Here is a 144,179-nt window from a genome sequence, read left to right on the forward strand (position 1 = left end):
AAGGCATGGGGTGAGCACCAAATACCTTGTACGAACTGTCTTGTACTAACTACTTATACTAACTACTGCCTTGTACTAACTACTCCAGGGGAGTAGTGTGATAATTCTAACCACTTCTTGCCATCTCACCGATGAGAATTGATCAAGTTGCACATAACTTTGGGGTAAAAAATGGCAACTTAATTGATACATACTAAACTTGGGGAAAATCATTTTCAATGGGAATCTTGAGATTGAGATGGTCCCATGAGTATATTTATTGAATCACCTAGAGGAAACTGGAGTTTCTGTGATGGAAATGCTGTAGAACAAAGGCAATTATGTAAACCTACTGTGCTATTGACATGCGTATTTCCATATATTTATGTATTCCGGGTGCAAAGCAGTTAAGATGTTATTGGGGAAATCGTGCATAATTACTTAGAAAAAAAGTGTTTCTGAATTTTAAAAGGCATATTAATTTTTCTACCAGTATGTCATTTTAAGACAAAAATGAGTGTGCAAGAGTCTCAAAGTGAGTAAAAGACACCCTGTGTCAGGTTGCTTTTTTAATGACATGTATCGATACCCACAAATATTCTCCTTAATAATGCTCTGTGTAGCTTTCAGGTCACGCAGCTTTTTGCTTTAAAAAATTGCCATTATGAGAACTTCTGATCGTTTGTGAATGTCAGACTTGACCCTGGTCTTGCAGGTCTTTTTGTTTTTTCTTTCCTTTAAACACCATCTCTTAGGCTAGTGACTGAAAACTGCAGGTCGCCAATATCAACCTAAACCAACTCCTCTCCATATATTAGGTGCCCTTTGGTGCTTCACATTTGCTGAAGCCAGCCTTCAGAGGGAGTTTCTTTCATTGTTCTTTTCCTCCATATGTATGTGCTGTTGATGATCCACAGAAGGTGCTTACTTAGCACAGCGCCTGTGACATCATGAGTGCTGAACAAATGCTACCTGTTAAGTCTGCCTCAGGTTGACTTTGGCATCCCTTTAACGGTGAATAACAACATGTGTCAAAGAAAGTATTATGGTATCTGGCAGGAAAATGAGCCTTGGCGGTGTAACAGAGCTCTAGATGAAATTAAGACGGGACAGAATGAACTCAGGTCGCAGCCATCTGAGAGCATGAGGAAGAGAAGATGAACATTCCCTTACGCTTTCCTCATCATCCTGTTGGGTTTCATTTGGCCTGGCTTTTTTTGGAATCTTGTAGAGAACCAGAGTCCATCTGCCTCAACATCTATACTCTGGGGTCTCCAAGAACAATAGTCATCGAATGGGTGGATGTGGGAAGCAAATAGCATGTGAAATAAAGGGGCAAATATTTGTAAATTTGGTGACAAAACAAGGGCCGCAGTTGTTTCAAAGTTACTTTTAAAGCTGTCGGGAGAGAAACTTTGATGAGAACTTGGCCCAGTGAAGAACATTCACTGATGACCTTTTTAGTGCCGGTGTGATCTTCAGTTGCTCTTCTCTGCGTCAGGAGTAAGTGCCCAGTGTGCAGACTGCTGGTTGGGAGCACAGTGTCGTCAAAAGGGCTCTGAGCAGGCCGCCTCTGGGTTCATGCTAGACTCAATCCCTTAGAAACCATGTTTGGTATGTAGGGTAAAGTAAAAGGTTATCAGGCTTTTCTGCCCTCCCGCCATCAGGATAGATGATGGATCCTTGTGGTCCTGAATGCATGCCTGATGGCGGGCACCTGGAGTAGGGTGTGGGTAGAGGTAGATGGGATTCACCTGGGCTGAGACGGTGTTTTTTAAGGGCAGCATCACGGGGACGCCAGGAGAAGCTGAAAGAGAAGCAAGAGAGAAGCAAGAGAACCCAGATAGAGTGAAGACTTGCTGGGGGCTGGGAGGCCTGCCAGCCTCCCGGTCCCCCAGCACCCCTGCCTGCTGTGTACCGGGGTAAATCCCAATACAAAGACCTGCAAAAAGCCACTAAAGATTCTGACTCCTCCTTTACCCGGACTGCTGGATCAGAAAACCTGCTCTGTGGCCCATTCCTGCCCCTACAGGTGAGTTATTTAATCTCTTAGACTTAATTTCAGAATCCGAAAAACAAAACTAAATGCACCTCCTTTGCCTAGTTTTTATGAGAATTACTTGAGATAAAGTTTCTAAACCTCTGCTTAGATTCAGTGTCTTTTTCTACACAGATTCATGATCTAGGGAAAGCAGCCTTCTGCCTTTTAAATAGATCTATGATAATTTAAAACACTTCATTATATTTATAGAACCAGCTTAATTTCCATGAAATGATAGAAACATTTTTTTAGCACATAATTGAATAGTGAAAAATTCAGGATTGTTTTTGCCAAACCAAGAAAAACCAAATACAGAGTAGGGTTTTTTATTTTTTTTTTTTAATTATAAAATAAGGAAATAGAGAACTTTTGGTAATGATGTTTGGTAATTCAGGAAAAATAAGACTTTCATCTGGCATTTCATTGTAGTTTAATAGTTTTTGTGGCAGTGGATTTTTGGTTGGTTTCAGACTTTTGTCTAAGAGAAGCAGTTCATTTTGCAGAGATCTCTTCGAGTCAGGTGATATTAAACAGAAAGCTGAGAATGAAGATGGGAGTTTACTATGGGATAAAGCAGTGATGGGATGCATTGCCCCTGACACTCAGAGGGTAGTAATTGTAGGAATAATTGTGGTGTTAATAGTGGTGATGATAATAATAGCAGCATTATTGGAGACGTTACTGTATGGCAAGGATTATGTTAGGCACATTTCTTATGTTTTCTCTTTTACTCTAACTAATCTGTGTACTATTTTTGATCCCATATCACAGATGGGGAAAGCAAAGCCTAGCTAAAAATGCTGTTAACGAGGGAGAGGTGGATGAAGGAGCCTATGTTTGTAGTTTGTAGTGAGAATTAGTCTCTTAGCCTCCTTGAGATGTGCCCTTATGTAAGCACCCTATGAAGAAATGTCTTAGAGTTAAAATGGGTTCTTGCTAAAGCAATTATAAATCATTTTCCCATCTTCGATTCCTAGAATATTCCTATAAGTAAGGGTTTCTCAACCTCAGTGCTATTGACATTTTGCAGTGGAGAATTCTTTGTTTTGGAGGCTGCCTTTGTATTGTAGGATGGTTAACAGTATCCTTGGCCTCTATGCTGTAGATACAAATAACACCCTCTTGATTTTGACAACAAAAAATGTCCTCAGACATTGCCAAATGACAATATAGTCCCTCAGTGGCTGAGAACCACTGTTTGGAACCACTGTTGTTATGGAAGCTTCTAAGATGTCACAAAAATGTCCCACTCCTGGTAGTTAGAGGAACGTTTGTATTGCCTGAGTGATCAACAGCATACAATTCACAAATAGCAGTGAATAATAGAAACTCTGCCCTTTCCATTTTAAAAGGATGATTTATCCCTCTTGAAATCACTTGTAGGGTAAGGTAAAAGGTATCAGGCTTTTCTGCCCTCCCACCATCAGGATAGATGATGGATCCTTGTGGTCCTGAGTGCATGCCTGATGGCGGGCACCTGGAGCAGGGTGTGGGCATAGGTAGATGGGATTCACCTGGGCTGAGACTGGGCTTTTAAGGGGAGCATCACAGGGACGCCAGCAGATGCAGAGGAGCAGAAGCAGAATGAATGGTCAAAGGAGACCTGCGAGAGAAGCAGAGAGAAAGTGAGAGAACGTCAGAGAGCCCAGACAGAGGGAAGACTTGCTGGGGGCTGGGAGGCCTGCCAGCCTCCTGGCCCCCCAGCACCCCTGCCTGCTGTGTACCTGGTAAATCCCAATAAAAGCCTGCAAAAGCCACCGAGGGCTCCAGGACTCTCTCCTTTATCCTGTCTGCTTGGGATCATAGAAAACCAGCTCAGTGTCCTTCCGCCCGTTACATCACTGCTTTGGGAAGTTCTTTTTCATTTGTCTTATTTGTGTGAAGCGTAGTAACACCTTCAAGTTGATGCTGATCCAGGCTCCTTTGTGCATTATATACAAGGACACTTAGTTTTCTAGGGCTACTGTTGTTAAGTTGCCACAAATTTGGGTGACTTAAAACAATAGAAATTTAATGTCTCTTAGTTCTGGGACCTAGAAGTCCAAGGGACAGGCAGGACCATACTCTCTTTGAAGCTTCTAGGCAAGGATCCTTATTTGCTTCTTCCTAGTTCTGGTGGTTGCTGACAACCCTTTTTATATCTTGGTCAGTAGATGCGTCACAACTTAAAGCTTGAACATCCTATTTTGGATGACACAATTCAACCTATAACACTTGGCATATTCCTACAGAATATAGACCATCTAGGGAATCTTTGTGCTAATTATTTTTTGTTTATTCTTCCAGATAGACTTTGTTCTGGACTGTACCCCGGGCTCCTTTGTCCTCAGACTTGTGATGAGGTGACACCAGAGGAAAGCTCAGCAAGACACTGGAGGTTAGGAGGAGGGTTTATTTCCTGGGCTATCTCCTTGGCTGGCATGGGGTTGGCTGTGTTCCACCAAATCTTACAGCTCCGTCCCGGCGACCCTTGCCTTAACAACTGCCTTTTCTCTTTCCCTAGCCCCAGATCATAGCTGGTGGCTCTGCTGGTGCTGGCCCTCATGCAGCACCATCACTGTTGCTTTCCCTCAAGCTGTTAACCCTTTATGACACTCTCCCCCTGAGCCAGCCGAGCGTGCCCTTAGTTCTCTGCCAGACCCTGACTGATTGCAACACCAAATACAGCGAGTTTGTTTAGAGATAATGTCTGTTCCCGTCTCTTTAAATTACAGACCAAACTCTCTTCCAAATTTGTATTTTCCCTACCTCTTACATGAGCAGATGAAGTTTCTGACAGGTTGGCGCTGGGCCACATCAGATGAAGACATGTAGCCTGTTCCTGTTTATTCTTTTGGACTGATTGTAGTCAAGTGGCATTGGCCTTTGCAGGAGAACTGTCTTTTCTTTTAGGAATGATTCACATTTGCATTTATCCCCTTCTTTTTGCTTATGAAATTGCATTTGCCCTTGGCCGAGGTAGGGCACAGGTGAGACATATTGGTCTTCTTGTAATTTGGAACCAAACCATTCATTGCTTACATACCGTTCATCAAAATGGACAGGAATGGCGTGTCTGGCTTGGCCCTTAGCGACCTGGACCAAGTTAGGAGCCATTTCACAGCTTTCCATGGAGGTAACGTCATGTCAGAGCTGGGCTCTGCGCCTTCCTCCTCTGTGAGTGGACGGAGCTCTCTGGACACCAGGTGTAGGTTGTATCTGACTCCACTCACCATAGTCTTTGCATCGTGGCCATGAAAGGATGAACATGCAGTTAATGGTTAAGGCAGCAGATGCTAAATATTCACTTTCTTCTCTTCTCATTTTCCTAATTTTAAAGGCAAGTAGGGGAGCTCAGGCGGATGCTGCGGGAGGGGGACTTTAGCAGGAGGAGACAAACAGTCAAGGTCTGGAGAATGGAAGGAAGAGTGTGAGGTTTGGAGTTTTTGCAGCTTTTGTTGGTTCGTGGAGTGTTTGATCGTAGACTTCTTGTTTGATTGAAGTTTCTGGGGGACCTTGAGAACAACCCCCTAACCTCTCTCCCTTCCCATGTCTACTTGAGGCTGGAGGAATGAAGTGCCAGACAGGGCCTGGTGGAAACAAAGCAAGAGCTGGCTGCAGGGCTTGAGGGAAATCCCTCCTTCCTGGGTGTCCAGACCTTGGCTCACCAGTACAGGAAGGGAAGCAGAGCTTGACCACGTTGGCCAGGGCTGGAGCTGGGCCATTTCTCTAGGACTCCAAGGAGGGAGGATGAGTGTCCACACAGCGCCAGGAGTTGAAAACAGAGGAGTCATTGAGTTACTGAAAGTACAAAAGACTTTAAGGGGGATGGGATCTCATCCTGCTCTGTCAAGTATTGTGTATTCTAAAAACTCTTTGATGCTTTTACCTTCCAGTTGGGTTTTTATGACTGAAGAAGTGCTAGTGAGAAAGTATAGGTGTAAAATAAATGATACCTAAAAGAGAAATGGAGAACACATTAAATTACTGTGTGGACATAGAGGAGAAAATTCACTGATCCACTTATAGACTGTTCTGGGAACTAAAGGACATTCAACTTGACCTATCAACTACTTTCTTCAGCTCTTTACAAAGGTCCAATCTCCTGGGGGGTAGAAATTCAATCATCTGCAAAGCTTTTTCATATATTCTTTCTCGCATATACCCACATATACACATACATATTTATAAAATTCATTTTATTTTACAATCCTGTGAAATGAAACAGGCAGGTATGATAGTTCTAATTTTAGATGAGGAAATTGAGGCTTAGAGAAGGTGAATGGCTCACTTAGAGAAAGTAAATAAGTCAAGCTAACGCCTGGTAAGTAAACTATCAAAGTAAACTATCAAATGTCACCAGAAGCAGAGCTAGAAATGGAACTCAGATGCTTTTAACACATGTAACTATATACAAAATATAAAATGCCTTTAGTTACCTTATAGTGTATCCTGCCAGGAATATCCCAACTAGGGCAGAAATTGCCAAAGCATTTTGCAGTAAAAACAAGGACAAGCAGAGCATCTAGGGAGTAGGGAGGAAATACAGAGAAGTCAGCCCACCAGGGGGCTGAAATAGCAGGACTCAGAGAGTGATTGGGCAATCTTAGGAGCTGGATCAGTAGATTTGTGGCAGGAGATGGGGTGTTGACTCATAAATCTTATCTGTTCCATATCTTTAGGCAGCCCTTACCTGTACTGAGGTAGGGCTTTCATCCATCAAAAGACGAGATGGCTAAGCCCTCTCTAGCATTTTAGTGTTCGTGGGTCCAGATAGGACAGTCAAAGACTCCAGCTTTGGGGTTTAAGTCCCATTTTCAAAGGCTTCTTGTCTATATTTTATTAACCCAGTGAGTGGGGTGAGTGATAAGATTAAAATATCACACTTACCTTTCCTCTACATTGTTGCTGTTGCATTGTTGCTCCTGAAATTTCAAAATGTTAGAACAGCTGCAATAAAAACTTCAGTTTGCAGTTGGTGTTTGATGTATTATAGTCCAGTGAAGCAATCACCCTCAACAAGTTTCATATTGCACAGTGCCCAGGAGCGCTGAGAGGATTTGTGCTCAGTCACGCCATCCTTTCTCTTCAAAGGGAACAACAGATGCAATCGTAATCCTCCAGAAAATCTGCAATCATATTCTGCTTTACTTGAAGACTTTTTCAGATAGCCTAAAGTTTAACCATTTTGAGTAACTTGAAGAGACAGTTTTGCCAGCAGCTTGGCCTTGTTGAAAGCAAACATTTGAACTGCATGGCCAGATAAAAGGTATATCAGCTGTCAGGGTAGCAGAGCATGTTGTCATGGGGGTCAGGAGATGGAGGAAAATGGATCACTGGCTGCTCATGACATGCCAGTCGCTTTTCCTACTTTTACCTCATAACAGCTTGCTGTGGTATGTATTAATATTCCTACTTTACACTTGACAAACTGAGACTAAGGGAGATTAAGTAACTAGCTAAAGGGTATACAAATGATAGCACTAGGACTGCTACCAAGTCTTGATCTTATCATTATTCCACACTGCCTGTTAGAAATATAATTTAGAAATATATCACACCATTGCATCATCTCAGGGGACTCTTCATTTAGGAATTTAAGTAAGACATTTTGAGTTAGGATCTAAATTTTTTGATTTGTGGTATACATCTTTTTTCCCAGACCTTGACCAAATGTGTAGAATTCAAGTAAGTTCAGCATATACTTACTAAATCTAATTTGCCCAACTGTTCCTCCATTTTATGGAAAGATTGATTTCAAATTACAAACAGCAACAAAGTATCATTAGTTTAATTATATTTCCTTTGTTATATAGTGTAAACCCCAAATTGTTTTGCACTGTCTTGAGTATATGTGTATTCTAATACACTTGGTGTTTTACTTGGAAATGGTTTATGCCTTGTGGTGTTTGTTGTGTATTGATAGTTGGAAGCCTCGAGTGGCATGCTAGATTTGGCCAGTTCTATCTAGACTTTAAGTTAGATTTTACCCTTCTGTATTCATTTCTGGATCTCATTAGCCCTTCCTCTCACCTTACGTACCTGAAGTATCTCATGCTAGTCTTTGGCTACAGAGGGATGTCCTTCCTTTGAGCGACCAAGACTTTGGTCTCACACTCTTTTATTGTGTGTCCCAGAAACTGTTCCAGGTGCTGGAGGCACCTTTTCCCATCAAATGTTTTATTACTGAATATCTTAGCTGGGTGTGAAGCAATTTGATTATCAAATTATAGTATACCAAGGTAGGATGTGAGTGATTTATAGGGAGTCTTTGTCTTAAAAAAAAAAAAAATTAAATATTCCTCTGAGGAATGGATGGCTTGTAAGAGAGATGTATCTCTAGTTCCCCTCCCCTTTTAACTTATAAGTAAAATATTATAGAAAAGATCGTTTTTTACAGGAGTATTTATTTATTTTTTAAAGATTTATTTATTATCGCTTCTCGGCCTTTTGGCTAAGATCAAGTGTAAAGATTTATTTATTTTTATACAAGAATTGGGGTACAGGCCAGAGATGTGGGGGGTGAGAGGATCCACCAGAGACAGAGTGGGGGACAGAACAGGCAGACAGACCAAAGTACACTGCTGAGGGGAGCAGCGGGCAAGACAGGAGAGGGCTGTCCTGCCATATGGGTTTCTCCCTGGCCGGCCGGGAATCGAACTCGTGCTGCAGTGACTGCAGATTTCTTCATAGGTTGCGTCTTAACCCCTGTGCCACCAGGGAGGCCCCAGGAGTATTTATTTTTTATTTATATATATGTTACATCATTGTTCATTTTTAAACAATGTTTGCTTCCCCCCCAGGTGTATTTAAAATTAAATGACCACATTGTAATGTTAATGTTTTCCATTTTTGTATGTATACTATATGTTTCATGTAAATATAGTTGTTTAAGTTCACACAGGCAGCAAAGTGAGAGGGCAGAAACTCAGACTTAACCTAATTTGGTTGACTTTTCAATTCTCTGATCTTTGGCTGTCTTTCTACACAACTATTGATGGAAAATCTGAAATTTAGTGCTGTCCTGTTTTGAAACTTGGGAATACAAGAAAAGTGTCTACAAGATAGATTTCACTGTTGCTTTCAGTCTAAAATGTAGACAGTGTGAAGGTTTATATACATTCAAAATGTATCTCTTGTGGTTCACATTAGGACTTTTTATCCTTGCTGCTAGGCAGATATCAGCAGTTCACAAGTGAAATAGTAAGTCAGATAGGCGGGACACGGCTGCTTAGACTAGAGAGTCCCCTTTGGAGATATTTTTTTTCTGGTTATGTTAGTATTTGGCATAAATAAATCTCTGCTACTTTGACTGTTCAGATATCCAGAGGTAGTTGGCATGTAGATCTTATGAAGCCAAATGCAAATCTTTGTATAGCTGTAAGATTTCAAAAGGAAGAGCTAAGGGCTTTGGGATAACTTACTAAATTACTGTCAATTTGTTTTTATATGTATCTTGTCTAATCTTAAAAATAAAACAATTTCTTTAAAATTGCTGTAGGTAAATTAACCAACAGTACACACTGACTGTAGGTATTTTTTCCTCTTATGAAGTGGTATTAGAATCTCTCGCTGTCTTTTTATTGAGTTTGGATGTGTTAGCAGATCATTATCAACTCAATCATAGGATTTATTTCTAAACAGTTTAACTGAGGAAACACTGTCTTGACTTGCCTAAAAAAATTACACTTGAAAAACAAATTGTGGCAACATATCCCATTATTCTCAGGTGGAAATTACTCATGTCAGCGTTCAGGTAAAGGATATTTGGCATGGTTATCAACTGGCCATGGATGAAACAAACCAGAATTCCAATTGGAATCCAGAACATGCAGCCTACATTACTGCTTTTCCATTGATGAAAAATGCTCTTTTCCTTTTTAGTACCATTATGGACCTAATTGGGCAAACCCAGATTTTGAGATGTGAACAAAATTTTATATATATATATATATATATAGTTTATATATATATATAAAATTATATAGTTTTTATAGTTTATATAGTTTTTAAAATTATATAGTTTTATAATTTGCATGTACTTACTGAGACAAATTCCATTTCCACTTTTTCTGTGCATTGTTTTTAGATTTACCATATTAATAATTAGTGTCCTTTCTATATTAGTAGATATAATATTTTAGCATCATCTTAACCATAATGTTCATCCTCATCATATACCAACACTTATGAAAAAAGGGATGCTAGAGCTTATGTATGGAAAGGCGGGGGAATTGGTTGGTGTTATACAGTGGAGATAACCACTCTCTGGAACTCAGCATTTTTCTGGAGTGGTGCTTAGTATTTCCATAGCCATTTGTAAATATTAATGGAAAACTGTAGCAACTGAAGCAGGCTACTGAGGATTCAGACCCTTCAGGCATATGATTGAGAACTCTAATGTCCATGAAATCCCAGTACATAGAGAGTACACACACAGCATCTCGATGGTGGAACTGCAAATTATTTTTATAAATCAAGTCCAAATTCATACTTTAATCTGTGAAAACTGTGAAAACCAATAAAAGCCATAAATACCAAGAATAAGAGAACTTTTGCCCTATATAATGTGAAACTGAAATAACAATGTATCGGCATCCATCACCACAGAAAGTACCAACTTAGATGATATTTTGTTTAAATTGTTAAAATACAATTTTAAAAATAGTTCTGTACTTACTTCCATTTGAAAACAAAGAATAATTAAATATTTGTATGATTTTAAAAAAAAGAACTCTACTGAGGACATCCTGGAATTAGAGGACATTCATGGAATTAGAAATGGAAGAAAGAAGTTGTAATTATCAACCATTCAGTCATCCTCCAGTTTTCTCAGTTTTAATGATTTTAGCCTCTTCTGTTTGTTCCCTTGGCCCTAGGGGTGGTTACTGCACCCTGCAGCTTGCCTCCATTCTATCTCTTCTTACCCTTCTAGCTATTTGGTTAACAATTTGAGTAGAGGGTTTCCATCTTCCCAGGTATTGCAGCACTGTTCCAAGATTGGCCTGTCTTTGTTTCTGTCTTAAATGTCAGCCTGTCACACAGAGCTACTGAAGTTCCTTGCACAGAGGGTGGCAAGAGGAGAGCAGCACTCCTGAAAGACTGATGACGGGAGTAGGAAGGGAGAGATCACAAACAGGCAGACTTGCTGGGAATTTGTTGCGTGTTATGTACAACATGATTGCCATTCGTCCTGGGGTGAAGGCAGTGGGAATGAAAATGAAGACACCAAAGAGTGAGGAGTGAAAGAACACACTGTGACAGGACCTAGGAAAAGGGCCTTTACCTGCTGAGCTGCTACAGTAGGGTAAGAAAGAGTCCACAGCATCTAGTCTAGGCACAAACACCTGCCCATCACTGTGTTTATACACAATTTGTGTATATTTCCTGATCAAAGTACAAAATACACCCCTCAGTAAATACAGAGCTCAAGAGTCAGATGTCTAGTCTGCCATCAGAAATTCTGCTATTTCATCACTTAGGTTGTGATAGCGGCAGCACAGTGGAAGAACACTTAAGCTAGGATGGGAGGCTGCAGTTACAGTTTGAGAAGGCAGGAGGGGTGAGAACAGTACCAGCCAGAGATCATATCAAACAGATACAAAAATGTCGCACACATTTAGTGTCAAGAACTTGATCCATTCATTAATGCTTTTACTACTTCCGTGCCAAAGTAGGTCGTAAGTTAGGGAAGCCCTTCATTTTAAGTTTTATATGACAGCTTGCTTTCCTCCCATCACATTGTGAATTTATGGCAATAAATCCCCTCCATAGATGTGTGCCTGCCTCCATTAACTGTCTTAGTGTCGTTGCTCTAAAGGCTTTATTCTCATGTTATAAACACACAAGAAAGGGAGATAAAAAGAATCTTTAATTTGTGGCAAACATTTGATATAGAGTCCTTTAGTTATGTAGGTTCTGTTCACCAGCTGTGTTCTGGGTAAAGGACAGGAAGCATGCAGAGTTTCCTTACTGCTATTCAATGTTTTATTGGAAGTCCTAGCTGGAACAGTTAAATAAGAGACAGGCGTAAGAGAATCCAAATTTGAAAAGAAGTAAAACTAGCACTGTTTACAGATGATATGATACTATACATAGTAAGCCAAAAAAGACTACCAAAAAATTACTGTAGTCAATAAATGAAGTCAGAGCTTCTGTTTGAAAAAGGAAAAATATCTCTCAAATACTGAAAAAGGACATGGATTATAATGACATAGTGATAATATCTGTAATGACATTTGTGGATAATTTTAAAATTTTTGTTATTAAGATAAGGCAAAATAAAATCAATTAATTTTTATTTGCTACTGTAATATTGCTTTAGTAGAGAAGACTCAGTCTTTAGTTTTGTAGTTTCTAGAAATATCTTGCTTACGCAAATATACTGTGCACATGCGCTATAGATTGGATGCTTATGCCCCATGCCCCTCATTCATAAATTAAATCCTAACACTGTGTGGTGGTGTGGGGAGTGTGTTTGGGAGATGATTAGATCATTATGATCTGTTATGATGGAGTCCTCATGAATGGGATCATTGCTCCTATACAAGAGGTCCCTGAAGAGCTCTCTCATCCCTTCTCATGTGAGAACACAGCAAGAAGATGGCCTTCTATGAACCAGGAGGAGGGTTCTCTTTAGTCACCAAGTCTGCTTATGTCTTGATGTTGGACCTCTCAGCCACGTGGGAAGTAAAATGTCTGTTGTGTATAAACCACTCGGTTTATGGCTATTGCATTCTGAATGGCCTCACATAGCATGCAGTGCTGATAAACTCTCTTTCTCATTGAATAAAAATAAGAATGTCCTCATATAAGCACTCAGATTGAGTCTCAGGATGTGCGAGTCTGTCTAGGTGGCGTGGTCAAGGTGCTGACATTTCCAGCAGGGTGTTTTCTCAAGAAGCAACAGATGTTTGCTTGTGATGCCACTATCACTCTTGGGGGGGCACAGAGAATTTTTATTAGAGATGTAACACGACCAGTTTTCCAACTTGGAAAATTAATGTTTAAATCACAAGGAGGGGTAAGGGGAAGAGACAACAAATGGTGGTTAGAATTTTTTTTTTTAGGTTTTTATTTATACAAAATAGCTGGTGTACAGGCCAGAGGTGTGGGAGGGTGAGAGGATTCACCAGAGACAGAACGGGGAACAGAACAGGCAGACGGACTGAAATACACTGCTGAGGGGAGCAGCGGGGTGCAACAGGAGAGGTCTGCCGCGCCATGTGGGAATCTCCCTGGCCGGCTGGGAATCGAACCTGCGCTGTGGAGGCTGCGGACAGCTTCATAGCACTGTGCTCAACCGGCTGCGCCACTGGGGTGGCCTGGTGGTTAGAATTTAATTGCACTTATTCTTAATTTTTAGTTTAGTGGAGTTTTTGTTGCAAAATGGAAGAAATCTGTCTACTTTTTAAAAAATAGAAACAATTGCAGGTTATAAGGCCTGTAGCACCATTCTCTGTTTAATTTTGTAAATGTGCTTTTATTCTTCCAGAGAGGTTTTCCCTGGAAGTTTAAAATTGGAGGCCTTTTCTAGCTGTATACATGCCAGATATTAGCCAGACAAGGTGATCTTTCAAGGGTGCACCAACCTCTTTTTGTTTATGTGAAAAGCACATTTGTGAATATAGTCTGATTTCTGTATTATATACTCTTCTATGTTCTCTTTAGAAATGAGTGTGGAAGTTGTTAAGAAGATGAAAATAATCAAATAGATAAGTCACAAAGAAAGTGTGGTGAGAAAGGAAAGGCAGATAAACTAGAAGTTTGGTCTTACTTAGCAGAAAAATAATTTTCTATAGATTTGTGGTCTTATGGGTATGCCTCTGTATATTGTAATCTTGACTTTTTTTAATGAATAAAAGCTAAATAGTCATTTACAGGGGTAAAGAATCAGTTGAGTACAATAATGTAAATACATTAGAAGATAAATTACTTTTCATAACTTGGGTGTTTTGTAACTGTAGTCAATGCCAGAAAATATGAAGAACTACTGAAGAAATATTTGTGTTCACATACATTTAAATGGAAAGAAGTTTCCTTATGCCTTTCATCAATAATGGCTTCACAACTTTTCTACACTGAAGTGATAGGAAAGTTTTTGAGGTTCACCTGACGTGGAACAGCCCTTGATTGCTATGAAATCTGAGGTAGAAGAGGCATTAATGAATTACATCCCCATATGGGGTATTTCCTATGTGAATCCGCCTGAAATGATTTATTAAGCACCTATTTGGGACAGGGAATATAATACATATAAAGGTCTGTTTTTCAGGCTGGGACATGTCAGGAGCAAAGATTGGTTTAGAGAGGACTCTAATTCAGTGGTTTTCTGGGAAGGGGTGGCTAATGGATCTTGACAAGCTCCACCGACGATTTTGTGGGGGAAGCAGCCACTTGCCTTTCATTTGTGCAGGTGAGTCATACATTTTGCGGTCACTAGATGGCAGTATAACACCAATAGGAAACCCACTTTTTCCATTTTTGTTAAAGCAAACTTAATGCTATGATTTAAAGAAAACTCTAGGAAAAGGGGTAATATTGTGTGAGGGGTAATAAAATATATCTGCAAGTATTTTAAAATAAAAATGCAAAACCAGATCATTCTCGGGCCTGAAAAATGGTCTTAATTCTCTTCTTGCTCTCAGACAGTTCAGGTCTATAACTTGGTTTTTCTGTCTGGAATAAGCTAAAATAATCTTAGAATGTTCTTTTTTCTTATTCCTGGAAGAAGTTTTGATACTCCTTTATCTAAGCAAACCTTTTAAGAAAGGCGATACTGTTTTAGTCATGGGAAAGGAAAAAAAAAAAGAAAAAATATATTCCAAACTCGATCCCCTACATACAGAGAGCCCTGCCCACCTGTACTTAGGTGTAACCACCCAGACACTTACCTTAGGCACCTTGTCACCTGGTTGGTTCTCACCTAGGTTTTCAGTCTCCTCCTAATGTATTAAACCCTTTAGTGTCTCATCAGGGCACTTACAGGAACAGGCGATCTGCTTGTAGCATTGTCAGAAATAGAGAGCTTACACTAACTCCTTCTTTGTCCAGCAAATGTTAGTAAGTTTCTGCTAAGTAATGGGCACTCTGCCAGGTGTTGGGGATGAAGACCCTGTCCCAGGGCTCATGTTACTTATTATTTAGGTGTTCATTAAGTAAACAATCATAATTAGCAAGAACAAAAAATTATAATTATTTGAAAGGTAATAGAAAGATACAATGCTAAGTGATCAATAATGGGTGACTGACTTGATTCATTCAACAAGTGCTTGTCGACAGACCACTCTGCGTCAGGTACTGTTCTAGGTCCTAGAGAGTTCACCATGAACTAAATGGCAAAGATTTCTGCCCAGTTGGACAATTCTTTTGAGGAACACAACAAAGCAATACATTAATTTTATAGTGTATTGGAAATTAAGTGCTGTGGAGAAATATAAAGCAGAAGAGGGAGAGAAGCAGAATTGAGAGGAATGTGAGATTTTTAATACTGCAGTCACAGAGTCTCTCACTGAGAAGGCAGCATATGCCTGAAAACTTGAAAGAAACAAGGGAGAGAGCTGTAGGTGGGGAGTAGCATGTGCAAAGTCTGTGAAACAAGAACGTATCTGGTGAGTTTAAGTAACAAGTGGAGGCTGATGTGACTGAATAGGGAAATAAGACATCATCTTCTTATGAGAGTATCACTTTTACTGTTGTGTTTGAATAATCTTCTACGCAGTAAAAGAGGGAAGGTAGGACGCCAGCAATCCAGGGTTGTATAGTAGAGGTATGAGAAGTGGTAGAACTCCAGCTGGGTTGTGTAGAACCAACAGGATTTCCTGATGATTGGATGAGACTGATGAGGTAAAGAGAAGTCAGCAGTGATTGTCAGGGATTTGATCTGGTTAACTGAAGAGTGCAGGGACCATCAATTGAGATGGAAAGTTTGAGGGTGGAGTAGAATTTTGGGATACAGATGAGAGGTTCAGTTTAGGACATATTAAACTTGAAGAGCTTGTAAGTCATCCAAAGATAAATACTTTAACTGAGTTTGGGTGGGAGATATAAAGTTGGGAATTGACATCATTTAGATGGTATTGAAAGCTACAAAATTGGATTAGTGATTTAGTCAGGGGTGTGTACAGGGGACCAGAAGTCTTCTGAAGAAGTGCCATCCCAACAGGAGTCTGAAGGATGAGTATGTTTGCTGGGTGGAGAGTAGTACTCTTTCCCATCAACACCACCACTAATCCACTAATTCATTGATGCACAGGGAAAAAAGGACCTTTTTAATCATAGAGATCCTTTATTGTATGCTGGACAAGATTCTTGGGGTGAGAAGATAGCTTCCCTTTAATAGTTCCATGAACTTTAAAATGAAATATTAAAGTAGGCAGAGCCTAGAACATTTCCTGATAGTTTAGAAAAAAATCACATGTAAAAATGAGGTGTGGGGCCTCCCTGGTGGCGCAAGTGTTAAAGACAGCACTATCAAGCTATCGCCAGTCACTGCAGCACAAGTTCGATTGCCCGGACCACCAGAGAAATGACTCACACGACGCAGCAGACCTCTCCTGTCTCACCCGCTGCTCCCCTCCGCAGTGTAGTTTCAGTCACTCTGCCTGTTCTGCTCCCCACTCTGTCTCTGGTGAATTGTCTCTCCCTCCCCCCTGCCTCTGGCCTATACCCCAGCTCTGGTATGCATAAATAAATAAATCTTTAAAAAAAATGAGGTGTGATCTTTATCATTGAAAATGACTTTGTGATTTCCAAGTGTTGAAGCAGTTTAGAGGTTAGGTTAGCTGTCACCAATGGTGAGAACACAGATTGTCTCTCTCACTGAGACAGAGCATTGTGGGAACTTGATGTGTACTGGTCGAAGTAGGTCATCAGGGAGGCAAGTAGTCTCTGCGGACATCGATCTTGAGTCAGACTGCTTGGCGTTGAGTTCCAGGGCTGCCACTTACCAGCTGTGTAACTATAAGCATGTTCCTTAAATTATTTGTTTCTGCCTAAATAAAATAAACAGAAAGCTAGTTGGGCAATGAGGTTCTAGTGAGAACATGGTAAGGTGCTCAAAGTGTTTAGAATGTAGTAAGGCTTCAATAATAGTATGTAATTGCACTTTTTTATTGCTGTGAATCAGCATGGAATTAGTTGGGGTTTTTTTTGTTTTGTTTTGTTTTGCTTTTTGTTTTAGTGAGGTACATCGTGTAGCTTCCAGGAGCACATTTTTTCATCAAGCAGTCACCAGATGTCCAGTCACCATCTACTACCAACCAGTCGGCCATTTTCTTCTTCCCTTCTGTCCCTTTGGTAGCCACCCATTCTGCTATCAGAGTCTAAGGGATTGTATTTGTTTTCTTTATATTCCACAAATGAATGAAATTATATGGTATTTGATTTCCTTCTGACTTATTTCACTTAACAACATCCCCTCAAGGTCCACCATAGAGTTAATTTTTAAGATGGAGACAACAGAAGCAGTCAGGTATATTTCTGAAGAAGAAAAACAAAATGAAATTGGATAATAAAATACCCACGAGCCATTTATTACAGTTTTACATAGACTGTCAAATATCAAGACTGTAAAATAATGCCACACATTTATCGAGCATGCTACAAGTACAGCACTACAGGTATTGCCTTTCTTTATCTTTCCTATCCCATGTGGTTGACAGAATTTACCATATTTTATCTGTTGGGATATCAGACTTGGAATTGCAGCTAAGGGTATAAAACTTGTGAGTGGTAGATCAGGAATTGAAAGACGTTATCTTTCAAGCTCTTCAAATCACTCTCCCAGTTTTCTCCTGCTGCAGAACCTCTTAATTATAGCAGATCATCTCTGAAGTACACTGCTCATAATTAAAGGTTTTAACACAGAAATTCTCCTGTGAGGAGTAGAAGAAGAAAACCTGACTTTCACATGCTAGCAACACTTGCTTCCATAAGGATTTTGAAATCTGGGCAACCCTTTTGTATTCACTTAGATTTCTAAACACAGTGAAGATATGGCCAAGCATACCTCTAAGATATGTGAAGTTGATGGCAGCACGCTATTTGCCTGGAACCATTGATTAGGCTATAATGGCTGGAGAAATGAGTCAGATCCTTCCTCCTCTGCTTTGCTTAGAGTTAGTGCAATCATGTGCATACCACGGCAGCATTGAATGGTAGCAGGACAGTCTTTTTAAATGTCTTTAAATTCCAGAAAGATTGATTTGGGTTTCCATCTCTATCTCCATTGAATTTTTAAGTTCTACTTTTCACAAATGCCATAAACTCCCTTCTGAAACTAGCCAAAGCCGCATTTCTGAGCCTGCTTGGTATTGCTGGAAACCGGCATTAAAGTAGGCTCTTTCTTGACCTACTAAACATAGAGCTTCCATATGATGCAGCAATTCCACTCCTAGGTATTTACCCAAAGGACACAGAAACATCCATTCCAAAGAGCACCTGCACCCCTATGTTTAGAGCAGCACTGTTTACAATAGCTAAGCTATGGAAACAGCCCAAATGCCCAAAAATAGATGACTGGATCAAGAAGATGTGGTACATATACACCATGGAATATTACTCAGCATTCAAAAAAGATAAACACATGCAATTTGCAGCAACATGGATGGCGCTGGAAGGGATCATGCTCAGCGAAATAAGCCAGAAAGAAAAAGAAAAATACCGGATGGTCTCACTCATAGCAGGAATCTAGAAAACTTAAATAAGGGACCAGGAAAATGAATAACTATAAGAAAGTGAAAATCAAAATCAACAAACAACTATGAACCAGAAACACTCTATGGGGGGTGGGGTGCGGGGAGGGGAGGGATTGGGGTCAAAATAAGGGGGTTGCAATTGTATGGGGAATATAAAAATAAAATTAAAAAAAATCATGGCTTTAAAAAAAAATAAAGTAGGCTCTGCTGCTATCACTACCGTGTGGGAGTGAAATGTCTGCCTACTATTTAGCTGTTTCTCTTTGTTTCAGGTGCACTGTCTATGCTCAGAGCTGATCCAAATTACAGAAACACTGTTTTTTTGGTAGGACATCTTGGCTCTAATGTAAAGGCAAAATAACAAATTGTTTATTGCCTGTGAAATCAGACATTCTGGGTAGATACTTACTGGTTAACTTTGTGTGTTCTCCAGACAGGTTTCCAAGAAACAGCTCTAGGGCAAAGGAGATCATTACTCTGCTCACATTTTTCTTCTAGAATTACATGTTTTTGGGTCCAAAAAAGGCCACATTTTGGAGTATATCCAAATCACCATGCGCATGTTCCTTTCTTGACCACAGTTCCTCCAACACAAATCAAATTTAGAAGCTTCCTATAGTTCCAGATGGTCAGAATCTGAACATACCTAATTACCATTTCCCACTGGAATTCATGCCAACTAGGGGCTGATTTTCTGCCCAAATGACATCTACGTTCTCCCTAGTAAGTTATGATTCCTGCATCTTGCCTTTTGCCAATTACTAAAATGAAATAAAAATGTTATGTGTTTACAGAATTACTTTCTTCATTCAGTGTATAGTAGCCAAAAAGAGAGAAGTAGAAAGGTTCTCTTAATTTCGGTTGTTCAAAATGAAGGAATTGTTAAATAGACCTTAGTTAGGTCTTTAAAATATCTATTATTTCTGAAATTACTCTTCTTAGCCCCGATTCCAACTAGTGGCGTTATGAGCACAGCTGTTGTTCAGCTCGTAACCCCTCACATCACTCTGCATCACATCCTTTGTTTAGCCATCAACTATTGTGAGAAATAAATATGGACAAGATTAAATTCTACCCTGTATAGTTTTGTAGAAAGCAGATATATTCAAAACATAAAATAGTACTGTCAGTCTGTGTCACAAAGAATTAGTATTTTTAGGGGAGAGTGTAAGATCAGTGATTAGCCACAGGCTCCTCTGTAACTTGAGTCTGCTTTTCTTCTGACATGGTTACAAATAACCCAGATTATTTCAGAAAATTAAAAACCTGTAACATAAGACAGAATGTTACGTGTTTTCATGGAATTTAAACAAACTACTGAGGGGGAGCAGGGATGGAAAAATTCATTCTACCTGGGAGCATCTGGTGGTCTTTGTAGAGGCAGTGCTGCCTGAGCTGGCTTTGGTGGGTAGAGTTGGGACCAAACATCTGTAGGCAGAGTGAAATGCTATAGGGAGAGGTACAGTGGAAGGTGCAAGAGTTCTTGTTAATATAAAGCATCAACAATGTGAATCAGACGAGCAGAGTGAGTGAAATCAAGAGACTGAGAGGTTGACAGGGAGGTGGAAACTTGTGGAAGCCCTTCAAAATCCAGCAAAGAAGTTTAGATTTTATCTTCTAGGTCAGCAGTCCCCTGAATCAGCTCTGCAGTGTACCGGTCCCACCACATGCACCAAGAGTGAAATCTAAATATTTGAAAGTTCATTACAGACATTAGAATAGTTAATATCCAGATGAGAATTTGTGCAGTAAGGACTGTTGCTTTATTTCAAGACCTTTGTCTACGAAATATTTTAAATGTTACTGTGGAAAGGAGTGCCTTGGGACTATGCAGAGTTAACATTTACATAGCATAACTGTGCTAGGTGTTGTTTTATGTTGCATGTATTTGCTCTTGTAATCCTCTGACACTTTGTGAGGTAGGTGTTGTCATTATTATCCTCATTTCATATATGTGAAACTTCAAGCACAAGGACTTAGGAACATATCCAGGATCGCAAGCTTGTAAGTAGTAAACATGGGACTTGAACCCATGTGGTCTGATTAATTGCAGGGTCTGTTTTTACTCAGTGTCATACCAAGCACATTTAATGCTGAGAAGTGAGTGGGGAGCTCGTGAAGGTTTTGGAGCAGGAGAGTGACATGCACATAATTAAGTTTAAAGACGATGAGGCTGGTTGCTTTGCAAAGACTTAGAGGATTAATAGGTTGAATTCATTAGGGAAGCATTTTTTTGATTTTACCATAAAAAATTTCAAACACAGAGAAGTTGAAAGAGCAGAAGAATGAAAATCTGTATGCTTAGCCCCCAGATTCAGTTGTTAACATTTTGTTATTTTTGTTTTATGCATTTTTTCCTCTGGAGCCATTGGAAGGTAAGTTCCAGGAATCATTACTCTTCACTGTCAAATGCTTCAACATGTTCTGCTAAGGTCCAAGTGAGCGGTAATGAACACTACAGTAGCAAGACAGAGGGAGTGAAGTAAGAGAGGAATGGATTATTCATTTGAAATTGCCTTCGGAAGACATTTAACGTAAGGTGGTTTTTTCCTTAGATCTTGATAAGGTTCCGGGCCACTTTGCCTCATATTGGTCAGTGTGCTCTTTAAGAAGGGAGTTAGTTTTATAATGGGCATAAGCAAAATACAAATTGGTCATGCCAAAATATAATCCATGTAATCTGAAAACTCTGTGATACAACTTCACTGATTCATATTGTTGATGCTTTTTATTAATAAGAATAGTACAGTTTTCAATTTGGGGCCACATACCATGTCCTAAGCATTTTTTTGGTGGATATTTTACATATCCACAAATAAAAAGGAATTATTGGAAATAAAAGGAATTGTTGTTAATCTTTTCTCTTTGGGAATTTGGGCCCACATCATCATCCTTTAAATTTGAACATTGACATCCTACTGGGATTCTGCTGTTTGTGGTTTCAGTTCAAATTAGCCATCTCCTCAGTGTGAATATATCTAAAGCTCGTTACCTACCAAAATGATTAAGCTTTCTTGGAGAAATGCCTGGTTATAGGGCAGGAAAATCCAGATTTTACCTGCAATATCTTATTGGCCAGAAAACCAGAAAAGGCTTAAAGAATGACTCAGACTTGTCAAGAAACTCTTGAAAGCTATCCTGTTAATCAAATTCTCGACAATTTGAACTTCAGAAATAATGATAATGATAAGGAAGTGTAACAAATATAAAAATTCCTTGATTCCATAGTGATAATAGAAAGACATAGAGAAAGAGGAAAAAAGAAAATCTCTTCTTTAAATCAGAATGCTAGCTAATAAATGCAGTGACAGAATTAAAAAAATCGTTTATAAACTCCCCAGTGTAATCATTGATTTTAATGAAGAACATCTCTGAATACCCAAATCATTGGGTGCCAGGTTGTTGAGTGACAGAGTACTCAAGCAGTTTGAAAGCATCATACTCATTGCTTATTAATTACAGAGGAACAAAAATATCACTTTGCAAGGGAGGCCTCTGGCAGTGACGGCTCCACCAAATGATTGTGTTCATCATTGCAACAGTGGTCTGCCCTGACTTTTGATGCTTCCAAATTTGATCCAGTGAGAACTATCTATTATCACCTAAATGTAATTTTGCTGGAAATTTTTTTTGTGAAGGAACCTTCAAACAAAATCAGACAGTGGAACATTCTGTAGAACAACTGGTCTGAACTCATTGTAAAGATTCAGCATCATGAAGATCAAAGGGAGATGATGGGAAACTGAAGATATGACATCTAAATGTAATGTGAGTTTGATTAGAGTCAGAATTTATTTTTTTAAAGATTTATTCATACAAGCATTGGGTACAGTCAGAAGCGTGGGAGGGTGAGAGAATTCACCAGAGCGGGGAGCAGAGCAGGCAGACTGATGAAGTACACTGCTGAGGGGAGCAGCGGGCTGCAGGAGAGGTCTGCGCGCCATGTGGGACCCTCGCTGGTAGCCGAGGATCGAACTGGCGCTGCAGAGGCTGCTGTCAGCTTCGCAGCCCAGTGCTCAGCTGCTGCGCCACCGTGGAGGCCCTAGAGTCGAAATTTAAAGAAAAGCTATGAAAAATGTTTTAGGGACAAGTGGAGCAATTTCAATATGGTTGGGTTGTTGAGTGATATATTCAGTTTCTCAAGGTCTGATAATATGTCAGGTTAGGTGGTAGAGTGGCCTTGTTCATGGGCTAAAGTGCTTTGGGGTAAAGTATATTGTATACAGCCTTCCTTTGGATGGCTTGGCAGAAGTAAGTTCTTGTAAGTACCTATATAGGATGAAGTAGGTGCAGCAAGATAATTTATCATTGCTGTGTGTAGGTAAGGGGTATGCCAGTGCTCATTGCACTGTTCTTTAATTTTGTGTGGATTTGAATTTTTTGAAAATAAAAAAGTTACTATGTACGGAACTCATTGCGAGAAAATATTTTTCCATCCTATTCTCTTGTCTTCCGATAATCAGTTAACCTCCTAGGAAGTAAAACTTCTTTTTTTTTTTCTTTAAAGATTTATTTATTTATGCATACAAGAGCTGGGATGCAGGCCAGAGATGCAGCGGTGAGTGGACTCACCAGAGACAGAGTGGGGAGCAGAACAGGCAGATCTACTGAAATACACTGCTGAGGGGAGCAGTGGGCAAGACAGGAGAGGTCTGCTGCACCATGTGGGTCACCTTCCTGGCCGGGGATCTACCCCATGCTGCGGCAGCTGTGGATAGCTTCATAGTGCTGCGTCTTAACCCCTTGCACCACCAGGGAGGCCCCGGAAGTAAAACTTCTGCTTTAACTTATTAGTTTTGTTCCCTTTTTGGGGTTACTCTGAGATTTGGTCTCATCCCATTTTCTTGGAGGTGATGATGTTGCAGATACATACCTTCTTTTGGGGCACTCCTTTGATTGAGATCCAAAGTGACAGCAAGGGACCTTGAGAAGGTCTTGGTTCTTGTTATTCCCTGCAGCTGCAAGAATGGGTTCCAGAAGGCCAGTGAAGAAATGTGATAAAATACATGGCACATTCCTTATGGTTCATGAGAAGGCTTGAAAGATCCCTGGAATGGGTAGGAGAGAAATACCTTGAGACTCTTTACATGCAAGTCTGCTAAAGCCATCATGTCAATGCATTTTATAGCATTTTGTCTGCCTCCTTTGGTTGACAGATTTTGGCAGCCTTGAAAAGGTAGTCATGCATTTTGAACTACTTGCAAGGGACATTCTTGGGTGCCTTCCATACAAGAAAAGATGATAGAGAGAAAAGAAAGGGGAGATTTATTTTCTGACAAATTATTCAAAGGTTACATAGAATCAAGTCACAACTTTGTAGTTGCCATGGATCTTTCGAAACCCTGACTGGTAAGTTACAGAATTTCATTGAACAGTTATAGGATGGAAGAGAAGGTGATGGGATTCTTTGCTAAATGAAGTTTATATATTAGGTGACTTATAATGAGTGACCTTAATTGAATACCTTCCATGTGCTTCCTTGTAATACAAGGTTTTGGTGTTATTTTACTACCTGTACTTTAGAAACTCAAGAATACCTCAACGATTCTATCTTAACCTTCTAGTGTTTTTGTAAAGGGAGAATATCTGACTTTCATGTTTTTACTGAGTTTAAGAACTATTTGGGGGATTAGGATTTGGATAAGGGTCTATGGCTTTCTTTTTTTTTTTCCTCCCTGAGAATAATGGCAGCCAGCTGAAGGTTTAAGATGGTTTGAAGGGAGCTAGGATATGCAGATTGTATTTATGTCATTGAGAAACTAATCATTGAGTACCCAGTAGGTACCAGGCACAGTGCCACTGAAGGTAAAAACACGAGAAGATGGCATTGCATTGCACGGGGTCTGTTTGGTGACTGTGACACAAGGACATGTGTTTGGGGGAGCTTGACTGTTTCCTGCTCTGATGGTCTTCATGGGCTGACATCACTACCCTCTTTTTATAATACATTAAATCCAAGGCCAAAAGACCTCTAACCAATCCCTTCTTGGACTAGTCCAGTTTTGTCTCACACAATTTATTGGGGGAAATGAGTTCCATATGTTTAGTAAAGTTGTTCCAGAACTACCTCCTTGCTGGCTCATTTTTTAGTATTTTGGGATTTGGTGGTTTGTGTTTATGGTCAACAAATGCATGATCTTCATGACTTCAGTGTCTTCTTTAACACACACCTCTTCAACCATTCTGCCTTTCAGATGTGAAAATCTATGCATCCTTAGTCTATCATTTTTCTTTATGCATGTGTGAGAGGGTTGATAATCTTTAAAACCACTAGCTTTCCATTCCAACTCTGTTTTCTATAAAAAATGAATGTAAACATCCTTTACAAATTAGGGGAGAGAAACTTTTCATTCTGTTGCATAAGATATATATATATAGATATATATATATAAATATTTATAATTACCCTTGCACAGTTCTAGATAAATCACCGAGGATTAATGCATCACTTATGGAGACTGACTTGTGTTCTCTCTCCAGAACTGTCTATCCAGAACTCTGACCATCCAGGGATTTTATTATCCTTATGATTTTATTCTCCATTGCTCATTTGAGTTGCTTACCTGCTCAGAAAGTCCCAATGCAAACTGCATTCTTACTAAATTTTATTTTTCATTTTCCATAATCCAAGGCCATTCAAAATCATTTATTCCTCAAATAATATTCACTTTAAAGTGTCACGGTTTATCATTGATAACATTTTTTAGGAAAAAACTTTTTTTTAGGCTTTATTTTGAGCCATACAACCAGGATTGGATTTAGGGTTTTGGTGACGCTTTTACCTTATTTTCCCAAAATCCATTTTCCTTCTTTCTTCAAACTCTTATTTCAAGTTAAGTGTCTGACAATAGAGTCATATTTATGGGTGTTTAAACTTATTTATTTTTATACTTAGTATATTTTAATTTTTAGGTTATTGTCTATCATTTAAAATAGAATTACTTCATTGAAGAAATGTGCCACCCATTTAATCTTATTTGTTCACTGCTATGATCACATTGAAGTAAATAGCTCTTTATTTAAAACTTTCAACACATTCATAGTACTTTCCTTTGGTCAAGTTCTTATATGTGGACTTATATTAAAAGTGGGCACATCATTAAGGCTTTTTATATCTGTTGCCAGGCATTATTATGCGAGAATTCACATTTTCCTTCTGTCTTAAAAAAACTGGGTATTATAAAGAAAAAAAAAAACTCTGCTTAAATAAGATGTATTAAAATGAAATCTAATTGTCTATATTTATATTTCTTTGTTATAACCTTGAAAATTTTCAGAGATTTTGATTCCTGTTGTCTTGCTAAATAGCCAATACAGTGACATATCAGGGCCCAAAGTATAATTTGTATACTTGATGTTGGTGTCCAAGGAATATCTCTTGTCAGTGGAATGGAATTTTAAGAAATAAGATGTTAAAATACATGTTTTCTAGGAGCATAATAATTTCTCTCCCTTCCAAAGTAAGATTGATTTGCTGAAGCTCACATCAATATTAACTTATTTTAAACCCAATTTATTTGTGAGCCTAGCTAGAGATTTATCTGTTTTTTTTTTTCCCCCCAAGACCCAAGTTTGGTCTCATATCTTTTTGACTGTCTTCTTGATTTTTGTTTCATTTATTCATACTCTACTAGTTATTATTTCTTTCCTCCTATGGTTTTGTTTTTGTTTTTCTTTTTCTAGTTCCTTAAGGCGAGAATAGGATTATTTAGTTGAGCTCTTTCTTGTTTTTTGATGTGGCCCTAGATTGCTATATGCCCCTCTTAGTATTGCTTTTGTTGTATCCCTTAATTTCTGGTAGGTTTTATCTTTGTTTTCATTTGTATTTTTAAATTCATTCTTTGATTTTTTAATTAACACAGCAGATGTGGAATTGGACTGCAGTTTTTTTTCCTCTCTCTTTAGTTCATATTTGCTAACCATCAGCTCTGAGAAGGAGCTCAAATTAGAGCTTTTATTTTATTTTTAAATCAGCGTAACATAAGGGGGAGCTTAAAGCTTTTATCAGGATCTGATGCAGGCAAGTCATGCACAGATAAGCATCTGTGCAGGGTCACCTGATCATTATCAGTTTAAAGGGATGATTCAGCAAGAGACGCCATCTTGTTAATCATAGTCCTCAGCATGCCAGGAAGGTCCGCATGGACAGGTTACAACTAGAGTGGTAAATTGTTTTTATCCAGAGCATCTCCTTTATATCTCATCCTCTTCTTTACTCTTCTCTAATCTTGGAGTCGTCCTATTTCCTGTATTCCTTGTTTTCCCCTTTCATGGCTTACTCCCTTATTTTTATAAAACACATCCTTTCTTCGATGCTGAGATGGAGTATATAGGCAATTACTACTTTAAGACTTTGGAGTCTGAAGATGTCTTTGTTTTACATTTTCTTGAAATTTTGAGTCCAACATTTCCAAATTGGAATTTTTTTTGTCACAATTTTGGGACATTTGTTCATTGTTAACTAGTTTCTAAACTTACATCTGAAAGTTTAAAGCCCTTCTGGTTCCTTAAGTCTGTTTTTTAATTTTTGGAAGATTGTAGATTCTGTTTGTCCTCACTGTTCATGATGATTATTTCTTAGTGTAGCTCTCTTTGCATTTATTGTGCCTTTAGTACTTGATGGGCTCTTTTACATTACAAGCTCATATTTTTTCACTTTTAGAAAAATCTCATCATTTATTAATTTTCCTAATGATTTCTCTCTTTATGTTCTTGCTTCTTTTAATAATTTTATTATTTAGATATTGAAACTCTTAGACTGATGCTCTATTTTTAAAAAATCTTTTCTCTCATTACCATGTTACCATCTTAGTTTCTGACATTGTTTGAGTGTTAATTTTCAAATCTCTTACTGACTTTTCATTTCTCCTGTCTGTGTTATAATATCTAAGAATTTTTTAATTTTAATTTTTCCCTAATTTTATTGGGGTATTATTGAAAATTAAAAATTGTATATATTTAAGGTATACAAATAGACAATTTAATCTATGTATGCATTGTGAAATAATCCCCACAGTCAAGCTAATTAACAGGTTTATCATCTTACACAGTACCTTTTGGTTGTGTAGTGGAACACTTAAGTTCTACCCTTATGGCAAATTTCAAATATACAGTACAGGATTATAAATAATGGTCTCATTGTTGTACATTGAATCTGCATATCTTGTTCAGAGACAACTTATTCTTTGCACTATTGAAACTGTGTACACCTTGGCCAATTTCTCATCATTTCTTCCTCCTCTCAGCCTTTGGCAACTGTCACTCTGTGCTTCTCTGAGTTTCACTAGTTTAGATTAAAAATCTAAGTAAGATCATGTATTGTTCTGCATCTGACTTTATTTCACTTAGCATAATATCCTCTGGGTTTATCCATGTTTTCACAAATGGTAGGATTTCCTTCCTTTTTAAGAATGAATAATATTCCATTGTATCTGTATATGCCACATTTTCTTCATTTTATTGACAGACATTTGGATTATTTCCCAATTGTGGCTACTGTGATGATGCCTCTAGAGCTTAGAAGAGGTGTTCCATGGAATGGGGTTTCAGATGTCTGAGGAGAGCATGAGGAGGTAGCTTCTGTTGAACAAACTGAGGACTGAATCCCATCTGTTGCTACCAGAGTGGAGGGCTGTTGTTGGTGCCATGCTGACAGAAATGGCAAGCAAACAGAGAGGAATAAGCCCTTCTCTAGCCCTTCTCTTTCCCTTCCTGCCCATCGTTGGCAGAATGGAATGGAACCAGGTGGCAGAGCAGAAACATAGTTTGCAGAGTGTCAGCTCCAGCATCACAGAGCACTACAGGATATTGTGAATGCCTGTATTTAATTCTTGCTGTGAGTGTGTGCAGAACCTGGGACATGGTGGGACAGTGGCTTTCTTGCATTGGTTATGTTATGCAGCAAATCATGGTTGGATGGTCAATGTAAATATGTTACAACTACAGCAGATTCAGTCATAGTCAGCTGCAGAGAGATTGGAAGTGAGAGGCCCTTTCCTGCTAGTGCAGAAGAAGCAAGCATCCATGTTGTGAACTGCCTAAAGGGGCCACATAGCGAGGAATGCAGGCAGCCTGCAGGAACTGAGAGTGGCCTCTGGTCAATGGTTAATGAGAAAAGGGAACCTCAGAGCCTACAACCACAACCTGCCAACCCCTGAATGAGTTTCGAAGAGGACCCTGAACTCCCAGTGAGATCACAGTGCCACTGATGACTTGAGTGCAGCCTGTGAGACCTGAGCAGAGGCTCCACCTCTGCCCACACTCATGACACATGGAAATTATGAAACAATAGATGAGTGACATTTTAAAGCACTAAGTTTGTGGTCATTTGTTACACACATTAGGAAATTAACACGGGTGGGCTTGGAGCTGAAAGACAGTAGCACAATATCCTGCACACTTTATTCCTTGTGTAACCATAGAACTAACCAAAACCAAAACCAAAGCTGGTATCTCAGATGATAAACTGAACAGGGGCTCATGTAGCTTGAGGCTGTTGCAGGGGTTTTCAGAATGTGAAAACCAGTGGAGTGCATCTTGTGGTGCCAAGATATTAGAGATGGAAGTGGCGTTCCACGGGAGTAGAACTGCTGTTACAGAGCATCCAGAAGGAAGGGTGACTCTGCCAAAAGTATGGGGCCAAAGATGGGGCCAGCCTCTCTGAAAGGGCAGATCTGTGTTATTAACTCACTTTTTTTTTAAAAGATTTATTTATACAAGAACCGGGGTACAGGCCAGATGCATGGGAGGGTGAGAGGATTCACCAGAGGCAGAACGGGGAACAGAACAGGTAGATGGACTGAGGTCACTGCTGAGGGGAGCAGCGGGCGAGACAGGAGAGGTCTGCTTGCCATGTGGGACCCTCGCCGGCAGCCCAGGATTGAACCCGCGCTGCAGAGACTGAGGACAACTTCACAGTGCGGTGCTCAACCACCTGCACCACCAGGGAGGCCCTATTAACTTACTTTTAGTTGTCAAAGTAACTGGAAAGGATTTTGGGCAGTCACAGAGCTGAGGACTCTTTCTTTTTTAATTGAAGTTTACCCAGTCTACGGGGAAGAATTGCATATGAATCATTGCTAAAGTCACAGTAACATCATTGCCCAGTCATCAGATGCTTAGGAGCTAGTCAGTATTCCATGATAAAGGGGAGAGGAAGCAGAAGGAATCAGAGGGGAAGCCTTCAGACTATGATGCCTCTTTGGTTCTTGTAGCAAGACAGAAGGCAGGAACGGGGTGTAGGTAGGTGGAGTTTCAGATTGCAGTGTGGTCCTGAAAAAGTCTTGGCTGGGCTGATGGGGAGCCCCAGAGCAAAAATGGTCCGTGGAGTCCCACACTGAGCAGTAAAAACCCAACTTTCTTGCCCCTGTTGTGCTCAATCTTTGGTGGGTAACAGCCTGCAGAGAGGATGGCCTCAGGTGGAAGTTCCAGAAAACTGAGAGAGGTGTCAGCCAGAGGCTGTCTGCTACCTCCATCCTTCTCAGCAAGTTCTCTCAAAGGGGGTCAGGCAGAGTACCCCCATGGCTAATGTAAATGTCATTTGTATCTTTTTTGAAAATGATCTGATACCCAGCTCCCCAAAGTAGGAGTAAGATAGTTGTGCAATGTGCTCATTGTTTAGGACAAAGTATTATCTAGAAAAGAAACAGCACTGATCTTGACTGGGGCATTTTCTGGATAGAAGGGCACACAAGGCTCCGTAATGATGATTCATACCATATGGTGGGGAGTTTTACAAGAATCTTAATCTCCTTGATAAAAACTGAATTAAAATCAGAGCCAAGAGCAAGTGCCTATTTTTAGGTAGGTCAAATAAATAGGATTGCTTTTGATATTGCTTGGGTCTCCAACCGTCCAAAGCAGAAAAGCCTGCTGATGCAGTAAATTTTCATCACTAAGCTAAAATGCAGCTGCCCTGACACTGAATGATCACAGTCCTTTCTGACCTTAAGAAAAGAATTAAGACATGGTATTGTTCTCAGATTGGTGAACTAAATCCAGAGGAAAATAAAGCAGTTATTGATAATAGTTGTGGCTTAGAGTGAGAACTAACAAATTTCTGAAAATTAAAACAATTCCTTTCTCCAGTTTTACTTTTATCAAAAATAATTTTTGTGTTCTTCATGCAATGATTAAAAAATTCTTTGATTCTTTCAGGAAGATTTTTCTCCCATTGCATTGTCCTATTTTGCATTGATTACTACCGAACATACTTTAATTTGCATGTGTGTGTGTGTGTATACAGTTTATCAAATTAATTACAATAGTACTACATGTTTTCTTTAATATTTTAATATTACACAATATAGTATTGAGCCTAAAATGTGAAAACCAACTTCCTGCTCTCAACTGGTAGTACGTTTCAAGATACATGAGGTTCAAAACTTAAATAAAAACCGAACTGTTAATGAAGAAAATCTATATACATTTTTGCATGTTGAAATATGATTCTATGTCACTTATTTAAGTGAACCAAGGTAAAAACTTTAAAAATCATTCATAGCATTAAAAATAAACCATTATATTTTCAAACATTGTGGTATCTATATATATGTTTTATTTCACACGTTACTATTATTTTCTCCTAATTGTGCATCTGTTTTGCAATCAGCTATAAACAAAGGCACTATTACTTATATGACTTTAACTTTTACTCTGACTCAGGTGAGAGGCCATGATGATTTTGAACTAAGGAGTGACATGATCTGATTTAATTTTACCAAGATCTTTACAGAATTTCTTTTAAGAATGTGCTTCATGTGGTCAAGGGCAGAAGCAGAAGCAGACCACTTAATGATTTCTTCTCACCTAAGTCGGGGTTTAGATCAGGGTAGTAGCAGTGAAAATAGTGAGAAGTGCTTGTATCCTGTCTTCTCTGACTTTTTTTTTAAACCTCTTCATAAGGCACTAACTTTGTTCTCAATATGAGTGTGTACCAGGCTGGGTACTGTTAAGCTGCTAAAATCCCCATCCCTGTCTTCATTGTTCTCTCTGAACAGGTCTGAACAAAGGAGAAACACAATACATAATTCATTTTTTTTTTGATACAGCACTGATGTAATTTTTTAAATTGATAATCTTCATTTTGTTTATTATTTAATTTCTTTTTTTTAATTTTATATATATATTTAAAAGATTTTATTTATTTATACATACAAGAACTGTGGTACAGGCAAGAGTTGTGGGGGGTGAGAGGGTTCACCAGAGACAGAGTGGGGAACAGAACAGGCAGATCTACTGAAACACACTGCTGAGGGGAGCAGCAGGCGAGTCAGGAGAGGTCTGCTGTGTCATGTGGGTAGCTCCCTGGTGGGGGATAGAACTCGTTCTGCAGTGGCTGTGGTGAGCTTCATAGGTTGCGTCTTAACCCCTTGCGCCACCAGGGAGGCCCTAATTTTATATATTTTTTACATCATTTTTCATTTTTGCACAACGTATGCATTTTCATCTTGGTTATAGTCCCCATACAGTTCCCACCTCCCTTATTTTGACCATAATCCCTCTTACCTGTCCCCCTCCCCCCATAGTGTGTCTCTGGTTTATAGTTGCTTGTTGATTTTGATTTTTTTTAAAGATATATTTATTTTTATACAAGAGCTGGGGTACAGGCCAGAGGCATGGGAGGGTGAGAGGATTCACCAGAGAGATCAGGGAGCAGAGCAGGCAGATGACTGAAATACGCTCCTGAGGGGAGCAGAGGGCGTGACAGGAGAGGTCTGCCACACCATGTGGGAATCTCCCTGGCCAGCCAGGAATTGAACCCATGCTGCAGGGGTTGTGGACAGCTTCATAACACTGCGCTCAACCTGCCGCACCACCGGGAGGCCCTGCTTTTGATTTTTATTTTATTAAAATTAGTCTTTTTCCTGGTCCCTTATTTAGGTTTTCTAAATTCCTTCTATTAGTGAGACCATCCAGTATTTTTCTTTTTCTTTCTGGCCTATTTCACTGAGGATGATCCTTCCAGCTTCATCCATGTTGCTGCAAATTGCATGAGTTTATCTTTTTGGATTGCTGTGGAATATTCCATGGTGTATATGTACCACATCTTCTTGATCCAGTCATCTATTTTTGGGCATTTGGGTTGTTTCCATAGCTTACCTATTGTAAATAGTGCTGCTATAAACATAGGGGTGCAGGTGCCTTTTTGAATTGATGTTTCTGTGTCCTTTGGATAAATACCTGGGAGTGGCATTGCTGGGTCATATGGAAGCTCCATCTTTAGCAGGTTGAGGAATCTCCACACAGCTTTCCATAGTGGTTGGACCAGTTTGCACTCCCACCAGCAGTGCAGGAGAGTTCCTTTTTCTCCACATCCTCGCCAACATTTGTTGTTGCTAGTTTTTTTTTTAATATGTGCCATTCTCGCTGGTGTACAAAAACAAAGTAAATAATCCAGTGAAAAAATGGGCAGAAGAGGTAAAAAGGAACTTCTCCAAAGAGGAAATTCAAATGGCCAACAGGCATATGAAAAAATGTTCAGCATCACATTTAATCAGGGAAATGCAAATGGAAATACATAATTCTAATTTGAATCTCTCCAACAGTAGCTTTGTAGCCTTAAAATCAATACTTGCAATTTTGACATCTTTTACATCAAGATTCTTCTTCTGCCTTGTTTTTTCCTATCCATTGTTTTAGTTGGTCAAAGAAGGAAAGTGATCATTGTTTTACTTTCCTAGGAATGTTAGTTTAGTTATTATTTAATCTCAGACACTTAATTGCTCAGTGTTTTTTGCATAATCTCTTTTTCAAAACTTTGGTAAAGTATTCACAATATAAAATTTACCATCTTTACAGTTTTTAAGTGTACAGTTCAGTAAGGTTAAGTATATTCACATTGTTTTCCACCTATCTCCAGAACTTTTTCTTCCTACAAAATTGAAACTCTACCTATTAAAAAAACTCCCCAGCTACCTCCCCTAGGCCCATGGCAACTATCACTTTAACTTTTTATTTATAGAGTTTGGCTACTCTAGATACTTCATATAAGTGGAGTACTAAAGTATTTGTCTTTTTATGACTGGTTTATTTCACTTAGTAATATGTCGTCAGGTTTCATCTATATTATTGCATGTGTCAGAATTTCCTTTTTAAGGTTGAATAATAAATAATCTTTTAAGTAATGAAACTCTTTTTGGAGCAAACTCTTAATCTGGAAATGAAAACTAACTTAAATATGGAAAGACTCCCAGAATTGAGGCAACTATTTATCAACGACTTTCCTACTGACATACATCTTGAAAGTGTGTGAAATAAGTTGATGAGTGCTATTTGGAAGGGTGGGCATGAAGGATATGAGAAGAGAAACTATACATAAAGAAAGGGGTATTGTAGTTCACCTTTTTCTTTTGAATTTAGAAAAATTCATATTTAGTGGGTACATACACATTTTAAAATGTTTCTATGAAATTGGCCTCTGATACGCAATGAAAAAGCGATCAAATTGCATGCTAAATTAGCTATGTGAGTTCATTGCCCCTACTTTCAAAGATTCCACTGGTATCAGATTTATGGAAGAAAATATTAAGAAAACATCCTGGGGAGGCCTATCATTTTAAATTACTAAGTATCCAAATGAAAAGAATATATTTAAGCTTAGACTTTGACATTTGTCGCTTCTTGACTATTCAGCATTCCTTTTCCAAATAGTATTTTGAATTTTCTTTGGGAGGGCACTTTCCCTGTTTTCAGTGTGCAGTTTGTGTGACACTAACTCACCATTCGAAGCTCAACTGCGTTCTTACCAGCTTCAGCCAATCATTTCCTTTGGTCCTCCACTATGGTATTTTATCAGAGTTAAAAAATGTAAAGAGATGTTTGCTGAAAATATTAATATGCTCTGGATGGTCTGATTTCAGATTGTGAGTTCTGGGATGGGAAGCCATAGTGTAGCAATGTGAAGTAGAAGTTCACCAAGTGGAAAATGCAATACATGAGGAAATCAGCCAAATTTAGGAAGTTGCAAAGCAGATGGAACACCAATTGGGGAGGATAGGGATATTTGGCAAATGACATTTATAGTTTGGAGTACAAGATATAATTTAAATTGACACAACCACTTTGGAGGGCTGTTTAGAATTACCCGATAAAGCGGAAGATGCACATACAACCCAGTAATTCTACTTCTGTGTCTAATTCCTGGGGGGAAATTTTGTACATGTGCACCAGAAAGCCTGCTGAGAATGTCCATAGCATCACAAACAGAGTCAAATCAATTGTCCACCAAAGGTAGAAAGAATAAATACAATTGTGGGATATTTATGCAAGGAAATTATATAGCAGTAAAAAAAATGAATGCCTAGGTCTAAAAGTATTAATATAATTTGCAAAAAATTACTAATGAATGAAAAAAAAACTGGATAATACACGTATGTATAGTTCTAAAATCAAGGACAATGAATATTATTTAGGAATCTACACACATATATGGAAAAGGAAGGTAGTAACACAAAATAATCAAGAATATGGTGACCTTCAAGGTGGGGGAGGGACTTTCCAATGGGTTCAGAAAGCCTTAATAATGTTCTCTTTATTGTGTTGAATGGTGTCTATATAGATGTTCACTAGAATTATTTTATAGGTATATTTTTTCTGTGCAAACTAAATTTTTCCACCTTCCCACCCTCCCCCACCACACACTCACACCCACACCCAAAACACACACACACAGACACACAGTCCACATGCTCAGAGAAAGAAATGTATAAGATATGGTAAGTGGTATGGGGAAGTCCTAAGAATCAAGATATTTTTTTAAAGATTTATTTATTTATACAAGAACTGGGGTACAGGCCAGATGTGCGGGAGGGTGAGAGGATTCACCAGAGACAGAGTGGGGAACAGAACAGGCAGAGTGAAATACACCGCTGAGGGGAGCAGCGGGTGCGGCAGAAGAGGTCTGCTTCGCCATGTGGGGTTCTTGCTGGCCGGCCGGGATTGAACCCACGCTGCAGAGGCTGCGGACAGCTTCACAGTGCGGCGCTCAACTGCCTGTGCCACCAGGGAGGCCCAGAATCAAGATTATTGATGAATTAGGGCCCTAGAAATAGCTTTGGAAGTTGAAATACCAGGTTCCTCTGACACATGAGTTTGATGGGTGGAAATAAAAATAAAAAAATTGATTGAAACTTTATAAGAAGGTTAATAAGAAAGCACAGAGATGTTGCTAGCAAACTTTACATTTGGAAATGGTTGGTGTCCTCTGCTGATTTCCAAGAAGAGCTGCAAATCCTAAAAGCTAAAGGAAGCGAAGAACACTATAAAAGAGAGTCCAGTTCGCAGAGACTTGGGGAACTAAGGAGGACTGGCCAGCATTAAAGGTTACTCTGTGCCATTGATACACAGCCCTCTGTGTTCCAATATCCATTTTCTTTCAAGCAGCCAAGAAAGGGGAAGGGCAAGGTGGTGAACTAGAAGGATCCTGGAGTCACCCCTTTCTTTACAAGTACTGCAAACAGCACCTTAAATTGGAATGACTGCTTTTGAAAAAGAACAGAGGATTTGCAGATCGGCCTCTACACAATGAAAAAAGTAACAGAAAGGTTAGGAAAGGCTGAGACACTGACCTGGCAGGAACTACACTGGGACACCAGGCCCCAAGGTTGGGAGGGATATCAGGGACACCAAGCCTCATCTGGGGGACTGAAGGACTCGCTCCTGTGTGGGGTGCACCAGTGATTACGAACTGCATCAGAGAGGGAAGCCGCTCACCTTGGGTGGAAAATGGAAGAACTTTCTTCCAGTAGAACACCAGCTTATCATCATGTTTGTACACAGGAGGCACTCAATAACTGACTGTTAACTAAATTAATGGATAAAGTACCTACTTTATACTCTCCATTATGACAATTACAAAAGATAGGAGGAGTTGTGGAATGCAACAAAATGAAAGGTACTGTACTGCCTTTAAGAAGGTTACAGTATGAGCCTCCCTGGTGGCGCAGGCGGTTGAGCACAGCACTATGAAGCTGTCCGCAGCCTCTGCAGTGCCAGTTCATTTCCTGGCTGGCCAGGGAGATACCCACGTGATGTGGCAGACCTCTCCTGTCTCGCCGGCTGCTTCCCTTCAGCAGTGCTTTTGGTCCGTCTGCCTGTTCTGCTTCCCGCTCTGTCTCTGGTGAATCCTCTCACCCTCCTGCATCTCTGGCCTGTACCCCAGCTCTTGTATAAATAAATTCTTAAAAAAAAAGAAGGTTACAGTATATTTTTGGGAGCAAAAATAAGTGGTGCAGACCAGTTCTTTTTATAGTTTTTCATTATTCTTCAAATAACAAATATCAGTATTTTTCAGAAATCTTTCGATGTAAAAAAATTTGAGAATTCTCACATTTAGTGACAGTAGGGAAAAGTCAGTAGTTGTGTTTTTGGAAGTTTATTTCAGAATTGTTTATTGCTTTTAGTGACTCCTAATGAGAAGAAGCTGATCATTTCTTTCAACAACCATAGTTTTCTTTATTATGTGTGTGCAGTACACACTTGCCAAGCTACTTTTACTTGCAGTGGATTTACAATTATATTAGCTTGCACAATGACTGTTGATAATTTTTTCTGTGCTCTTAAATTTTCTTCTATTGCAAATACCCGTAAATAGTGTCACCCTGTCTTGGAACATGGCTTTGTGAAACACGTCATCTTGAAGCTAATTATAGATCATGCTGCTGTTACTGACGCCAGACTTCAATTCTTAACAGCTTGATGAAGCTATGGCCATGAGTTGACCACTGGGTTAGTACATTCCTAGGGCAATGTCACTGATTTTATCCACAAAAAATGTCAGCTTTGAGTCATTTAAGTTTTTGAACAGAACATCATGAACATTTCTATCAAAACTTAATCATATTTTTAATCAGGGCCTTGTTACAACATGCACACCGGCACACTAGGGGAAACAGTACGTCAGTCAGCTAGCTAATAAAGCTCAACTGCAGAGTTTACCTCATGCTGCACAGATATTATAGTCAGCCCTTTCTGGGACTTTAGGCACCGCTAGAGGCTACAAATGTCCTGCAGGCACATTCATACACAACTTACCAAGGCCCATTGAGAGTCTCTTGGGGCAATCAGTTACAAGGCCATTTTACCTGAGGGCCGCGTAATGGCATGTAATGGCTGTGGGTTAGGTGAGAAGGTGACTGGCACGGTCTGCCAGAGATTTGTGTGTGCACTCTTCACCAACCCATTAGGGTACTTCAGCTTGTTCAGCTTAACTGTTTAGGTTTGGTTATTTTGTCTTTGATGTAGGGGTGTAGGAATATGCTCTTCAGGGATATGTTACCAAACCACATTCCTCACGTGTCACCCACAGTCCTCCAACATAGTCCATTGTGCTCTCTAGCTGCTGTTCTCTCCCCAGTTCCTTCCTGATAGCCTTGATTCCGCAGTCATGGGTTAGTTACTAATTTGATTTTATCTGACCCTTTCTTTTGCTTCTCTGTGTTCCATTTCCACATATCAGAGAAATCATTCAGTATTTGTCTTTCTCCTTCTGACTTATTTCACTTAGCATCAGCCCCTCTGGTTCCATCATGGTGTTGCAAATGGCAAGAGTTTAACCTTATTTTACATCTCAGTAATACTCCATTGTGTGTATATACCACATCTTCCTGTCCATTCATCTGTCTTTGGGTACTTAGGTTATTTCTATAATTCGGTTGTTGTAAATAATGCTGCAAATAACATAGATGAGCACATATTCCTTTGAATTAGTGTTTTTATATATATAGTTTTTTAAAGATTTATTTATTTATTTATACAAGCACTGGGTACAGTCAGAAGCGCGGGAATGTGAGAGAATTCACCAAGTCAGAGCAGAGAGCAGAGCAGGTAGACTGATGAAATACACTGCTGAGGGGAGCAGCTGGCGGCAGGAGAGGTCCGCGCACCAGGGAACCTGGCTGGTGGCCGGGGATCGAACCGGCGCTGCAGAGGCTGCGGGCAGCTTCGCAACGCAGCACTCAACTGCTGCGCCACCAGGGAGGACCCTTTATATTTTTTTATGTTTTATTTTTTTATATATTTTTTATATCATTTTTCATTTTTGCACAACGTATGCATTTTCATCTAGGTTACAGTCCCCATACAATTCCCACCCCCCTTATTTTGACCCTAATCCCTCCTTCCTATCCCCTTTACCCCCTTAGTGTGTCTCTGGTTTATAGTTGCTTGTTGATTTTTATTTTTACTTTATTATAATTAGTCTTTTTCCTGGTTCCTTATTTAGGTTTTCTAAATTCCTGCTATGAGTGAGACCATCAGTATTTTTCTTTTTCTTTCTGGCTTATTTCGCTGACCATGATCCCTTCCAGTTCCATCCATGTTGCTGCAAATTGCATGAGTTTATATTTTTGATTGCTGAGTAATATTCCATTGTGTATATGTACCACATCTTCTTGATCCAGTCATCTATTTTTGGGCACTTGGATTGTTTCCAAAGCTTAGCTATTGTAAATAGTGCTGCTATAAACATAGGGGTGCAGGTGCCCTTTTGAATTAATGATTCTGTGTCCTTTGTGTAAATACCTAGGGGTGGCATTGCTGGGTCATATGGAAGCTCCATCTTTAGCAGGTTGAGGAGTCTCCACACTGTTTTTATATTATTTAAGTAGAAAACTAAGAGTGTAATTGCTACATCATATGGTTGATCTGTTTTTAATATTTTGAGACATCTCTGTACTGTGTACCACAGGGCTGGACCAATCCACATTCCCACCAGCAGTGTACAAATGTATCTTGTCCACATCCTCATGAACAATTGTTGATTCTGGTCTGTTCTCACAGGGGTGAAATGATATCTCTTTGCTGTTTTGATTTCCATCTCCCTGACAGTAAGTCATGATGAACATTTTTTCATGGAGTGATTCTATAAAAGTCTTGTACTTTTCCCTCCTATTATCTAACTTTTTTCTTTGTAGTCTATATTATAGGAAATTTCCTTCATTTTTGCTTCCAAACTTCCTGTTTTTTGCTCTGTTCTCATTCATGAATGCAATATTCTTTGTTCTTTCTGAAAATAGCTATGTTGTTTTGTCTTGCTTTTTTGGTATAGTTCCATTTTACAACTTGCATTATCTTGCTTTTCTTTAAGGCCTGCTTTTCTGTTTGCTTTGATTCCTTTCTTGCTATAAGACCCTTTACTTAGATTCTTCCTAACACAGACTGTTTAAGCACAATTTATATTTAACAGTGAGACATTAAAGGGAGATTTATCAATGTAGATTTCACTAATGAGTTACAGGTGAAAATCTCATTCTTAGTAGGAGATGCCAAGTATCAGTAGCACCTATCACCATTCTTTCCCCTTAAATGAGTATAATTCTGCAGGGGACATTACCCTAGGTCCAGGGTTCTCCTGAGGGTGGCAGGGGAGGTAAAGTTGGTGAGTGTCTGTGCAGTTTCTATAATTGATTGCTTATTTGTTGCAGACTCTTTCTATACCCTTTACTCTGTTGATCTATCGTCTAATTTTGGAATGTGCCTTAGTCAATATTCTAGACAATAAATCTGTCTCCTGCCAGGAAAAAATATATGTATGTGGAGAGGTCATGGGGGCAAAAGAGTTTTATTGGCAGTTGTGATCTCTGGCACAAAGAGGATTGAGAAAAAAATCTAAGGGTTGAAGTTTAGATATTGTGAAAAAACTCACAAGGATATAAAATAATGGTACATCATTAATAATAATAATAAAAAGCTGATATTCCAACTTTTTCAAGCACTAGGAAGAATTTACCAGAATGAGAAAAAGGGAGAGGAATTTGGGCATGAACAGCATATGCAAAGAAAAAGAAATCCTCAATTTGACCTGAATGGTGTTAAATAGTTATTTAAAAAATCAAATTTGGTTACCTACAAAGATCAAATTGATTGTATAACCCTGATATTTCAGTTGTACTTTGTGCAATGTGAGAATGAGTTGAGACATAGATATCAAAATGATGGGGTTGGGATTTTGCCTTTGCCTGAAAGATTAAAATACTATTTCTAATTGGTTCCTCTATAGTGTAGCTAATATAGACATTCTACATGGTACTCTGTAGTGGGATTAGGAGGATGCTATGAATCATGAACCTTTAAATTACGAGTGAAGGCTCTCTGAGACTCATTGTTACTGTCCTTGTTAGTTGAGGACACCAGTAAAAACACCAACTCATGACTAGGCATCTTGAATCTTTCTCCTTGAGAAATTGGGAAATCAGTCCCTATTACTTTTGTGAAGTACCTGTTTGTGAAGAACCCTGCAGCTTAAATTATAGTACTTCAGTATAAGGTATATACATCATCACATTGAACTGTGTGTGTGTGTGTGTGTGTGTTGAGACAGACATGGTGAAATCTCTGACTTACTGAAAACATGGCTCCAGATTATACTCCATGAGCTAATAGTTTCCTTGGTCTCAATGCAACGCGTGCTGTTCTGTAGGGTGCTGCACCTGGCCATCAGTCTGCAGTTTCTCCTCATCTTCCTTGGAAATTTCAAGATGATATATATCTCCTTAACTGTTTCTTGACAGACAAGTTAAGAATACATGGCAGACTTTGGTCTCCCAGAATGAGTAAAAACAGTCTTGTATTTGTGATTTATAACATCTTGTGTCTCTGAGGACCCTTGGTACAAATACCTATAAATTTGGAGATTTCTGTAAGTTTCCTTACCTGCCAGATTTTAATTCACAGAGTGTAGATACTCTGTATAGAAAATTAGCAACACTATATAATGTGGGTTTTTAAGAATGAGCTTGAAAAAGTGCTTTTGTGATAATAAAAGCAGAGTGAAGAACTGTGTACTCACCCATTTTATGTGGTCTCTCCAATTCTGTACTCCCAAATAAATATAAAAGAACACTCAAGTTTTGTTAGATATCATTTGTTTTGTCATTAAACACAGTAGTGTTGAGCATTCATTCCCTAGTAAGTGTAATCCCAGTGCAGAAGCCCTCAAGCACAGGCCTTAGTGCTTTGCCACATGTGTGTTTACAAAACAGCTTGTTTCTGAACATGGGGCCCCTTAAGAAAGAACAATGTCAAGTTTTAAGTGACTCAATGTAGAAAAATACTAATTATCACCACGATAATGATGCAGCTGATTCTGGTTCCCATGTCCCAGAGGACATTTATATGCACACAAATATTCCTCACCTCCTACTCCCACACAGTCTATCAGGTCATCTGAGTTGGCTCAGAGGCGGATTTTCTTGAGAGAAAGACAAGAGGTCATTGAGCTTTGTCCCTCTCACAAGCTCAGCAATAAAGTTAAGCCAGGCTTCTTCTCAGGGGGAAGATGGACGGCTGCCGAGAAACCAGCAGTATCACTGTAGGTGAAGTTTATTGACATAAGGCCTGGGGACGTGTTCGCCCCACTGGCCTGCATTTAAAAGCAGGGCAAGAAATCTCCACACAGCACTCCATAGAGGTTGGACCAGTTTGCACTCCCACCAGCAGTGCAGGAGAGTTCCTTTTTCTCTGCATCCTCAACATTTGTTGTTGCTAGTTTTTTTAATATGTGCCATTCTCACTGGTGTGAGATGGTATCTCATGGTAGTTTTGATTTGCATTTCCCTGATGACAAGTGATGTTGAACATTTTTTCATGATAAGGGGGGGTACAATTGTATGGGGAATAAAACCAAAATGAAAATGCATACATTGTGCAGAAATGAAAAATGATGTAAGAATTATATAAAATAAAATATTAATTAAAAAAATCAATACTCTATAAAAAAATTTAAAAAAAGCAGGGCAGAGGGAGAAATAGCAGGACAGCAATATGGCGATGATGTGCTGGTGGGTAATTTGTCCAAATAGAGGGGTTTTTTCCTGGTTCCTCTATCCTTTCCTTTCTAAGCCTACATTCTGCCCTGGTAGAGTTGGGCAGGACAGTCTCACAAATTTTTTGACATGAGGATCACTAGCCTATTTTGATATTTCTGTTGTTTTTTTAAACTTCAATCCCAAATTGGAGGAAGGGAGCAGGCCCTGTGCTGATGTCTCAACCCTCTGTAAGCTCCTCACCAGCATCTTGCCCTAATCCAAGAAGGATCTTTTCTTCTAATGGGGTGGTTAAAAGCTAATTTGTATCATCTAGCATTCTTCCCGGTGCTCTAGTTATTTTTTATAATCTCTATGTTCCAGGGCTTTACCTTGGCTCTCTGGGTTACATAAATTCTTTCCTTTTGGAACAAAACTTGCTTTCCCAAGTTGAAACCTTATCTGCAAATTGGACTTTTAGAGCTTGTGTTATAATTTTAAAGCTGAACATTTCTCCTTTATTTCTGGGCCCTGCCTTCCAGTAAACGATGGGCCGCTCAGTCCTATAGAGAGGAGGCCTATGTGTTAGCAAAATTTCCGGAGATAATCAGATGCTGTTTCACAGAGTATGTTTGATAGAACTATGTGATAAAAAGTTTTCCCGACCTTTCACTCTTCATTTATTGTGGAAAGGTTTAGCTGTGTTACTTCCTAGATCACATCATGGATCATTTCTTCCTCCCAGCTCTAACTCTGCTGTAGCCTCTCTCAAGGATTACCTGTTGAAATTACATATATATGTAATATAATAACACGATATCTATCTATCTATCTATCTATCTATCTATCTATCTATCTATCTATCTATCTATCTATCATCTATCATCTATATCTCAGAACTAAGTAGTTCCATGGAGAAAAGACTTCCTTATCTTGCACACTCACCTAAAGAAAGCTCAGGAACTTCTCGTCTAGTGGTAATTTCTGTTCTGCTTCCTCTGTCTCAGCCATACCTTCTATCTAAGGCTGTTTGCACAACTTCACAAGGATAAAAGACATTCTTTTTTTATTTAGGCCCATCTCTTCCAGTGCCTACAGGGTAAATAGAATAGGTCCAAAACCAGGCCAGTTAGCAAAACCCAAATGCTCACTAGTAAAACTATTGAAGATGAAATTCTCTAGTGTTTCAGCGAGGGCTCTAGAGAATGTGTTAGATTTTCAGAAGTTCTGAGATCACATCCTGACTATGTGACCAGCACTTGCTGTATAATTATTTCTCCTGGCAAGGAGTTCATGAAAGCAATGCTTTTACATCTGAAATCTGCATTAGGGAGAGTTTTAGGAGTGAAGCATGTAAAATCTCACGCAGAACAGACTTTCCTTTTGCCTTTCTGGACACACACCTGTCAGCTGTAAGCTTGGGCTCTGTGCCAGTTTAAAATGCTGGATCCTAGATCTGCTGGGTTCAGACAGGAACATTCCAAACCCAAAGGCCACTCCCCTTACTCCTGCTCACCCTTCTCTGAAGAGTTGTGTATGTGTGTATGGGGGGGAGGGGAGGGAACAAAAATAATTTCTGTTTATTTGTAGGCAAAGCTTTGAACTTTATTCATGATATTTCTACTTTTAATGTAGCTCTTTGCCCTTCAGTTACTCATCCTTTTCTTATCACCCTCCAGAACCCCCAAGGTTGGTGCCCAAGGTCTATGTTCTGATATCATCATGATATGTCATTGTAACTTGTGTTTATTTCTGAGTACCTGTCTCATTTTTGTCCTATTCCTTAACTCATGAATTTCATAAAGTGCTGCAATAGTATCCCCAGTCCTTAGCCCAGAGCCTGGCACCATGTTCAGATGGGGCTGTGAAGATAATGGACTTTTCCTCCACTTGCTCTTCATGAAATCTTGTCACAACTCTCAATAACTGAATATTAAGATTGCATCTCTCCACCTAACGAGATGTGACTGGCCTTGTCGCTTGGCCTTGTTTCCTAACCCATAAGAACCTTTACGATACCTTCTGGCCTTAACAACCTAGTAGTCTAAACATCTAACATGTCCTTCCTCATTTTCCAGTATTAGTTAATTAGAACTTGTTTTGTGGTGAGTATAATAGGCCCCAAACACACTTCTCTTCATATACGTTTAAGAAGAAATAAATGAACATCTTTAGTAGTAATTATACCCTTAGGAAGCAAAAGAAGTGACAATTTGACTATATGGGTTCAGCAGTTTATAAAATCATCAATAATGGTAATGACCGCAGCAAGAACACTCTCAAACGTCCTTTAGTAAAGGATTGTTTCTAGAAATCTCTCAGTTAGCATCTCAGAAAGTTTTCCTCTTAACCATAGGGTGTGGCTCTTATTTTGCTGAATTCCTGAATAGTTAGTATCTCTCCTCGTCTTTATATGATTCCCTTCTTTCCTTTCCCCTCTCTTTACCTTATTCTTTTTTCCGCTTGTTAATCTGAGGGCCCTCGTTCTGTTCATTCCTTGCAATGTCACACTTTAGTTACTTTTTCGGCACACCTGTGCACCACACTCATGGGTTGCTTACAGCTTTGCTAATGTTTCCACTTTTTCCCTTTGTAAGCGTAATTATTCCTCGTCCTTTGCAGAGGGCTTCATTGACGGCAGAAACCTCATCCCCGTAATTCTAGGAGCCTTTTACGTCCCTGGGTATTTCTGACCTGAATTTTGGCCAACTCTGTCTTACAAAGTCAGCAGGTTTTCTCCAAATATTATCATTAAGTGTTTCCTGTGTGAAATCCTGTCCTTTCCAATGTACTTGGAAGAAGGAAATAGAAAAAACAACATGGGTATTTATATAGGATCTCCTGTCCTTACAACCTACTGCTCCTGACTCCTTAGACAATTTCAGTGACAGAGAACCGCCTGGGGCTGGGCAAATAGAGGTTAAGGTGGTTGAAGTCTTTTCTAATGTTCCATAGGGAGTGATCAGGCCTTTGTGACCTCCATAAAGCCATTTGAGTTCATTCCTTTGATGACATTGAATATGTTTCTAGAATTCAAGGCCTTTTGCACAGTGGAGAAATGCAAAGCCCACAGACTACCTGCTAGGTCTTTAGGCAAGGAGCCAAGCGTTCCATAGAGTAGCTCAGTCCTGGGGGCTGGGGTAGGGACGGCACTGTTCTTCAAGTCCTAGGCGTATGGAATGGGAGTGTGGGGCAGTTATCAGAGAGGGAATGATAATTTTTAGTGGATGTGATGGGTAAGGAAAAGACCAGGAAAAATTTGAGAAAGAACTTTGGATTCCAGCTAGTATTAGGGGGAAAAAAGGTATTGAATATGGAATGTAAAAGTAATGTTGTGTCTTGATGAAACTTAAATAACTCCCAGAAGACACGGGGAAAAAAAAAAAATCTCTGGTGTCCTTGTATTTCCATGAATGTATTATATAATTTTCTCCCCCAGAACCTTTACTATCCTCCTCCTTCACCAAGTCAAGTGGCTATATTTGTGAAGTTATTGTATATTTATCAGGTAATTTTTTGGTCTCCTTTCTGAAATTCTGTTTATATTTGTGATCATTTTGAAAATTATTAATGTACTTGATTTTTTTCCCCCTGTAATGAGTATATGATTCTTTGCCTAATTTTCTTAAATCGATTTGCCTCAGGGAAGATTTGGATTTATTATGGTAGGAATGTAAAGCAGAATGGAGGCGAAATCCTTCAACATTTGACATCTGCAATAGCAATATACACTAAGATCGTTTCCTGTCTAATCAGATCTTTTGTTCCTTTTTTTTTAAAAATATTTATTTATTTATTTATACATGCACTGGGTACAGTCAGAAGCGCAGGAGGGTGAGAGAATTCACCAGAGCCAGCCAGAGTGGGGAGCAGAGCAGGCAGAAGGACCAAAGTACACTGCTGAGGGGAGCAGCGGGCGGCAGGAGAGGTCTGCGCGCCATGCGGGACCCTCCTCTGGTGGCCGGGGAGCAGCTGGGGATCAAACCCGCACTTTAGAGCTGCGGGCAGCTTCGCAACCCAGCGCTCAACCGCTGTGCCACCGGGGAGGCCCACAGATCTTTTGTTCCTTTTTGAGCAATGTTGTCTTAAAAATTCTGTATTGGTCTGCAACACCGTACATGTTTTAGGAGTACAGTTTCACATGTCTTTGAGTGTGTTACACACCATCGCTACCACCTAAAGACCAACAACCTCTACCACAGGCATTGGATCCCCTTCACCTTTTGCCGTCCCTACCCCCCGCCCCCATGCCCTGTAGCCTCAATTCTGTAGCCTATTCCAAGGGTTTGTTTTTGTCAGTTTCTTTATATTTCGCATATACATGAAATCATGAGATATTTGTCTTTTTCCTTCTGACTTATTTCACTTAGCATCATTCCTTCCAGCTCCATCATGCTGTTGCACATTGCAAGATTTCATCTTTCTTTATTGCTGAGTAGAGTTTAAGTGTGTGTGTATGTGTGTGAAGATCTATGTATATCTTTATATATTTAATCCTTCGTTGGACATTTAAGTTGTTTCATATCTTGGCTCTTGTAAATAGTGTTGCAGTGAACATAGGAATGGGTAGATGTTTTTGTCTTCTTTGGATAGATACCTAGGAATGGAATTCTGGGATCAGGATGTAATCAGACCATTTCCTTGAGGTTTTCTGAACATTTTTCTTTTCCCCTTTTAGAATATTGTCATGTGTCACTTAACAACTGGGGTACCTGCTGAGAAATGCATTGTTAGGTAATTCCATCATTGTGTGAATATCATAGAGTGTAATTTCACAACCTCGATCATATAGTCAACTGCACACCCAGGCTACAGGGAACAGCCTCCTGGGACCACTGTTGTATATGCAGGCTGCAGTATGTGACATGTCATTGAACGATGTGTGACTGTGTCAACATCCAATGCTTGAAGGATTATCTTAGCATTCTCCAGCTGCTAGAGAAAACACCTCTATGGGCTAGAAGATTGGGTTCAGTAAGAGAAGAATATAATAGAGCAAATAGTCATCCCTTTTAGGCCTGGGAATGGTAAAAATAGGGGGTGGGAAGTATTTTAAATTTTTCATGTTTATGTGTCTCGATTTTCCAGTGCATGTTGAGCATGTTTGAGAAACTCCAAGGAAAAAGTCCTAATGTCCATCTTACACTAGGACTTTGGAGGAGAGACTGCTTCTTGTGGGATAGCCACGTACAGTTTGGCTCTTGAGTGACATAGTGGGATTGGTAGGTGAGGGTGTCGTTGGAAACTTTCCAGGGGCATTGCTCTTTCTGGGTGAGTCAGCTCTAAGTTACAACTGCGGAGCAGACTGCTATGGTCTGATCCGAATGTGAGCTTCAGCCTTTCTCCAGAGAGGCTTAGTGCATCCATGGCAGCTAAGATGTATCCTGGTATCCTTTCTCTGCTAAGATGTGTCGCTTCCCAGCTCTGCCCTGCCTCCGCCCTCACCAACTATAAAGAAATTCAAGAAATTCTAGAGCACTGAATTCAGAAATGACTAAATTTATAAATGCGTTAGAAGGAGGTAAAGGATTGAGCTTTATGTATTGAGTAGTTAAGGAAACGTGATGTAAGAAGAGGAATCACAAGTACAAAGGTCCTGTGGTGAGAGAATGCCTGTGTGTTCCACAAATCATAAGGAGGGCCATAAATTGGAATGAGTGGGCCAGGTGGACTTTGGACATAGTAGAAATGAAATTACAGTGGTAGATGGACCAGATCATTTAAGGCCTTGTAAGCCATTATAAGGATTTTGCTTGTTCCTGTCACTGCATGTAAGTGGTTTTCATGGGTTCACTTATGCTTATAGGGTCACTTTGGCTGCTATATTGAGAAAAGACTATAAATGAGCAAAGATGGGGCAGGGAGACCTGCTAGGTGACTGTGATAATAGTTTGTAGAGAAACAGGAAGCCGAGTGGCTGGTACTCAGCTGGTAGCGGCCCAGGTGATAACAGCTTGAGTGTGTGGTATATGACAATGATTTTAGCCATCCAGGAATGGAGTTGATATATTTTGAAATGGGGAAGACTTTAGGAGGAAAGTGTCTGAAAGGTAAGATCAAGAGATCAGGTTTAGACCTGTTAAAATTTAAAATACCTATCAGAAATCTAAGTGAATTTTGGGTGTATGAATCTGGAGTTCTGTGGATATACAAAGCCATCAACTCCTATGAGATCATCAAAGGGGCACGTGTAAAAAGAGAAATGGTTTGAAGACAGTCCCAGAGTGCATCAATATTAATAGACTGGGAAAAGAGAAGGAGCCATTAATGGAGACTGAGAAAGAATGGCCAGGGAGGTAAGAGGAAAGGCAGATGAGTGTGGTTTGCCAGACGTAGAGTGAATGAGATGCTAGTGAGGAAGATGGAGTAAAGAGCTATCTCAAAACACTGCTGAAAATCAAAGAACAGATAGCAAGGGGTGGGGCAATGGTTTTAACAATTTGAAGGTAATCTGTCAACTAGGTAAAAGCAGCTTTGTAGGAATGGTAGTTGAGAAATACTAGAAAAAAGGTATGTTGGTCTTTGCCTCTGATTCCTGGCACAGAGCTCTTAAAACCTTTGTAATTTCCTAAGTGATAAGCGCACTGGGAGCATCCTTTGTTCTAATATTTGGTCTTTGACCCCAGTTCCTGACATAGAGCCTCTAAATCCCTTGGACTTTCCTGTGTGATAGGACAGTGTCTTTTGCTCTAATAAGGCAACTCCTGGTGGGCTAGTGAATATTTCCTGAATGGGGGTTGGTCACCAGGAAGATCATGATCAAAAGCTTGCAACTTTCAGCCCCATCCTCTAGGAAAGGGAGAGACTGAACTGGGGTTGATGATTGCTCATGTGTGATGGAGCCACCATAAAGGTCCCAAAAGTACAGGAGCCAGAGAGGTTCTGGGTTGGTGAAAATATCCTCATGCTGGGAGGGTAGTGCACTCCAACTCCAAGTAGTTGGGATCCTTCCAGAACATGCCTTGTAACTCTTCATTGGCTGTTCATTTTTACCAGTTTCTTAAAATAGTAAACTGGTAAACCTAAGTGTTTCTGAGTTTCTGTGAGGTGTTCTGGCAATTGATAGAACCAAGGGGACAGTCATGGGAACCCTGATTCATAGATGGTCATCAGAAGTACAGGTGGCAACCTGGGCCTTTGGTGTGGGGTGTAGTCTTGAGCAACTGAGCCCCTAACCTGTGGGATCTGAAGCTGTGTTCAGGTACATAGTTGTTGGCTGGCAGGGCAGCAACATTAGAATAGGTGTAGGATGAAGGAAAGATGACTCAGAGTCCATGGAGCAATGAGAAGCCTAGAGGGGCTACACCAGAAGTGATGTGCAGCCCCCATCTAAAGATTGTTTCATATTTATTTGAGTCAGGTATAAAGGTGACGTGTGCATGTGTGGGGGAAGCAGTTATCGGGGATGTGAGCTAGGGTGGAGTGCCAGTGGCTCTTGCCTGAGGGCTCCATTGCTCCTGCTGGTCCAAGCATATTATGTTTATTATCTGCCTCCTGTTTTCAGCAGATGCTGGTTTCCCAGTATGTTCCTCATACCAGGATTTGTGCCTTTGGTGAGAGACCCCTGCATGACCCTACACCTCGCTGACAAGCGGGAACTCTGGGCACCAGGACAATATCCTTGAGAAGAAGGGGGCCTGGGGATCCCACAGATAGCGTCAGAACTGAGGGAATTGTAAGATGCCAGATGGTGTCAGAAAATTGCTTGGTGTGGAAAGGAACCTCACACACCTTTGGTGACTGGAATTGTCAGAATGAAGTGAGGTGTAGTAGTAGCGTGCAAGTAAAGGAGAAATTCGGAAGGTGTTTTTCCTACTCAGTAGTTAAAAAGAATGACTAGACTCAAAGAATGCAAAGAGGAATATTGAAGACCCTTTTGAAACATTTTATTATAAAAGGAAGGCTAGCAATGGAGCAGTAGCTAGGGAAGTGTGTGAGCTTAAGCTACATTTTTAAAGAAGGGAGAATAGCATTTATGTGCTGTTGGAAAAGATCCAGTACAGAAGGAAAATTTGATGGTACAGGAAAGAAGTAGGAGAGTTAAGGCAATGTTTTCCCTATGATGAATGGAAATGGGGTCCAGCGCATAAATGGGGCCTTGGGGTTTGCTAGGATAATGGGCAGTTTATCCGAAGTACAAGAGAAGGCAGAACATATGGACACAGATGCAGGCAGCTTACAGATAGGGTGGTGGAAGCTTTTGAAGATTTTCTTCTGATTGTTTCTATTTTCTCAAAGATACAGGAAGCCTAGCTCTTAGTTGAGAGATTCAAAAGTGGGGACTTGAAGGAGAGAGAAAATTGAAACTGAAGTCAAGAGATTGGAGGAGAAACAGAAGAGTTGCTAGGCAGAGCTAATGGTCTCCTTGATGCTGGAAGTGTCAACAGTTTGGGTGTGGGCTTTTCTTTGGCTACCTTCCTTTGTGTGGCTGCCACCCTCCAGCCAACTGGGGATGGCAGAGCGGAAAACTAGAAAATTCATGGATGCTTAATGACATTGATGAACCAGTGCATTAGCCAAATCTGGGATCCTCTACCTCCCAACATCCTGTTGCTGAGTTTGTCTTTTCATTGGCAGCTAAAAATATCCTAAAAACTGGACAGTATGGTAGAAAATAGGACATGGAAGAGTTCTATCATAGACCACCATAACAAAATACTACAGTCTGTAGAGTGTTAAGAACAGAAATTTATTTTCTCACAGGTCTGGATGTTAAAAGTCCAAGACTTAGGCATTGCCATTCCCCTTTCTTAACCTCTAACAACCTTCTATCCAGTTAGACTAAGATGCAAAATCATTATTAAATCTGTAGATGAAGCCTTTAAGTCATTAACCACCACTCTGTGTTTCCTGCTAACCCCCTTTAGTTCCCTGCTCTCTTTTGAGACCTTTTTGACTCACCAGGGTCTACAATCCAAAGATCCTCCACCTTTCACTTTCCTCATCTTAGTCATCTCTGCATTCCCTTCTTTGAACAGGTTGAAATCTATAATTAGTAAGTATATTAATAATTATAGCAGTCATGTGCCTGTACTTTCAAATTATTTCTTTTTCTCTTACTACCTCATACTTACTAGGCAACTTCTACTTTTGATTAAATGCAACTCAACTGTATAGGGATAGTTTCTATTCTTCTTCTCCTATTTGAATTCCCTTTATTTCCTGTGTCTGATAACTCTGGTTGAAACCTCTAATACTAAGTGAAGTGGTGACAATGGGCGTTCTTGTCTTGTGCTGAATCTTAGGAGGAAAGCTTTTAGTTTTTCACTATTGGATATTATATTGGCTATCAGTTTGTGGTATGTTGCCTTTTTTAATATTGAATTAAGTTCCCTCTATATTCCCATGTTGCTTATAGATTTTACTGTAAGTGGGTGTAGAGTCTTATCACATGCTTTCTCTTTATCTATTGATATTATCATATTTTATCTTTACTTTTGTTGATATGGTATATTATAGTCACTGATTTATGTATATTAAGCCATCCTTGCACATCTGGGATGAATCCCACTTGACTGTGGTGTATAATCCTTGTGATATACTTTGGAATACGATTTGTTAGTATTTTGTAAAAAAAAATTGCATCGTTGTTCATTAAGGATATTGGTCTGCAAATTCCTTGTGCTGTCTTTGTCTGGCTTCTGTATTGAGGTAATGTTGGTATCATAAAATGTATTGGGAGCATTCCTTCTAGGACTTTTGAAAACAATTTGAGCAAGGTGGACATCAGTTCTTTAAAAGTTTAGTCAACTGTATTTGTAAAGTTATCTGATTTTGCGATTTTGTTTTTCAGAAGGTTTTTTTATTACTGTTTCAGTTTTCATGTTTGTGATCTGTTAATTCAGTTCAGTTGTTTCTTCCTGGGCTACTTTTTTTGGATTATACTGATTTAGAAATTTACCCATAAGTCAAGGTTATCAACCTTGCTTAAAGTTGTTTGTAGTAATCTCTTAAAGTTAGCTCTAGTTCATAATAATCTCTTATAATCTTTTGTATTTCTGAGCTCTCTAGTAATTTCTCTTCTTTCATTTGTGATTTGTTTATTAATGTTTTCTTTCTGCTTTTTTTGGTTAACCTATCTAGGTTTATCTCCTCAAAGAACCAATTCTTGGTCTCACTGATTTTTTTTTTTTTGGTATATATGCTTTTGATTTCTATTTCATTTATTCCTGTTCTTATTTTTAATATTTCTTTCCTTCTACTAACTTAGGGTTTTATTTTTTCCTGTCTTTGAAGTTGCTTAAAGTGTGATATTAGGTTATTTGGGATTTGTCTTTTTTTTTTTAAATATGGGCTTGTGGCGTGCAACCATCTCAGGCTGGGCAAGTTCATTGTGGATTCTGGCACATGGAAAGTGAGTCTTGGAGCGCTCCATAGATTTGACAAGCCTTTAGTTTTGAAGCCGGGAATTAGGTACACAGATCCAAAGTAGGCAGGCGGTGGGCAGGGACCTGGGAGGCTGATAGCAACCAACCCCCCTACCTCCCATCTCCATGGTCTCTTCCCTCACTTCTCTCTGACCTTCTCTCTCAGGCTTGTCTTGTCTGGCTATGGTAACGATCTCCCCTTGGGGTCCTCACCTCCAGGGATGGAGGCTTCTTGGCCAGGGAGTCTGCAATTCCAGGTAACTCTGTTTTCCCTCCAGCCTGAGATTATCTTTCCCCAAGACTGCTCACACTGCATCCCTTAGTTGTTTCGTAACAGCTTCATCATTGTGTCTTAGTGTATGCCTGCCTGGTATTATTTTGTTTGGATTTTTTGGGTCTTCTGGAGTACCACTTCTGGCTCATTTCCCAGAATGAGGTGGTCTTCAGTGCTTACTTCTGTAAATATAATTTCTATGCCTTTTTCTTTTTTTTTTTTCTCCTCTTGGGTCTCCATGATACCCCTTCTGGGATCCCAGGTCCCTGTGATCTGGGATCCTCATGGATGTTACTTCTTTTTAATTTGTCCCAGAGAACTCTTACCTTATTTTCATTTTTGAAATCTTTTTTTTCTATAACTTGTTATATTCTTGTGTTCTTCAGTGTCATATTTTCCTTTTTTTTTTTTTTAAGAGATTTATTTATTTATGCATCCAAGAGCAGGGGTACAGGCCTGAGATGTGGGGGGTGGTGGTGAGAGGATTCACCAGGGACAGAGTAGACAGAGTGGGGAACAGAACAGGCAGACCAACTGAAACACACTGCTGAGGGGAGCAGTGGGCGAGACAGGAGAGGTCTGCTACACCATGTGGGTTTCTCTCTGGCCGACCGGGGATCGAACTCCTGCTGCAGAGGCTGCGGATAACTTCATAGTGCTGTGCTTAACCTCTTGCACCACCAGGGAGGCCCCAGTGTCATATTTTCAAGTTCACTAACTCTCTCCATTGCTTCTGCTTATCTGTTGCTAAGAATCTCAATTGTATTTTTAAAACCAGCTAGAGTGCTTTTAACTCCATTTTTTCGTTATCTTAATTTTGTTTGTTTTATACTTTCCACTGTTTTTTAAAGTTTAATTAGTGTTACCTGGATTGTCCTGAACTCCCTGTTTGTGATGGATTTCAAGTCCACTGAGTCAGAGCTCCTTGCATTTTTTTGTTGTTGTTTATTTTTGTTTTGTTTCAGTTTATTTTTATTTTTGGACTTGTTCTTTGTCTCCTCTTATTTGATTTTGTATGGGTTTTAGTTAAGATGGTGTAGAGGCAGGACAGGACACAGTGCAGGTTCTCTGATCCCATGCAGACCGGGTAAAGGAGGAGGCAGAGTCCTTAGTGGGTTTTTTGCAGGCCTTTTATTGGGGTTCACCAGGCATATGGCAGGCAAGGGTGCTGGCTGGGGGGCTGGGAGGCTGCCAGACCTCCCAGCCCCCCAGCAAATCTTCACTCTATCTGGGCTCTCTGGCGTTCGTTCTGCTGCTTCTCAGCTTCTCTTTCGGCTTCTGCTTCGGCTTCTACTGCTGCTGCTGCTGGCGTCCCGGTGACGCCGCCCTTAAAAAGCACAGTCTTAGCCCAGGTGAATCCCATCTACCTATGCCCACACCCTATTCCAGGTGCCCGCCATCAGGCATGCATTCAGGACAAGGATCCATCATCTATCCTGATGGCGGAAGGGCAGAAAAGCCTGACATTTTCTTTACCCTACAGATGGATTTGTAACTGTTGCTTTTGTATCTGTTGCACTGGTTCGGGGAGCTGGTGAGGGGTAGTAGGTGTCATAGAGGACCAGGGCAATACACATGAAAAGATCACTTCCAGTAGATTCAGGAATTTGAAACTCCTATTGTAAAGCATTTCCCTGTGTGTGTGTGTGTTGGGGCGGGAGAGCAAGTGTTTCAGATGTCTGGGAGGGGTGGCAGTTGCTTTGGGTGTCTCGGCCTGGGGTGGGAGGTGACAGGTGTTTCAGATATTTCAGTCAGGACCTTAGTAGTAACCTCTTCTGGAAGGAAGTCCAGGTGCTCTGATCCAGTTCAGGCTACAGCTGTTCTGTATTATGAGCCTCAGCTCCAAGCCAGTAGTCCTGGCTGGAAGCCCCACCTCTGCATCTCTCCAGCAATGAACACTTTGTCCTGGGTGCCTGCTTGTGCGCCCCTTTATCCAGTGCAGTGCAGGGTCTAGGAGCCCTGATGTTGGGGTGTGGCCAAGCCCACAGCAGTAGGGGCTTTTACTGCAGCCACTCCTCCCACGTGTGAGTTGTGCTGCCCATTATTACTTCAACAAAGTTCACTTGGAGAATTTCCTGCCCCTTTCTGTCAGGCTGACGCCCCAGAGGTGTGCATCTGGTATGCAGTTTTCCCTCAGGGGTTTGGCTTTGTTTTGCATCAGCTTTGTTGTGCCTGTCTGGAAGGGGCGAGCTCCATGTCTTCACTCTGCTGCCATTTTTCTGGGCTCCTCCCTGGAGACCCTCTTTAGTGGAGGATTCTCCATCCTCATTCCTAGTATATCATGAGTCGGGGTGAGGAGTAGCCATTTTTTTTCGTTGCCTAGTACTGTTTCTGGGATAGTGTACTTCACTTTTGCTCTGATCTTCTCTTTCCTAAGACTCAAGTATTAGAACTAGATAAACTTACATTTTCTCTTCTAGTAAGCCGAGCAATGACTTATTTGTCAAGAACATTAGCATCCATATAACCTTCAACCTTTCTATCCTTGTTCTTCCATGGTCTTGGGGACTTAATCATAATGATTGTTCCTACGTCTTACCTTGCAATTTCTTTCCTCCATTCTTTCCCTATATGTCTCCCTCCCTCCATCTGTACATATCTTCCTGCCTCCATTTCTTCCTACATATTTCCCTTCTCCCATTTCTTACTCACTTCCCTGTCCCTCTCCCTTTTTTTTTTTTTTTTTTGCTTATTTTTTTTTTAGTTTTATTGAGGCTTGAGGGGCAAAACCCAACACATCTATTTAATAGGCACAATAAGATACGTGTGTGATAGAGATCTACTGCTTCTTAACAAATTACCCCAAACTTAGTGGTGTCAAATAACAGACATTTCTTATCTCATAGTCTGTGAGTCGGGAATCTGGACAAGTGACTTAGCTGAGCGTTCTGGCTCACGGTCTCTCTCAGAGGGGAATCAAGGTGTTGGCCAGAGTTAGTAGTCATCACAATGTGCAGTGGCAGGAGGATCCACTTTGAAACTCACTCACATGACTGTTGGCAGACCTTAGAGGTACACTTCCAAGTTCATCTGTGTGGGCTCTTGGCCTGGAGATAGCAGCTCCCTGTCATGTGAATCTTTCCATGTCAGCTTTTCCCAGAGCAAAGGCAATGTGAGGGGGCTGAGGAGGAGAGAGGGAGGAGATGGGCTGGAGGGAGAGAGGTAGGGAGTAATAGAGGGAGAGGGAAGCAGTGTGGGGGGAGGAGAGACACGAAGAGAAAGGGTGAGAGAAAGGGGGTGTAGAGCGAGAGCAAAGAGAAAGAGGAAGACAGAGGGGGGACACCTGCAGGCCCAAGCTCTGTGGCATTTCTCAGACCATGGACTTGCCTTCATGATCTTACTTAACCCTAACGACTTCTCAATACCCACCTCTGCACACCAGCACATGGGCCAGGGCTTCAACATGTGAATTTGGGAGAGGACATAAGTGTTCAGTCCACAACAGTACTTTAGGATATTGTTGTCAGCTATTGACTATAATGAGATTGAATGGTTACTCCTAACTATGCTGCAAAGCCTTAAGGCACATGTTACTAGGAATCTTTCCCTTTTATTATCATTTTCTTTTTTTTTTAAAGATTTATTTATTTATACAAACACTGGGCACAGTCAGAAGCGTGGGAGGGTGAGAGTACTCACCAGAGCAGGGAGCAGAACAGGCAGATTGACGAAGTACACTGCTGAGGGGAGCAGCGGGCGTGGCAGGAGAGGTTTGTAGTGCGCCATGTGGGACCCTTACCAGCGGCAGGGGATGGAACCGGCGCTGCAGAGGCTGGGCAGCTTCACAGCCCATCGCTCAACCGCTGCACTACCAGGGGAGCCCTATCTTTTCCTTTTTTCTGTTGGCTTCTTATTCTTCTTGGTTGACTGCATTATCAGGCCTATCAGGCTCACAAGGAGAATCCCTATTGCCAAGGCTTATTTGATTCTATTATGCCATTTTTAAAAGAGAAAGTCACCCTTTCTTGACAGTTGATAGTTAAACAATATTCTGGGGGAGATTTTGATCTAGACCAAGTTACATGTCCATCCCCAAATTAATCTTTGGGGGATGTGCTACTCTGATTGGCGGGTCCAGGTCATGTGCCTCGTCTGGAAATGGAGATCTTGGTCAGTCTTGGCAAGCCATGTGGAGTTGGCAGAGTGAGCAGGATTCTGCTAAAGCATTATAAGAGTTCAGTTAGCAAAAGAAAAGAAAATGGATCCAAGGTACTTTCTGTAATTCCCTTAGGCACACTTTGTTCTGCTCTTACTACAATTGGTACATGCCTTAATTAAAATCATTATTACATTATAATTGTGTTAGGCCTATCTGATTCTCCCTGTGATTATAAATTCTGTGGGGGCAGAATCTGTTTATTTTCATCATCATATCTCCATTGCTTAGCATAACTTTCAGTGCATAATAGTGCTTAACAAATATCCATTACTGGATTTTATCTATTTAATTTTATCTAGTTAATTGTCTCTTGCTGAAGTCTTTGTTTTTCCTGAACAGGTTTTCTCCCTTCACCTAAATCCTTCTCAGGCGTCTTTTTTGAAAGATAAAACCTGTTCAATAAATTCATATTTACCTCTTTTCAAAGAGAGACTTTCCCTTTCAAGTTTCTTGAAATAGGGTTTAAGACTCTATGCCTTCTGTTTTTCTGCCACCCACTGATTAAACCCTTACTTTTCTCTCCATTGTCACCAGTTATCTTCTCGCACAATCCACTGGCCATTTACCACCCAGGGTCTGCCTTAGCCATGCTCTAGTGCTTGACATTGATTGTCCTTTGACTTTCATTGTTCTGTGTGTTTTTGATTTACCTCCTAAATCTCTGATTGCAAACATTTTATGTCTTTATATAATGTGCAAGTTGGTAAAAAAAAAAATAATGTGCAAGGTGGTATAGAGATAAAATAATGGTATTGCCATTATCAGCTTTTAAGCAAGTTGTTCCCTTCTTATTTCCAATAAAATTTATACCTAACTTGGGAGACTATACTACTAACTGAATTTTGTATCTACAGGTGTCCTTCCTGGTCCATTCAAAACATTGTTCAAACTTGATCATGTTAAAGTCTTTCATTGCTCAGGGACTTTTGCCAGCTCTTCATTGCCTGCTAAATAAATTTTTAACTCCTTTTGGGGAGGGCTTGGCCTCACTTCACTAGACCCTATAGTGTTATCTCTCTTCTGCTTTCTTCAGAGTTCAGTATTTGGCAAACTTGAATGGTTTCTACCTAAATACTTGTTTTCTAAACTCTGTGCTTCTGATTATTACCAGAATTCTGTTTTAATTCTCAGAAATTAGTTTCCTACACCTCTCTGCCTTTTGGGGCACTTCCAGCCAGTTCCGTCTCTAGTTCTTCCATGACGTCCACCTGAATCTCCCATTTGGAAGTGATAAGTCCTGCCTCTACACGTCAGTAGGCAATAGATTATGCTTATCTGTAGTTGAGGAAGCTGCAGGAACTACATTTAGAATTTAGCCCAAATTCCAGGCAGGCAGGAAAAACTGCACAGTGTTTGCCAGGCCTTAGGTTTTAACTTGTTAAATATGAGATGAGTGAAGGAATAAATAACTGCTATAAAACCAGCTCTGCAGGCATATAAAGTATTTGCCCAAGTGCTTCCATTGGCTATGAAGAGCCCAGTATGGAGCTTTCCTATGTTGTTCTCAGTGTTGTGCCAGAAATAATATACAGGCTGTCAGCTACCACTGAGCGATTGTTAATTGACTCCAACAGACAAGATAAGGGAAATCTGAAGCGAGGCCAGAGAGGAACAAGCAGACCAGCATCCTATCTCTGAATGTTCCAGAATTCATCACCTGCCACAGAAGGGAGATTATCAAGTGAAAAAAAAAATACTGTCAGGTGTCCATCCATTTTGGGGTGCTGGTTATTTAACCATCTGTCCTCTATCTCTATAATTAGGTAAGCGTGTAAACAGAATTAATCAAAGGAGCGTGATTACATACTGGCATCATTTCCATCAACAGGTTGCACTCAAGGAAATCTGCATTAGAGCCTAACTTGATAGGGATGTTAAATGATGGGTTTAATTAAAATGGATAATTTGACAATAATTAAACTGAGAATTTCATTTAAATGTAAGAATATAATAAATTAGCACTATATTATAGAGATGTCAGTCTAGCTTTAAATCATTGATCCCTTTTCAGCAGGCAGTTCATATGGTTCTTTAGTAACTGTTATTAATGGAAAAAAAAAAAAAACCTACTGACTCTGCCAGAATTTCCAGGTTACTTTGTGACCTGGGCATCTTTATTGTTGCTGCCTTCTCTGTGGTCAAGCCCTTTTCAGGTTCACCCAATATCTATTCAACCTCCGTTCCTTCGACAAGGCTTTGCTCTCTTTGCTGACACTCCTCGTACGTTCCTGCACCCCTTGTCCTGTACTTATTTCTGATTGACTTTTTTTCCTTTGGACCTCTCTCTTTCATGGTGTCCTTTCATGCCCACACCCCGCGCTGTAACAACATCCCTGCTGTAACAACATCCCTGCACAGACTGCCCTTTCCAGGTTTACACTACACACTGTTCTCTTATTATTTTTCTATCCACTTTGCAGTTCTAAGCCTGCAAATAACTGTCTTCCTGGTGCTACTGCTATTTCTCTGCTGCTAACCACACTTAATTTATACTGACAACATTCATTGGAAAGCTTGCACACACCACATATCACAGTCGTTCCTCAGTTTATTCCCGATGCTGCTGGTGAAAGGATTTATTTATTCTCCTTGAGGAAACCCTGTTTTTTGGAAAACAGACTGGCATTCGACAGAAAACCTCAAGGAGCTTGTGCTCCCAAGAGACAACAGACACATACAAACTGTTTTTGTCTTTTAAGTTTCTTCTTTTCCTTTATTTAGAGCATTCTGAGGCTGCAGCAGAAACGTTATAAACATGTACAATGAAATGATGTAGGCTTCAACCCTGGGGCTTATAACCTTTCTTCAGTGCCTTTCAGCTTATCACATGGCTAACACATTCCTCCAGTGGTATAATAATGCAAATAAGAATGTGACATCAGGTTGTAATATCTTAAGTTTATTTATAGCTTTGTTGTATAGAATATAGGTAATGATTAAGATTACCTAAGCACAGCATTCGTGACAAATGTTATCTGAAATCACTTGATGTTCTGAACACTAAATGAATATGTATTTTTATTTTATTTTATTTTTTTAAGATTTATTTATGCATACAAGAACTGGGATACAGACCAGAGGTGTGGGGGGTGAGAGGATTCACCAGAGACAGAATGGGGAACAGAACAGGCAGACTGACTGACATGCACTGCTGAGGGGAGCAGCAGGCGAGTCAGGAGAGGTCTGTTGCGCCATGTGGATATCTCCCTGGCTGGGGATTGAACTCGTGCTGCAGAGACTGCTGATAGTTTCATAGGTTGTGTCTTAACTCCTTGTGCCAGCAGGGAGGCCCCTGAATATATATTTTTAAAAAGTGGTAGGCATGGATTAGTAGTTGGTAGAAAGAGAGTCAGTATCTTGAGGAAGTCTAATTACCATTTGATAGTACACCCTCACAGCCTAGGGAGACAGTATTAGCTGTTTTAATTGACTTAGCTGGCATTTCAAAATCATACATACGTAAAACGCAAAACACAATGTAGAAAGAAATTATCTCTTAATTTAATAGTATTTGTAGAAAATGAAAAATTAAATGGGAAAAGAGTATATTCTTACTTCATGTGAACTTAGCCTTGCAAATTGGATACATTTCCCTGGCACATTTTTGTTCTTTGTCTATATTGCAATCACAGGCTTAGTACTTGTGAGCTTTGCTGTCCTGCACTTTTAGAATGTTGATGAGCAAACTATTATTATTTTGCTTTCTTTCAAATGCCATTATTTCTTATGCTAAGCTTAAAATTTTAGTGCAAAAGGTTTAATGATAGGTTGATAATTCTTTGCCTCACACAATCTTGGAAGTACTACACTTTTTCAAGGTCTGTCTTCTTAATTTTTTTTTTAACAAAGCTTGCTAGGATTAATAGCATGCAGACTCCCCCAGGCCAAAAGCTTTAAAATGAAAACACTTAGTGCCTTTTCACAAGTTACTGAATTTTCTTTCTCTCTGGATTTCCAAAGTGGTGATAAATTTGTGAACAACAGTTTCTACAGACCTCCCACTGCTGACTAAATATTCTTGCTGTGGTCATAGTGTTGGGATAAGGCCACTGACAACAGGCTACATTTGTGATTTTCCTGATCCAATTAATTGTCTTCTGTGGGAACCTCAGAAAAGAAGGATGACTTGTATCTTCTGGAAGCAACTCCTGCATGAGCCATTGTGGCAGGCAGGATTCTATTCTGTTTCTGAAATATATCTCCTTCCTCTTTTTCCCATACCCCTACTCCTCTACAGGTACACATTTCCTGCACAGTCTCCTCTACTTGATTGTGGTAGGAACTGTGATGGGCAAATCACTCCCATGATTAAATTACATTCTGTAAGATAGAGTTTTAGCAGACTAGAGGAGCAAATTCAAAGAAATAGAGGTGCTTTCCTCCTGGCCTTGAGGAAACAGCCTGCCACCTTGTGGGCTAAAAGGCAGGAAATTATGGGTAATCCCCAGGAGCTGATAATGCTCCTCAGGGGGCAGCCAGGAAGAACAATTTGCATCTCAGTCTTACAACCACAAGGAACTTAACAGTGCCAACAACCAAGAAGACCCTAAGATTCAGATGAAATCACAGCCCGGGTTTACGTTTTGTAGCTTTGTAAGACCATAAGCAGAGGACTCAGCAAAATGGTGCTAAGATCCTAAGCCTTGGAAACTCTGATTTAATAAAATTGTTTTAGATTGCTAAGTTTGTGATAATTTTGTTATATAGCAATGGAAAACTAATACTAGGCATTCTTACCTAGGAACCCTTGTTCTTATTTTGGATCCTAAACATTGCCCAGTTTATATATGAATATTGTAGTACACTGTCAGGTAGGATAACTAATATTCTTGTTTAAGAAAAATGTTTTCTGATGCCCTTTACTATAAGGAATTTGAGGTTGAATATCTACGGACAGTGCTAAAGCATGACTAAGCATTTTTCAAAACAGAACACTGACACTCTCCTTCTATTTGAGAGATGTCTAAGTGAAATACTAGTCTTTATTTCTGAATTCACAATTGTTTTTTTTTTTTTTTTAAATATTTTTATTTATTTATACAAGCACTGGGTACAGTCAGAAGCACGGGAGGGTGAGAGAATTCACTAGAGCCAGAGCGGGGAGCAGAGCAGGCAGAAGGACCGAAGTACACTGCTGAAGGGAGCAGCGGGCGGCAGGAGAGGTCTGCGCGCCATGTGGGACCCTCCTCTGGTGGCCGTGGAGCAGCTGGGGATCGAACTGGCGCTCCAGAGGCTGCGGGCAGCTTCGCAACCCAGCGCTCAACCGCTGCGCCACCGGGGAGGCCCCACAATTGTTTTTAATGGAGAGAAGTAGAGCTTAAGAACACAATCTCATGTTGAGGAAGAAACAATAAGAAAGTTGTGTCTGTCAAGCCAGTCTAAAGAAGATAATTATTTTTAAAAAGATTTATTTATTTATTTATACAAGCACCGGGTACAGTCAGAAGCGTGGGAGGCTGAGAGAATTCACCAGAGCCAGAGCAGGGAGCAGAACAGGCAGACTGATGAAGAGGTCTGCGCGCCATGTGGGACCCTCGCCGGCAGCTGGGGATTGAACTGGCACTGCAGAGCCTGCGGGCAGCTTCGCAGTCCAGCGCTCAACCGCTGCACCACCAGGGGCGGCCCAAAAGAAGATGATTATTTTTATTCACCAGGTCCTTGGGACAGACTGGGTGCTTGAGTACTGGGATAGGGAGTCTAATGCAGCCAGGTCAAGGTGACCTTGGGTTTTATCATGCTCTGTCCTGGCATCTTGGGGAACTGCAAAAGCTATAGAAATTTAAGTGCTCAGATGGGGCAGAGGGAGGGAGCAGTGAGGAATCAGGCAGGTGTTCCCAAAATTCTTGGTAAAATACATTCCAAAGATGTTATCCAGCAGTTTCTGTTTTTAAAACATCAGCGTTACTTTCATGACTGCAGTGAGTCACCACCAGCTAGAGTATATTAACACTTGTCCAGCCTACAATCTCAGGTAATTGAACTATCTTATCAGGGCCTAAATTTTCCTAACTGTGAAGTGTGGATGGTCATGTTTACTTACAGTGCTCCCAGAGATATTGGAGAAAATAGTAAAGGAGTGAGTGGGTAGGTGGGAAGAGTGTTGATCAGATAGATGGTCAGTGGGAGCTTGAAGGAAGCGCCATGGCATGAAAGCTGAACTTTGTATTTTGGCAGAGGAAACCGTAAGGAATGAGAGCACCTTGTAGGATATAGTACAGATAGGAAAAAGCCATCGGGTCTCATAACAGAGGAACGACAAGGTGACTCAGCACATTGCAGACAGGAAGCCAGCTTCCTCCAGGTAACACTAGGAGACAGTCTTCCAGGGGGAGGAGGGCCTATTGAGAACTTAGGAAGGAATTGCTGCCATAGTAGATGTTTCGGTGACAGGGCCCTTATGTGGATATTTGTAAAGAAGGGAAGATGAGGAAACCTCAGTCACAGCCTAGTCGTCAGAAAAGTGCTCATTGTTTTGGAAACAGGAAGGTAATGATAAATGCCTGCAAAGATGATAGGAGAAAATGAGGAAATAGGAAAAAGATGCTATGAAAAATTTGAGGCCCAAGGACTAGATTTGTTTTCCAAAGAAAGGAGGAAATAATCTAAGGAAAAATTTGATATGGTATATGAAAGTATACCATATACTTTGGTCAGTGTATAGAAGATTGCTTAATTAATATTGCTGGCTGACTTTCTGAAGGGCCAAGAAAGTGGGTGGAGTTTTTAATAGGAGATAAGAAAAGATTTGTTGAGGAGGTGTTAAAAAACTATTCAATAAAATAAGGTCTGTGAGTAAAATTTATCTACATTAGTACCATTCTCCATTATCAATTACTGAGACTCTTTAGTAAGAAAGATATTTAGAAAAACTGGAAACAGACTGGGATATACAGACCAAGTTTATAGGCTAATATGCAGTCTCTAGTTTTAGTCATTCTGTTGAATGATTTGTTGAATCTTGTAAAGAAAATAAAGAAAACTTTATAAATACAGTTATTAAAAAGTAGAATAAGAAAGCTAAGCAACCATCAAGACAATGAGATTTTGATATAACTTTAGCATAAGCAATTGTTTAAGATACTTTGAAAGCCGGTACTGGTGAAAAAAGAGTAGAGGAAAAGGAATAAGGATGAATGTTACCTGAGTCCACAGACAGCCAGTTGTGCGTATAGTCCAGCTTCCCAAAGTGTCATTTGTTGTTGAAGAGATCAGTTCATTTACTGTGGCTTTTTCTCTCAGTTTAACACTTCATTTGTCCTTATCTGGCTGTGCTCAGTTTCCTTCCCAAGATGGACCCATGGCCAGAACATCACCCTCATGATTTCATTAAGATTTAGCAACTTGCCCTTGCCCTGTCTCAGACCTGGGTCACTCATGCAATATGCTTTCCCTTCTCCTCTTCTTGCTCCATAGAGCATAGTAGAGAAGTCTCCAGTGTCTGAGGTGTGACTGGCTCTAATGATGCATTTCCAAAGGGATTCATAGTGATGCTTAATATCCTTGTTTTGTTATCTTTGAAGTTCCCTATTTCAATTTCGAGGAAGATTTTCCCAAACTGTTTATGTCTGTCAGGCCTAAGCTCTATCTCCTCATCTCTAATCTTCGTGGAAGGATTCTAGTCCATCCAGGTGTTACTGGTTAAGGATAATTTCAAGCCTGTCAGAAACTTTGAAGAGAATCTTGGCTACTTCCTCAATTTACAGATAGAGAAACTAAAGGTTAGAGGTTAATAACCCAGGTAAAAATGGAAAGCTGTTGTTGAGAAGGAATTAATATTGTACCTGTTTCTACAACTTGTTAGAATTTATAGTGCACCATCAAAGAGCTATAGTGCAGGCCTAGTAAGGCCTTTTATGTAACACTCCATAAATAGGGGGAAATGGCAATAGTCTGGATTTCTTCCCTCTTTCCCAGTTACACTTCCTAATCCCAAATCACAGTATTGTTTAGAATCTGTAATTCCTAAGTTTTATTTCCGATATTCTCTTCTCTGCTTGCTTTGTGGTGATAAAAATTGATTGTAATATCATGTTTATGAAATTGTGTTCTATTGCCTGCTGTACAATAGTTTTGAAAGGAAAGATTTTGAAAGCTGTTTTCAAATATCTGAATGTTGGTTATAATGGAGAAGACTGTTTGCTTTTATTTGATTCCAGACAGCTGAACTTGGATTGGTGGTTGGAAAGGAGAGGGTTGCCTATTTAAGCTCAATAGTCAATAAGTCATCAAAAATTTCTAATATTTACTATATACTGGGCATTTTTCTAGAAATTGAGAAACAATGGTGATAAAATGCATTTCTTGCTTTTTCTGAGTTTGTATTCTGTGCTGCATTAGCTAGACAACTAATAAATAAGTCTGTAGTATCATATCAGGTAATTATAAGTCTAATGGAGAAAAATAAAAATGCATGGGGAAATAAAGAATGACGACAAGCCTCACTTAGAAGGAGACATTAAACAAAAGACTTGAAAGTATTTAGGGAGTGAGTCAGTCAAAGGCCTGGAGGAAGGTGGTTCTCATCAGACAAAAGCTCTTTGGGGAAGTACATAATAAAACTCTAGGTTGAAGACTATGCATTTCCTTGCTGTATGTTGACACTGAAATTTGGGGAGAAAATAGAGCTAAATGTAAAAATAGATGAGGGTGTGATGAATCAGAAGTTAAAGTAATTTAAGTCATTCAGTTACAAACAGATGCATAACTACTCTCCCAATGACTCCAAAATCGTAGGAAATGACTTATAAGAGCTGACGAAACTTTCTATGAGAAGTATTTTTATAAGAAACAATTGTTTGTAAGTCCTGAATGAGGCTCATTTTAAATTAGAAAACCAGAAATGGTTGAAGGCATATTTATAGATTTGTTTGAACTCTTCTGAAGAAAAGCACTGCCACAGATTTTCATTCGAATTTTCACTTTTTTTAAAGTTAATAAGCAGCACACACAAGTAATTAGAATCATATTTGATTTACTGTTGGAACCTAAAAAAAATGAACTGACTTATGTTTTTGTGTCTTTGGAGCCTTAGAAAAGGAAATGCATTTAACCATTAAATTCAAGAATGTTGTTATCTCCTGGCAAAACTTTTAGAATTCTAACATGGTATTTTACCTTTTGGAGTAGAAAATAAATAGAATGACAAGTAAAAATGTCAGAATATTTTAGCATCAGAACTTGGCATTGAAAATAGACTTGCATAGACAGTATTTGTACCTCATATTCTGACTTTAATCAAGTAGTTTTGCAAATCAGGAAAAATTTCAATTTAACTTTCATATTTCCTCTCTCTCTAAACTGAACACCTGAAAAAATTGGTGAAAATTATACCCAGCAGTTAGGAACTATACACAGTGGCAAAAAGGAGACAAGGAGACAATATGGCCCCTTAACAGCGAGGGAAAATTGAGTACCAATAGGGTAAAATATTTGTGAAGCATCATGTTGTGACTCAAAAGAAATGCCAGGAATTGAACACATAAGTGTTTCTAGTCTCTGGGCCAACTTCAGAGTGAATTCTCCTTAACTGACATCTATGGAGAACAGATGTTGTGCCATTGTGGTATATGTGAAATTAGTTCTGCTTACTTCTCTTTTGAACACATATGTGTATTACATATGTACATGTATTTAGCTAACAAAGGTCTGTATTTTGCCACCTTTTCATCCAACATATTTTTCTAGTAGCACAGGCAATCACTAGAAGAACTTGGGAATGAGACCAAGAGATAATAAATGAGAGGGGTTTGGCTGAAGTGGAGGTGCGGGATGGCATACTTTTAGCATGTGTGGTTGATAACATTGTTCCATAACACATTCTATCCAATTTTGTGGTCTTGATTTTGTTTTCTTATAACTGGGTTGAGCACAGTAAACTTGTGAAATTTAATAGAACCTAGGGGTGGGGAACTCAGATTGAGAACTCATCTTAAATTCACCCACAATAATTGTCACTTAGATACCATGGACAAATGGAAAATATGGATAAGCTAAAGAATGTTTGTAGGAAACTCCTGACCTCCAAAGATTTGCACAGGCTGATTTTTCCCTCTGTAAATACTTGTGCACACAAACTCAATTGCCTAACCCTTAATTAGCTTTAAGTTGTTAATCTAGACATTTTTCCTAGAAAGCCCCCGAAGATTGAGTTAGAAAGGACATACGATTGGGTTAGTTATCACATGCCTGTGTACAAAAGTTTTTATTGTAGTTATCTTCACTTGTTGATATCCTTGAAGATAGGGATGGCCTTTGGTTCATCCAGCTCCCTACTTCCCTAATCTGAATGTGCTTCAGATGTGCCAGAGCTGGGAGTCATTGGGGAGAGTTGGAAAGCAAATAAAGCTGTAAGAAGGCGTCAAATTGTAAAGGATCTTAAAAACACAATAAGGCCCTGGGGTATAGTCCAGACATCTACTCAGTGTGAAGTAGAGCTCATAAGCATCTTAAAACATAGTTAGCATAGCTAGCAAGTTATAGAAGAACAAAAAAGATCATTTGGCTCACAGTATTTTTTATGCCAGACATTGGGAACCATTGGCATCATTTAATTCTGCTGGTACTTTGTCTTTCTGGGTATATACTTTGACAGGTTATGAGACAGAGACCAGCTGTTGTTTCTCAGCCTCTTGAGCTGGAGAGCATGATACGGAAGGGGCACTTGTTCTGTGTAACATCTACCTTTGCTTCAAGCATCTCACCTTTGATCAGTCAACATCTAGGAGCCCAAGGCAGGGGGAGCTACTTACCGCTCAGGTTCCCTTGGCCTTGCACCTGCCAACAAATTCATTTGGACTTGTCCATCTGCACTCAAAGGCTCACTGGTGAAGCGTTCTCCTCCCTGAAGTGATGACAGTTCTCTCTTTCCTCACATCACTGAGGAAATTGTGATTGAAAAGTTGTCCTCTGTTTTAGACACCAGTAGGGGGATGACCATATGATTATCTTCTGAAAATCTTTACATGTTCTGTTTAAAGAACAAAGAGATTTCTCTGCCTTTCCGACATTCTAATTTGTACATATATATCTTTTGTTAATATCAGTCTCAAATGGTGGGTAAGTAGTGTCACTTTGGTTTTAATTTTCATGGGTTTGTAATCTACTCTGTTAGATTTTGTAGGCAAAAGTTATGACCGGCTCTGTGATTTCCTTGAAACGACATGCCAGTCTGTTAAAAGGCTCCTGCTACTGAGGCTTAAGACCATAACATTAGCCATAAATCTGACATGCCCTTTAGGTGACCCTAAAAGAACAATGCAGTTGGTGGGAACAATAGTCCATGAAGGGTCAACAGTACTGGGACCTAGCTGACCTTGACATTCTGACAATGCAGATGGTCCTGAGGAAGCCCAGATAGTCAGTATCTGCTGGCCCTTGGGTAAGAAAGATTTCAGGAATGGCCATTTCGTACAGACAGGAAAATTTTGGGGGAATAAATAAAGTTGCAGTTGGGTACAACCTATAAAATGACAGTTGCAATTGCTTTCTCTGTAGTGAGTGTAGGCTTGAATTTATTCTTTTGTGATTTTTAAGAGAAGGTAAAATATTTATACAAGAGGGAAAATATTTGATTATCATATCTTGTAAAATGTGAAGGCTAAATTTTTCAACAGTATTTTGAAAAAAGTTATTTCATAAATCTGCAGTTTGAGCAAACTTTGAACCTTAAAAAAACTTTAAAATGAACTATAGCTTTAAAAGCATGGAAAGGGGAGTAACAAAGGAAGATAGACAGGTAGATAAAGAGATTTGCTATGCATTTTATTATTTAACTTATCCCCAAATGAAGGCACTTAGGAAGGACATATTTTTTAGCACTAGTTTTTTTACATATTATTTACATATTTTTACAGGTTATTATTATTTACATAATTATTTATATATATTTTACATATTATTTAATATTGTGTTAAATTGAGATCCAGTAGTAACAGGACTAAATTTGCCTCCCTCCAGGTGAAATTTACATCCATGAAGGACTTGGTTGCTGAAACAGATCATTATGTTAGGGCTCTGTGGCTCCCAAAACAAATGGAGGCCCACCTCTGAAGTCAGGGTGTTTCCAGGGAAGAATATTTCCTTGTCTGTTCCAGCTCTTGGGGACTTGTTAATCTTCCCTGACTTGTGGCAGCTTAATTCTCATCTCTGCTCCTGCCTTCACATGACCTTCTCTCTGCCTGTGTCCTCTTATTCTCGCAAGGACATTTTCATTGAACTCAGGGCCTTCCTTAAAACCTGTATGATTTCATCTGGATCCTTGACTAATTACCTGTGTGAAGATTCTGTTTCCAGATAAAGTCACAGAATGAGGTTCTGGATGAACATGAATTTGTCAGGGAGGCTTTTGGGTGGAGGGACACTGTTCACCCCACTACAGTAAGTGCAAATTAAATCTATGAAAAGATAGATTAGAATTTTTCAGAGTTCTCTAGACTTTCAAGACTATAGATCACTGCTTGATAAACACTCCCTCTATACTTACGAGAACTCTTGGTATCAAGAAAAATATCATTTACAAAGTATAAATATTAAAGTCATTAGAAACAAATATTGCTAGCTATAGATTCTCAAATCTTCTAAAAATAGATAAAAATTTAACCCTAAAGAAATTATAGATACATATTTCCCTTTCTATACATGTTTTGTTGGATCTTCATTGAATTTTTAATTTTAATTTTAGGGAGAATTTGCAGCAGATGATTATAGAGTTTTCTGGTACTAAAGTAGATATAATGAAACCAATGGCCCAATGCAAATATTAGCTTCTTATACTGTGTCTGGTCTGTTTTCAACACAATTACCAAAGTAGATGTGACTATTTAAGCCCTTACTAAATACTGTATTTTATTTATTGTGTAGTTTGGATAGCAGACCAATATTTTTGAATGTTGATATTTGGAAAAAACCTCTAATTCATTGGTTATAAATGTAATACACAACCTGCAAAGCCCCGAGTATATATTTTTAAGAAGAATGTTGGTAATTTGAGCCCCGTAGTTTGTTAGTATAGTCTGTGTGTCATCTAAACCTTTATGAGGCCAGGAATGTCTGATCCGTGGAGGGCATTCTTTCTCACGCATGCTATTTCTTTTCTCCTGGTGTTCTTGCTTGGTTCCAATGCAGTAGTGCTGCCTCACATGAGTAGCCTTTAGGAAGTGGATGATAGTGAAGTTGACAAAACTATTAGAAAACTATTAAAAGTTCTATTGTGATGAATTCTGATACTTTTTTTTTTTTCTGGTGAAAATCTGTATAGGGTGGGTCACTGTATTTCTCAAATTATCAGAATATTTTTCTCACATAAGAATTGAATGCATTGTTTTTTCCTAAATATTGAATCCCTCAGGTCTCTACATAAACTAAATCTTTGTATTTGTGTCAAACTGCCTTTTACCTAGTCTCACCTGGAATAGAGGGAAGTAGGATGCATTAAATAATCTGATCTCCTATACAGTCCTTAACATAAGAATTCATATGATAAAAGTACATTTTTTTCATCCTTGATGAATAGGTAATTTCTGGATTACTGATAGATACATTATATTAGACAGACAGTGCAAGCGCTCAGACATCAGTCGATAGTGACAACTTTGAAATCCCAGAGAAAGGAAGCCTCTCATTCACTTCCTCAATTTAAGTGGTGAGGAAAAAAAAATCAAACGTCTGGTCAGAGGCCTGTTTTTGAAATATAGTTATTAGAACTTAGATCTAGCTTGATGACATTTAGGATTCCTACACACCAATTTTCTGGGCCGGGTGATTTCTGGCCTTGGATGAACTTTCTCTTGACATTCTCTTCAGGGAGTAAGGCCACTTCTGAGACATGTAGCCAGCAGTTGTCACTGAATCTTTCGGCAGCCCTCTGTGACCACCAAGAGCTTGGATGAGACACATACATTCCCTGGCATGTCTGCAGCATGGTGGGTACAGCCCAGACTTCCTACACTTAGTACATGAAGCCACAATAAATCTTAGATGCTAACCACATTCCTTAAAATGGCACCATCTTTGCCATTGAGGAATTAGGGACCTTGATTTTTAGGGCTTATTGGAGGTTAGGGGTGTCAGGCTGGGTGGAGCATGCTGGGGATCGGAATGCAGAGCATTCATCTCACAGCCATTACCGGAGGCGTAGGGAAGACATGATATTTAGAAGGTGAGGTGTGTCGTTAGGAGCCCTGGACATGGAACTATATCTATGGCAACCACTACCAGATGTGTCTGTGATTTTTGGCAAATCATACATACACATTCTGGGCTTCATGTTTCTGCTTTGAATATACAATTTGAGGGCATTAGGTTTCTTTTCATGCTGAGACCGATTCTGAATTTCTAAATTCTGTATTTGGATTATTAAAGGCCCTGTGTTGCCTCACAAAAAATGGTTGACCCACCTGGCAAGGCAAAGCTAGTTATTTCTTAATGATAGTTTCTTTGCATAAGAAATGGAAACAGACCTCATTCAAATTGCGTTTTTTTATGCAATAGATTTGCTAGCCTAATCTGTGATACCAGAATTCAGATTCTGAATTCATCAAGGACAATGTAGCACTTGAAGGCCATCTGTATCGGCTGCCTCTTTTGTGCTGCTTGGCATCCTTTGACTTCCTCTGTCTCTGGAGTCACCAGCTTCTAGTTTTGTTCTTGCTGCCACTGGGCACCCAGCTCTGCAAAGACTTGTTGGACTTTGCAGAACTCAAGTTAGTAACATTCTTTTGTTATCCGCTAAGGTGCAGCTGGTTCAAACCTGTGGGTATTTGGGACTCGTTTGTGTCCACTGAGTACACTGTTCCTTCCTGTTGTATTACCAGTATATCAGAGGAGCATACGTAGTAATGGCCACCAAACAAAGCTAAATTGTTTAGACATTACGATGTTTAAGAAGAAACAGATTCTAACCTTACTGTTTTTTCCTAGCGTGGCATGTTGGCTTTATTTAGTAACATGATCCGTAATTTTACCATTTGTTTTTATATATTTAGAATAGTACCAGGGTAAGCAACCTGATTTCATCTTACGTTTGTATATAGGATGTTAATAATGTTATGTTGTTAAAAATAATAATTTTATTTAACATAGTTGTAGGTATAAATAGTTCCTTGGGTTTTTGTACAAATTTGGGGGGAAGGTGGGCTTGCTGAAAACAAGGCCTGGCAATGACCCTGAAACAGGTAAATGAACGCAGCTGTCATGGCCAAAATACATAGACAAAGAACCAATGCAAACCTACTGAAAGATAAAACTAGTGATAAGAAGGGAAGGAGTATTTATGCAGAGATAATGAGAAAGCAGAAGACTATATTATTATATTGAAATAAACTTGTGTGTAATATTAAGAAAATTTAAAATGCTGTAGCAGTTTTTCCGGTGACCTATATGTACTGTCACAGGTTGCAAACTGTTACTAAACTCATCTAATAGAATTAATCAGAAATGCCTAGAGGTGTAGGAAATACTAGATTAGGCTATCTGAGATCAGATTTTTGTGCACTCATGACTTAGCATAATTCAAAAAACACTTATTGAGCTCCTACCACACAAAACATGTTAAATTACATAAAAAGGGTGATGCTGATTAGAGAAATAACTACAGACCTCAAAGAATTTATACTTTCAAGATAAGAGAAAATATTTTAAATACTAAGTAGAGTTTGATAAGTGAAAAAGAGGTGCAATAAAATCATATTTCACTTCCAAGTAAGATTAAATCACTTTTGGTTGGAGCTTTATAAAGCCTTCATGATGTACAATACACACATACTTAACTCTCTCTGTCTTTCTCTCTCACACATGCATAAACAACTTGAGGAAAAATATTTAACCTCACGAATAAGAATTTAAACAAATTTAACAGAAAGAGGTAATCCTAAACCCATCTCTCCCTGTGTCCAATTTGTGTTCTTTTGTATACCTTTTCTACCTCTTCTGCTTTAAGGGAGAAAAAGTAGCCAAACTTATTGGTCAAATACAAAGACACTAGGTTATATTGACTATTGGGCAGGACAACTATAAATTAAGATATTGTGTCCTGCCAACTCATGTAAAATGCTGCTCAGTAAGCCTATCTTGACCATCCCAGCAAAGATAGCCCTCTTTTCCCTTATCCTTACTTTCTCCTTAACTGTAACACCTCTGGAAATCACACACACACACACACACACACATCTAATTTATATTAATTTGTATCAAATGCAAAATATATAAAATACAATTTATCTATTCCACAGATAAAATAGCAAATATTAAATAATGCTTTTCTCATCTATGAAATTAGCTCAATGATGGAAGGGAATTTTTCTTAAGTTGAATTTTTTTTTTTATGGTAACACTGTTTCACAACACTTTATGATTTAGGGGTGTAGGTTCACCCCTCTTCAAAGCAGTGTTACCATACCATACCACTACCAAAGCACCAATGATTTTCCACGATAGTCCATGGGTACCCTCCTCCTCAAGACACTATTAATAAATTTGAGTATTTTTTTAGTTAAAGGAAATGCCCCTAGAAATCTGTTTCTGTCTTTAAAATAGGTATTCTTTATCTTGTTAAAGAATATTGAAAATAAAGTATTGGAATTTATTAGATAACTCCTCTGGTTCAGAATTTTTTGGAAACTGCTGATAGCTAAGTAAAGCCCACTGGGGCATGTGAAAGGAAACCCTGGGAGGCCTAATTCTGTGTGTGGAGATGCAGGTCTTTACTGTCAGTGTGCCCGCCCTTACTTTGTTTCCATTCTGTCCATTTCATAGTCATCTCTATTTTCTTGTTCTTCTTGTTACCAAGTCCTGTTAGCACAATCTGCTGTTGGCCATCCTCCCAGCTCTAATCAGCTGTCTTTATTACCAGAGTTTACAAGTGTTTCTTCTTGATTCTCTCCATTCAGAAATAAACACATGTCAGCAACCTCCTTTTAATGGCCCCAGGAAGTCTCCTGCCAGTTCACTGCTCTCCAGGGCTTCTTGGTGGGTAATGGTTGAGCTTCATAGTCTGTTCTTAAATATTTTCAATTTGGACTAAAATGATTTTACTTTTTTCTTATTTAGATAAAATGCTATTAAAAGCACTCTACATTGGAAAATTCTTTGTTTTTGTGGGTTGTTTCATAAAATGTAACTAAATTTTATATGTTAATACATTATTGTAAAAATAGATATATAACACCTGCATTCCTAAATGAGATAGTGTTTTGACATTAAACAGATTTGAGTGGGAAATAATGTTAGTGTGCATCTGAGGGGGCTCTGACCCCTAAACTTGCGCTCTCTAAAGGGGTCAAGTCATCTATGTGCGCAGGAACAAAGCAGACTTAGTATGAAAGAACTTTAATGGAACTAGGATTCATAGAGAGAGAAGACAGGATAATAGTTTTCCAATAAAACACCCCACATTACCCATCCCTTATAGCCAAATGCCCAGCCAAACGGGTAGGCTCCTACCTGGCTAATTTTATGGCCCTAAATACTGTAGCAGGAACCTTTGAACAGACTGTCTGGGGAAAGAGGAGGTTTCAGATTCTGAGCAGCAAGGAGAAGCTGGAGGGAAGATTGGGCCGAAAGACGGAGAGCGACAGGAGACCTGGAGGAGGCACATGGAGCAGAGAGGCATGTGAAGAAGCTGCGATTGTTTCTTGGCCTTGGATTTATACTGGGGACTTAGGGGACATGGAAAGAGATGCTTGAAATAGACATGGCTGAGAGACCCGTGGGGATATTAACAATGGTGGCCTTTATCTTGATTCTGATTTTGCTCTTTTTCTTCCAGACTTATCTGGCTGTTTCCACCAGAAGGTGCCTTAGACTTGCGGCAGGCTTTTGGGCCTCAGTGGCCCTGCTTTGGGCCAACCCTGTTTGGCTGGCATTCACCCATGAGGGGTTGGGTGACTTGGGGTGCTTGATTTGAAAACTATATTGTCTTTTTCTTATTTTCTCTTTATTGCACACTGATTGCTTTAAAGTTCCTTTCCATTAACAGTCTTATTTACTAGAGTATCTTTTGTCTTGATGTGGCAGATGGCAGACCTATTTAGAGCAGGCAGGTTTGGGGGTTCTGGGGTGCCCCTCATCCTGCCAGTAACACTACATTGTCTGTTTCTCCCTTAAATATATTAGCATTGCTGAACGCATTTAGGTGCTCTGATTTTGAATTTATATATATTTTCAGTAGTATATTTTCATGATGAATTGAATTTTGTACTGTTCTATAATAATATTCTATGTTCCATATTACCATTTTTGGCTTAAAGTCTATTTTGATATAGACTGTTTTAGTTCCAATTCTCTGAGGATAGTTCCCCAAATGTTCACTTTGAGCCAAATGTGTCCCTCAAGCTGAAGTGAATCTTTTGTAGACTTCATGTAGTGGGACTTTTTTTTTTAACTCTATTTAGCCACCTTTTTTTTCCTGATTAGAGAATTCTATCTATTTACATTTAAAGACTTAGTATTGACACCTTACTAATGTGATGTTTTATCACAGCAACAGAGTTATCAAATTTATGATAATAATGCCTCAGTTATTAGTATATGTGTTGTGAGTAACAACTTGAAGCCCTATTCTAAAATCGTGACTGTAACTTATAGCATATGGTCATTATTATACTTAATGGTTTTATTCAGAGATCTTATTTTCTTATGTACCTGTTCTTTGCTACGAATTAGATGATTGGGATTTCCAGGTAATTAATAATGATATTAGAATATTTTTATTTTTATTTTATTTATATATTTATTTTAAGGGTATGTTTAGTTTTTTTTTTTTTTTTTAAGATTTATTTATTTATTTATACAAGCACTGGGCACAGTCAGAAGCGGGGAAGGGTAAGAAAATTCACCAGAGTCAGAGTGGGGAACAGAACAGATAGACTGATGAAATACATTGCTGAGGGGAGCAGCGGGCACGGCAGGAGAGGTCTGTCACGCCATGTGGGACCCTCGCTGGTGGCCAGGGATCGAACCGGTGCTGCAGAGGCTGTAGGCAGCTTCACAGCCCAGCGCTCAACTGCTGCGCCACCGGGGGAGGCCCGATACTAGAATATTTTAAAAAATGTGTCCCCTCTGGCCTATTACTGATTCCGCTGTTGACTTCATGACATGAAGAGACAACTCTCCTTTGACAGTGAAGTGGAATCTTCCTTTTCATCTCTTGAAAGTTGAAGGGATAATGAATGTTACACTTAATGCTAATCTACCCTGACAGTCTTACTCAAATCTTGGAGATAAATGTTTCCCAGGGTGCAGGTTCTGTGGCCCATGAAATATACTGCGAGTTTTAGAAGTTCATATGATGTCTCAAAATGACTCAGTGAAGTGTTTTCAAGGAGTATTTTTGCTGTCTTCTGGATAAAAATCCCAAGTTCCACATTCAAAGTTGAAGAAATGTAATATAAGGCCCAAGAGAAACTGATAGTGAATTACCAGCTGGTTTTACATAAACAAAAAGACCAAAGAATTTCAAGGTCATTTAACAAAGATTTCACTGCCAACACAAAGAATATCACAGACTGTTGCTCCTAAGGGAGTGCCTTCCTACAGAGGCATTTTTTCCCCCTGGGTTATGTGTAGCATATGAAAAATGTCCAGTTGAATAAGAAGTTGCCAGTTGTTCTAGTATTACTAGTTAATGAGGTCATTCAGGATCAATGATGTGGTTTGTCTAAGGCAAACTGAAAAGAAAAATGTCAATGAATATGTTGATAAAGGAACATGATGATGGGTTGTAGACATTATATATTCTATTGGTATTATTACTTTTACCTTGTGTCAGTAATATAAAAAAATTGAAGGCATGAAAGTAGGTAAAGGAAAAAAAAAGTGACAGGATCACTAGCCAGATAGACGCTGGGGGATGGTGCGAAAACAACTAAGGAAGGCACATTGGGTGAGAACTTGGATGATCTGTCTGCTAGTCAAGACAACCGCTAAGAGGAACCAATGAGATGGAAATATTTGAACTATTTGTATCAAATGTACTATTGGAAAATCAATTTAGTATGATATTTCAGTTTTGGAGCCAGATAAAACTATTTGAATCATAGCTCTACAATTTATAACTTTTCTTAAGTTAAGAGTATTGGGAGGATTCATTGGAGTCACTTTTGGTATTAGTGAGAACTTTGTTGTTTCAAACAGTTTATACCACAGAAAATTATAAGTTCCTTAAACATTATGGAAAATTTATATCACAAGATATTGCAGATAGTGCAATTCTAGGGTTTATTAATTCTATAACTTGACAGCAAATTTTTTAGTTCTTTCCATTTTCCACTCTTCAGTTCTTATTCTCTTTGCTTTGCAGTCATAAACTGACTGTTACCATGTTTCCAAGAAGCTACTGCAGATCTGAGTTGTATGAAGGAGAAAAAAGTTTCTGTGATTGGCGTGGATGGTCTTTCCAGAATCCTCACAGCAGAACCCCTCTTAGCTCACTGGTGAGCACTGTATCAAATGCCAGTTCCTGGCAAGATAAATGGGGTTACTTCAATGGGGTTACTTCAACTGGCTGTGGCCAGTTATAGCTTGGAGCAGAATCCAGGTCACATGCACACGGTGGTCCAATGTTAAAACTCACCCTTTTTCTATGGATGGAAGTGGCTGTAAGATAGATAACAGTTTCTGTAACATCCTACTAAAATGCCTGGTGGGAGATAGTTACTGTACATTATTACAACTTTAGAATACATGTTTAATAAATTTTGTGGAATTAAGAATATTCCAGTCTGCTGTAGAGAATAGGAGAACCAAGTAATTAAGGAAGATAACTGAAACTTAATATTGATACGAAGTAAGGTAGTAGTTTCTAAGTCATGCTAGATGTGGATTAAAGTAAAGGAATTAGTAAAGAGAGCATACATGTTCAGGACACAGATATAAAAAAAAGGGAAGAACTAATCATGCTGCCAAATATTTATGGTTTGTAGGTTACATTGTCACCCAGAAGGCAGAAAGTTTACAAAGCAAACATGTTATTGGAAAAAACCCTTAAAGCTACTATTTAACGCTGTTAGTTTATGGTCAGGCATGCATTCTGGCTGAAATGCTTCAAAGCAACACACTCAGAGAGGACCCTCGGTGACCTAACATTGGGTTCATTAACACCCATTTATATAATAAAATCCCCTATCCAAGGGGCACTTGGCCATCATTTTTCTGAACATGTGATCGATGCAGGGGCATGATCTGGTCATGAAATCACAATATCTACACAACCAAGATTTGAACATTCCTGACCCCTCACTGTGAAAAGCAATAATCCTATGAAAACCCCTGCTTTTCAGAAACAGGACAGTACTTTGGGAATGATCCTTTTGCCTCCTATTTGATTTAAGTCATTTAAAAACGCTCTTTGTCATCAGTCTTCAACTTGAGCTCATCAATTGACTGACAAATGGTAATGGACAAACTGTTTTTGGTAACAGTGTCACCTTGGGTACCCATTGGTGGCACCCATTCTATCCCTTCCTGACCCAAACAGATCAAAGCTATGGCTACTCAGCTAGTAATTGATGAATTAGAACTGTAGCAAATATAATTGCTCAAGTGTGTGTGTTTTTTTTTAAGATTTATTTATTTTTATACAAGAACTGGGGTACAGGCCAGATGCACGGGAGGGTGAGAGGATTACCAGAGACAGATAGGGGAACAGAACAGGCAGACTGACAAAATACACTGCTGAGGGGAGCAGTGGACGCGACAGGAGAGGTCCGCTGCACCATGTGGGATCCTCACCGGCCAGCCAGGATGGAACCTGTGCTGCAGAGGCTGCAGACAGCTTCACAGTGTGGCGCTCAACTGCCTGCGCCACCAGGGAGGCCCCTGCTCAAATGTGTTTTTGATAGAAAAAGGGTGTGTTTATTCTAGACACCTTACATCGGCAAAGCTCTCTTGTTCAGTCTCAACTCAGTGTAATCATGTGGGTGTTGGATGGAAAGGAGAGGAGAGGTGGGAAGGGAGAGAGTACAGTATATGTTCACTTTGCCTAGCGAAAAGATTCAGCGAATGTAGTCATTCTACCCTACTTGCACCCTGTGAAAATTCAGGGCTGCAATTTAATTTAATTTTATTTTTTAAAAAGATTTATTTATTTATTTATACAAGCACTGGGTACAGTCAGAAGCGCAGGAGGGTTAGAGAATTCACCAGAGCCAGAGTGGGGAACAGAACAGGCAGACTGAGGAAGTACACTGCTGAGGGGAGCAGCGGGTGGCAGGAGAGGTCTGCGCGCCATGTGCAACACTAGCCCGGCGGCTGGGGATCAAACCGGCGCTGCAGAGGCTGTGGGCAGCTTTGCAGCCCAGGGCTCAACCACTTTGCCATCAGGGAGGACCAGGGCTGCAATTTTAAAAGAGAGGTAACAGTCAATCATTTTGGCCTTACTGTTTTGTCATGCTTACCAAGTGAGATCACTTCCCCTTTAAAATTTTTTTTTGGTTTTGCTTTGGGTGCATGTTCAGCAATGCCATGCAATATTGCTTCATTTGGCACTAATAGCAGCAATCAACTGCAAACTGTATATGACACTGACCTTTTATGGGTCAGCTTGGGTTGCCCTTATTTTGCAAACAGAGAGTATTGACTTCTAATGAAACTTAGGAATTCCTTAGTCAGAGTTTTATTGTCTCATTAAAACTCCAGTAATTAGGGAAATCCGTCAGCCATCATCTTACTTTTGCGTCTGTGCTCCTCCACTATGCCAATTTGCCCATTCACTCATGCATTTGACATGTTCAAGAAGTTTCTGCCTAATGCAGTGAGAAAGTTGAAGTGTGGGTTCTTTTTAGATTGATAAAATTAGACAGGCCAAATCACTTAGAAAAATCATTAGAAAACAACAGTAAGAAAATAAGAGGGTAGTTATTTCATGGGCGTGCTGCTCTTCTGTAATAAGCTTTGAAGACTACTTAACTGACTTGGTTAGATAGCAAAGCACTTTTTTTCAAATTACTCTCTACACTAAGTATATTTGCTCATGTTAATGTAAAATATGGCCACTGATTGAGAACAAAGACTGATATTCAAGTTGCTTTATTATCCTCTTCAGACTGTTGCACTGGTTAATCATAAAAATTTATATTTCTATACTTGTAAGTGATCTACAATTTTCAAAGCATTTTCAAAGGACCCAAAGACTAGTAGTAAAGGAAAAATAAATTATGGTATATTTAGTTAAATACTATTTCCAAAGAATGAGTACACATCTCTAAATATAGGATGGTGCTTATATATATTAGACTAAATATGCTATATGTTCATTCCATGTGTATGTAACTTTCTATAGCTATCTACTTCTATTTTCTGTGTATACATTTAGTTCTCTCAATAAATTATACATCTGTATAACTTAAGAATTACATCAAAATGTTGAAGATGGACTCAGTACAGTTTTTATTATTTTATTTTTCTAATTTTTTTCTATAATCAATGTATTCTTATTTTGTAAAAGAGTGTTATTTATAGGTAACACTTGTCCTTAGCTATTTAATAGTGGGAACAAGTAAAGGAGTCTTCAAACATCCCCCACAAGCCAAGTAAGTGAGTGGCTGAGAGGGAATGCATTTTAGTTAGGAGGAAAAACATGTGACACCATTCACAGCCCCCATACATGGAGCTTTAGGACAGAGTGGGCAGTTAATGTTAGTATGAAAATGTTCCTCATTTGATCATGTAAGTAAAAAAAATGCTTCCAAGTCAGAACTAGAGAATAACTACCCTTCAACTTTGTTCAAAGACTGCAATCTCAAAGAGTGTGCTGTGTACTCCTTAATAAACATTTGATTTTGAGAAACAAGATTCATGAAGTCTTGCTTAAAGAATGCACACATCTCCGTTTCTCTAGTCCAGCTGTTTTCAATGTATGGTCTGAAACTCTTGGAGTTTCCCAGGACACTTTCAACAGACTTGTAATGTTGAAACTGTTGACATAATACTATGTTACTATTTGTTATTTGAATTCTCATTCTCTCCTGAGTGTCCTTTGACGTTGAAGGCATCATCACTGTGATATATTCTTGCATTCTAAAACTTGTCAGTTTTAATTTTTAGTAGGCTCTATCTACATTTATGTATCTATAAAATTCAGTAGGTCACAAAAGCCTTTTGGCTCCACAATAATTTTCAAGACTAAGAAGGGATCCTGAGACCAAAATGCTTGAGGACTGTTATGTAGATAAATATACATTTATAGGATGCTCACACAAGTCAGTGAGGGCTGTGTGCCTTTACCATACTTTTTTGATACACCAAAAATTTTCTTCAGCAAAACTGATTTGACATTATAATCCTTTTTTGGTCTATGCTAGGATTCATGACAACAAATAGCCCTGTGGAATTCATCTTTCTGTGTATCCAAGTAAGTAGTTGGAAGGATATTGTTGATTTTTATTTGTACAGTATATTCTTTTTTGAGGTTCCAATAGGGAAATATCTCTGAAATTCAGTATCATAAAAAATTGGGTCTCCTCTCAATAACTGGTTTGTTTTTATGGACACCATGAATTCTGCTATTTCTTCTGTTTTTCTTTCTCCTGGCTTTGGTTTCTTAGAAATTTACCATCTTTCTACCAAATATGAAGCACCCTTCTAGTCTTTGTTTTGCATGTATCTTTTGGACAGGTATTTCCACATCCTGACTTCTGACTTTTTCTGACTTTGGTATTCTTATTTCTTACCCCTCTTCCATATAACACACAAATTCTTCCCAGACAGGGTATACATACATATGCACATACATATGTCAAAGCATAGACTTTTTGATTTGAATTCCACAGATCTGTGAGTGCAGTGTAGTTGATGTCCCAGCTTTGCTCATGAAAAAACTGCATGCTGATTGATTTAACCAAGATCACCTCTTCGGTAACAGTAGTCAGGGTTTGAATAGATTGTAGATCTTTTTACCTTACTTCCACATTTTTAGCACTACCACACCAGTGGTAAAAAAATATTTAGAGTAAATTTTTAATTAAGGTAGATAATTATTTCTTTTCCAGTTACTTTTATTCTTTGTCATGAGCTAGCACATCTATTAAGATTTCCCTTCCCTCCCCCATTAAACACCTAAATAGTTTGTTGTTAATAGTATTAAAACTTTTCCCTATCAGTAACAGCACATGGAAAAAGAAGGTTGGAGTTTAGAGAACTTAGGGAAGAAAAGGACAGTGAGCTGGTCAAAGTGATCAGAACTGGTTGGAACTGGTTTGAGCCAGTCAGAATTGGTCAAAACCTTTGGTCAGAGTGGGTCAGAACTGGGTTTAACCAGTTTGAATCAGTAAGAACCAGCTTGAACTGGTTAGAGCCAATAAGAACTGATGAGAAATGGTTCAGAACTGTTTTGAGCTGGTAAGAACTGGGTTAAACTGGTTTGACCAGTCAGAATCAGTTTTATCTAGTCAGAACCAATTTGAACAAATTAAAGCTGGTCAGATTGGGTCAGAAACTATAGGAACCAATTTTATATGATCAGAACTGATTTGAGCTGTTCAGAAATGTTTTATTTTTTCAGAACTGGGTTGAGCAGGTCAGAACTGAGTTGAAGCAGTTTGAGCTGGTCAAAACAGTTTTTTTTCTGGTCAGAGTCAGATTGAACCTGCTTCAGCTACTCAGAACCAGTTTGAGCAGGTAAGAATTGCTTTTACATGGCCTCAGAACTGGTTTGAACCTATTTAACCAGTTTGAACTGGTCCGAATTGGTTTCAGCTGGCTTAGCCAGGTTTCTCCAGTCTGAACTGGTTTGAGCCAGTTACTATGGGTCAGAATTAGTTTGAAGCAGTTTGAGCTGGTGATAGCTGGTTTAAACCAGATTGAGTTAGTGAGATCAGATTTTCTCTGGTCAGAGCCAGTTTGAAGTGGACTTTACCTGTTTGAACTGGTTGGAACTGATTTGAGGCTGAGCCAGTTAGAACCAGCTTGAAGCTACTTGAGCCAGTCAGAGATGGTTTGAAGCTGTTTGAGCTGGTCAGATCCATTTTGAACCATTTTATCCAGTCAGAACTGTCTGAGCTGGTCATAACCAGTTTGAATAGGTATGAGCCAGTTATAACCAGTTTTATCTAATTAGAACTGATTTGAATCTGTTTAAGCTGGTTTGAGCTCACCAAAAGTGCTTGTATCCACTCAAAACTGGTTTGAGCCAGTCAAAACCACTTTGAATGGCTCAGATCCAGTCAGAACCAGTGTGAACTGGTTTGAGTTTTCAGGACCAGTTTCAACTGGCTTTAGCAGGGTTTCTCCTGTCAGAACTGATTTGAGCCAGTTTGAGCTAGTCAGAAGCAGTCAGAACTGGTCAGAAATGGTTTTATCCAGTCAGAAATAGTTTGAGCTGGTCAGAATGGGTCAGGACCAGTTTTAACATTTTGAGCTGGTCAGAATAAGTTTATACCATACAGAGCCCTCAGAACAGGTTAGAACAAATCAGAAATGATTTATCCAATCATTACTGGTTAGAGTTTGAGTTTAAGCCAGTCAGAACTGGTTTTATCTGATCAGAACCTGTTTGAACTGGTATGAGCTGGTCAGAGCCATTCCCCCCTTCGCCCCCATCAGAACCTGCTAGAGCCTGTCAGAACCAGTTTGAACTGGTTTGAAGTGGTCAGAACCTGGTAATTTTTCTACCACCACTTTGTCAATGAATCTGATAGCTTTTACAATAGTAAGACATGATGGTTTTTTTATTTGATGGAGTATGGGCCATCTCAGACTGTCATGAGGCATTCATGTCTCATTACAGAGTGCCCCAATTACAGTTTGAATTCCAAATATCAAGAATGGGTGGGAAGTGGAATACAAACCAGATGCCTTCTGTTAAATTTGGATACCCATTGATAAATCTGTGTCAGCAGAGTCAGAAAAATATATCAAAGTCTGACTTTATTGAGTTAAACTCTAGAAATCATTCCACAAAGTTGAAGACCAGTCACTAGAAGGTCAGTTGGGGCTGCCCAGCACATCACATTTTTGGTATTTGCATTGCTTTGGTGCTGTTACTTTGAATATTGGCATGGGAACCTGTTCTTTATGGTTGAAGAGTTTTTTCTTTGCTTATTTTTCAACTTAACTAATAATCCTCTTTTGCTGACAGCTCTATAGTTACTGTAGAAATAATTGTGTTGTCATAAACACAGCTTTAGTATTTCAGGTTGGCATGGGGGAGGATCAGAGGGTGTTCAAAAAAAAGCTCATGTTTCTACCCAAACACACCCACCTAAGCACTTACAGAAGGTTCAGGGAAGGAGAAGCAGAATTCTTTTTCCTGTTCCACTTTTCAAAGTTTCTTATGTGGAATCAGATGCTGTTTAATACATGTTTCAAAAGAGTCTTCCATGTAACCTCCAAAAATAAACAAACCACAATTCTGCTCCCCATTTTTTTCCTCAATTTAATCATTTGTTCCAATTTTCCTACCTTTGAAATCAGATGATTCAGCTCTCCTTTTTGCCTTGAGAGTTTGGCTTGATTCAAATTTCAGAAGCTATTGCTTGATTCTTCAGCTTTCCTTGTTTTTATATCGTATTAGTTCTTCACATTTTTAAAAATCATTTAATTTCTTTTCCAACTTAGACCTTTTCCTTTTAAATTTCCATTAGGCCTATTCTCTCTTTTGTCTGTTCTCTTTATTGTATAAATCCCACTCTCCGTTCTTGTTCTAAGAAATGAATTTGCTCTCAGTTATTTTTATTTATAGTTTCATATCTTTACTGTTTGGGTAGATATCCTTATAATATACTTTTCTGTGTGTTTTAAATGACATGTCTATAATATACTGTGCATATTCCACAGCTTGCTATTTTGTTTAACATTTTTGGCTCTAGTTATCATGTGTGCTATATCACAGGGCTCTGTTCTGTTCATTTCTCTTGCACTGTACTAGCAGTTATAGGAATGTGCCTCGTAGTAATGCAATTACAAAACTGAGTAGGTGACTCCAATCTTACCTGAACATAAAGTTTGATTCAACTCCAGGATGAACTCAGTCCAATTGCTTGCTATCAAGATACTTTGGAACATTAGGGAAATTTGGGTTTCTTCTTCTCTAGGGAGACATCTTGCGTCCACCAGGAACAGCTAGGAAAGTCACATAGTGTCCTGATATCTGGACTTTGGATCTGCCTAATGATTTGGTCTGTCACTAACTCTAGACTTAATTATTTATACAAGAAGTGGGGTACAGGGCAGAGGTGCAGGAGGATAAGAGAATTCACCAGAGACAGAGTGGGGAGCAGAACAGGCAGAACAACTGAGGACACTGCTGAGGGGAGCAGCAGTCGAGATAGGAGAGGTCTGCTGAGCCATGTGGGAATCTCCCTGGCCAGCCAGGAATCGAACCCACGCTGCAGAGGCTGCAAACAGCATCACAATGCTGCGCTCAACCTGCTGCACCACCAGGGAGGCCCAGTAAGTATGGATTTTTAATGAAAGAATTTTAAGATGAATTTGCATGTACTTAATAAAAATATGTACATATGATTCTCTATATCATTTTTTTTTGTTTTTTTCTTTATTTGCTATAGGTAACAGTAAATATTCCCATTTTATGTTGTTTAACCACCTTTTACAGATATATCTTTATTGGACAAGCAATAGTTAGTTGAAATGTTTTTTTGAAATTAAATTGGACCCACACAGTAACTCTAAGAGGTAATAGCCTTTTCCTTCCTTTTATATTGTATTCAAAAATAACAAAGTTACAGCAAAACATAATTGCAAAGAAGTCCCAGATTAGTCTTTTAACCAGATCTCAACAATGTAAGTACAGCAGTTAAACAACTAGGGCAAATGAAAGCGCTTTCAGTGGAAGGCTCTGCCTGTTTAGAAGTTAGAACTGGATCTAGACAGAGCCTGCGGTGTGATTGATTGTTATTATGTTGAAAGGCATACTTAGTATTTTGCCCCTAAGAGTTTTTTTTCTGTACAGATTTGGACCAGACATAAATAGCTTTCTTGTGGAATTAATGGGGAATGCTTTGAAGATTTTCATCTCCTGAGTGTAAAATGTTATTTAGTAAGGATTTGGTTTTGATCAATACTATTTGGATAAGTATGGGGTATTACCCTAGTCCTTTATTGTTATTTTTTTTAATCATCCTTGTTATTGAATTAGAAATTATGTTAGAAATTTCATTTTGTGGGGGAGGGATCATTCTTTGGAACATGTCAAAGTGAGTCTTAAATATGTACTGTTCAATTGTATATTTTAAGTACAATTTAAATAAAATCTTACAGGGGTTTTAATTTTTCATATTCATACCTGGTGATCAGAGAAAACTTTGGTAATTAAAGCTGTGGCAACAATTACAATAATGCAGTTAGAAAAGTAATCATTTGCTTGCTAATTTAACTTAATTATTGATTATTTAATGCAAGTACAGCATTACATGGATGATAGTCACCGAGTATAGTTATAGAAAAACTTTGTTTTTGGAGATAAACAGTTTATGCAGCAATAAAAAAGTTATCTTTTTAGGAAACTTACTGGTCCTTTGATTCTGGAAAGGGAATTGTACATGAGTACAGACCTTGGCAAATTGTCCCCTCATGTAGACTTATACTATAAATGTGCTACATATTTATTTGTTGGAAGAGAAAGAAGGAAGACAGGAAGTAAAAAAGGGCGGAAGGAGGAGAGGAAGGAAGGAGGAAGATATCTTCTTGAGTTTCAAAGTGGGTAATAATTATAATAGTAATAGTAATAGTAATAATAATAAAGCAATTGAAAAACAAGCTGCAGTCTGTCTGATGCTGTGCTAAGTGTCTAAGTGTTTTACATATACAGGACTTTAATTTCTTGTCTATGTCTCTAAAATTAAAAGGATTTGTATTTTATATATTTTTTTACATAATTTTTCATTTTTGTACAATGAATGCATTTTCATCTTTGAAGCTTAAGTAGCAGCAAGACCATATGTGATCTGAACTCGGTGGCAAGAATGATTAAATGGACAGTTTTTAATTTTTTAAAAGAAATAAGGTAGAATTGATTTATAATACTGCATATGATTCAGAAAATAGTATCCTATCTTTTCAGATGTTTGTTACACCTCCACACCTATCACTACGGTACCCCTGTTGGTTTTCCCCTAGAGTGCAGCGTAGCCCCTCCCACCTGTGCTCTCTCTACCTTCCCCCTCCCCTCTAGTAGCCTCAGTTTTATAGTCAGATTTCTAAGGTTTGTTACTGGTTTGTTTTATCTGGTCTTCATTTTTTTTCTCTATCTTCCACTTATGAAATTAAAATCATCTGGTACTTGTCTTGCTTTTGGTTTATTTTGCTAAGCATAATCCCCTCCATGTTGTTGCAGATAACAGTTAATCATTTTTCTATCTTTTTCATAGCTGAATAGTATTCCACTGTGTACAAAATGCCACTTCTTTTTATTTTTTTTTTAAAGATTTATTTATTTTTATACAAGAACTGGGGTACAGGCCAGATGCATGGGGAGGGTGAGAAGATTCACCAGAGACAGAGTGGGGAACAGAACAGGCAGACTGATTGAAATACACTGCTGAGGGGAGCAGCGGGCGAGATAGGAGAGGACTGCTTTGCCATGTGGGATTCTCGCCGGCCGGCCGGGATTGAACCTGCACTGCAGAGGCTGTGGACAGCTTCACAGTGTGGTGCTCAATCGCCTGTGCCACCAGGGAGGCCCCATATGTCACTTCTTAATGTACTCATCTGCCTCTGAGCACTTGCTTGTTTCCATTATTTGGACAGTTTTTGACTTAAAATATTTACTTATCCCACTTTAGGTAAATACTATAGGTTCTGCAGAAATAGTATATTTGATTGCAGAGCATTATACAACACATAGTACACATACCGTATTATCTCTCTGAAAGAAAAGTAATAACTGAATTCTGAATCACTTGTAGTCATTTACGAACTCATTCAGTCTTCACAATAATTTTGAACTTGCCTCTATTACCTGTTTTACAGAGAAAGCCATTCAACAGAGATGTAAATAAAGGAATATTTACCAATATGACTATTTTGAAGACTGCAACTCTCTTTAGAAATTCTTTGAAATTGTTTTTTTATAAAGTGTTGTCAGTCTTTTTAGACTCGGTAAAGGAAAAAGGGAAATGACATGAATACTTATATGTTAAAACTTCTGGGATTTATTATAAAAGTACTGCTACTATTTCTAGGCAGTTCCAAATGAATTAGGATAAAATTTAAAAATCAGTTTCTTTTGGGTGGTTCCTACTGCCAAAGTATAATGGTTCTCTGCCATGTGGAACGCCATCATGTAACAACAGGGAAATAGGAGAGAACAGACAGCTCACATTAGGATCATTTCACTGACATCTGGTTTTATTTTTGCTTGTTACAACTTTGAGACCCCACCCTTAGTCACTTTATAGAATATGCATTATGTATATTTTACCACATTGTGAGAAAGTCCCCAAAATTGTTTTTGGCAACTAGCTAGCATTTACTTAATACATGATAAATATTAGCATTTATTCAATGCCTGGTATACTTTTGGTCTCCTTTAATTTTAGGCTGCTTATGCAGTAATTATTATGGGCTTTTAAATGTAGGTATTAATGACATTTACATTGAAATTACAATGTAGTCATGTTTTCAAGTATCTTCCTACAGGTGGCGAATTTCATATTTAACAGATCTGCCAAGTTTCTTTTAGATTTTAAAGCTTGTATTTAAGTAAACATAACCCAGTAATTAATTCCTCATAAAATCTCATGATTTTTTGGTTTTTGTGCATGGATAAATTTTCATAGATATGATGGCAACGTGCTGAGAACTGTTCTGTGAGGAAGTATCAATACCAAGTTATGCTGTGTGTTGTATGATGTATGATGGGCCTTGTCAAAGTTGTCGTCTTTGGCACTTTTGCTAGTTGTGAATGCAATAGGATCCTGTCTTTTGCATTTGGAGGATATCAGTGCAAAAGTTAATGCATAACAGCTTACTAATTATTGGAGCAAGGGGCAATCTCAAATCAAACTACTACACGGGAAGAGGCCAATTGCCCAGATGAAGGTAGAGACTGTTTATAGTGAATGTGGTTGCTGCTGCGATAAGCTTTCCAGGAATGTGTGGAGGAAGGTTAATGTAGTTTAATTCAGATTGCTTTGGAATGCTGAAATTTGCCCTTGGTTATCATTGGTATTTTACATGTTTTGATTAAATCACTTCAGATCCTTCTGAAAACTGCCAATGATCTGAGAAAAAATCTTTTGGCCTCCTGAAGTTGTTGGGTCCATATTTTGAGTGTAGACTCTACTTCCTCTTTGCCTGCCTGCTCTCCTTCTTCATCTCACATTGTTCTAAGGTCGTGTTTCCTACCTTTGAGGAATATGAATCTTTATCTTCCTCTTCTCCTTCAGTTCTCTCTTGTGCAGTGTGCATGCATGTGTGCTGAAACACCACACACACACACACACACATAGCTTTTTTCCCATAGGCATCCAGGATTCTTCTCTAATTAAATGATTTTGATGTTTCTCCTTATTTTGTTGAGAGCCATTACCTAGTTAAAAGATTTTCAAGGTTCTAACTTGATGAGGAACATAAGGCTCAGAGAAACCATTATTTCTGTGTGTTAGTCAGGATTGTTGAAATCTTACAACTTGTGTTAAAACAGGAAACCACATTAGGAGGAAAGGACTTCAACTGAGCATTACCTTTCCTGGTTCGCAGCTTTGGATGAAAGTCGTAGAACATTCCCCATGACCAGGGTTCAGAAATGAGAAAAATACCTGTATTCCTTTGTTTTTCTCATTTTATTCTTGAGATTACAAGAGGCTTAAACTTGTCCAAGTGAATAGAATTCACTGTTTTCAGGGAGTCACCTCTGGCCACTGCTGAACCTCAAAATATTGTTTTTATTCCATCACTTAGGCAAGCACTGGATTACAGAGGAAGATACTGGAACCAAAGATGAAAAGGAAACCTGAAAGATAAAATTAGGAGTTTATAAAATGGTGTCTATTTAATGAATCAGTTTTGTAATTCTTTTTTTCAAAATTCCAGAGTCCCAGGACTGGCCGGTAATTGAACAATTGCATGTGTTGTAATCTAAATGAAATGTCTTGTTTGCCCAGAATTCCACCAAATATATCGGTTCCTTTAATGTGTTCTAAAAGGAGAATTTGTATCAAAATTCTAGTTTTTGACGTGTTACGGCTCTTGGACAATGGACATTGGTTGCATGCCCATCAAAATGATAATAGTAGTTTTGGTCACTGCACTGTAAGATGTTTGAAATTCCTTATACACCTAGCAGCTTACCTTGCTCTAGATGAGAATAATCTAAGCACTTGCTAGTGCTCGCTCTGTTTGAATGACCCATTACCCTTTTCTTAGCAACCTCTTTTCTTTGTCAATTATGGATGTCACATATGATCTGAGCACTTTTGAAAAGATGTAGCCTTTGCTCCGTGATCCCTGTTAAAATCTCTGTCAGTGGGGGTACATTTTCTGAAAACCTCAAGGTACAATGCATCCCACAAGCCAGCTCTTGCATGCACTAGGCTGACTGTGTCCTTGTCTTGACACTGCCAGCATCTGTCTCCTGTTGTCTTTTTCCTCTGCTCTCTAGGATTCTTTATTAAGACATTGAACAAGTGTGCGTCTTTTAAAATTTCACCTCAATTAAATAATTCCTAAAATTTCCTATATACAAGATTTATTGTGCACTTGAGACATCTGTCTCTGTGATTTTAAGTCATGTATATGATCTTAAGTAGCAAATCGTGCTTGATGTGCCTTATGCATATAATTTAGAGCAGTGGTTTTCTAATCTTTCCAAGTAGAATCTTTTTTTTCAAATGAAATCTTGCACAACTCAAATATATAGGCTAAAGCAGAGTTGGTCTGCTTCAGATCAGAGCATAATCAGTCATGTTCATTTTCTTTTCTAAAAATACTATCTCTCCCCCTAAATCATATACTGTATTGTGTCTCCTCCACTTAAGAAACTGATGCCTTAAGGGAACACCTTTTAGAAAGAATAGAATAAGACATGTTATTGGTAAATTTGAAAGAGAACTCATTTGACTTTAAGGAAAATGTTTTATTTATTAAATATATAAACCATCCTACTCTTTGGCTGCTCACATAAGAATCGAGAGATTGGTTTGCAGCAGTGATGGGCAAATATAGCTTTGTAAATAAAGTTCTACTTGAACATACACATGTTTATGTATCATGTATGGATTCTTTCACATTATAAGGCAGAGTTTAGATGAAACTGGATGCCCCATAGAACTCAAAATATCTATTATCTGGCCACTTGAATAAAAAAATTGCAGAAAACTGTCCCATGGGAGTCATATGCTTAGTACTCTATAAATAAAAAGTATATATTAATCTACATTTTATAAATTATAAAGAATTAATTTTTGTAATTGGTAATGTTTACAAAGAAACTGTGTGGTTGAAATTTAGTGTGTCACTATTTCTACTTTGGAATATGTTGGTATTTAAAGTGGATATTAAACTTTATTTAATGCCTTTAATTTTCTGATCAAACTTTGATTCCACACTTTCACTTGATGCCTCAAAAAAGGTGAAATTTTCCTACCAATGTTCTCAATTTAAAAAGGGCTTTTGAATGTATTGATATGATATGAAAGTTACTCTGTACCAAGGAAGGAAATTCTCTCTTCCCCAACCCAGTCTTTGAATAACTCCAGATCAATGTGTATCTGCAATGTCCTTGCTTTTATCTAATATGAAGAAAGCCAATGTGCTGATGGCCTCTGCAAAGCTTTCCAAGTTGGCCCAAGATGAAATAAATTCTCCTTAAAGTAAAATAAATGGTGTCCCACAGTGTTATTGATACAATACATGCCATCAACAATGTCTTTCCATTTTTAATAATACATCATAGCAAGAGAGATGAGGCTAATAGAAGATTCAGCTTTTACTGAGGGAGATCTGAAGGAGATTTTATTCCTTCTAGTTCACTTTTAAAGGAATGTTCCCCTTAAACCCTTTACCTTAAGAAATACCAGTAATCGATAATCTAAGAAAAGGTGAAACAAAACTGCATTTGTTAACTTTCTTCAAAGAAAAGTGCTTATTTAGCCAACTTAAGCAAATTATTTCAAATTGACTAAGGGCTTGAACAAATAGTTGATTTTTTTTTCTGGATCAATGATAATTTCCATTCTGTGAGTGTCAGCATGTAAAAGCTGTCAAGTCACAAAATATCATAAATATCTGAATTAGCTGTTTTTTTAAAGATATTGTTTACACTAGAAAACACTTCATTGGACAATAAAAAATTATAAGGGAAGAAAATAAAAGAATGGCAAGTAGGAAGTAAATAGGTTACCCAATGAGTAGGTATTATTAGAGGAAATTCAAGTGTTATGTTATTGGTCAGTCAGTAGTAGTTGTTGAAGAAAGTTTGCATAGTACTCTCTCTAAGCTGAATTAGAGCTATCCTCGGAGGATGTGTGTGTTTGTATGAGTTAAAAAGTGTGTACTGTCTGATGGTCTGATGAAGTATAACCACAGGTATATAGTTGATTTCAGGCTATTTAGAGATTTACCTTTTTTTCACTGAAGAGAATAAATTTAGAAAGAACATATTTAGAAAGGAGTGGCATGATTAATTACCTGAATATATTATGATACATCATTTCTTATGTTAAAAAATTGTTTCCAGTTGCAGCCAATGAAAATGTAACCCCAAATGGTGTTTTATTATCCCCATTTAACAGGAAAATACAGGGGTGAAATGGCACACTGTTTCCCCATCTCTAAGCTCTGTTTTCTTTTGTGTTACCATATTTTCATGCAGTTTTTTTCCCCTTAGTGGAAAAGAAATTCTTCTCTTCCCAGCATTTTGAAATACAATTTCAAATTTCCTGGATTTCTAGGATTGAAACATTTGCAAATAACTTTCGTTGACCTTGTTTGAGCTTCTCTCCATCCTGGACTAATTGTCATGTCTAGGTGTTTGGGATACTCTGAGCTTGAATCTTGTGCCCATCCCTGTCCGAAGGGAGGGTGAGTCCTTTTATGGATAGCAGACCCATGTAAAATCAGTTTATAAGATGGAAAGTTGGATTTTAAGCACAAGAATGGGGAGAGGGATGGTAGCAGATGAAAGCACAGATTCTTTCTCCAACGTCTGTTCTTGAACTACTGGGAGAAACAAAATGTTTGTGGTAATTCTAGTGATATGACCATGACACATCCATTTGCCTGATACCACCTCTAAGCCCAGTTATTTTAGTGAGCTTTAAACCACCTGAAAGACAGTTCATGTCCAAAAATTCATTGGTCAGTTCTTTACAAAAAGTGTCTACGCATTCACATGCTTTTTTAGTGACTAAGAAATGCTAAAGAGGTAGGAAAATGTAGCTCACGTCCACAATTTAGTAGCTCCTGTGTTATAGATGTCAGTGATTAAATTGCAGAATATAATTACTATATGCAATATTAGTAAATGTTGACTTTATGAGGGCTGAAGCAGTTAGTGAACTTCCTTTATTACTTTTTCCTTTCTTCATACTTTCCAAACTAGTAAATGGTTAGAATGAGTTTTTGTTGATATTAGAAGATCTTTTATTAGAGATATCACATGTTAAAAGGTTTTTATGTAAATATCATATGATTAAATTATTTTCTTCTTGAGCATATGAACTAGAATTAGCCTACAGTGACCCAAAAGAAGCATCACAGTATCTTTTTATATAATTTATACCATAAGTGTATATATTTTATATCTATATAGAACTCACATATCTGAAAACTAGTAATTAAATTATTTCTAATTTGCTTGAATCAAGGGCTTCAAATTTTTCTGATCCTGCATCCATGTAAGTAAAAGAATTTTGCACCTGGATAAGTAAAAATATTACATGTGTATCTCAAAAGGCACAGTCTATTTATAAATTATAGACACACCTTATAAGTAAACCTTCATTTCTTTTCTTATGAAAATGGAAACAGATGTTATTTTTTCATCTCAGTAAATATTCTTGCATACCCTGCTTTGGAGACCACTGATTTGAATGACAACTAGGAAATAATAAAAGAAATAGATGCTGTGTAATATTTTATTCTACTTCAAAAATCTGTTAAATTAACCACATGGTAACTTTGGTTTTGTTTGTCAAATTATAGATTTTCATGGTCTTAGGGGAGTATGGTTACCTAACAGAGTTGGTTTTCAAAGACTTATCAACACAGAATATGACACATATGCTTTTGTGCTGTTTTGAGTTTTTCTTGTTTTTTCCTGATTTAACCCTAAAATTTGAGAATTTTGCTTAGTGATTTTTTTGAGTATCTCATAATCAAAACCACTTCTGAGTATTTCAAACATTAGTGAGCAGATTCCTAAGCTGGACACTAGAATTACTGGAAAGTAAAAGTTGAATTAAATTTCTCACTTTTTGAAAACAAAAAGCAACCTACACAATGGGAGAAAATATTTGTGGATTATACATCTGACAAGGGGTTAATTTCCAAAATGTACAAAACACTTATATAAACTAACAACAAAAAGACAACCCAATAAAAAAAAAGAATGGACAAAGGACCTAATTAGATATTTTTGTGAAGAAATCATTCAAAGGGCCTTACAGACGTGTGGGAAGTTGTTCAGCATCACATATTGTAAGGGAAAGGCAAATCAAAAATACAGTGAGATCCCCTCTTTGGGAATGGCCCATATCAAAAAGAATGGAAACAACAAATGTTGGCAAGAATGTTGAGGAAGAGAAACTCTCATCATCTGTTGGTTCCCACCAACAGATGCAAGTTGGTGCCACCTCTCTGGAAAATGGTATGGATATATGTTAAGAAAATAAAAGTGGAAATCCCATATGATCCACCAGTTTCTCTGCTAGGTATTTACCCCTGAAATATGAAAACTGTAATGTGAAAAGAATTGGTAAGTAAAAAAAAAAAAGCTACATGTTCATAGAAGCATTGTCCACAATTGCCAAGTCATCAACCTAAGTACCCATCAACAGGCAAATGGATAAAGAAATTGTTGAATGTATATGGTCAGTGGAATACTATATAGCTGTTTAAAAAAATAGTGCTTTTTGGGACAAAAATGGATGGATCTTGAAGTGAAATTAGTGAAGTTCTAAGTGAAATAAGTCAGTAAAAGATGGTTTCACTTATCTTTGAAATATAAATCAAAACAACAACAAAAAGCATACTGGAAAAATACAGCCAAAACAAATTTTGGATTTAGTGAAAAAATTTGCTGGTTACCAGAGGGAACAGGAGGGAGGGAGGGTGAGGGGGAGGGAAGTAGATCAGGCATTGACATTCAAGGTTTCTTTGGAGGGTGAGAGCAAATGTAAACATGGTAAACGAGTAAAAATGTAACTGATATTATAATGAAAATTAGAATAAAAGAAAAAATTTAAGTTTTTTACTTTTGGCATTCCTCTTCTCTTCCTCAATTTTTTTCCTTATTTAAATCTTGTTATAGTGGGTCTTTCAGTTTTACATCAGTTAGAGTGATTAGTTAATAGAGCTTACCTCCCAGGTTAAATGAACCTAAAATATAAACTTTAGAACACTTGTCATTTCAAAAGCCAAAAGCAATGCTGGTGAGAGTTGATATATTTTACCACAATTCTCTTCTACTTTTCCTTAAATCTCCACTTGAATGAATTCCTTCATAACATGCAGGGATTTTCCAAACTTTGACGCAGAACGGACAAATATATTCATCCTAAGACTTTAATATATACTATAGCTTTTAAATTTTTTAACTGTCTAGGTCTAAAACAAGTCATTTGAGAAGATTGATGTTAAATAAATATCAACTCAAATTATAAACTGATAGATCTTTAAGATTCACATCATTTATAAATTGCTGAGTTAAAAATTTTTTCATTATTCATGAAAATGTATTGTCATTCTTTAGGTTAAAACTTTCTGTGAATTTAAATCTATTGAAAATAGAGTACCTTGAGTTTGACTTTCTGATGACAGATTTGCCCAGAATTTTTTTCTCCTTTTTACCTAAGGCCTTGGAAACCCAACTCTGTTATTTTTGTGAAACTATAGAGTTAAAGTAATTGGGGATGATCTTGAAGAATAATTTAATCTTATTCATTTGGGGCAAAACTATACCCAAGTCATTTCACACGTAGCTGTAGCTGTGTTCTAATAAAACATTATTGATGGCAAAAACAAAAGAAAATAAAAGTCTTCCAGATTTCAGCCTTTGCAGACACCTGACCCTTTGGTCCCACTTGATCCTTTGGCTAGGACTCCATAATAAATTGAACTTTTTAATTTAAATTAAAAAAAATTTCAGACAGGTGAAATTCCACTCTGTTACAAAATTGCCTTGCCTCTATTGTGAATTAAGTAATGGCCCTCAAAGGGCTGTGTCTGTGTCCTAAACCCAGGACCTGTGCCTGGTCTTTATTTGGAAATAGGATCTTTCCATGTGTAAATCAAGTGAAGAAGAGAGCTACAGCATTGGGGTGGGCCCTAACCTGATAACTATTATCCTTATAAAAAGAGGGAGATTTGGACGCAGAAGTTTGCCAGAATTCCTTGTGAAGACACAAACACACAGGAGAACTGCATGTGAAGATGAAGGCAGAAATTGGAGCTGTGGAATGCCAAGTCAAGGATCACCTGGGATTGCTAGTAACTACTAGAAGTCAGGAGAGAAGCACTGGACAGTTTCTTCTGCAGAGCTTGTGCTTCTTGTGCTACAGTGGCTGTGGCTAGCTTCATAGGTTGAGTCTTAACCCCTTGTGACACCAGGGAGGCCGCTGATTTTTTTTCTTTTAGGGAATTTAAGAGAAAGTGATGTGGGAATTCCCTCTCCCTCCCCAATTCATCTAGTGAGTTGCACGTTCCCTCTGTCATCTCCCCATCTCTTCTGCATCTCCCAGTGCTGGTCCTACGGTCTCCTTCCAAGTGACCTGTGATCAGGATTTGGCATGTAAAATCATAAATAGGTAACAATAAAATTAAGCTACTTTACTATTATCAGCTCAATGTACAGAAGTCAGAAGGTAGGCTATTTTATCTAGAATTTTATTTACTTTTTTATTTTCAATGTTCTAGGAATTATATGGACACTTCTGGCAAAGAACAGATTCAGAAATTACTCTGCAAGTTCAGAGTACTTGAAATTTCTTGACTCTTATTGGGAGGGAATCCTGAAGTCCATTTTGATTTCCAAATTTTAAATGAAGATGAATTTTTTATTTAGATGCACTGGGATATATTGTTTCAGCTGGCTAACATCTGGTTGCTTTCTCAGCACATGCTGAAGCCGGCGTTTCTAGCATTGGGTAGTTTGTTCCAGGAACATGAAGTGCTCATTATTTACCATTGTTATTTTCTCTGACTCTAGAGAAAAGTCTGTGCTACAAAAGTGCAAACTTAAAGGAAAAATGAATTATAGCTGATAGAATTCAAAATGTTGATATTCTGATTGTTATCTCCTGGGTTCATCCTAAAATGATTCTTTTTCAGAGATGCATAAAGAAAGACCAGTTAGGCTAATTTTATTCTTTTTTATATAGAGTATAACTAGTCATTCATGATTCCAAATTTTCTACTATATGGGAGCCTGTTGAAATCATGGCATGCATCACTTGATCTTGAAAGGAACTTCGAGGTTATGGAGTTATGTTTCCCATGCAATTCAGAAATATCCCTGCTGAATTTTGGAAAAGCTCATATAGGCTCTGTCTGCCTGATGGACATCACTCACAGGGCGCTCTCTCTGGCTGAAAATCAGCTCTTCCATTGATTTAAATTGAAAATAGGTATTAAATCCTATTGATAAGATAGAAAGTAATGCAATTAATCTTGCATTTGTTCATTCATCTACTCCCCGACTTCATCCAGAAGTGATTTAATGTGCTTTATAGTGAACATGATATTGGGTGATGAGCTTTTGTAGACAGACCTCGCTTTCATTCCTGACTCACAAACTTGTTTTAGTACATTAAGCTAGTTAGTTACATTTTGTAGTATAATATTCTTCATCTATTAATGGAAAATTAAATAGCATCACCTATTTCATTGGGTTGTTGTGGGGACTGAATATGTACTGGGAAATTAATAAATCATTTGTGTTAATCACATTTTGAGTTATTAGTTTTTAATCATAGTTGTAGCCAGAAGAAAAATGTCAGTCATGAAATAATACACAGGGGTGGTAGCAAGAATCATTTGCTCACTGGGAGGGTGGAGGCTTTATTAAATCCCCCTTTGTTCATGCAAAGGAAATCTGAGACTAGTTCACTTTTTTTAAGAAAGTAGATTTGAGAGTATGCGCAAGAGCGGGTGTCATGGCTTATTTGATAGTCAGATCTTTAAGAACAGTTTGGTGCAAGCACAGGAACAAGAAAAAGCTACATACCCCCCCCCTTTGTCCCATGCATTAATTTTTTGGCTTTTGTTAAAAAAAAAACATAAGCTGTTACATTTATGTACATGTTAGAGAACATGAGAAACTGATATTTATTTTCCTGTAGAAAGTACAAAATAGCAAAGTGAAACATCATTTATTCATTCAATGCATATTTATTGAGCTCCTGTACTGTTGTAATTTCTGGAGATAATTTAAAATAAAAAGATTAAAAGGGAAAGAAAATTACTTTATATTCAGCAAGTGGGGTGCTGAAACAGCAAATACGTAAATACATTGTTACAGTAAGTGCAATGTCATGGGATAAAGAGTGATGGATGATGAGACAGAGTCCTTTTTGATAAGGTAGGCAGAAACCTGAAAATTATAGGGGGGAGCTATGAAAAGTTTAAGGGATGATGTTTTCCACGCTGAGGAAAGAGAAAATACACAGGTCCCTAAGTAGGACCTGTATTGGAACAAGAGGCTGCAATAGAGAGGTAGTGAGTTCATACAGGCAGCCTAGGACACCTAAGAAAGGACAAGAACCATAAGGGTTGGAACTGAAGCTGAAGTCAGAATGATGCTTTGTACACAAAAAAGGGAACATTCAAGAAAATGTGGAGAAGTCTATGTAACTTCTCTGGGGAACTCTTGTGCAACGGTTTCCAGACATTACAAGAGGAGGGTCAGCACTGGGATGTCATCACTGGTGATGAAAATGAAATAGTGGTTCTGAGCCAATTCAGAAAAAGTGGTAGACTTGGTAAATTGCACCAAGAGGACAAGAAGGTTAGTCCATAGACTATCCTAATGTCTTAAGTCTTACTGATTGGGAGAACTCTGTGGTGCTACCACCGACAGAGAATATAGGTGCTGGATATGCTGGTCTGAGTTGGTGGTGTGATAGTCCAGTGGAAATTTTCAGTAACATTTATTCAGAGTCTAGCAAAGACAGGCATAGAGACAAAATGCCGTACTTAGAGAGATCAGCACGTGTAAGCAAATACACTTCTCCGATTGGGATGGATTCAATAGAGGGTCACAAAAAAGTCATAGAAAAAGGAGCTATTGTAGATGGTTAAATGTAGGCAAGTATTCGAAGTTGGGAATGAATAAAATCTAGGTTTCTATGTGGTGAATGGGAGGATTATAGCATTTTAAATATGATTAATTTTGCAATGTATCTGGGTCTTCTGCATGTGTTCATCCTTTTGAATGGTTGACAAATATTACCAAAAATGCAAATACCTTTGAGTTTAACTTTAGGAACTTAGAAATGTAGGACTGAAGTTTGGTGATTATTAGCTATATTCCCAAAAACAGGACTTAGAGGAAAAATAATTTTACTGAACCAAACAAAAAGATGGGGTTGGTGAGAGTGCTGGGGTGACAGAGAAGATAAAGGAGGTTGTAGGCTACACATGGCTTTGTGAATTTTTGAGATCCAACTTCATTTATTTCTTTACTCAACAAATATTGTAATCACTTTCTATATAATGGTCACTGTGCTTGGCCTGAGGATAGTGGGAAGAAACAGAAATAAGGATTTACTGTCATGAAGTTTCAGCCTAGAGTGAAAAGCAGATATTAAACTAATAGTTATATAACTAATATTGAACATGTTAGCCTTGATGAAGCTCTGAAGTAGTACATTTTAAAACAAGTGCCTATGACAATTCAGTCTCTGAACATTTTCTACATTATAGAGTGATCTCAACTATGTTTGCTATTGAAATTCTCTCAAGGATGACTCCAAGCTAGTAAGTGCTTTTCAATTAAGGTGGCCATATTATTTATCACTCAAACCAGTTCCCTGCTGCTATTATTTATGCTGTGGAAATGGCCAATAGTTATAGTCTTTAAAGAGGTAGAGGATTCAAAATAAATGAAGTGATGAGAGGGACAACAAAATATATTGGTCCAGCAAACAGGGTTTTTCCTGTGACAAATCAGGGGGTAAAGAAAAGAATTGTTTAGGAAAATCCAATGGGATATAATTAAGACTAATAGCATGAAACTAAACAAAGGAAAAATTGAACTCAGTGAAGTACCAAGGAAAAATTTCTAACAGCCAAGACTGATTGTAAAAGATCCTCCCAGGGGAAGGTCCTGTAGCCAATGTGAACTGAAATATTTAAAATTAAAAGAGAATATGTATGATCCACATGCTGTAATGTGCCTTCCCCGTCAAAAGATAATTGAATGGAGGGATCTTTTCTATTTCTAATGCTTAATGTAAAATAAAAGGTTCCAAAGTTTCTTTTTTTGTCAGGCCACAGAGCCCCAGCTTAGTGATTGTGGCCGCTCATCTCACCTGAGATACTGAAAGTTCTGAGACCGCACACTGGCACAGATCAGATCTCATTCTAGCTTTAATGTGTTCATTTTGTTTTTCCTCATTTAAAATTTATTCTTCTCCCCTGATTTTAAGAAAAATACATTTTTCCCCGAGTTATCTCTATTAGTTGCAACACTGTGATTCAGAGGGGCAGGTTCACACCTCTTCAGTTGTTTGTTACCACACAGCGCCCACCAAGGAGGCCCCCGGAGTGGAGTCCTCTACTATAACCTGTTGGGCCCCTCCCACCTTTGTGTTTCTGACTTTATTTTTTTTTTAAAGATTTATTTGTGCATACAAGAGCTGGGGTACAGGCCAGAGATGCGGGGGGGCGGGTGTGTGTGTGTGTGTGTGAGAGGATTCACCAGAGACAAAGTGGGGAGCAGAACAGGTAGACTGACTGAAATACACTGCTGAGGGGAGCAGCAGGTGAGCGAGGAGAGGTCTGCTGCGCCATGTTGGTCACCTCCCTGCCTGGGGATCGAAATCATGCTGCAGTGGCTGCGGACAGCTTCATAGTGCTGCGTCTTAACCCCTTGCGCCACCAGGAGGCCCTGTGTTTCTGACTTTAAAAAAGCATAATCTACTATTGAAAGGCCCTACAGTTCTTTCCTAAAAGATTCGCTTACAGAAGACAAACTAAATGGCCGTCTTTTCACTGGGCATCACTGCAGGGCAATCTGAGCTGTCCCGTTGCTACGTGTGTACTTTAACAAGCAAAGAAAACTGGGTTTGTCTGGGTTAGGAAAGAGGATAAGGCAGAATTCTAGCTCCTATAAATATTATATAATCCTTTTAATTTGAAATGAATCAAGATTCATTTGGCCTGAAATATTTGGACATTGGTCTCAGTAACTCTGTTAGTGTAAACCTGGCCTCTGTAGCACGAATTGGCCGCTAGTTGAAGTGGTGCTGGATTCTCAGTGTGATGTGTTCTCTCCACCTTGGGGAGAATGAGATGGGAAGCCAGAGGTACTGACTTCAAAATGGAGCATCTGATCCCTTGGTATTTGTTGTCAGAGATGTCAGCTGGATTTCAGTTTAGATAATTACATTTTGCTTGCTTAGAGCCCTTGGCAGTTTGAACGAGGATCTCATTTCTCGTCAGAAATTGCTCTGCATGTGATGCTGTGCTTAATTAAACAACTGCCGAGTCGTAGTCCACAGGTGGTGCTTGTTTCAGTGGTCAGTGAAGTGATCTCTCTCCAGGCCCACGCCAGTCATATTGCCCAGGCTTGAATTCGCTCCAGGAAAGTTTTAAATCCAAGATCGTCTCTAAAGAAAATAAATCTATGTTTAAGAAAGAAAGATGAGTTTAGAATGAAAGAAGAGATGGTGGGATTTGTATGTTCATTTTAGTAGACTGGATTTCAAGATGGCACTCGGTATGGATTCCATTGGCCTGAGTTAGTGTGGGCTGTCTGTGCTTAACTCCTTTTACAAGAATCTTGGGATTAATCTTGCTAGAAAACATGAATGATGGGAAGGTCTCAGGCAATTCATTGACTTTCATTCCAGGGACTTGGGAGAACTTGGATGATTAAAAGGTCAGGGAATCCTTACACACATTTTCTTTATTTTACATTTACTGAAAATGTTCTCAGTTGAAAAAATTTAATTAGATGGAAATTAAGTTTAGGATCCAGTTGAAAAGCACCCAAGGAAAGCACTGTACTGAACTGAAGGCCAATAATATCTTACCTCTGAAGTTTTACTCTTTTAAAGGGATTCTATTAAGCCACTAAATGGATTATAATGTTTTTTTATGGCTATATTATAATTCTACCTTAGAAAATTTCTAATTTGAAAAAACCAAAAGCACTTTCATATTGTTTAATCTAACATAAGCAGAATGAGTTCTTTTGGGTGATCTGTTCTGAGCAGTACAATGAATTGTTCTGCAATATGTTAAAGTGCCAACTCTTTATAAATTAAAATTATATAGAGGTCATTGTGATTATCAAAGTTAGAGCATAAAGATTTATAATTATACCTATTCAAAAATATAAGGGATAAATATTTGGAGAAGAGAGAAATTTGTAAGTTTTGGAGATTATTTTTATACTGATTCAAGTATATACCATCCTTTGTTAGTTTGCAGACTGACAGGCACTAAGGACCCCCAAACTTAAATGCTCTAAAGAGGTTCTTCTACTCATTGCGTTGAGACAAAACCCACTCTTAGTATGAAAGATCTTTAACAGAATGCATAGTGCATAGTGCATAGAGAAGGAAGAAGAGGAAGGACATAGTTTCCAAGTGAAACCCCCAAAGTTACTCATCCCCTGGTGGGTAAATGTGCAGCCAAAGTGGGGCCACTGAGATCTGACAATTTGCCACATGTTAAGGCATCTACTGGCAGGGAATGACAAGAAAGGGGCAAAAGGGGCCAGGCAGTCTGGGATGAAAGGAGCAAAATCAAAGCACAAATCAAGGTAATGGCTGCCATTGTCAGCCTCCTTACATATCTCTCACTCATGTGTCTGTTCCAAGTGTCTCTGCATGTCTCAACTCCACGTTTCTCCTTCATGTCTCTTCAGTGCCCAGTTCAAGTCCAAATCTGAGAAGCAATTGTGCTGCCCTTCACGTCTCCTTGTTCCACGTGTCTCCTCCTGTGTCTCTTCCCCAAGTTTTCTTCTGGCTTCCTCTCCCTCCCCTGCCACTCAGCTCCACCCTTCATTAGGTGGGGCAGGGAACATGGAACCTCCCCTTTTTATGGAGATTCCTTTGTGTAATGCTTCAATGATTTTAACAGTAATGCTGTGTAATATAGTATACATTGAAACAAAATGTGTTTAATCCTTGGTCATTTGTATAGTCTTCATTTTTGTATAAACAACATTGGCAATTGCAGTAGTTTTTGTAATTTTATATTAGTGATGATTTTAAAACACAAAATGTCAATATTGCACTGGTGAAAGAAAACCTAAAGTTGAACTTTCCAATTTGTTGTTTAATTACATTTTTTTTTTTCTGTGAAAAAGTTAATTTCTACCATCTGAGAGAGGAATTCTACCACCAAGACTTTGGTCTCTCAAAATAAATTCTCACTTTGACCCTTGTGCATTATCCACTATATGCATTATCTGAAATAATTTTTTCATCATAGGGTGCTGCCTTTTCTTATATTCATCTCTTTCACATTTGTAGATGCTAATCATCCAAGTTTTGTTTATGTGTTCATACATTTATCCTCTGTCTAGAAAACCTTTCGGATAGCTATTATGGATACAGAAAATAAAACAAGATAAAATGCAACATATGACACAAATGAAGCAAAATTAAAATCTTGAAGGAAAATGAGAAAAGGAACAAAAAAATGAGGCCATCAGGAAGATGCTAGTGGGTAAAAGCTTTAATATTTTTTTCCACTGTGCTAAGCAGGTCATGAATTTGGCTGTACATTTTTTTTTTTTTTTTAGCAGGCCGTACAAGGATAAGAATAATCTTTTGTTCAGAAGGAGCTAAATTATTCTTGGTACTGAGATTGACAGTGGTTTCCCCCATGAGTCTGTATAAAAACAAAACTGCAATTTAAAGGTTACTATCCTGGCAGTGCCCTTACCTATTATGGGGAGTGAAGAAGAGTTATGGGCTGTCTGTCGACCTAGATAGAGTTCAGTCCAGGCTTCTAGTTCCCTTCAGCGACTAGCCCTGGGACCTCAGACAACGAATTTAACTTGCTTAACTCCCACACTTAGCATTTGTAAAGTGTGGCCACTTCGCAGGCTGAGTTGAGGATTAAATGAGATGCATATAAAATGCCCAGCACAGCAACTGGCATGTGGCGAGTGCTCAGTCCACGTTAGCTCTCTCTGATCTGCGGTTACTTGGGGAATGCAAAGGCACTTTAGTGTTCAGTCCAATAACTGTGGTTGCAAAGGTAATTTGATGTAGGAATAAATAATGTGAAACATTGCAGTCTTGAACGTGTGCTTTTAAATACACATGACTATAATTTTGATTTTTATCTCTTCCTTGGCTCCTTTCTATATAGTAATTTTAGCCTAAGCATCTGGCACATGTTGAAGAACATTTAGCATTTATGTTTTTACCAATTCCCAGGTTGGTTATAAGAACAAAAATTCACAAAATAGCTGGCTCTGTCAGTTGCTGAGAGTGGACTGGAGGAGTTCCCAAAGTCAGCAAAGATGTAGATTAGGAGATAATTCAGACCAGCTAAGTAGACAATAAATGAATCCTTTTATTGTTTTTTTCCCCCTTTCTACAAATCATTTCCTCATTTTAAGTAAAGAAGGAAATAGAAGGCTGAGAACTTTGGCTGGAAATGGCTTTTTCAAAGCATTTCTCTCAAGTGAGAAAAGGAACTGGGGGTTGCCAGCTTCTGTAGGAAAAGCTATGTGTCCACTACCACACAGAGATGAAAGAGCCACATTTTCCTAAGGATTTTCTGTGATTGGAGTTACAAAGAGTGATGAATTTAAAAGGTCAGAAGTTGATGCTTTTTTTTTTTTAATGTAGTTCTGGCTGGGAAATGACACATTCAGAAAAGCATTCAGAAAAGGGAACTCTTGTCAAGAGATTTCTAAGTCTTAAGAAATGGTGGATCTATCTATTAAAGTTACCGAATAGTCATTTTGGTGTACCAAAAATGTGCTGATCCTTTTGGTGATGTCTTAAATCTGTTTGGATTTAACACTTGAAACAGCATAGCTGTTATCTTAGTTAAGTAACTATCTTAATTTTCTTTCTTACAACATGAAGGAGCATAAAAATGAACTGTATAAAATATAAAAATTATAAAATTTTTATAAATATAAAATTTAAAATATAAAAATAAAAAAATAAAAATTTTATTAAAAAAAAACCATGCATGTTCATATTTTCAAACACACACACAAAATGAACTGTACATTTCTCTTCCCTTTATCCTGCTCATCCTAGTTTTACTGGATTCCTACATGTTATTTGCTCTAGGCATACCCTTAAGAATGTCTTTCTATAGTTTTAAGAGCTTTTTTTGCTCTAAAAGATGCCTGACCACCCTTTTTTTCTTTACTTTTGTCAATGAAGAGAACTTGACAGTGAAAAGACCATTCTCTTGAATTAGGAGACTTTACATTCTTTTTCTAGCTGGGCAACCGGTTAATAGTTTGGGATTGCTCAAATAATTTATCATCATTTCATATGTCCTTCTCAAGCAAATGTTGTGATTATGATTTCAGGCCTTTTTAATAAGTAGAAACTTTAATAAGTAGAAACTTTTGTGGAGGTAAACCTCTTCCTCAAGAACACAGTATGTAAATGGGATGAAAGCTGAATTTTGTTTTTGAAATGAGATGATCTGTTCTGCTGGCCACTCTGTCCCGCCCTCAGCACCCCGAGGCAGTGCTGCTCACACACAGTCCATGGAACACTAGTGGCCCCAGGTGGCGTAGGGGTGGGTGGTTCATAGGAATTTAGGTGATTCAGGACAAGAAAATGAAATGTTTGCTAACATAACATTTCATGTATTTGAAATTTAATAATGATGATATTTTATAGAAATGCCTTTATGTTTTGAGTTAACATTGTATTTTCAATAATTTTATATGTGCTGGGAGCTCTGCAATTTAATATTTGTGTATTATCATTTTTATTAATAATCTTAAATTTGTTATTATTGTAACCACAACACTCTGTATATCCCAAATGCACAAAATGGACCAGTAATTCAAATATATCACACTGAAACATTACATTAATGATGCACTAATAATATGAATGCTGCAATTCAAAGTAGTTTCATAATCATTAAGAATGAAGACTCCAATTTCATTATGGAATGTGGCTCTTTTATGGCCAGAATCAGTGAAATGTTGATAAATGTTGACTTTATGAAAATACTGCAAAAGCAAAAGTTTGGTGAGGAGATATGTTCACAAATATTTGGAAATCAGAAAATATATTTGTACAGGTATGAATCTATACCCCTGAAACATACACAGTGTTCTAAGTCAATATTGCCTCAATAAAAAAGAAGATAATTTAAGGGAGAAAAAAAATTTTTTTCTTCTTTAAGTTATGAAGTAAATCTTAATTTGTCTTATAAGACATGTTCCCTGACATCAGAAGTTTATAAAGAAAGAAAGATCTGTTGAAATGTTTGTTGAAATAGTTAATAAATCCTGAAACAGAAAAAAAAAATGAAGATCCAACTTTATTGGATCAGTGGGTCATTAGACTTTTGCACTATTTTTCCTTTGAATCATTAGTATTTTATCTATTATGAGACTTTTAAAATTTTATTTATTTATTTATTTTTAAAGATTTATTTATTTATACAAGAACCAGGGTACAGGCCAGATGTGTGGGTGGGTGAGAGGATCCACCAGAGACAGAGCGGGGAACAGAACAGGCAGGCTGACGAAATATACTGCTGAGGGGAGCTTTGGGCATGAGAGGAGAAGTCTGCCTCGCCATGTGGGACCCTCGCCCTTAAAACTTTTCTTAAATAGTAGAAGGATGCCACAGAATGTGTCACATAATTTCAAAATCACACAGTGAAATCCTTGACAAATTATAAAAGAGAAAAAATATTAAATAGTAATGCATAATCACCAAAATGAAGAAGGAGCTAAACATAGATTCAAATTTTAGTTCTTTAATTGAAAACATATAAAATACATTCTAGCTGAAAAATTTATGAAGTCATTCTCTGAGTTAGGGATAATATCATAACTGGAGAGAAAGTATAATAAATAATTTGCAATATTATTTATCACATAATGTCAGTGTCATCCTCTGAAAGAGAAGTTAGTACTCTATGTCCATAATATAATCATTACTACATAGATTATGAATTATTTTTGAATATAGCATGCGTATGAGGGAAAAATATTTTTTTAAGATTTATTGATTTATTTATTGATTTATGCATACAAGAGCTGGGGTACAGTCCATAGTGGTGGGAGGGTGAGAGGATTCACCAGAGACAGAGTGGGGAGCAGAACAGGCAGACGGACCAAAACACACTGCTGGGGTAGGGAGCAGCGGGCAAGACAGGAGAAGTCTGCCTCTCCATGTGGGTTTCACCCTGGCCGGCCAGGGATGGAACTTGTGCTGCAGAGGCTGTGGATTGCTTCATAGTGCAATGCTTAACCCCTTGTGCTACCAGGGAGTCCCGAGGGAGAAATATTTGACCATCTTTTTTTTTTTTTTTTTTTTTTTTTTAATAGAGGCATGCTTTATTTATTTGTTTGCTGGTTTGTTTGTTTTGTTTATACATGCACTGGGTACAGTCAGAAGTGCGGGAGGGTGAGAGAATTCACCAGAGCCAGAGCGGGGAGCAGAGCAGGCAGAAGGACCGAAGGACACTGCTGAGGGGAGCAGCGGGCGGCAGGAGAGGTCTGCGCGCCATGTGGGACCCTCCTCCGGTGGCCGAGGAGCAGCCGGGGATCGAACCGGCGCCGCAGAGGCCGCGGGCAGCTTCGCAACCCAGCGCTCAACCTCTGCGCCACCGGGGAGGCCCTTTGACCATCTTTTTTATAATCAAAACTCTTGGTTATAGCTAATTTTGTGTATCAGCTTCAGTGGGCTTAGGGTGCTTAAGATATTTGGCCAAACATTCTAGGTGTTCCTGTGAAGGTGTTTGGATGGTATTTAAATCATTAGACTTGCTAAGACAGAGTGGTCTTCCTAATATAACTGGCTTCTTTTAGCCAATTGAAGATTTGAAGAAGTGGGCCTAGCACATTGAAGATGCTCAATAAATCTTCATTAAATAGGTAAATTAATAAATGCTTTCAGCTTTTAAAGAATTTTGTAAGCTGCATTTCATTTGATTGTGCTAAGCTCTGTGGGTTTTGGTCCTAAAACTATCACTGCTGTCTTAATTCTTGTAGTTAGTGGGTGACATGGGTGTCCTTGTCGATGTGCTTCATGCCATCTGACAGATTCTACAAAAAGAAACCTTTATTTCTCTAGACAAGGAAATAAAATGTGTTTTATATGTCCATCAATGAATTTATTATTTACTATGTATTTTAGTTTCACTCCTTGATCTCTTCAAAGTCAACCTCTATGAAAGTAGAAGATTTAATGTGAAATATAAGAACTACAACTAAATTGCTTATGCCTATTAGTGATCTGTGTTAAGCAAAGGTTAAATACAACTTATTAAGCTAAAAGAAAGGAGCAGCAGGCTGGAGTGAAAAGTGTAGTTTCCATATGTGGTTAGCCTATTTCTCATTTACATTTCAACAGCTGCATGTGTCATTGCAATTGTCTACACAAGGTCAAAGCCAAAAATAATGTTATTCCCAGATAAAGTTTTTCTCAAGTTGGAAAGAAATAGAAAAACATCACAGAGATGCCACCTTGGTCTCTGTGCTTAAAATTTTGAACACCACCAAGAGGCTAAACTATCATGTTGTAATTAGCTACATTCTACTGTAATAACAGACGAAGAAATACTAGTTTTAAAACTAAACTAAGTGGTGAATTGTTTCTTTTTTTAATATAACCAATTTAGTCACTCAGCTTCTATTTTTTAAAAACTTCATTGCATCAAGTGAAATAGTTTATTTACTCTTTTTATTCCTTAACTTAAGTCAAAAATATTTGATAGAAATATTTTTGAGTCATAGTTTCAAGAAAATAATGAATGTTAATGACATTAACATCCTGCTGAATTTCAAGGTGGATCTGTGAACAGAGAGAGGAACACCTTAAATATGTCCTCTGGCTATTTTCCAAGATGCTTCTCAGGGTAGTTATTAATTGACTTGCTTTGCAGTGATCCAAAACTTGGTCCCTAACTTTCTAGACTCAGTAGTCTGGTTTCTCAACTTCCTGAAAGTGATATTGCCTCTCAAGGCAAGACTTACACTACAAAAAAACCGGAATGATCAATTTATTGACCTACAGTAATATTTTATTGCCTAATTATAGGCAAGCCATATGGAAAGCCAAACTCTGCCAAAAAGTTTGTAAAACAATGTGGAGTTAAGTATATGATTTAAATGTTTGTGGAAGCTGAGTAAGAGAGCCCATTGTACTGCATAGCCTTTGATTCAGCTGTTGAGACCATCAGGATTAAGTACCATTTCACCAATATGTGCCCCAGTAAGTACTCACAACTTTTGTCTTTGAAGACTTTTTTCTTTACTTTTTGGTTAGTATTTTCTTTCTTTAGATGTGTACTGAGATCTCTTTAAATGACTTTTGCACTGTTTTTCCTTGAGTCATTATGAATTGAACTTAATCATTTATTTTCCATAGGACAATATTATTTCCTTTATTTTCAAGTTCTAGTAGGTGGCACGGGGTGGGAGTGGGTTTAGGAGCTGTTATTATGTTATGTATATATTTTAAAAAGATAAGTTGAGAAAGTTTCCTTCCCATCACTTATGGATTTGCTATGCTGTTAGCCTAGTAACCAGAAAGGTTTTAGGATGTTTCCTTCTTAATAGAGTTTAACAAAAATGGATTATTTTGCTTGTAATTCCCAAATGATCACTTGTTTTGGATTGGAGATGATCTGCTGCTTATTTTAAGCTATATTTTTGTCTGCAGGTGGGCTAGGAGATGACGTAGCTGGATTTGAAAGTTAAACATTACTAAAGTAGCTGCAGAATGACTACGTGTACCCACTCTGGAGCTTTCCTTTGATTTATTGGACATCAAGTAGACAGCACCTCAACACTAATTACTTTACGGTATAGCCCAGATGCCAGATGCCTGGACTTCCTCAAATCTCAGCCTGTGGAGGACATATGATCCCTTGATATTTAAATAAAAATTGCTTGAAGTCCCACCAAAATTGATGGCAGTTTCTCCTAGTAACCTTCCCCTCTAAATTTCTTTTTCCTTGAAATTTTTATTTTTCTTGGGTCTTTTCACTAACAAATGTAGACTTTTTTCTCATGTCAGTGGAATGCAGCCACTTTTCATGTCCCCCAACACTGCTCATATCATATAGTAAGACATGTTATTATTTGTCAGTCATTTGACAGTTTTGGGGGAGTTACATTTAAGAACAATTAATTCTTTAGTTATTTCCTAAGTTGGGTAACTTGGGTTACATTATGCACAAACCAGCATTCAAAAATCTTAACAGCAAATATTAAGCAACTTTGTTCCTAGAATTCCATCATTCACACTTTTTCTAGGGACACTAATCAAAGACTGTTTTCTCCTTTTATGTCCTAGGCTCCATGTTCCCCCTCTGGCTGGACTGTCTGCCCACCCCACCCGTTCCACCTCCCTCTACAATCCTTTGCCCTCCTTTTTACTCCTGCCCTAAATTCCCTACTTCTAGGATGACTTTTGGAAACTTAAGTTAATTTTCTCATTGAAATATTTTTCCAGATTTCTTTTTATGTAGTGAAATTTAATTATTTTTCAGTCTTCAGCCATTCTATGTGCTGAGGGCTATTTTTTCACAATCAAAATCAGTGAAGTTCATTTGCTTATAAAAGACAGTTCTCTTTCTGAGGAGGAATTCTGCTTTCAGCTTTTGTATTTTGTGACCTTTATGTGCCCCAAACCATAGTTAGTTAACAACAAAACTAAAGCATGGCTGCAGGCATGCTACCCCCCACCCCCCAACTCCTCCAACTGGGGCATGATTTTACTACCTCTGTGGAGGTCCCCGGATATGTCTGGATTCTTATGCTCTTGCATATCTAGGAGTCTAGAAAACTGAGCTGATATATTATCCCTGACACCCTTGATATATATTTCCTTTGTTGTAGAATTGAGTTCAACAGCATAGTCTTCTTTAAAGTGTTACTTGAAAGGTGCTTACTTAGCTCTGTGTTGTGGGAGCCATTTAGGGCTTTTGGTGTGTTGTAGGAATAGTGAAAATCAGAAAACAGCTGCAGACCACTGTTTGTTGGTGTTCTTCAATGCTTCCAGCAGTGATGATGTGATGATGTTATCCTCTGGCTACTTTTTGGCCTTTTCTGTCAAGAAAGAAAATAAAGAAAGAAAATAATTAAAAAAAAAAAATGGTCTCAAGTATGTAATGACTGCTGCTTCAAGGTAGTGGCGCCAGATCTCTTCACTTGAAGAGATCTACAAATACTTTCTGGTCTCAGGAAAAAAAGGAGAGTGATTTTTCTACTGGTTTTCTATGGTGTAGTAAACCGAGAAAAAAAAGTGATCCCTAAAGGTGAATGGTACTAGCCAGCAAAACATGCATTTCATTACTGAACCTTGGCAGGGAGTTGCACAGAAATCAGCGGGGGGTTGCTGATTATCCAGTGGAGTTTAGATACATCCTCTGCTCAAATTACTGGAGGGTGACTTAAGCCTTGGGAGAAAGGGGTTAGGATATCATAATATGATTGGGGAAATAGACACCATCAAATCAATTAACAAAAAGTATTTTGAGATAGGTGTGTTTGCCCATATTGTAAAAACAAACAAACAAACAAACAAACAAACACCCACACAACATGATTCCTAGGGAAGGATAGAAAAAGATTTCAGTTTTCATTTTGGGCAAATGCAATTTTATTCCAAAGGAAACCTCCCTGCCAGCATTCAGATGTTTGCCCCAGGGAGCCACTTAGATAGCAAGGGAATTCAAACAGGAAAAGTAATTTGAACATTGGCAACCAAAGGGAGTTATTTTTTGTTGTTAAGTTTTGGCTATAATTTGGGGGGGGTTGAAGGGCCTCTCTAATGAGTCAAATTATAAAACGTTTAGAGAAATGTTTGCAAAATACTTTTTAGAAAAATTGAGGTGTTCTTTTCTAAGAGCACATTTCCCTATAAGTTTCAGTAATGTACATTCAGTTCCCCGGCATACCTTGGGCTAAAGTACTTAAGTGTTTATTAAAAAACTAATTTTCAGACTTTTTATCAGTCTAGCATCTGTAACACTTTGCATTTGCATTTGCATTTTTCAGTAGATAGGTAACCCAATTATAATAATTATATTATGGAAAATTTATTACCTCTTCTTTGCTGTTCATAATTTACCTGCTTTTGTAGCTTAGGGAGAATTGTGTATTTTTCAGTCTCATTGTTATGAGGGTATGTAATACTTTAGAATATAAATTCTCATCCATTTATGACTATCTGGACAACTAGCCAAATTCTGTAAAGGTACTATGAAAAAAGTATGAATGAAAAAAGTATGATACTTAAAAATGGAAAAATAAGAGATATTCTTTGGTGTCTGTTTCTCTGGTTCTTTTTGTAATGATCAACTTAAGTTCCTTTTCTCTTTCTACTTAAAGGTAGATAAGAGACTTACTAAAACCATTTTATTAGTAAGACAAGAAAGTGAAAACCGGGGCATATGTTATATTCAGATACAAAATATTCTAAGAAGGAAAGTGAAAGTTTACTACTCCCTGGGAATAAATATTTGCCAGGGTTGTTGGACTATGGAATGTTAAATATCTCCAGATGAGTTCAAACATTGAGGAACAGTGAGCATATGAATCTGGCATATCTTTAAGGGAATGATTCTGTTCTATCTTTTGGGATTCTTTATTCTTTGAAATTAAATTATTAATTTGGTGGTATTTAAGTCACAGTCGTGAAGCTAGAGAAAACACAAACTGTTAAAAACAGCTCTGCTCTCAGTTTTATCATTTGAACTATTTTCTAAACACAAAATTCCTAAGGCCTCAAAATTTAAATTAAGGTTAATCACTCTTCTACTGAAGAGGTGATGCAGGTTGCATATCTCCGATGTTTGTGAGTCCTCTACATTTCATGAAATGAAGAAATCTTGATGGCTAAGTGGGTATAGCTTATTTAGTGTTTACAGGTGTGGAAAACAGAATTCATCAATTTGACTTTATGGAGACACATGATCATCCACACAAGTTTGGGAGCGAGGGCTCATATACTTAGTTGGCATACACAAATGCCACATCATGTGTGCATAATTGTTTTAACCTTAATAATTGTTTTAACTTTAAATACCTTTCTTTGTTTTCTGTGCTTTATTCATTCATATATTTATACTGAGTTAGTCTCTTATGTCTGTAGCTATGATTCTATACATCTGTAGTGGTTCACTCTGTATCTCCATATATCTATGTAAGTAAACACATAGTCATGTATGCACATATGCACACATATTCTACACATGCATAGATATGTGAGGATGTTTGGTCCCCACACTCTTTAACAGTTAACATTTTATAAATGTAAAGGAGAAATATTGCATATCATTGAGAAAATTACATGATTCATTCACTAAATTTATTTTTAACAGCATGAAGTACCTAAGTCAATTCATTCTGAGCATGATCGATGGATTCATACCCTGAGTGGATACAAAGCAGGATATTAAGAGCTTCCTTGTCCCTTATTGAGCTATGATTTATACTTTCCTGACAAATTTATTTGAAAAATGATTGAATGACTTTATCCTATAAAGTATTTTATCCTTTAAGTATTATTGGAGGTAATAAATCATACTTTGAAAGACAGGGTACTGGAGAATTGCTCTTCACAAGGTGTCAGAACTCACTTTTAAGTGACTTCATCCAGCACTGTAGTGTTCCTGTAGAAGAAGAAACTAATCCCAGCTCACTCATTGAATTTAATAGCGTGTAACTGCACCACTGCCCTTAACATTTCAACACTCAGTTACTGGTTGGACATTCTTTTTTTTAGAACCCTGTTTAAAACATGGTTCTTGAAATGTTACCTGTTTCTCCTTTTTTTCCGTTCAGGAAGAGAATGAAATATACTAGAACCTGACATTTCTGTTTGAATGCTTCAAAATTATGGGCTATAGAAAATGAATGTCATTTAAAAATGTGTTGCACGGGCCTCCCCTGGTGGCGCAGCTGTTGAGCGCTGGGCTGCGAGGCTGCCCGCAGCCTCTGCAGCGCCGATTTGTACCCCGGCCTCCGGCGAGGGTCCCACACACACACAAAAAATGTGCTGCATGGTTATGTAAGTGAGATCTGGATGTATATGACTAGGTAGCAGGAAAGACTGCCAGAGGAATACTGGGGTTGGGGAGAGACTTATAAAGAGGAGTTTTTCCAGTATCTATGAAGCATTTATTTTTAATTTTTAAAAAAAGATTTATTTATGCGTAGAGGAACTGGGGTGTAGGCCAGAGGTGTAGGGGATGAAAGAATTCACCAGAGACAGAGTAGGGAGCAGAACACGCAGATGTACTGAAATACACTGCTGAAGGGAGCAGTGGGCGAGACAGGAGAGGTCTGCTAGACCATGTGGGTTATCTCCCTGGCCAGGGATCAAACTCATGTTGCCATGGCTGGTGGTATCTTGATCGCGCTATGTCTTTAACCCCTGCTCCACCAGGGAGGCCCCTATGAAGAATTTAAATAACGATCGTTGCTAAGAGATATTCAATCCCCACAATTTTTTAGAGAATAAAGGAAATTCAGGAATTAATGGGCAAGAATATAGCATTCAAAATCTGAGTTGCTGTTCATACCTTGTAGAAATATCTGTATTTTTGGAGTCCTCGAAGCTGAAACTGAGTTGAAATGGAGGTTCAAGGCATAATTCATTCCGGCATGATTATCCAAGTGAATTTTGCTTTTCTTTTTTTCACAGTAAATTCATACAGTACTCAGCCAATATATTCCTTTCTGTTTTAATCTGAAAGTATAGTCTCTCAATAATTCCAGATCTATAAGTCTTTGTTGAGAATTAAAATAGACCAGTATCTATCCTAGTCCTCTCAACCATGATTCCAAGAAAAGTCTGATTTATGGTTTTGACGCTGCTGTTGGACAGATGCCTCAGCTTGTTGGAATTCTCCAGAGCTGTGGGACAGGAGGGGCTGTGGTCCACCGCACTCAGGGAGTTCCTGGCCAGACTTTCTTTTGGCCAAATCCAAATGTTAACAGTTTTATAGGACCTTATTTACTTATCCAAGTTAGACTAAGAAACTGTAGATTCTAAATGGTATCTCTATGATGTTGGGCAATGTAAATATTCAGACTTTATTTTAAAAAATGTCAGTTATGGGGCCTCCCCTGGTGGCGCAGCGGTTGAGCGCTGGGCTGCGAGGCTGTCTGCAGCCTCTGCAGTGCCGGTTCGATCCCCGGCTGCCGGTGAGGTTCCCACATGGCGTGACAGACCTCTCCTGTCGTGCCCGCTGCTCCTCTCAGCAGTGTATTTCGTCACTCTGCCTGTTCTGCTCCCCGCTCTGGCCCTGGTGAATTCTCTCACCGTCCTGCACTTCTGACTGTGCCCAGTGCTTGTACAAATAAATAAATAAATAAATAAATAAATAAATAAATAAATAAATAAAATCTTTAAAAAAAAAATGTCAGTTATGTATGATTGTTTCATGGAAAGTAAGTCAATTGTAGCATTGCCCACTTTGCAAAAAAACAAGGCAGACACATTTTTTTTTTCCTTTTACAATATCCATAGAAAGTGAAGCATAATGGAAAACCAAATTTGTCAATATTTATTTTTAGCTAAGGTGAATTAAGACTTAGTTTGAGCAGAATTGTTTCAGTTTACTCTGATATCCTGGCATAATTATCAATAGTCCCCCCTTGAGTGTCAGAAGTATGCATGTTTAGACAATAAATGGTAATTTCATAATAAAGTATTTTAGGTAGGCATAATGTCTTAAAATGATGCATAAAATAGATGAGGATTTAAGACGCTAGAAAAATTAGCTTCCTGAAATTCTTTCCAACAAATTAAAGCATCGCTAGTCTATACAATTAAGAAGTTATATATAGCCTGCCTGTGTTGGATTATTAGTATATACTAAAAATCAAACTATTTATAAATAAAACAGATTATTTTGGGGGTCTGTAGTGGACATTGAAGGTATTATCTACCCCGTGTGCTCTACCCTGCTGGCCTTTTATACGGCTAGAGGGAGATCCATAGGTTGATGACCTCCTTTTGGGGAACCAGGCTCTTGTGTGATCCAGATATCGATGTATGACTCAAGCCAAGCCAACCTGAGCTCCTGCTTGGGACTTTGCATATGTAACTTTACAATCACGTGGAGAAACTTGTAAGCTATGAAATGCATGTGCTGTCGCTGTCATGTGAAAACAGTTGTGACAGAGAACGAAACTGGAAAGGAGAAGGCAGAGGAACAGGAGGGAGAGAAAACCTCCAGGATTTTGGCATTGGTTCCAGTTTTTCCTGAAGAACAATTGTCTCCCTGGCCTTGCCACCTTCTCATTCTGCAGTTCTTTCTTGAGCCTGGTAATCTGGTAAAAATTTCCCCTCTTTCTAAACTAGTTTGAGTTAGAGTTTTGATTAATAAAGCACTCCTAGGGCCTCCCCGGTGGCGCAGCGGTTGAGCGCCGGGTTGCGAAGCTGCCCGCAGCCTCTGCGGTGCCGGTTCTATCCCCGGCTGCTCCCCGGTCACCAGAGGAGGGTCCCGCATGGCGCGCAGACCTCTCCTGCCGCCCGCTGCTCCCCTCAGCAGTGTACTTGGTCAGTCTGCCTGCTCTGCTCCCCGCTCTGGCTCTGGTGAATTCTCTCACCCTCCCACGCTTCTGATTGTACCCAGTGCTTGAATGAATGAATGAATGAATGAATGAATGAATAAATCAATCTTAAAAAATAAAATAAAATGTCTTTAAAAAAATTAAGCACTCCTATGATCTCAGCTGCATTTCTGGTCTATTTTAAAAGTACACATGATAAGACAATTTAGTGGCAGAAGTTGTTATTATTTGTCATGTTGGGGTGGTTGACATAAAACAGCTGAGTCTATGTCCTAGCATAGAGAAGGTGGAGCTAGTAAGAGAAAAGGAATGAAAACCCAGGGATACTTATTTTGTCTACTAGAACAAAAGCAGAAGATGGCTGCTTTGTGGTATGGTGCTAAGAAGCCTTAAAATCTGGGTAAATGGATTTGTTATGAAAAAGTAGAGGATATATAAATAATAAGAGAGAAGTTTTAATATTTTTGTTGTGAGTAAACAAAGCATCCATTAAACATTTGAAATTGTAATTAAGAGAATAGACTGCATTTTATATGTATGACAGAATTGAAGCCCAGTTAAGTTTTAAACAGCACAAAAATATTTTAGCCAGAATGGGCTGTTAGGCTGCGGTAATATACAATAAAAATGGCTGAGACTCAGCACAACAAATGATTAGTTTTTGCTGTGGGTCTAGGACAGCTCGCTCTATGGGGTAGCTCCATGTAACACATATCAACATACAACAGGGCAAAGAAGGTTGGAGTTCTGCATTGTCAATGAAAGGCTTCTGTAGGATGTGATGTCACTTCTGCTCCTATATCATTGGTCAAACAAGTTATATGGGCATGTCAGACTTTGAAAAGTGAATGCAATATGTAATTCTTCCATATCCCTGGAAGAGATAAACCAAAAGTATCTTTTAGTGAATATTTTCCACAACCTAATTATAAACAGAAAATCTGGAACCCTGGATCAGAATTCCAATTTTCCCATTTCATATTTCAGTATACTTGTCTTCTCAATAGAAATTTTTTCTTTGATGCATGGATATATTAATATATTCAATATATATAGTGGTTCTCTAAGTCCAGTTTCTCTCTCTGTAGAAAGGACACAATAATGCTTTTCAGATATTATTGATGACAGGATTAAATGCAAGCAATAGTATATAAAAACAGTTTTGAAAACTTGGAAGCCCTATTCACATTAGAAAAATAATTAGTAGTGGTAATATTTAATCCTTTACCTTCTAATTTTTCATTAACTGCTGTGTTACTGATTATTCATATGATACTACTTTTAAATGTGAATATATATATATATATTTTTGTGGGACCCTCGCCAGTGGCTGGGGATCGAACTGGCACTGCAGAGGCTGTGGGCAGCCTCGCAACCCAGTGCTCAACCGCTGCGCCACCAGGGGAGGCCCTAAATGTGAATATATTTTAAGAGGACATACATGGCAAAGTAATAAATGATCTTAATTCATATTTAAAACAATAAACTTTTTTCATTAGTCCTGATCCTTTATACCAAAATGTTTTTATTTTTCATTCAAACAGCTTAGAATTATGAACTTTGTTATAGAAACAGGTTTTAAATAGGTCTCTCTTCCATTAACTATAAAACATGATATATATATATATATATATATATATATATATATATATATGAAAGCTTATGTGTCCTGGACTTTTTTTTCTAAATGCAATTTCTTCTTAAACTTTCTTTCTCAAGAAGATGGAAAATTCATGCTTTAGGAAAGATGATTTACTGATTTCCTAAAGAAACTGAAGTATACATTCTTCAGCTCCACAGTGTCAGAAGTGCGGAAGTATTGCTTACCTAAAATATATTTTAATCCTAGACCATTCCTTCAGTTTGTTTTAATTAAGGTAGCTATATAAATGAGGCAAACTATTTTGTCTTCTTTGAATTCCCAGTGGGAAACTTTTGCTTAACTTCAGGTGGTTGTATTTTGCTATGAATCATTAAGAAATTTCCACTGATCTGTGACACAATATTTTAGTCCTATAGGACTTTACAGCTGTAATTTATAATATTGAGGTTAAAATACTAGTTTCAATAGAACATTAAAATTGCATATATATTGTTAATTAAAAAAAACAAGCAGACAAATTTATAACAAGTACTTAGTGCATGTGAGAGAAATTTTGTAGGGAAAGTGACCTTTCTGTAGATGATTTAGATATAACTAGAGAATTAGATAATGTGGATAATGTACTCAGAAAATATTTCTTCTTTCCCCTAGAGTATTTCTCTGTTTCTATCATTTCCACTTTAAAAAAAATTACTTCTGACACTTAAGTATGTTTCTGATTGTCCCTTTTCTTGTACTTGCTAACTCATATTACCCACTTAACTCATTTTGCTTTTTCTTTAGTTGCTTTCCCCCCCTTTTCTGGTCTCCCACTATTTCTTTGGTACTAGTATATTTACTTTCCTTCCCCAAGATGTTGTCAAAGGTGCATGTCTTAAGGCATTTTTTTTTTTAATTCAAGAGTTTCTTTCCTAATCATTTAAAATTATATTGCATAATATATGCAGTGTCATTTTAATTATTTTTGTGGCCTGCATCATCTTAATGGCATTTATATCTAATTTGAATATAATCTATGGATTTTTATAATTGCTCACATGGAGGTACCTGAAAATCACCATGGCAAAGCTCACAGTTTTCATAATTTTGATATTTATTCCTTTAGTGCTGTCCAGTAGAAATTTCTGCCCTGATAGAAATGTTCTTGGCGTCTACGGCCATACCACCCTGAACGCGCCCGATCTCGTCTGATAGAAATGTTCTATGTCTGCTCTGGCCAACATGATAGCTGCTGGCACATAAGGCCTTAAGGATTTAAAAGTTAGCTAGTGCAGTTGAAGAACTTAAATTTAAACTGAGTTTAAATTTCATTTGACTCTAACTAATTTGAATTGGACTAGCCATATGTGGCTGGCGGCTCCCATAATGGACAGTGGAGTGAGATGATTTGCAAGAACTTACAGGTTTTCCTAGCTAAGCTTAATGATACGCTATCAAATAGTGTTGACCCTGCCACCTAACACTGAGTTATATTTATGAAGCGGAGGTTCTAGATTCTGCTTCTACCAATTTTTTCTTGAGACATTCAGAACAACCAGAGAGGGTGTTAAAAGATTCATAATAGGTCAGTGAGTTACCAAATTTGGAAAATGCCATCTCCTCCCTGAAGCCATCTTTGACATTTCCCAGATTTCTTTCTCCTGGTCCCTGATGCAGTGGGTCCTCTTTTTCTGCTTTCACAGCAGGTTATGTCTCTTCCATAGTTCTTCTCAAGTTCTACCTGGTGTTACTGTTATTTATGCACCTGTTTTATCTCCTCTTCTAGATGCTTTGTGGGGTCCTAGAACAGAAGTGTGACTGATCTCTGCATCTCTCAGAGCACCTGATATAGTAGGTATTACTATCAGTATTGTTCAGTGGCTAGATGTGCACAATCTTTGTCTTTCTGTGATGACGGCGATCTAAAGGTGACTATCAGTTGTAGGTCTCCCAAAGTCTCTTCTGTGTGGCCAGAGCTTGGATAAGATATTTGACCTCAGGTTGAAAAGATTGCCTTTGATTTCTCTTCACAAGTGGCTCTGATAAACTCTGATTTCACACTCATTTGATGTGGCCTTCCTCTGTAACTACTTTGAATATTTCCTCTGCTTTGTTCTGTTTCTTCCTTTTGCCATTTTGGCCTTTAAAACTCACAGCATTCTGATGACCCTTTGGCTTCTAAAGCAAATTATTTTTATGGGGAGGGCTGTTGTCTTCAAATTAATATATTTTTCGAAAGATTTATTAATTTATGCATACAAAAACTGTAGTACAGTCTAGAGATGCGGGGGGTGAGAGGATTCACCAGAGATAGAGCAAGGAACAGAACAGGCAGATTGACGAACTACACTGCTGAGGAGAGGTCTGCTTCACGCTGTGGGTTGCTCCCTGGCTGGCCAGGAATTGAACTCGTGCTGCAGAGGCTGCAGATTGCTTCATAGTGCAGTGCTTAACCTCTTGCGCCACCAGGGATGCCCCAAATTAATATTTTTAGAGTGTTACAGTAAACTAGTAGTAACCGAAGAAACACTAATCACGGTTACATTCTCTTTATTAGTGAATCTTTAGCTAATCCCTTTCCAGACTGTTTATTTAGTGTCTAAAAAAGCAATCTGTAACAGCTATGACTTGGTAAACTGCGGCTTCATTAGAAAAAATGATCACACTGTGAACGTAAATGTTTCAGGCTTGAACCAACAGGTGAACAGACATTGTTTAATGACTTCTCTGTTCCTAACAGTCATAGTCTGTTGGGATTACAAATGCATTTCCATGCTGGTTTCTGAACTGTCTCTGCTGAACATCTGTGTGCTCAGAATTATCCGTGCTCTGTCCCTTTGACCTGTTTTATTTGAACTGTTCTCGATGTGATTGTTTTTAGCCTCTAAATCCAAGTTCAGAGTGTGATTCACAGCTGGGTGATGATAGGTAATTGGACAGGGAACTTACCAGGGCATGAGAGCATCAGAGATCCCATGTTCTCAAAGGAAGACATTTTTTTCAGAAAAGGAAAGTAATATTCGGAGGGGAATTTTTTTATTTTCCTAGAGAAAGTGAGTAGATTTTTCAAAGAAATTCTGTTTCAAAAATTGGCCAAGTATTTTAGCAAAGAGCTTAAGATTATGTAGCCAAATAGTAAATCTTAGTATTTTTTCAACACTTAAATCAATGGATCTTTTAAAAGATCCATTTATGGAAATTGGATATGTGAAAAATAGATCTGTGGTGTACTTGGCCATGAAGAAATCACAGCACTCAGTAGCTACAACTCTTTCATGCATAACGATACAATTTTAGAAAGTGGAATCAGGAAACAGATTTTTCTAACACCATAGCACTGTCTTTTTTTTTTTTTTTTAGGATTTATTTATGCATACAAGAACTTGGGTACAGGCCAGAGGTGTGGGGAGTGAGAGGATTCATCAGAGACAGGGTGGGAACAGAACAGGAGGAATGACTGAAATACACTGCTGAGAGGAGCAGCGGGCGAGACAGGAGAGGTCTGCTGCACCATGTGGGTAGCTCCCTGGCTGGGCATCGAACTTGTGCTACAGCGGCTGTGGACAGCTCCACAGGTTGCGTGCTAACCACCTGCACCACCAGGGAGGCCTGAGCACTGACTTTTAGAATTACTACTTTTAGGTTTATGCGTGTAATATATGCTCTCTGTTGACGGTGGAAAATAGAGAAGATGATTTTTTTTGGTCCCAGAGAAACAGAAGAATTTCTTTCCCCACATATATCATCAAAGTGTTTTTCCCCCCCCCCACCATGGGGCTCCCTCAAAGTGTTTGTTTTTAAAGAATAAAACTAAGGTAAAATTTGTTTGTCCCACAAAGAACATAGGGCAGCCATGGCAAGAATGTGACTGGTCATTAGAGTGTACTAATGTGTTTGTTTTTTTTTTTTTAATAGAGGCATGTTTTATTTATTTATTTATTTGTTTGTTTGTTTGTTTATATAAGCACTGGGTATAGTCAGAAGCGCGGGAGGGTGAGATAATTCACCAGAGCCAGAGCGGGGAGCAGAGCAGGCAGAAGGACCAAAGTACACTGCTGAGGGGAGCAGCGGGCGGCAGGAGAGGTCTGCGCGCCATGTGGGACCCTCCTCTGGTGGCCGGGGAGCAGCCGGGGATCGAACCGGTGCCGCAGAGGCCGCGGGCAGCTTCACAACCCAGCGCTCAACCACTGCGCCACCGGGGAGGCCCTGTACTAATGTGGTTTTAACACATGTGGACAGACAGCACTCAGATTCATTCAATAGCTTGACTAGTCCTTGCACTGGTCCATTATGGCAATATTCAGTGAGCAAAATTAACAAGTATATTGATGAATGAAGACATCAAAGTACTTCACACATGGTTTCATTTTTACCCAGTAAATATTTCTCTAATCATTTTCAATTAAAATTATAATTGGGCCTCCCTGGTGGCACAAGGGGTTAAGCACTGCACTATGAAGCAATCCGCAGCCTCTGCAGCATGAGTTCGATACCCGGCCGGCCAGGGAGCAACTCACCTGGCACAGCAGACCTCTCCTGTCTTGCCCGCTGCTCCCCTCAGCAGTGTATTTCGGTCAGTCTGCCTGTTCTGTTCCCCACTCTGTCTCTGGTGAATCCCCTCATGTCCTGCATCTCTGGTCTGTACCCCAGCTCTTGTATGCATAAATAAATAAATCTTAAAAAAATTATAATTATTCAAAAATTACAGAATTTTGATCACTTAGCTATAGATTTATGATACATATTATAATGTCAGTCAAAACTCAAACCTCAAACTACTTTACAAAATAATCTCCTTTTCAATTTTATGAAAGTGCCAAGTGGAAAAAAAGTGAATTATCTTAAACAGAGAATTTCAAATATATATCTCTGAGGTTTGCTGAGGCTTGATAGACTAACTGATTGTTTCCAGAGCTTAAATTTCATTAATTAGTAGGAGAAATACTCAGCATATGGTTTAGAAACACAGATTTTGGTAAATAGTTGACCTATGGATTTCATTTGGCCCCTAGCTTGAAATGAATCAACTAGTGACAACAGATGCTGAAAAAAAAAAAAAAGGGAATCTTATATCGCATTCATGGAAGTATCATCTCCAGATGTTCTCATAATACTCTGGAAATCCTAAAAGGAGGTTGAAAAAAATGACACATTTCCACAGGCGAGGTGACCAAGAGGGTAGGGGATTTATAAACTTTAGTATGTGAAGAATAGTTGGCGTGACAGCAAATAGAATTTGTAAATTTTGTAAAATAGAATTTGATTGTAAATTCAGGTGATTATAGTTACTTTCTTCAGATGTATATCTATACTATGTCTATACTGATATTCATATCCCTAACCAACAACCCCCACCTAGATATCTATTATCTCATCTGTAGATGGTATCTGTGTATATTTTCATATTTATATTATTAATAAGGATATATATACGTATTCTGTGTGACTCTAACAGGCAGACCAGTGGTGTGGAAGACAGATGTGGGCAGATTTTGTTCCACATAGTTAGGGTTCTCTATTTTTGAGAGGTAAAGAATGGAAAGAATTTCTTTAAGTAGAAGTGAAAAAATATCTGTTAGTGACTCATAAAAAGTATTCATATGTTGGGAGACAGATCACACTTGATCTCATAATGGTTTCAATTTCCAATTCTTCGATTCTGTTAGGTTCCTTAATAATCTTGTATTTTATTAATGAAAAAATAAAATTTAGACATGATTTATAATGGAGACAATGAACATTTAGCAAAATATTTCAGAACAACTGGAAAAAAGTACATAAGTGCTGACCATATTTCAATGTTTAAGTGTTTTTAGTTCATTACAAATTCACTTTATAGACCTATATTTTTAGTTTGTTTTTTTTTTTTTTTTTTTTTTTGTACCAGAACTCTAAACAACTTTAACTCTAGATTGGGGGTCTGGGCTAAGAAGTTACAAATGAGAGTGCTAGATATGGGCAAGACAGTGGTGTTAACTAGGCATAGTCAGGTTAGGATCCCAAAAATATACAGTAGTGAGTCACTCAGTCAAGCAGAAGGCTAAGCAAAAGAAGAGGTTCACGGAGATAGTTCCATCGCCCCTAAATCTTGAAGCAATCCTTTCTTCCTTGTTGGGACCTACCAAGTGCAATCAGGAAGTATGAGAGCCAGGCGGCAGCAATGCTGGCAGTTACAAATGCAATACTTGTTCCAGTTGTGCTGGCTGCCAGGTATTTGACAAATTGTTTAATACCAGGAATTCATAGGACTGCATTTTATTCAAATATTTCACAATACCAGTCTGCCTAGAACAGTTTTCCACAAGCAGCCCAACATCAAATCTTCCTATGATTTTCCTTAATTGTCTTTCCCCTTGGATAACTCATTTTTTTTTACCTTATTTTAAAAATTTTATAATTTTTAATTATATTTGCAATCCATGAAATTCTAATTGAAATTAAGGGAGAATTCCCCAAAAGTCTGATTATAAATATTAACTTCCTTTATTACTGATATTGTCATATTCTAATCTTTAAAAATATAGTTCAGTTCAGTTTGTTTTTTATGTGTTATCCATATGCAGAACAGAGAGAAACAGAAATCATTGTATAAAGGTATAAAGAATTTAAGATCTCATTTGTTGCTCATTGATTTCATTCATTGAACTAATTTAGAATTAATTTGTGCTTTCGTATAGTTTGCATTTGGTATGTTATGGTTTAGGTTATTTCCATAGCTGCATTCAACTTAGAAGTATAATATGTCCCTTTGAATTAGCATTTTTGAATTCTTCAGTTAGATACTTAGGAGGGGGATTGGTGGATCATATGGTACATATATGTTTAATATTTCAAGAAACAACCATACTGTTTTCTATAGGGTCTGTAACAGTCTACATTCCCACCAACAATGTGTAAGAGCTCCTTTTTCTTTACCTTGCCAACATTTGGTGGTTTTGGTCTTTTTGATATGGACATTCTCAGAGATGTGAGATGGAATATCAGTATAGTTTTGATTTGCATTCCCTTGGTGATAACTAATGATCATCACTTTTACATGTGCCTGTTGGTTATCTATGTTTTCTTTGGAGAAGTGTCTATTTAGCTATTTTGTCCATATTCATGTTGTAGAGTTGTATGAACTCTTTGTATATCTTAGATATTAGCCCCTTGTCAGATGCATGAGGTGCAAATATTTTCTGCTATTCATTAAGGTGTCTTTTCATGGCAATGAAGTTTCTTTCATTAAGAAGTCTTTTAGTTTGTTTGTTTTTGCTTGTTTCCTTTGCTACTGGAATAAAGTCCTCAGAGACATCCCTAAGCCAATGTCACAGAGTGCTGTGCCTATTTTCTTCATTGTGGTTTATGGTTTCAGGTTTTATCTCCAAGTTCTTGTTCCATTTTTGGTTAATTTTTGTGTAATTTTGTTGAAGAGACCTTTATTCCTGCATTGTATGGCCTCAGCATCTTTTTAATATAGTAACTGTTCATAAAAGTGTGGATTTATTTCCAGATTATCAGTTGTATTCCATTAATCTGCATATCTATTTTTATTTCAACACCATACTGCTTTGATTATAGTAGTTTTGTAATGTAGTTTGAAGTCTCAGCATTTAATAAACTCTTTTCTTTTTTGTAGGGATTGCTTTGGCTATTTGGGATCTTTTATGGTTTCATATAAATTTCAGTAATTTGAAGAATGTCATTGAAGCTTTGATAAGGATCACATTTATTTTCTATACTACTTTAGGTAAGATGGCCATTTTAACAATTTTAATTCTTCCAGTTCTTGAGTAAGGGTAACTTTTCATTTCTATGTGTCTTTTATTTCTTTTAACAACATCTTACGGTTTTCATTGTATAGATCTTTCATCTCTTTTGTTAAGTTTATTCCTAGGTATTTATTTCCCTTTGATGTGATTGTACATGCAGTTTTTTTCTTGATTTTTCCCATGCTATTTCATTGTTTGCCTATATGAGTGTAACAGTTTATTATATATCAATTTTGTTGCTTGCCACCTCACTATACTGATTTATTGTTTCTAATATTTCTTAATTGGAGTCTTTAAGATTTTCTTTGTATATTATGTTGTCTGCAAATATTGATGGTTTTGCTTTTTCTGTTCCAAATTAGATTCCTTTTATCTTCTTCTTTCCTAATTGCTCTAGGTAGTACCTCTAATATTATCTTGAAAAATAGCAGTGAAAGTGGACATCTAGTCTTATACCTGATATTAGAGGATAAACTTTCAGTTTTTCATCATTAAGATATTAGCTGTGGGTTTGCCATATATGAACTTTATTATTTTGAGGTATGTGGCTTCTCTCCCCACTTCATTGACATTTTTAAAATCATAAATAAATGCTGAATCTTGTCAAATGCTTTCTCTGTATCTGTTTATATGATCATATGATTTTTCCTTTTGTTGATATGTTGAGTTACATTGATTTTTTTTGTGTGGATATTAAACCATCTCTGCATTCCTCAAATTGATCCTACTTGGTCATGATGCATGATCCCTTTAATATGTTGTTGACTTCGTTCTGCTATTTTTGATGAGAATTTTTGCATGTACATGAGGGATATTGGTCTGTAATTATCTTTCTTTCTTTTTTTTGTTGGGTGACGTTTAACTTATCCTTCTTAACTGAACAATAATATATTTTCTCTTGGAATCTGTAACTAACTTAAAAAATTAAATCATTATTTCTTTGGAGTTCCATGTCTATGCCTATTAGTCAACAAGGTCATAGTGTAGTATAATTTTGTTCTGTATGAATCGTTCTCCCTTCTACATTGTGAGGTGACTAAGAGTAGGGGCAATGTCATTTATTTTTGTTTAAAGGTCTGGCATATAAAAGATATATACTAAATATCTTTTGAAATCTTATTGAATTAGATCTTCTCAATGATACAGATCAGATGGAAGTGACTCCTCTGAAGAAAGTCTTATGAATAGCAAATTAAATTACTATGTGTATTTCTAAATATGAAAGGTAAAGCCCCAAAATGACAAGGTTCTAGGTCAGTATAATCTTTATTGACTTTCTAAAATCTGTATAACTTTTGGTTGTTGAAAGAAACTACTGATTCTTCTTGTCCATAATTTGTGGAGACAGTAGAAACAGTCATGGGGGCATAAAAGGATAGTAAATATGCACACATTTTAGGAGATTTTCTCCCTATCTGCCTCCCTACCACATACTAATGATGACAAATACTGAATCTAAGCCTGGGAAGCATGTGAGGTTATTTGTCTTCTCCAGCAAAATGAATTCTCCATGAGTAGATATAGTGTCAGTTAAATGAAATGAACTTGGCTAATGTTTGTAAACATTTGTGTGATGTTTTATTATTTCATATATTTATTATTTTTTAGAAAAACATTCTTAGCACTGCAATAATTCTGGATTACAGCCTGGAAATGAATGTTACCATTAAAGTAAATATCAGAAAAAGAGGATCTTGTGGCAGTGGTGAATAGGGAAAATTGGGCCCATTCTGATAGTCAGTGTATATACATGAGCCTCAAACATGCAGGCATTTACTCTTTCCTGCATTTACATTCCCTCAAAACAATGGCAAGCTCCTATCTGACATCAAGTGTTTCCTCTTGGGTTTTGCTGAAGCTCCAACTTATTATTTCTGGCACCTTTCACAGCAGTGCCTAGTGGTTACAGCAGCAGGCTTTCGCCAATAAAGACTCTGGCCAATGGGTGTAACTGGAATTGAGGTATATTCGGAGTGGTTCATCTGTTATTCTAGCAGCACCCAATGGTGCTTTTAGCATTTCCTTTCAAAACTTTTTTGCTGAGAGGTTCAAAGTTTGATATTTTCAATTCTCTAGTGTAAAATTCATCATAGATGTTTAACTTTTTAAAATTACAATCTAGCCTGGTCAAAACTTTCAGAAATACTGTTTGGTGAATAATCCTTTACTGGCTTCAGGGGAAAAATTTACTTAGAGTTCATATTTCTCTTTACTTTTGTCTGATTCAAATTATTAAGTTTATAAACATTTCATCATTGTGTCACTTGGAGGAAATGAGTAGTAAACTGTAGTAGTAAAAATTTATAGCGAAATCACTCTATACTTTGCTGGGTAAGGGCTTTATAATATATCTCTAGTTTATAATCTTGACTATTACTATGCTCAATTGACAATGGATGCAGTCCTTACTGACTAAACACCAGGACTTTTAGAGGCCTACTATTCTAATATACCCCAAACAAAGTTTTATTGGTATTTCCCATCAAATACTACAGAAATTTGTCAGAGTCATCCTACTGCATTTAGTGTAGCTGTAAATCCCTATTTACTCATTTCCACCAAAATTCACCACACAGAAAATATAAGATCCCCAAAGCAGCCTAGATTCTACACATCTACCATGGATACCCTGAGCCTCTTTGAAGATGTCAAAAATCTCTTTCTTCCACCTTGATCTTACATTTCCTTAAGATCTTTGATAAGAAAAAGCCTACTTCCATTTCACTTTGTGAAATAGAAAAGTTCCTCAAATTGTTAATTTAAATAAAAAAGTAAATGCTACCATTTATTCTGCACTCTCACATTCAAGAGATAGCACTAGGCGTTTCCTTGTATGCTTTTCAGTACTGTGCTTTATCTTATGTAGTGTGTCACCCCCACACAAATGTATTTAGAGAAATTGACCTTTTAAGAAGTTCTATCCCAATGTTTTTGGTGAATAATTACCAAAGTCTTTTATTATGCAAACATTGCTTATCTATTTTAATTATTTAAAATGTTGTATCTCTATGCTTATCTCTAATATTCCTAATGCATTGTCAAAAAGGTTTTTAAATGGGGTTCATGGGTGGGCTTCATAGAATCAGTAACATCCACTGTAGTTGATGGCACATGTTCTGTGTATGAGCAAAAATGTGTTTTTATGGGGTTCAAATGTCCAGTCTTTCAACATATTCCTTAGCAGAAAATAAAAGATTATTATTGTCCTAAATATTTGGAAAATTTGCTGCTTGAAAAAAAGGAGATATTTCAAGATTTCCACTACTTTCAGGGACTGGAACATTTTCCTATTGAAATGGAGTTGTGGGAAAAAAGGAAAGAAAAACTGGTAAAAGATTTTGGAGAATTTTTAAGATTACAGTGGATATTAGGATCACATAATTTAATCTGTAAACACTTGAAACTAGGCTTTATCTCTGTCATCTATATTAAAAAGTTTAATGTGTATAATTGTTTGTTCATTAGGAAGTTAGTTACATAATTTATATAGAGCCAGACCTGGGTTGGCTACTAACATTTATTTGTGAAAGTACTTTAGGTAACACTCCAGAAGTTAAAGAAGTGAGGTTACTTGATGCCTCTGAAGAGAGAAACGGGGAAAGTAGATGGTTCCAGAGCATATAGTGGTTTAATCAGACACTCAGTAGACTGCAGTGCAGCAGTCTTTGAAGTGGGTCACACGTACTCCTGGACACACATGACTATCTCAGAGTCGTGAGGTTACATCAGTAGTCCTATGAAATCAATTTCTAAATCTTCAGTTTCCATATTTGACCATTCCTCATGTGGATTAGTCTTAGAATTCACTTAATAAGTGGGTTCTCCTTTCTCACTCCCTTCAAAGTCATCCCGCTCCACACTTAACCAAGAAGGAAAAAAGAACATAGATCTTACCTATTCCTATTTCTAACCAAGGTGTATTGCCATCAAATGCCAAGACCCCTAGAGGGACATGAAGGAATAGAAATATTGAAGTTAGTAGTAAAAAAGGAAATGACCAGTTATTATGGGCAAACCTTTTGAAACAGAATAGTTTTCCAAGTATTTCCTTTAATACAACTGAAAACGTAGCAGATTACTATAGCACATCAAATAATCATTTTTGATAACTAGATTACCATGTGAATTTTGGCCTGTGAGAAGGAATTTAGAAAATTGAGGGACACTGTTAAACTCTCTCCATTCCTATTTTTTTAAAGTGTGCTTTTGCAGTCTTTTAGTAAATAAGGAAATAGTAATCAAGCTTAGGCTGGAACTGTCTCATTCTTGCAATAGATAATATTCATCTTTGAACATGGAAACTAATTTTAACAACCCTAATTATTTTCTTAATAAGTGTATTTTAAAAAAATGCTTTCCATAATCAGCAGTTATTTTACTTAAGTTGTTTTGATCAGTTGTCCATTACTAATATTGGTCCTGATAATCCAGAAAAAAACAATCATTTAAACCTAGAGCTTTATGGCCATGGAAAAATGAAAAAAATCTGTAGTTTCAATTTTTGTATGTATTCTATTATAGAAAAATGTGATACGTAAACAAAAGTAGACTTTCAAACTTAAAACATATTAAGTTCTATGATAGATATAGAAAGGAAATATGAATTTGAGAAGAAAATGGGCTAATATAAAGGATAATCCCAATCTTTCAAATGGATAATGGTGGGTGGTATAAAATATTTTTGACTTTAGATTCAACTGAATACAGTTGAAGTAGTGATGAAATAGTACTGCATAAAATGTTTATGTTTTTAATGTACTCTACATCTTCTACAAGGGGGAGGGGGGGCATGTGGCAACTTTGTAGCAAGTATGACAGGCAGGAGAATCCTTGATTTGTAGCATTTTCTGATTTCCATAGTGTAAAAATTTCCACCTTTGCTTATTTCAAGATATTGATAGTTTTACAACTGAATGGCAACATTCCTGGAAATTTAACAGTTGGCCCTCATAAAGCTGTATAAGCTTTAGCACACCGCTTAAAATATATTAAACATCAAAATAAAAATATGAAGGATGTATCATTTGCAATTCTTTTCATTTGCATGCTCTTGCCAACAATTTTTATAATGAACTGAATCTCCAGTTCTACACGTACACTAAACCCCTATGTCAGTCACTTACACTGATGTTTTTTTCCTTCTGTGATGATCTCAAACTTGGTCATACTTATGAATTACTTATGAATCTTTGGGAAAAAATTAGATTCTAGCGTCCCACCTTGTAACTACTAATTTAAAATTCCTAGTGGGGGTATTTTATTTTATTTATTTTAAATATTGTTAAATATTTATTTTAGAAAGCCCCAAAGATGATCTGGAAGCAGCAAGCCCCTACTCCTGCTCCACTGGGAAATATTGCTCTATAGGATCAAAATTAGGGAAATAGGAATTGATAGAGAAGTTTTTCAATATAAAAAGTTAGAAAATGGGGCTGGCTATGAGCTGCTTTGACTAGAAAGCTTGGAGAAAACTGTTGACTACTTGCTTTTTTTTTTTAAAGATTTATTCATCCATGCATTCAAGAGCTGGGGTACAGGCCAGAGATGTGGGGGTGAGAGGATTCACCAGAGGCAGAGTGGGGAACAGAACAGGCAGATGGACTGAAATGCGATGCTGAGGGGAGCAGCAGGTGAGTCAGGAGAGGTCTGCTGCACCATGTGGGCTTCTCCGTGGCCTGTGGCGGGGAATTGAACTTGCGCTGCAGAGGTTGCGGATTGCCTCATAGCATGGTGCTCAACCCCTTGCACCACCAGGGAGACCCAGTTCCTTTTGTATTGCATGAATAATTAATTCCTGAGTTAAGTTTTGAGGCAATTGTAGACAGGAAAATGGCACAGGTCATTTTCTGAGATGACTTACCATTAGAAAGGAATAGTGGCACCTGAGATGTTGACCTAAAGCCAAAAATATCCCTGGGAAGCACTGTAGCCTCTGAAAATTTTCTTTCTCTCCCTTAACCCAGAGTCCCATTCCTGCCTCTCACCAACCTTTGTGGCTTCCAATCCAAAATGATATAAAAGAACAGCTGCAAATACCCTTTTGTAGATGCTTATTTGTGAGTTCCACACTTAGCTTTCCCTGGGACCTATAGTGTAATCAGGCCTTGTTTGGCAAGAGCAGAACTGTTCTTTGGGGAAGTCGGTTCTAAAGATAACTGACCCATGAACCCCCACAGAACCTCCACGCTGTGATTGGACATAAAAGTCTATTCTGTGCTGTCCTGGGCTTTACTGCGTCATTGAACCCTGTCCATGGATACAGCGCTTGGGACCTTAGTTGTATCCTCAGGCTTGTATGCCTGTGAATGGATAATGACTCCATTGTATTTTTGCAGAAGAGCCATGTGTCAAACTTCCTTTTCCCAATCTCTTGTCCCTGGAGTAGGTTTTTCAGTAGATGGTCCCATTAATTAACCTGATTATAGAACGAAAGAGGATCTAAATCTTTCCTGAGAATGTGAGAATCAGCCCGTCCTGACTGTTCACAGTGGTCATCGCCTCAGAGGACTGCAACTGATGGTGGATGGGCTTTCCCACTCGACTTTTCCGTGTCACTCTCAGGAGGCATTCGGAATATAGAATGTTGATTCATAATCATTATAGAAGGTTATATTCTTATTCAGAGTGCATTTAAGAGTCTGCATGAGGAATTACTATTAGATATTTCCTGCCAATACATTTCCAGGTGCTAGTGAAGTTGCCTCATGTCCCATGAGAAAGCACATTGCTCAGTTTAATAAGTATCGAGTCTTTTGTCTTGAAAGCTAATTTCTCGTGGACTGCTATAAGCATATATAAAAGCCCAAAGAAGAATAATGGTAACTCCCACCATGTTTGCAGGCACAAAATAACATCATGTTTTAATTGAAACCCCTGCGTAGCCCTCCCTGGCCCTGTGGCATCTGTCTCTACTCAGAGGGAGCACCTCTCCTGAAGTTGACTGGTCTTTCTTACGTGTGCTTTTGTATTTTCATTGTTTTTATAGTTTTCCATAGATAATACGAAGTTTTGCGTGTTTTGAAACTTTATGAGGAATAATATTGTATATATTAATTTGCATTTTTCCATGTGCACAGTATGTAGTTTCCTATGGTCCAATTTTGTAATGATTATTTTTCTTTCTGCACTATACATATTTCAATGTATTTGTGTTAACTTTCCCTTTACTTTCTCACTATTGCAATAAATTATAAAATGACCATGTTTGTATGTGTCTCCTTGTGTATATGGGTGCAAATTCTTCTAGACTTCATAACTAGAAGTGAAATTACTTGTTTAAAGCTCATTTTTATCAAATCAACTTTACTATGTGCAAAGATCTTTCAGTGTGCTTCCTTCTAAAAGCCTTATATTCACTTTGGTTTTTAATCCATCTCTAATTAATTTTCTAAATTGTGCGAAGCAGAGATTATTATTTTTTCAACATGGAAAAATCAAATCTTAGAAGAAAAATGCATTGACTATCTTTACCTGTGGGTTCTATCCCACTTATGTATTGTTCCAAATTTCCACATTTCTGGTTCTTTGTTCTGATCCAATATCTGTCCACTTGTGTGCCAATACCAGTACTCTTGTAGAGTAAGCCTCGGTAGCTGTAGGCAACATATTCTCCTTCAAAATTATCTTTATTATTTTTGGTCCTTCATAAGTTTTATCACCACCTTTTAGGAATTTTGGGTAACACCAGTGAATTGTAAAACAAGAGTCAGTATCTTTAGACAGTGGAATTTCTACCTGTTGAACACTACTTTTATATGTCCTTCAACATATTTTTACTGTATCTCACACAGTAAATTTTTTTATTTATTCCTGTTTGTTTGAAGGTTATTTTGTTATTGTCATTGTTTTTCCCCCATCCTTGGCATTTTTTTTTTTTTTTTTTTTTTTTTAGTGTTCAGCATTTGATGCACCCTTTTCAATCTGAGGCTTGTGCTTTACTTAAGCTAGAGAAAATTTCTTTCATTATTCTGTATTTTTTGTCTTGGCTCTATCTTTCTGAAACTTATTTAAATGGATGTCATATATATATAAATTCTTTATGTCCCTTGTTGTCCAAGTTCTTTGTCTTTTTGTTCTACCTCTTAGAGGACTTCTTAAAATTATTTTTCAGATTATCAACCTATTCTTCAGACTTGTCTATGGTAGAATTTGGTCCTTGAGCTGGATGTTTTAATTTTACTAAACATATATTTAATTTCCAATAACTCTACTTCTCTGATTGCTTTTTAAAAATCAATTGCACTTCCTTTATTTTATGGATTAAATATTCTCTTGTATCCCTGATGATAGTAAGAATATATTAATGTTCTCTTGTTCTCTGTATTATTTCTTTTTGCTCAGGGTCAGATATTCTTTTTGGATCTTTATACTTTTTCCCCTTAAATATCTCTTGTTCTTTATTGTCTGTACTTTTTGAGTTCGATCTCCGGCCAGGGAGCTACCCACATGACCCAGCAGACCTCTCCTGACTTGCCCACTGCTCCCCTCGGCAGTGTATTTCAATCTGCTTGCTCTGTTTCCCATTCTGTCTCTGGTGAATCATCTCACCCCTCCACACCTCTGGCCTGTACCCTAGTTCATGCATGCGTAAATAAATAAATCTTTAAAAAAAATAAAATGGGAGAGTACCAGAATCTACCTTGTAGATTTTAAGGAGTCCATGCTTATAAGCTGCTTAGAATAGAGCATGGAACATAGCTGCTTCATTAGTATTAGTACACTCTTGATTTTTTCATATCATCATATTGATAATAAAATAAATTCTTAGTTATCTGAATAATAAATCAGGCCCCATTATTCTTAAAAGAAGACTCCCCAAAAAGATTTCCTATTGGTTTCAAGAGCAATTCTCAGATATTAGACTATATACAACAAAGCTGTTTAACTCAGTGGAAGACTTGGGAGACGCAATGGTGGCAAAACTGTTATGACTGTCTTTCTTTCTTTCAAGTATCAGTGCAAACCTTGGTGGTTCTTTTCTGTATGATGTTTTGTTCCCCCATTCTTGTTCTCCCTGTTAATCTTTCAGGAATTCCTCAAATGTTCTCGCTTACTTATTTTACCCATTATCATTTTTTAATGAAGTTGTAGATTTATCCTTTATTAACAGTTCTTTATGTTATCTGAAGAATTATGTTCCAGGAGTGAGATAGAAAATTATGTTTGTTCCATAACCTTGACCCAAATGCTGCCCTTTGGATTTTGCAACAAGAAAATTACCCGTGACTTTGGTGAGAGCAGATTTAATGAAGTGGTGGAAAGAATGTGGGTTTTAGAGGGTTGAAGAGTGAGCTATGGATGCAAAAGTCATGACAGCAAGCACAAATACTCGCCTGCACAATAGGAAAATGTCCAGATGAGATTATCATTTGCGATAGTAGACATGTGATAAGAGTCCCTGTGTCATAGTTGTAATGGAAATATCATATCATATTTCAGAAGAACTGATAGCATGGAATGCACCCTGTCTCCCATAATAGTGGAAATTTAGATCTTATGTGGAGAGTACGGGACTCGAGAGGCTGAAGGCTCTGGTTCCAACAGCTGTTCAAACACAGACTTGTTAAGTCACTTTGAGTAAATTACTTAACCTTGTCTACAGGATATTATTTTTTTTCCTCCTGCCCACCTCAGAGTTGCTCTGTGAGGATTCATAAGCAAAGCACTTGAGGTTTTGTGGCTCAGATATTTATGATCTGTCAAGCTTATACATTGATAGGCCTCTAATTGCTCATTCAGCATCTGAGAACACATTCTCTAGGGCAATATTTTTGAGAGATCCATGGCCCACCTACACTAAAATCACCTGTGTTTTTATTGTTAAAAGACTCCTGTACCACAGCTCAAATGTACGGAATCAGAATTTCTGTGGATGGACCTGATAATCAGCATTTTTCTGGCTCTTTCATCAATCTCAGGCCAAGGTTGAAGGACCACGTTCAGCCAGGGAGCTTTCCATGCTTGCCAGCAAGAGAACTGATTAATGTTCTTGTCAGGTCACATTTATTTTAATGTCAAAGGACAACCACAATGTGAAGTGGGAAACCGGTGTTTAAATCAGCATAATTAGGATGCTGTTCAATGACGCCAACCAAACTTTTGGGGAAAAAGTTGTCTTCATCTGCAGCATACACTGATGGGTAATTTCAGTGAGTGGGTGATTTCTTCCACTGTCCTTTAGGCATGTGTTGCTACCACATTGAATATAGTTTTTGAGGTAAAAACTTGGTTTACTTGGTTTTTGAGGTAAAAACTTGGTTTTCACATGTCACACTCCCTTCGTTCCTCTGTGCCGGGCCACTGGGTGAGAAGGAAATCATGTCTCCAGTCTTTCCATCTACCACTGTGGATAGATGATAGAAAAGAGGGCAACTACTCTGGCCAAACAAAACTTACAGAAGGTGCCCACTTTAGAAAGCTCATTAGGAACTGTCAGTGGTTCTAATGACACATTAGACACATTTGGTTTAAGAAGTCTGGAGATTGGCACTATTTAGACACACAGAGAAACTCCTGTTAACTGTCAGCAGGTTAATGTGGGAGACCTGCTTTGTCCTCTTTCTCCTCAGCCTACAGTGCACAACAGCGCGGGGACTGGGTTCTCCTGGGTGACAGGAAGCTCCAAAGAACACGTCTCTGTCCTGTTCCGGTTCTCTTCTGTCTCTGCTCCCTTACTTATGTGTGAGAACCTTCGTGAACTACTTGATCTACACTATGAAGGTCTGTTAGCCTGAAGATTAAAAGACAAGCAATAAATCAAGTGTGCATAGACCTTGATGAATATTTTCTCTGTCATATACCTCACGATTTTATTTCTAACACTATTGATCCCACTATATCAAGTGAGTGAAAAATGTTTTACTAAATGAGGATATTTTGGAAATGATTATATTGTTTTTATGCTTTTGAAACCTCTTATGGAATTTGCATTCCAGTAACTGTTATACTTGCTTTCTAATTCAGTAGAAGAATTAGTAGTCTTGCGAGAAGATACCTTTGTATCTGCTTGCTTCTTTAGTTTTCTACCCCAAAGAGTTATGAATATGCTAATGAGGTAATGAGTAGTTTTAAAAGTCACTGTTTAATTCTGAATCAAAGCCAAACAAGTCCATATACAATCATCTTCATAATTACAAATAATTACCATGCATAGTAAGCTATGAAACACTGCAGGTTTTGAACTTTTAAGGCCTCTGCTAGAGGCAGATGAGGAACATACATAAGCATAGTAAAGATGTTTCAGTGAGTGGTTGTTGTTTTAAACAAATGTCAAATGCATGTTTAAGTCATCTTGGAACATTATTGCTCTTTTTCTAAGACCACATCTTGAGAATCTCTGAAGAGTTAAGTATTCATTAAGTGTGAACTGTTGATTTTATTGCTAGCAGTTAGGACTAGCATTCTCTAACCAGAGAACTGGTTTCAGCATTTTCCCAGCAATTATTCAGAAATAGTAATGAAAAAAAAAAAAAACCTGCCATTTTCATTCAAAATAAAGCAGACTTGAGGAGACCTATTAATTCAGAATGAATCTGTTTTTTTCCATGCTGAATAATAGCTTGCAATAATTAGCCATTTCTAACATTTGAGTGAATCAATCACATCTTTGTTTTCATCTCGAAGTAAAGGCAATGAGACCTTAATGAGTCTGAGTGTAATAATGAGGTAATTCCTTGGTTTTGTTTTTTCCCAGCCCTTACTCTCCTCTTCAAGATTTTACTAAAGGTTTTTTTTTTCCCTCTGTTCCTGTAGAGAGATAATGGCAACTTAAAGGGTAAAAGGGAGAAACTCAAACAAATTGTCAGGATGCTTGCTCAATCAGAAAAAAGAAAAAGTTTTCATTTGATGAATTTTGGCACAAATTCCGTTATATATTTCGACAATACTGTTAGCATTTTAGTTCCATGATTATATAAATTGTGAGTACGTTTAGTGTACAAGCCACATTAGATTTCTCTGCTCTTTCCATATAGACTTGCTTTCTGTGGAACATAGAAGTAATCTTATAAGCACTCTCTGAATTAGATGAATTTTGCCATTCCTTCTTTTGTGACTCAAGTACACAATTGTAAGTTTAGATACTGGGGGAGATAGTGGATGTAGCCCTTGGGAAAGATGGATTTTAAAGTGAGTTTTCCCCTAAATACAGTGTTCATGATCTAAGTTCCTGGGGATTAAAAGTGCACTTTTGAATGCTTTAATACCTAAGGAGCTAATGTAATGGATTAGTAATTCTAAAAGTCTGTAAACCCCAGGTTGGGGACTGAAAGTCTGTGGGCTTGAGAGATGATACATGGATAACAGCTGTGTTTGTCTTAAACAACAATATAATTTAGATAATAAGGAAATTTCACACAAAAATGTAGAGTTTTGACTTCTCTTAGATTTTAGTAGATTGGGAAATCCTTGGCAATAATCCTGTGAAGCTGATGAGAGACTGCTCTCTTGTTGCAACCTCAGTTTTCTGCTTTATATGCTCCTGTGAATTTTTTCCCCTTCCACCAAACCACCCATGCCTATACCCCATCTGCCTTTCTCTCCCATCCCTGCCACCCTTTTCCTTATTCCCTCTGGTAACCATTATCTTCTTTTTGCTGAGTTCAAATTTTTATTCTATTGTTTGTGTATAATATTTTTTTTGGCATTTATATTCTTCAGATGAGTGAAACCATTGAGATATGTCTCTCACCTATTGACTGATATCACTGACTATAATCACCTCAAGGTCCATCTATTTTGTCCCAAGGGCCATGTTCCCCTCTTTCTTCACAGCTGTGTAATATTCCATTGAATATATGCTCTATAGTTTCTTTGTCTATTCATCTGTGGAAGGGCACTTGGGTTGGTTCCATGATTTGGCAATTGTAAACAGTGTAGCTGTGTATATAGGTATAGATTCCTGTTCCTGTTAATTTGTATTGTTTTACTTTGAACCCCATACATCTCTTAAGGTCCCTCATGCTAAAGATCTATAGAATATAGTCATTTATAATTGTGCTGAATCCAATTTTTGAATACAGTTTGATGGAGACTGGAAGTCAGGATATTAATCACCTCACTAGCAACTTGTGCAAGCTACTTGTACTCATATCTCCATGTAGCATTTTTGTCCAATTTTTATTTTTATGTATGATCTTGTGGTGACACACATTATATAACACTTTAGTTATAATTTCAAAATAGGAAAATGTTACAAGTCTACTCTAATAATAAGTGCTAATTTAAGAAGACCCCTAGCTTACCACAAGTATGGATTTAAAATATTTTTCGAGACTTGGTAACTATTTCTAGTAACAAATTATATAGAATGTCACTGTAAGGGCAGGATGGGCCACAGTGCAGGTTTTCTTTTTTTTTTAATGACATGGAAATGCATTTTTTTTTTTTTTTTTTTTTTATAGAGGCATGTTTTTATTTATTTATTTGTTTGTTCGTTTGTTTTGTTTGTACATGCACTGGGTACAGTCAGAAGCGCGGGAGGGTGAGAGAATTCACCAGAGCCAGAGCGGGGAGCAGAGCAGGCAGAAGGACTGAAGTACACTGCTGAGGGGAGCAGCGGGCGGCAGGAGAGGTCTGCACGCCATGTGGGACCCTCCTCCGGTGGCTGGGGAGCAGCCGGGAATCGAACCGGCGCCGCAGAGGCAGCGGGCAGCCTCGCAACCCAGCGCTCAACCGCTGCGCCACCCCGGAGGCACAGTGCAGGTTTTCTGATCCAGCAGACTGGGTAAAGGAGGAATCAGAGTCCTTAGTGGCTTTTGCAGGTCTTTTATTGGGGTTCACCAGGCATATGGCAGGCAGGGGTGCTGGGGGGCCGGGAGGCTGGCAGACCTCCCAGCCCACAGCAAGTCTCCACTCTATCTGGGCTCTCCGACGTTCTCTGCTTCTCTCTCGGCTTCTTCTGCTCTTCTTGGCTTCTAGGCTTCTGCTGGCGTCCCCGTGACGCCGACCTTAAAAGCCCAGTCTTAGCCCAGGTGAATCCCATCTACCTATGCCCACACCCTACTCCAGGTACCTGCCATCAGGCATGCATTCAGGACTGCAAGGATCCATCATCTATGCTGATGACGGGAGGGCAGAAAAGACTGACATTTTTCCTTACCCTACAGTCACACAACCATTTCTTTAGGCTCTGTCTTTAATTTTTGGATGTAGATGATAGATGATATATTTATTTCACACTGTCACAGGCCTACTTCTCCACTGTCAGTAACATTCTTATGCAGAGTCACAATAGTGCTGTGTCATTCATCCCCGTAACGTGCAGGAGCTGAGAAGTTGGCTTGTCTCACAAATGCTGAGACAAATGCTTCACGCCAAACTTCGTAACGGTGACCTCTTCACAGAGAATAAATCATTCTATGTTTTCTTTAAGATTCATTGCCAAAATTTAAATATTTATAACTTCAGATGAAGCAGGAATCCTGACTTTGATGTCCCACAGCGTAAGCTAAGGTCTTAAGCTCTTCAATTAATAATGAACTACATGTGTGTACAGATACAACAGGTGTGTGGAAGATCTATGGTATTTATTTGACAAGGAGAAGTGAAAACTGAATGTTCAACTTGCAGGCCTATTTTTCCAGTTCGCAAAAGGGGACTCTTTTATCAATTTAATCTCACTAGGTAGAGAAATGGGTGGCATTGATTTGAGGGAAGAAAGTTAAGAGGCAAGCCAAAAAAAGCACAGGAGACCAAATGCAAGCATCATAGCAGAAATTATTCAGTGCTCTGGTAAAAACCAAGAGTGAGAAGTCACTGCCTCAGAGAACTGAATGAGATCAAAAGTTCAAGGTTCTGATAGTATCATATCCAAACATAGTGTCCAAGGTATGGAAAGAAAGGCAAACAACACAGTGAAAGAACATATAGACAGCACCAAAACTAGGACAGAGGACTTGAAGCAATCTGTATCCCCTTTATGACTGTAGGGTAAGGAAAAATGTCAGGCTTTCCTGCCCTCCCTCCATCAGGATAGATGATGGATCCTTGTGGTCCTGAATGCATGCCTGATGGCGGGCACCTGGAGTAGGGTGTGGGCAGAGGTAGATGGGATTCACCTGGGCTGAGACTGGGCTTTTAAGGGCGGCATCACGGGGACGCCAGCGAAGCCGAAAGAGAAGCCGAGAGAGAAGCCGAGGGAGAAGCCAGAGAAACAGAAGCCGAGAGAAGGCCGGAGAGCCCAGAGTGAAGACCTGCTGGGGGCTGGGAGGCTGGCAGGCCCCCAGCGCCCCTGCCTGCTGTGTACCGGGTAAATCCCAATAAAAGGCCTGCAAAAACCACTGAGGGCTCTGACTCCTTTACCTGGTCTGCTGGATCATAGAAAACCTGCCCTGTGTCCCGTCCTGACCTGTACAATGACTCTCTCAGATTATTGTCAATTAGTCAATATATTGTCAATATAATTTGACTACAGGAATATAGGTGAAGCTAACTGAAAACCACTGGAGGATATTGTGGGCAGGGATCAGGAAAAATCACTGTAAGATAAGATACTTCTCTAACAATTCAAAGAAGAAAGCACTAACTTAGTGCCATTCCCGAATTCCTCCTTAAGTCAGGTTTATTTCAAGTTCAAGGACATGATTTGTTTCTGTGCTTTATGGCCAATAGCCAAGAATCTTTCTCTTATTTTAAAGAAACTTCTATAAAGATGCAGAGTGGCAGTCAGAGGGCAAATGGAGAATAAAGGTTGAAAGACGAAAGACCATTCCTCACCCCCTAACTGAACAAACCCAGACTCCCACCTCACTCCCAAAGTTCCCAATTCCCAGATCCCAAAGAACTTTCTCACATGAAGAGAAAGCGTTGGGAAGAATGAGTTCCTTGTCTTCCACACAGTTCTCCTTATGGTCCAATCATCTCTCTCTTTTCTCATTCCTTTTGCGTGTTTAGCACTTTGTGCCAGCTCGCTCAAACATAGTGTAAGCTTAGCATCTTCACTTTCAACAGATCAGCATTGGACCTGCAGAAGAAGAGTATTTTTTTTCTTTCTAAAGTGTCATTAAATCAGATTTGATTGGAAGAAGACATTAAGAGTCTCACTTGACATTATTGTTTGGAGAACAATTATGCTTTTTTCCTCTAATTTAGCTGGTTTGCAAAGTATTTATACAACTGTATGATTTTGAGATTACAACTTCACACCTTTACATGTGCACACGGTTCACTCATGAGAACAGCATTAGGAATGGTTTTGGTTTCCTCCATTAGCATCAGACCTGTCTTCTGATACTGCCAGGAGAGATTAGGGGAAGTTTGATGAGCTTTTTTTTTTTTTTTTTTTAAACATTGTGTCTGGTCCAAAGTCAGAGTGCATGCCAAAAATTTAAAGCAAATGTCATTAGTATTCAGGAAGAAATCACTGCCTGCTTGGGGAGTCTTGACACGGTCTGGAAAAAGCATTGTACTAACCACTACTATCTCTTTCAGTAAACAGCTGCCTATTAGTTAACTCCCTCTGGGCTATAATAAGCTAATGTAGACCAGTCCTGTCTAATAGAAATATAATGTGAAGCATAAATTGAAGCCACAATGGAATTGAGATATTCTTCTTGCTACAGTTTAAAAGTAAAAAATAAAGCAGGTAAAATTAATTATATTTTATATAACCAATACATCCAAAATGTTATTATTATAACATTTATTATTATTAATGATGTAGTTTACATTTCTTTTTGTACTGTCTCTTCAGCAAATGGTGATGGGAAAACTGGACAGCCATACTGTCTCACACCATCCATAAAAATTAACTCAGGATCAGTTAAGACTTGAATGTAAAGACCTGCAATCATAAAATACATAGAAGAAAGCACAGGCAAGATACAGTGTAACATTTGTTTTGAGAATGTCCAAGGGGACTCTAACAACAGCAGAGGAAACAAAAGCAAAAATAAACACTGGCATTACATCAATGTAAAATGCTTCCACACAGTGAAAGAAACTATCATTAGAACCAAAAGAGAGGGAGAGGAAATATTTTCACATCATAGATCTGGCAAGGGAGTAATATTCATCATCTACAAAGAACTTAGGCAACTCAACAAGAAAACAAATACTCTAATGAAATAATGGGCAGAAGGGCTACATAGACCCTTCTCCAAAGACAATAAGCTGATGACCAACAAAGATGAAAAAAAAAAAAGCTCCTCATTAGTGAAATGAAAATAAAAGCCACATTGAGATATTGAGATACCACCTTATACCTATAAGAATGACCCATATCAAAAGACCAGAAATAATGTTTACACAAGTGTAGAGAAAAAGGAACTCTTGTCTGCTGTTGGTTCTGGCCCGTAGTACCTGGACAAAAGTATTTGAATATAATCTTTAAGTGTGTAGGGAACAAAACCTTTTTAAAAGCTTGACTTAAGTGTCTTAAGCTATATTTATTCTCAGTTAAAAACTTTCCCGAAAGGAATTTTTTAAGGTTATTTTGTTATGTTTTCATAAGACTCTCTTGAGTACCTATGAAAGGAACTCACTAAAAACAGGACACTTTTGTGAAAATAAATTCCATTCTGACGAGTGTGTGTACTCTTTAAAATCTCATTTATCTCTTTTAATT

General features: G+C 38.2%; 1 long non-coding RNA gene across 1 annotated transcript; it reads left to right on the forward strand.

Moving 5' to 3' along the window:
* The first annotated feature begins 1,819 nt into the window (after positions 1-1,819).
* On the forward strand, positions 1,820-90,122 carry LOC129146692 (uncharacterized). The gene is made up of 3 exons (XR_008553725.1): positions 1,820-2,011; positions 4,307-4,397; positions 90,088-90,122. It is a non-coding gene; the product is annotated as an uncharacterized LOC129146692 (long non-coding RNA).
* The last annotated feature ends 54,057 nt before the right edge of the window (positions 90,123-144,179 follow it).

Source organism: Talpa occidentalis, unplaced genomic scaffold (genome assembly GCF_014898055.3).
Source record: "Talpa occidentalis isolate TD23 unplaced genomic scaffold, MPIMG_talOcc4v2.1 talOcc4.4, whole genome shotgun sequence".
NCBI classification, from domain to species: Eukaryota; Metazoa; Chordata; class Mammalia; order Eulipotyphla; family Talpidae; genus Talpa; species Talpa occidentalis.